Source organism: Saccoglossus kowalevskii, chromosome 19 (genome assembly GCF_978046115.1).
Source record: "Saccoglossus kowalevskii chromosome 19, keSacKowa6.1, whole genome shotgun sequence".
Lineage (NCBI taxonomy): Eukaryota > Metazoa > Hemichordata > Enteropneusta > Harrimaniidae > Saccoglossus > Saccoglossus kowalevskii.
The window spans coordinates 22,713,103-22,832,953 of NC_140659.1; the positions used below are offsets into that span (position 1 = coordinate 22,713,103).

At 34.7% G+C, this 119,851-nt stretch overlaps 1 protein-coding gene across 2 annotated transcripts; it reads left to right on the top strand.

The window, feature by feature from the left end:
- Positions 1–3,257: 3,257 nt before the first annotated feature.
- Positions 3,258–119,131, top strand: LOC100371971 (calcium/calmodulin-dependent protein kinase type II delta chain). 2 transcript variants are annotated; one of them, XM_085493925.1, is made up of 20 exons: positions 3,258–3,351; positions 3,475–3,569; positions 4,326–4,385; positions 63,997–64,051; positions 65,090–65,155; positions 66,216–66,288; positions 69,781–69,883; positions 71,941–72,024; positions 73,317–73,411; positions 74,871–74,993; positions 76,171–76,254; positions 79,441–79,483; positions 81,366–81,398; positions 86,776–86,796; positions 90,629–90,700; positions 95,616–95,699; positions 106,449–106,524; positions 107,258–107,352; positions 108,299–108,413; positions 111,197–119,131. In XM_085493925.1, exons 1-20 carry the CDS (start codon positions 3,287–3,289, stop codon positions 111,312–111,314), a joined length of 1,560 nt encoding a protein of 519 aa, XP_085350051.1. In that variant the 5' UTR covers positions 3,258–3,286; the 3' UTR covers positions 111,315–119,131. The 2 variants fall into 2 exon arrangements, with proteins under 2 accessions (XP_085350051.1, XP_002734696.1); XM_002734650.4 differs by lacking the exons at positions 81,366–81,398; positions 86,776–86,796; positions 90,629–90,700.
- The last annotated feature ends 720 nt before the right edge of the window (positions 119,132–119,851 follow it).

Below are 119,851 nucleotides of genomic sequence, written 5' to 3' on the forward strand. Positions count from 1 at the left end.
TATACCTCCCTTTCTCAATCATAAGCTGATGGTCACTAATTCTTAATTTACAAATATATTTTCTATATTTTGATTTATTCACATCCATCAAATACTTTTCCATTTTGAAGTTTGTTTTAAACTTCTTGTAGGTGCGAAGTTTGTTGAGCTCTCTTGACTGCCTTTTTATATAAATTTTCTTTTGCCAAATCAAACTTTCCATTTGGCTTAAACTCCATACCTAAATATTTATAACTACTCACAATATCAATTTCTATATTATTATAATAAAAATTGTATTTATGATTGAGCAACCTGCCATTTTTGTTAAAGACGATTACTTTGGTTTTGAAAGTGTTTACTTTCAAATTCCAATCAGTGCAATAGGAATGTAGCTTAGTAAAACAATTTTGGAAACCTTCCTCTGTTTCAGAGAGTAATACCAAGTCATCTGCATAAAGTAGGCTACTTATTGATAACTTTCCAATTTTAACAGGCTGACATGTCTCATCCAATTTATCTGGGAAATCATTTAAGAAAAGATTGAACAATATGGGGCTAATGTTACAACCTTGTCTGGCACCTCTGAGTGATTTAAACTGTTCGGTAATACCATTTATTTAGTTGTATGTCATAGTTGACATCTTCATACATATTTTTAATTACATTATATAATTTACCATTGCTATTGTTTTTCAGCATTTTATAATATAGCCCTTTACGCCATACACTATCAAAGGCTTTTTTAAGATCTACAAAACCAACAAATAGTTTACCACCCTTTTTTTTATTCTCAGTATTGTTGATATATTTGTCAATGGCAGTTTTAAGAATAAACATGTTATCAGTTGTTCTGTACCCAGGCCTAAATCCAGTTTGACAAGGGCTCAGAATATTGTTTGCCTCCACATATAGGAGTCTTAATTTAGCTAAAGTGGCAAAAATATTGCAAGAATGCAAGGCAAAACACATTTATCTGAGTTGTCTGATTTTTGTTCACATCTATAAAGTCAGAATTTATCTCATTGCCCGGGAAGCCTGTGTTTGTTCAAAGTCCCTCGGTGTTTTTTCTCACAAACATAGGCCACACAGTTGTCCGGCAAAAAAAGCGTCACGCCAAACGGTCGCCAAGGAGAGCGCCACCACAAGGTTTATTTGAGCGTTATCAACAAAATTGTTAGAAGATTTTGTAATGTTCCGGTAGCATTGTCACTAATCAAACTGGTAGTGTTTAATGGTCATATGAAATATGACACACCTCGTAGAGCTTTGTCGGTTCGACCGAGTGATATTTATTTAAAAATAACCGAAATAGGGCGGCATTTTTTGAAAAATTTTGCACATTTTTTTCTAATTAAACTAAAACAACATATTACGTATAAAAAATGTGAAACTACTGACACCAGCTCATATTTTTTTTTAATTTAGTTTTATCTAATCAATTACACTTTCTAATTATCTTCTTGTTCTCCGCAATGTGAAGTATAATGAAATAAAGATGACAGCCTGAGAAAGCATCACCGGAATAAACGAAAAAGGACGTAATCGCGGTAATGAAATGTCATCACCCATCACATGCTTTCAACTACTACAGAAATCAAAACCAAATTCGAATTATGTTGTTTTTCGAAACAAGTTAAAAGGGCACTTCCAGATAAGCCTAATCTCACAACAAATTTACTTTCTGGATTAAAATTACAATGGATAACAAAAGATAGATTAACTTTGTAAATAACAGAAACAATAGTGTCCCGTGATTCTTTGGTGCAATCCCTGTGCTTGGAAGGTTCCCCTTTAAGTTTCACGCGGTCACTTTGTTTCAGATCACATTAACATAAATGACAGGAAAATACAATTCATCTAAAATTCTCCCCTCCATTTCCAATATTATTGAATACTATTTTGTGTCTTTTGACATCTGTATTAATGTCACATTTGTAAATAAACTTGTTTTCTTATTTTCGTAACAGGCGTATTCTTAAATAATATGCATTTCATCTTCAATCTTATTTTCATAACTTTTTTTACATTTTTTTTCCAGATGCTGATATTTTTAGTTTCGTCCTTCCGACCTAACTTAATCTCAAAATTATGTATAAGTCAATGAGCCTAAATTACACCTTTTTGTCGAAGGCTGACATTCTTAGTTTTATCCAGATAATTTTAATGATATTGCATGTTCTTAGCTTATTCCACTCGCAATCAACACTACTTGATTTTGTAATTTTTTTCTTACTTTCCATTAGTAAACAGGTAATGTTATTTACTATTATTTGATTTGAAAATTACGATTTTCACATTTATTTATCAATTGATAAAATGCACTATAAAATTTCAAATGATAAAGTCAACATAACATAGAATTTCATGTAAGTTGGTTAAAATTTAGATTTTTTGAAGGGAAGCAAGGCAGCCTCAGTGGTGTTTGCCAAAATCAACAACTCAAGTTTAATCTGTATGTCTATAAGTTTCAAAGATTAACTCAAGACAATGTAATGTTTATTCGCCACCACTCGTTATGTTCATATTTGAATTTCTTTTGTTCGAGTGAGTGCAAACAATTAATATGATTTCATTTTAATTAGTGTTGCTTTGATTCTCGGTCTCCTGATACCAGTTATTGGGGTTACGGACGATTGCATATAACTATGTATTCTAATTTTGTAGCCTTATTCCGGAGCCGTCATGAACAACGCCCTCACAGGTAACTGCATCAATAGTCAGCACTGATCATTGTAAATGTACTAAGCTTTTGTTCTATTTTCTGTTCAACGTGGCTGTTTTTTTGTTATTGATGTTATCGAGTTGTACGTTCGTTGTAATGTACTAATACTAATTTAATTTCCTCAAATCAGCAGACAAACAAAAGACACACTGATCACAGTTTATAACGCATAGACGAAGGAACTGTAGATGCACATTTTAAAACTATTGTCTATTTGTATTTCTACCCTCCTATATACCTCTTTTTCCATGGAATATATTATGGGGTACAATGTGATCAGGTGGACCTTGAAGTGATTCCAGGCATAACAAATAATTATATTATTAAACAATCAACCAAATATGCGTTTAAATCATATTGTGGCAAATCTCTTGATGGAATTGTCTATCGTCTTATATTTTCTATTACATTGCTATTTTTTAGTATATTTCTAGTTTGTTGTGTAAACACGTTTTTTATCACGTTCGGCTGGTCGAATTGGGGCAATCACGAAAATCAACGAGGATGACACACCCCTTTCTTTAAATGGAAGCGCCCCTTCATTACACGTCAATCATCAATTAATATCATGTTCATTTTAAAATGGCGACCCAAACAACGACCACGAAATTTAGCGACGAATACGATCTCAAAGAAGAACTCGGAAAGTGAGTGTTGTATAAAAAAATGGATGTTTAGTACTATGAATATCTTGTGTTAATTCTCGCAAAATTTGATGGTCGTGCGACTGTCCTTTCTCTAAATATCTCGCGTTTTATTTTTAATTTCAGAGGCGCTTTTAGCATCGTGAAACGATGTGTGCGGAAATCATCGGGCCAGGAATTTGCTGCCAAAATTATCAATACAAAGAAGTTATCGGCTAGAGGTAAGACATGATCTTTATTAATTCTTGTTAATTGGAACACAGACGTTCATTTTGCGATTACGGGACAAATGAGTGCGTGTGACAGACTGGCGGCCATGTTGGCGAGACGTTTGGAAATGAACGAAAGTAGGAGATATCTTCGAATTCTCCGCAGACATTGGTGGCCTGAAACGGGACAATTAGCGTTCGAAATAGAAAAATTGGCTTCCATAAAAAATAAATGTCGCGTCTCTTACGGATTCTGTGTTGTACAATTGTAATGAAATGTGCACCGACATAACGAACACCTGGTTTTACGGTCTGTTCCGGGATGCATGTATTCGTCCCAGTCAATGTTTACCGCAGTTTTCGTTTCGACTCATCGTGGCCTCACTGTAGAAGTGAAAAACAGGGCAGTCGCAATTTAATCGTGACCCCGATTCTACCATGCAATCGGATTCTGGTTTGGGTTTATGCAAACATTGGATCTATAACAAGTGCAGTATCCACCGCAATTAAATTCCTTTGGTTTAATTATGTGTTCTGTTTTCGGGTATCTCTCGGACAGGGCGAGGGGCCATAAAAGGAAACGTAACAGAGCGGTCTAGTTATATACTAGTAGTATATAATACAGTAAACAAGCCGGCATTTAAAAAAAACGGCAATGTATTACAACACAGTATTAATCCAAATAAAGGTGCAGTCCGTCATTATAACTATTCACTTCCATTGATATAAAATAGAATCTTATTCTCTCTCTTATCTCACCCTCACTAGATTTTCAGAAGCTAGAACGAGAAGCCCGAATATGCCGGTTACTGAAGCACCCCAATATAGGTAGGATCACTCATGGAAATATTCTTATTTACAGCTCTCATTTAAATCTTCCGTACATGGTTGTCTGATCTGTCTGGATTTATTATACTGTGTTTATTGCAAAACTGTCCAGGATGAATGGCTATAACTCATCATCACTACATGTTTTCTTTCCCTATTATTATTCATTACCCAACATCAGTGAGCTTTACATTTGTCTGATTTTGTATTTGAAGAGATGTTCTACTCATTTATTGTTTCCTATAATTTGGATTTCACTATCAACGCAGTCGAGTTCAAAATGCTCTTGCAGTCTCGTAATAGCAAAAAGTCTCATTGATGTCAACAATTAACAGGTTTCTGTTGCCACGGTTTTTGCATGCTCCAAGAACGTGTCTGTCTGACACCTGATCACATTCCCAAAGGACAGTCTCAAAATTGAGTTATCTAATTTGCACAATATAATTTTTGGATTTTTGACAGGCCATATTTACTGATTGTTATGAAATAACGAGTGGTTTTTCTCTGACCCACATTACATCCAAGTTGCATTCCAGGACCTACAATTTCCATATTACATATCGCACTATCTTTTATTTTTTGGGATGGAGCTGAAAAAAATGGCTTTGTTCTCACTTTTGAATTTGTCTTTTGTCACTCTCAAAATTACTGTTTGACAATAATTGGATTATATATGTGAAAAATGACATTTTCTTTTCTAACCAAATTGAATTTGAATTTTAAGTCATTTTAAGAGGAGTGTTGCCATAGCAACAATGATATTAACAATGAGAATGCCACGAACTGCATATAATTGGTATTGTGTGAAATTTGATGTTTTTTTTTTTTTTTGGAGGGGACAGGGATCAATTGAAAACAATAAATTGTGCTTAATGTAAAACATTGTGTGTTTATATGGATGGATGGTTTATTTCAAAAATGGATCAGATTTTATATTTTTTCACCGGGGAACTATTTTAAAATCTGGTGTACCCGGTATATCTCTCACTTTACTAAATTCTTAAGTCATTCTCGGGACTAATTGAGTTGTTCCCGGAAATCCTAGGGATGTATATCTGAACGGCCAGGGTTTTCTCTGCATTCATCTAAATCTGGGTCGAGTTTGCGTTGATGTATGAACATGGCATTGAGATGGCATTGAGATTACCAGTGTCAGAAGTCATTATTAGACGTAAGATATAAATGACTAAAAGTATATTGTATCAAGTACACTGAGTGGTATGCAAGAAATGCATTGATATGTCAAAGAGAAGTCTTCTAGCGTCTGTATTAATGGCTATGTGGATTACAGCATCTAAATCGCATTCGTCTACAGTTTTTAATGTAAATAATCATCTGTAATGGAGCTTTAAACATTATATGGAAATACCTGGCAAACTGAGCATCAATAAAGCAAACTGGGTCACCTGGTCAGGTTGGGGCGACATTTTGACCTTTGCCCTGTTCAGAACTGATGCCATCTTGGAGTAGTGTACTTGAAATGATGTGAATTACTGCAATGTATTTACCATGCACATTTAACCCTTAGAGCACTAAATCGTTTTCTTGCTTAAAATTTGATACATTGTTTGCATTTTCTGTAATTTTCAGTGAATTCAATCCTAATTTGGGACCAAACTGACAAAATGTGACATTATTTGATCAAAATAGTTTGAAATTTTTGGACATTTCATGTGGAAAATAGCAGACCATAAATGGAACTATTTTTTGGATGGTGCCTGAAGTTGACAGACCCTAGTAGTCAAGGTGCAGAAAGAAATTTAGAGTTTAGATGTAAATAAATCAAATCACCTATATCAGTAGTGCACAATGCTGCTAATGAAGAAGCCAGAAATGTTACCTACCGATACATATTTTTTTTTGTATTTGCTTTTGGGAGCCAGCTGAAGAAATATGATATCCTTTGTCTTTTTTGATTGAAATATAACATACAGATATTATAGGGAATATTAAAAAAAATATTTATAACATATATATATATTTCAATTAGCAGGAGAGGGAAAATGTTTAAAGACCATTAATGTCTTTGTTTTATTTTAAGTCATAGATAATTGTAGCTTACAGGTAATTTAATAAAATGTTTAATCATTTGTCATAATCCACCTCGTTGCATAAATTGACTAATATTTCATTTAATATCACCTTAAATACAATTATTAGCCATAATTTTGACAAATATCATTCAACAATAGTGAAAAAATAAAATTATTAAAATGTATTTAAAAAAAAATGATTTTAATTTTGTTAACTGTACCACATCAGTAAAAATCATTCTGTTTTTGATTCTGTGTTTTGATAATGTTGTACTGTCGTCTCCCCCTAAATTGATGAGTTGTCTCCAGCATGTTTTTCATACTATACGACTACCTGTTCATTTCAATAATATCTAGTAATAGGATATTGGGTGTATCAGCAATCCTCACACATACTGACTACACCCTTACAATGTGCCAGGTTCTACCTGATTAATAAAGTTAGTGATTTATGTGGTATTTAGTAGGCAGTGTGATATAAAACATTTTGAAAATATCTGCATGCAATGTTTGTGAATTTTTTTATTTTTCATCAAAAATATCTGGATTAGCCCAATTGTCATTTAATCTTTTTTCATGAGTATTCCAAGTTTTCTGAATTTCAGATGTACATGTACTGTAAAATACTTAATATTCGCTGGAAAGAAATATTGTAATTATGAATTTTACTTATGGGTACACTGATTTTTCATTCAAGTTGAACGTAAAAAAAGAGGGAAAAAAAGTTATTTTCACTGGATTTAATCTTTACTGATTTATCCCTTCAGTGAAAATAGCAAAAATAAATTCCAAGTGAAAATAAAGTACTTTGCAGGACAAAATCTGCTATATAGGAATAGTGTTGGATTGGATTGCCTACTTTAAACAAATACACCGTTTAAGGTACCAAATCATTTCCGAATAACGATGCTTGTCAATTAAATGAATCCAGATGACATCCATGTTTCTGATTTGGTCATTTTGTTTAAATATGAGTTAGTGAGTACACAAGTGGATGAATGAACAAATGATTTTAACCATTGAATAAATGTATGAACACCTGATTCAATGAATAAACATCAAATCAATGAGCAAATAAATGAACTATCAAATAATGAACAAACTATGTAATCAATACTTCGTAATCGAACAAATGTTTCAATGAACAAATATATTTAATGAATAAATGATTGATTGATTGAACGAACCACTGGTTCAATCAACAATGAAGAATCATTGTATCAAATTGTTGAAAAAGTAGAATAAGCTATAGAATCAATGAAGATATGAACACACAATTGAAATAATGAACAAATGTTTGAACTATTAAATGAGTATAAAAGAATGAAGGGGTGGGTGAACAAAGAAACCTATGAAATGAATAATTGGTTGACATTTAGTGTCCATTGAGTGATAAATGATTAATGGAAGCAACAATGAAAAATGAAATGTCAAAGTGTGTCCTTATCATTTGCAGTCACTGTCATTCAATCTCCATATTACTGTAGAATACTTTATTTTCGCTGGAATTAATTTTCGGTGAAAAGACTTTTTAGGTGTTGTGTATGGAATTTATTTCCACTGATTTTTGACGAGTTGAATGTAAAATATAGGAAAAAAGGTATATTTGGTGGATTTTATTTTCACTGAAATATACCTTCGGCGAAAATAGCGAAAATAAAGTATTTTACAGTAGTTAATTTTGATAGCATTGCAGGTATCTGCGGGAATAGAATACTTCAGTATGTGTTACTAGAAATGCTGTGTATTCCATGTTATGGGATTTTGTACATTGAGATCTGGAGAAAGATTTTGTGATAAACAAAGCGTTGAATTCACTGAGAATGTATATGACAACCTGCTGAATATATACCGTGTCTGTACCCGACTCACTTAGTCATGCTCAAATGCTCTGAGACAAGTCATAATTATTTAATAATGTGAAATCCCAAGATAAGAACTTGAATCTATTTATTAAATTTATGACAATTTATATTTTCCTGCAGATGCATAAATTAAGACAATTAAAATATCCCCAATAATTGTCAGTTGACTGACAGCTGTCGCTGCTATTCGTATTTTCGTCATTAATATCATTGGTCTTTTATACACATCTTGCCCAAATGACCTTGTTGATGAACTAACCTAACCAGGTTGTTTTAACAGACCTATTTAACAGAACTTAAATTCTCTGTGATTAGAACTCCACTTCGCAGTTTAACACAAGAAATAGTGATTTATATGATAAAACATCATTGAGAGGTATGATGGGGGAATCCTTGGCAGTGTATTAATGAGTTCTATTACATTCTTATTGCCATGGTTACGTAACATTATCCCAGCTAAGTTCACAAAGCACACACACAGAGAAAAATTTGTCCTGTGACTCGCTAATAACCTATAGGCCATGCAGCCATTGTTCAGCTGCCAGTCTTTTGGATTCCTGTATTTGTATTTTGCAGTCTTTTAGTCATTTGTCTGATGGGAACTGAGCAAGATTGAAACGTATAATAAAATCTGTGACAGATGATGAGCAGTTTATTTTCTCTGAGCTTCTTGATTTGGGAAAGCTCAAATAACTGACTTTTAATGTTGTCTCTTCTCTCAGACTTCTTCGATTCCTAAGCTGAGGAGACAAAACAGGTTTTGATTACATTTCAACATTTTCTGTATTTTTGTGATAATGCTGTTTTCTCATCAACTCCAACTTGCTAATCCACTAATCAATTTAGGTAGCCATTTTCTATTCTACTCAGGTAGCCATTTTCTAATCTACTCAGGTAGCCATGTTCTATTCTACTCAGGTAGCCATTTTCTAATCTACTCTGGTAGCCATTTTCTAATCTATTCAGGTAACCATTTTCTATTCCATTTTCTAATCTACTCAGGTAGCCATTTTCTAATCTACTCAGGTAGCTATTTTCTAATCTACTCAGGTAGCCATTTTCTAATCTTACTCAGGTAGCCATTTTCTAATCTTACTCGGGTAGCTATTTTCTAATCTATTCAGGTAACCATTTTCTATCCCATTTTCTAATTTACTCAGGTAGCCATTTTCTATTCTACTCAGGTAGCCATTTTCTAATCTACTCAGGTAGCTATATTCTAATCTACTCAAGTAGCTATTTTCTAGTCTACTCAGGTAGCCATTTTCTAATCTACTCAGGTAGCCATTTTCTAATCTACTCAGGTAGCCATTTTCTAATCTACTCAGGTAGCCATTTTCTAATCTACTCAGGTAGCTATTTTCTAATATACTCAGATAACAGTTTTCTAATATAACAAGGTAGCAATTTTTTATTCTACTCAGGTAGCCATTTTCTAATCTACTCAGGTAGCCATTTTCTAATCTACTCAGGTAGCCATTTTCTAATCTACTCAGGTAGCCATTTTCTAATCTACTCAGGCAGCCATTTTCTAATCTACTCAGGCAGCCATTTTCTAATCTACTCAGGCAGCCATTTTCTAATCTACTCAGGCAGCCATTTTCTAATCTACTCGGGTAGCCATTTTCTAATCTACTCAGGTAGCCATTTTCTATTCTATTGAGGTAGCCATTTTCTAATCTACTCAGGTAGCCATTTTCTAATCTACTCAGGTAGCCATTTTCTAATTTACTCAGGTAGCCATTTTCTAATCTACTCAGGTAACCATTTTCTATTCTACTCAGGTAGCCATTTTCTAATATACTCAGATAACAGTTTTTCTAATATAACAAGGTAGCCATTTTCTAATCTACCTGATTTTTTAAATGTATTCGGGTAGCCATTTTCTAATCTATACTGGATTCCATTTTCTAGAAGATCTGGGTAGCCATATTGTTTTTTGTTAAATTATTAATGCTGTGTGCATTGTTTAATCCCCCTGCTACATTGTAACAACATCTTCTTTAATTGCCACCGTTATGGGATGACCTTGTTTCCCCGTCACTGCATTAATCTAATAATTATTTCAAATTTCTAATGTTGTCAATCAATATTTTAACTGTAAAAGCCATAGTTAATGCTTTTGCACTTCTTCCCTTTGTTTTGTTAATTGGCTGATTCCATTCCTGTTTGGATGGGGGGTGAATTGGATAGCTGTTTTATTTACATTACAAGGATTATCTAAAGTACTTGCAGAGACATTAGTCACACCACTTAGATTCTCTGTGATCAGGGCGATTTTAAAAATTGACTGCGATGTAATAAATGTTTCTTTGTATGTGAACTAGGTTGACTGCACATCGATGACTGTCATCATATTTGTCATGACCCTATCGCTGGTGCAGTTAAGTATAATGAATATGGTTACTAGTAATGTCTCATTGCTTTCAGTGGCTGAGCAAGTTTTGAATTCAAAGCAGAATACAAATTTGTTTTCAATTGGTTTATGATGATTATATTTCAAAAAAATTGGGGTATGTTATATGTTTTGAGTCTTTTTTTTCTTCAAGTTTTACAATGTTTTGGCCAAAACATTAAAAAGGAAAACAAACTGTGAGCAGCCTCTTGAGTGCACACATGCTGACTAGGTACAAATCATTGGGGGGGGGGGGTAAACTGTGGCTGTTTTTAATATTTACTGTTTATTCAATAATAAGTACAAGGCACCATTTTATCCTTCCCCATCTACTCACATAGCAACCGTTTCATTGCTCTGGGTGCTCAGTTTTGTGCATTTGCAATACACAGAAAAGGTGTCAAGAAACATTCACCATTGCCTTCAGACCTTGCAAGATCAACAACCAATCAGAATTTGTGTTAAATGTCACTTTCTTGTAAGGCATCTTCTAATTGGATGATAATTCCCATTATGGCTTGGTCAGACATAGTGTTCTGTTCACCGGAAATAAAAGCCATCAGAATTTTCCAAACGCAGCAGACAGAAGCAATAAAATAAATTTTCATTTTTGTTATGAAATTCATGTTTTTGAAGCAGTATTAATTTTGTTTTTCATTGATTGCCTGAACACTGATGATCTACTGAATATATTAAGTGATTGATGACATATGTTAGTTAGCAATCATCATCGGTTAACATCATATTCATTAGTATACGGAGGAAATACATGGTAAAATTCATGTGTTGAATTTCAATTTTGAAGCACACAGACTTTTTTGGCATTCCTAATATCTGCTTTTCAATCCATCCACTAGTGTTGCGTACATTTCTTGTTTCTTTGTCATTTTGCAACAATATTGCCAGCATATGTAAGTCCTCTTCACATAGATGGCCATTTCAGGCCATAGGTCATACTTTTTGCATAGATGGACATTATATGTATATGTGCTTGTCACATAGATGGACATTATAGGTATATGTGCTTGTCACAATGATGAACATTATAGGTATATGTGCTTGTCACATAGATGGACATTATAGGTATACATGCTTGTCACATAGATGGACATTATATGTATATGTGCTTTTCACATAGATGGACATTATATGTATATGTGCTTGTCACATAGATGGACATTATAGGTATATGTGCTTGTCACATAGATGGACATTATAGATATATGTGCTTGTCACATAGATGGACATTATAGGTATATGTGCTTGCCACATAGATGGACATTATATGTATATGTGCTTGTCACATAGACATTATATGTATATGTGCTTGTCACATAGATGGACATTATACGTATATGTGCTTGTCACATAGATGGACATTATAGGTATACATGCTTGTCACATAGATGGACATTATAGGTATACATGCTTGTCACATAGATGGACATTATATATATATGTGCTTGTCACATAGATGGACATTATATGTGCTTGTCACATAGATAGACATTATATGTATATGTGCTTGTCACATATATGGACATTATATGTGCTTGTCACATAGATGGACATTATAGGTATATGTGCTTGTCACGTAGATGGACATTATAGGTATATGTGCTTGTCACATAGATGGACATTATATGTATATGTGCTTGTCACATAGATGGACATTATATGTATATGTGCTTGTCACATAGATGGACATTATATGTATATGTGCTTGTCACATAGATGGACATATGTATATGTGCTTGTCACATAGATGGACATTATATGTATATGTGCTTGTCACGTAGATGGACATTATAGGTATATGTGCTTGTCACATAGATGGACATTATATGTATATGTGCTTGTCACATAGATGGACATTATATGTATATGTGCTTGTCACATAGATGGACATTATAGGTATATGTGCTTGTCACATAGATGTACATTATATGTATATGTGCTTGTCACATAGATGGACATTATATGTATATGTGCTTGTCACATAGATGGACAGTATAGGTATATGTGCTTGTCACATAGATGGACATTATATGTATATGTGCTTGTCACATAGATGGACATTATAGGTATATGTGCTTGTCACATAGATGGACATTATAGGTATATGTGCTTGTCACATAGATGGACATTATAGGTATATGTGCTTGTCACATAGATGGACATTATAGGTATATGTGCTTGTCACATAGATGGACATTATATGTATATGTGCTTGTCACGTAGATGGACATTATAGGTATATGTGCTTGTCACGTAGATGGACATTATAGGTCATATGTTATAGGTCGCATGTTAGCAAAAATTCATTGCAGGTATTTTTCAATCTAATGTATGGAATACTCTTTGCCGGGTAGTAATATTATATGCGAGTAGAGTTATGTACGATGTACGACAATTTGTTAATTAAAGCGTAAGTAAATGAGAATGCATTTCATCGTAATTATCTGTGTTTTTGTCAATTTCTACTAAGCAATTATAATTTCACCTTTGTTTCTAAATTGATTAAAATGTAGCAAAAAATTAATAACCAAATGGTTTCCACCACATTTGAATGCATCTAATGACCTTGTTTCTTAATTATTCATATAGATTACTAGTTGAACAAATGTTTTCTCACAGGAAACTGGTTTTGTGTGTAAACTAATTAACTATTGTGTGTTGGTTGAATGCGGTATTCTAGTTGTTAGTGTTTTTAAAATACCATCCTTTTCTCATTTTGATATAAAGAGAATATAGCATGAACCGGATCTTTTTGTCATTGCGTGACAAAATCCTTCTAGCTTACAATTTTTTTGACAATCTTTGAATAATATGAATAATTAACCTTCGATGACAGTTTGATTTCTGTACAGATGTTTTCGTGATGAGATACTACTTCACATGCCGCGTTCTGGAAATCGAGGCATTTACTACGCTACAATGATCTCTGTGTTGTAAGCACATTGTTCACTTCAAGATCTTTTTCTTTTCAAAATTCTTGGGATGTGTTGTTAATTTGTTTTCTTTGATTCTTTAAATTTTTGAATAATTTTGAAACAAACTAACAATATATGATATTGCTGATAAGTTGTAATCAATGATTTTGGTTTCTGATCAATATTTGTATGAAAACAATGGAATATTGTTTTACCAAAATCTTAAAAAACATTACTTATTTTTGACGAGTTAATGTTTTTTTTTAGTCTGTAATGTGACCCATTTAAAATATTCACTGAAATATTGCCATTTTTTTTTACTTCAACGAGTGTTGGAGTTAAGCTATGTAAACACAATTTTAATGCCATTCAATAAGATACTCAAATTACCGATACTCAAAATTAAAAAAAAAAAAATTGTATTGGTGGGAAATACTGATAAAAGTGCTATAAAAAAGCAAACAATTATATAATTATTTAATTATTAATTTCCTTTTTTTACAAATACGCAAAATTAAAATTTACATATTCCTTATTAGGCAACCTATAATTTTGCAAAATTTACATGCAGGATATTTCCTATTTGCAATCCAATATTTTTGCAAAATTAACATATTCTTTGTCTGGTGTCCAATTTATCTTAGATGAATTATGATATTGTTGTGAAAATTACAGTAATTTGACATTGTATTAACTTCTAAGGTCTATGTTCATGTTAACTACCTCATGAATATGCTAATAATGTATACATGTCATTATTCTTATTATCATCATTTCCTCAGGCTTGTTAATTTTATTAGATTCAAGAACTAATCTAATCTTTTTATATATAATAAGCATCAGGTGGTATTTTTCATTATTATTTAAAAAAAAATTCAGGTCTTAACCTTTTCACCACCAGTTCCCTCTTTTCATCACAAACTCACAAAATACTGTGGAATACTTTATTTTCGCTGGAATTAATTTTCGCTGAAAAGGCTTTGAGGGTGTTTTGTTTGGAATTTATTTTCACTGATTTTTGATGAGTTTAATGTGAAATATAGGAAAAAAATATATTCGCTGGATTTTATTTTCACGGAATCATCCCTTCAGCGAAAATAAATTCCAAGCGAAAATAAAGTATTCTACAGCAGTCTTTTTATAGTCTGCACATTGGTTCAGAAGATTCAGACAAAAATAGCCGCATTTTTTGAGTAAAAACTGAAGATTGATTTAAATTTTCTTTGTTGGCTTCAAAATGAGGCGTCATTTGTAGAAATATTGTAGGATATAAGATAAAAGTGCCAACAAATTGTGGGCGAAAAAGTCTGGTGATGAAAATGTTAAGGAATAAAACAAAATCTATTTACAAACACAAAAAGTCTTGTGTGTGACTCCTCCGTGCAATGCATCGATATGCTAATGTTAATTGTCATGCTAATGACAAAAACATTTTTATGTAAATGATTTTATTTCTTTCAAAAAATATTAAAAATGGCTTGTAATATGTAGGCAAAATCTCATTAATTAACTGATATTTGTGAGACACTCCACTTCATTCATAAGTAATTCCGTAACATTTATTGGTTTTTTTGCTCTGCAATCTCTGTAGAAGTTGATATGTTGTAAACTACGTCAATATTGCAAGAGCCGAAATTTCACAAATTGAGTTAGTGAAAATCGTGAAATGTTGTAGAAGTGAAAATTTCTCGGGTTCTGTGACATAAAGTATCGATGACTTTCACAAAATGTCGTCTTCACGAGTGCCATAAAATCCAGAAATCACGAATATTTAAAACGGCGAAGATTAAATGGTTTATTTACAGTATTACATCACATTAGATTGTGCGTCATGTTGCTATAGTAACACTTTGACTCTTAGTTCTACCAATAACATGATAACACAGTGTGGGTTTGGCCTTGTGTATTGTGGCATTAATCTCCCGTAACTCTCACATATATGCACATTGTATCACGATTATAAGGCCAGCCACACTGATCACCATAATTGTAATCGATAACTTTAACATGTGTAGGGTCTAAATAAGTTTTTTTTAACAAAATAAGTTTTTGTTTGTTGTTGTTTATTCCACTTACAATCCTCACTTCATGTTGGGTCAGTCGGTGTTGCTCAAAATGATTAAAATCCGATGTAGGTATAGGCTAATATTTCTTTATGTAAATACCGTATATATATTTTTTATTTCGTTTATTTATGATTACTTTTTTGCTTTGCTCGTCATTATTAATTTTTTTTGTATAACTCTATTATCGATATACAATACAAAAAAACTTCATAATAGCGAGTGAAGCCAAAAAAAGTTATAAACTAACAAAAATAACAATATAAAAATAAAATAAAAATTGAAGCCTTCATTAGATTGATTTTTTTCAGAACTTAAAATGATTAAAAAAATAAAAAAAAAAAAAACCTGTCATTATTGCTGTCTGCAACCATCCGATTATCGCATTTTGTCTTTCTTCAGCAGGTTGTGTGGATTATCTGATATCATACAACCTTCCATATCTTCGGAACTGAATTGACAATTCTATCAGTTTAAATTTCTTCCCCAAGAGAATATACAGAGGAATACGCTCATCAGACAGAATTCAGGTTTACCAAAGCGAGGTGGAAATCTTCTCACAAAAATGCCGGCCTTCATTAGAGCCACATTGGTTCCAGTAATTGGTAAACATCAAGACACCAAATGTTAAAGTTCATTGACAATAGAGAAGGCATCATCTTAAAATTACATTTTGTTTGCCCAAAGATAGCTTGAGACGTTACTATTACAACAGCTTGTTCCCCCGAGGATTCCTGCTCAGGGATCTCTGTGCAAAAAGATTGATACTATTCTCAAAAAGAAAGCTTTAAATCCAAGCTTAATAATTCTTTTTTTGTATAATTCAGTGTTTTTCAATAAAATTGTCGAGACTGAATTTAGTGATAAAGCCCACTTATATTATCTAGGTACGATTGCTGATTTAAATTGGTTTTCAATATAGTGTTCCATCATAACCTTGACCTTAGCCAATCAGTGCATCCTTGGATTTCTTATTATAATTTTTATTATAGTTTTACATAATTAGGCACCATGTTTTCAGGTACATGAATATGTTTATCCTTTTGATTTTTCCACCCAAAATTCAGGTATATTTTTTCAATTTTTTTACCAAATCTTTAAAAACTGTGAGGCTGGTACAATTAAGGATAATGTCTGTATTAATATGATAAAAATGGATGTAATTATCTATCACCTACAGGTTTTAATTTATTCTAAATAGATTATGGGAATTCTCAAGCAGTTGGTATTTGGTAAAAAGTGAGTTTGGTGTTAAGGCAATCTTGTCAAATTTTGTTTATTATACCCTTATTTCAAAAAAATAAATATTCTTGGAAACCAATTATAAATATGTGTGACCTTTAGGGGTAAGACCAATTTTCTGAATTCCTTTTTAGATAAATTTGGGTTCTATCTGTACTGGTAGCCATTTTATTTTCATTCATGTCAATGCTGATTCCTCACTAATATATTGCCTGATTCAGTTGAAAGTTTGCACACAACTTGTATGCTCATAGGTAATGTGATTTTTTTTGTGACTTGATAAAATTTGTTGGATTGGTGGTCATTTTGTCTAAAATCCTAAAATATCAGTCAGTAAATGTGTCCGGAATCATTTGTCACAGATCAACAGGGCTTTGTATCAGGATCATACATCATTTTAACAACCGTTTTTCTGAGATGTCCAGAATGGTTTCGTTCAAACTCAGTACAATGATTATACGTACTGGATTTTGGTTGCACATTACATTTTTTAGTGATTCAGCCAATTACATCACAGGGATTGCATTGCAGAAGTGGAGAAGAATTGGAAATATACTTTGTGTATCTTTCAAATGGGACCCTTTCTTTTACCACAATATGAGTCACTCTCTAATATTTGGTATCTGGGAAGCAATCTAAGATTAAAAAATTACCTGCTTATTAAAAAAATTATTCTTTTGTAATTGTGCTAATTTAGTAAATAATAGGGGATGCGGCTTCTATTAGAGCATCTACACATATGAGAAATGATGAATTTTTGGTTCCAAATTGTTCAAAAAGAATGGGTGCGACTTCTGGTTAGTAATGCGGCTTCTAATACAGATTTTACGGTAGTTATAATGAGCATGTAACCATGGCAAAGGAATATTGCTCTCCATCCTAGTATTATTGCTTACATTGAATAATATTCAATTGAATAAAATATAATAATATTTTATATAATAATATTTTGTATAATAATATAAACTTGTTGATTAAAGTGATAAACTAGGTCATTATCTGACCTTAAAAACATGTGTTCAGTTCAAAGGGTCTGTAACCATGGCATTATAGTCGGGTATTACATCACAATATAATCACTGCAATTATGATAAATTATATATAACATTTTGTCTATAAATATAACATTTTTAAATATATATAATTTTTCACACTGTATGAATCAATTTTTTCACAAACATTTTTCCTCTGTGAATATTTTAGTTGGATTTGACATGAATTGACATTATTTTGAATCATGAAGTATATATATATATATATAAATATATTTTAAATTTTCAGTTAAACTCTTTAAATAGAAGTCTGTGGGGCATGTGGGTTGTTTTGACGATGTATGAAACTTGACTTTTTCAATACCAAAATTAACTTTTGACACATTCACAAACATGCATAATTTTTTTTTTCATATTTTCCCAAATTCTGATCGAGACGTGTAGCCAGGAGAAAATTATGTCAATTTAGTTCAAAATTATCAAAACATTTATGGCAAATTACGTAAAAATAGGAATATATTATACCATAACGTCAATACGAACAATTTTGAAGTGTTGTATAAAGTCAATGTGTATGACAATGTAAGTGAGGTTTTTGTAGTTTTGCATGAAAGCAAATCACATGACCTTTAAATGTCTCAAGGATAAAAAAATCAAATTGATTTGGGTGTAATTTTGATATTTTCTGTTCTGTTATTCATTTTCACTATTAAATTCATCCATATTAGGTGTTTTTCTTTAGTCAGTATGTATCATTAAATAAATACTGACACCTTACAAAGGTTTCGTTATTAAAAAGACAGGATATACACAATGTACGTTATAGTGAAAAATCAAACCGTGCTGTCATTCTCACTCACTAATCGTAATGCTTTTTACTTGCAATGACGGTCTTCAAATTAAAGCAATGCAGTACGCGCCTCAACCTAACCTTTGACCTGATAATTTGCATAAGGCACGCTCCAGGGTCTTGTGGGTGTAGGTAGGAGGGAGATACCTTTTTCGCTAGTCTAATCATTTAAGAACATGTCATTAGCAGTAACATTTAACAGCTTCCTGGATGTAGTTGCCATAGTAACACAGATGCAATTCAAATCGGCTAATATAGCTGCCAATTGTTGTCATTTCCTGCTTCTTTATTCATTTTTGTCAACTATGATAACAAAAAAAATGTAAAATGGTATTTTTTGAATTTGGAAAGTAATAATTAATCCGTTTTTATTGAAATCAAAATATGATGGTGTTCTCATGACAACAGATGAAAAACGGGTTATATTTTCTTTTCATATTATTTCTTCATCACTCCAATTACATCTTTTGCCTGATACAAAAAAAATTCTCTTATTGGCTGTCAATAAGCAAGAAGGTTATACAGCTGAAGTTCAATTCTCTGTTGTATGTGTTGTCATGTGATCCCATCAGATCTGTCGCTCTGGGTAGCCATCTTGGTTGATGCTTATTAATGAAAATATAGCAACATTATTGGAAAGTCTTCAAATTTACTTGCAGGAAATTATAAATCCCAGTACCGGATTGGACCGGATTGATGAACAACTGCCTTTCTTCCTGTATTATTTAATCAGAATTTGTGAAAACAGGACTTTGAACAATGACAACCAACTTGGTTGTTGATTGAATTCTATTACCCGGGTTTGTTAAAATCAAAGCGTTAATGAAAATCTACTTTGTGTTTTGCTTATGACACTGTGTGCACTGATCGGTGTGAAAGAAGCCACTGTTGTGTGTACGTGTCTGTGTCTATCGGTTGCTATGGACAGTGCTAATTTCACACTTTCTTAGCCTTAAATTAATTCAATCTGCATCATAGAATGTTATTCACTGGTTAAAACCTTGACTTTGGTTTCCATGGCAACAGAAATTACCCTCCATCATGTAGTTTCATCTTAATGGCGACATTTAATACTAATATTGATAATAACTGTGTGGTGATTACGATCAGTGGTTGTCATAAAAATGGCTTTTAAAAATTGCATATTAGCTTGTTGCTCTCTTCTCTTATCAATCAATAGCTTTTAGCTTTATTTGAAATGAGGTTAAAAAAATCCAATTTTGTGCTACACTTTTAAATCCCACATTTAGTCCTTAATCTGATCATGTGACCAAGTCGGTGACTTGAACACCTTTGTTCATTTGTCAATGTTTTTAATGCCGTTGTCTTGGTTTGCTGTCTTTTATAATGTGTTAATATTTGCGATGTCTTTTTGTTGTTGACATGCTTGCATATGTTTACTACTGAACTGCAGCCTTCTGTCCAACATTGTTTCATTTGTACATCTACTTTTATTTTTTCTAAATGCTCACAAAGTGTCATTTTGTGAATTTCCCACAGTGAGCCAAGGGCTATGTATCAAAAGATTATTCCATATTGTAAAACAACCTGTCGATAACCGAGTTACTGGTACGCAGGATACAATTACAATTGTAGTCGCACTCAATGCTAGTTCACAGCGTGCATCGCCATCGGCATACAAAAATTTGCATTTATTTTTTCTGAATTTTGCATTGTCCCAAATCAAAACATTTGGAGGACTTTGTTTAATGACATCCTGCTTTAAACTTGATGTTGTGAGAAAAATACCTTGTAGCTGAAACCTACAAATCTTTTTAAATGGTCAATAAATCCAACTGTCAAAAAAACAAAGCATCTAAGGAGGATCTGGGCCAAATGAAGACTATTTGTCATCTCTCTATGTTTTCATTATTATAAGTCAATGCACTTAGGATACTGAAAATAGAATTTGGGTCATTAAGCAATTTATGAATGAAAGAAAGTCTGGAAAATGGTCAAAATATTTTTGCAATTGCGAAATTAATCTACAAGTTTTGCTCAGTGACATTGAATGAAACAATTGTTCAAACAATTTACAATGTGTTTCTCCCATAATTCATTGCATATTTGTACAATAGCTTACTCAGTATCGCAAGATTTCAGTTTGGTTTATACTGTCGTGAGTTTGTAGTATGGAAGCCCTTCGATTATAGATACTAGCCTCAATATAGATTTCCAGTCTCATCCAATCTCAATCAGAATTTAAACATTTTTAGCTTTGCTGTCGACTTTGCCGAGCAGAGCTTATCATATGAGTGATTGTCCATCGTCGGCGTCTGGCGTCTGTGTCAGTGTTTTACTTTTTCGACTTCTTGAAAACTACAAGCCTGAATGCTTTGATACTTGGTGTATATGTACCTTGGGTAGACCTCTCTCAGATTTGTTCATTTCATGTTGATATCTTCAATTCTCTAATTTTGGTGAATATTTTTGGAATTTTTGGTAGAAAGTGATATTTTCGACTTCTTGTTAAAAACCGCAAGTGCAATTGCTTTGATATTACATATATAGGTACTACATGTGGACCTCTCTCAGATTTGTTCATTTTGTAATGATATCTTTAATTCTCTAATTTTGGTGAATATTTTTGTCATTTTTGGTAAAAAGTGATATTTTCGACTTCTTGTTAAAAACCACAAGTCCAATTGCTTTGATACTACATATATATGTACTACATGTGGACCTCTCTCAGATTTGTTCATTTTGCGATGATATCTTCAATTCTCTAATTTTGGTGAATATTTTTGTCATTTTTGGTAGAAAGTGATATTTTCGACTTCTTGTTAAAAACTGAAAGTCTGATTGCTTTGATACTATACATATTGTTCATTTTCTAATGATGTCTTCAGTTCTGTAATTGAAATGTGCATTGCTAACAGCGGAGCTATCTCAGCCGATAGGCTGCTTATTTATAAACAAATTATATCACAGAAAAAAGAAATGAAACGTACACACACACACAGAAATAGACAATTCAATATAAAGGTAAGATCAAGAACAGAAGAAAGTAAAGCAAGTCATCTTATTCACATTTCCGCAATTAAATGTTTTCTCATTTATTAAACTATTCCTTGTCTGATATGCATACTGTTTTCGATTTGAAGTTGTGCGCAGCTTATTTGACTTTGATTTTGCAAATGGTATAAGAAAGTGACAACTACCTCTTCCTAGTAGTGTATTTCACATAAGGTGTGCGTACTAAGTATTAAAATGGCAACTAGTTGCTCATCAGTGTTTTACTGCTTATATGTAATGGATCAGGAATCAGATAATAATAGAAGAACATCAATTGGTTGTGGATATCCATCTACACGTAAAGATGGCAGAGACTCCATACAACCAATCTTCAAAACAGTATTTTTATGTCAGTGCAAATATTTAACTACTAGTAGATGAGGTTGGGTTGTCACGATCTAACCTCGACTAGCTGGGAAAGATGACACGTTTCTTGTGGCTGACAGTACCTTGGGAGTAGTGAAGCCTATGGGCGATTCAGTTTGTGATGACTGAATCTTGCATTGAGCTGGAATGATTTGGACACACCCACTCAATATAGTGATGAAGATGGAGAAAGTAAAGATTCTGGCTTCTGCATTAATAGTTTATTATGTAGATCAATCATACAGCATCACACTTATTAGAATCATGAATCATGGCTTGGATACATTGCAGAGATCCTATGCAATGGACTTGGTTAGACAAATATTAAAATTAAAATTTCATAAGTCTGTATTGATCCTACTGGAAAATGTTTTCACCTCATAAATCCAAAACTTTTAAAATTGTTACCATGGAAACAGTGTTGTTTGATTCCATCAATTTTCAAAGGAGTATTATTAATAATTTCCTTAAGGATCCTTTCAACTTAATAGTATGATATGTGAAAATATTTCATATATGGAATATATTTACATGCTTTGCATCATGGGAAATATGTGATATTTTCTACATAGGGGATATGATATTTCACATGCACTGCATCATGGGAAATGTGTGAAATATTTCACATAGGGGATATATTTCACATGCACTGCATCAGGGAAAATGTGTGAAATATTCTACATATGATATTTCACATGCACTGCATCATGGGAAATGTGTGAAATCTTCTAAATTGGGGATGTGATATTTCACATGCATTGCATCAGGGGAAATGTGCGTATATTCCACATAGGAGATGTATTTCACATACATTGCATCATGGGAAATATATGTAAAATATTTCACTTGCAAAAGCTATTGTGCCACATATGCACTGTTATGAGGCGTAACGACAAAGATATCGGCAATCTGTTCATAAATAATAAAAAAAGAAATATAAATCTGAGCTGATTTGCCACTGCTATTGTCAAAGCTGGTCTTTGTCTTCATCATAGAAATCATTTTCTCTCTCAGCGGAGCTTGGTTTCTTTCATTTTCTACTTTGAAATTCTGATGACATTATGCGTTTCATTACTGTCCTTGCTTTAGAAATGAGTATCTTAATGCTATTAATTATTAATAAGCGTAGTGCTCGCAGATGTATTGCTTTATCTGTCTGTTTAATTAGGTCATCAAATTAATTTTTAAAATATCAACAGAGGTCTAGAATTTGCAATGTTACTTGTAATGTGTCATTTAATAACCATTTTTGACAGTCGTAATATAATGTAAAAATTCTTATATTTACCGTAGAGTTTTACGTAGAGTTTTTTTGGGTTTACCTTGTATTTGCATCACTGCCTCTCTTACAGTGTTTGTGTTACATTTTTTGATATCTTTCTGGTTATTTTGGTTATGGAAGAGTGGTTGAGTTGCTGAAACTTTTGCATTTTATGAAATACAATGTACTTATTCTCATTATTTGTTGGTTCAGTATTAACCAATTAAATCATTTTTTATACATCATTACTTTGTCCAATTGGTATTGTAAACAAGCTGCTTTCTAATTGGTCTAACTGTTAAGTGTTATGGTTGGGTAGCCAATCAGAAACAGTCTTATAAGTAGCTTCTCAATGACTCTGATATGATGAAAGGAGTCTAGATTTCCCTCATTTTGAATTTTTTTTGGGGGTTATAAATTTTGAAATCTCCAGATTTTGAATAGCTTCATGCATGTAGAGAGCCGCTGTTTCCCAAGATTATCTTCCTAAAATTAATTATCATCATATTACTTGTCAATTGTCTTTTATTAATCATATTTTTATCACGTTTCCCACTCATCTTCCATACGGATATTGTTAAAACTTGTTAAGTATCTCATGTTTCTCTCTCCATCATGGTTTGATTACCTCAAGATCTATCTTGTGTGCTGTTGTTGAAAGTTGGAAATCATTAAATCATTAAATCATGTTTTTACTACATGTACCATTATCTTGTTATGATTACCTTGCAATCTAAGTTGTGTGTTGTATGTGATTAGAAATCTTTTAGTGTTGTTTCACTTTAATCTCAATCTAATCAATTGTTGGCTTCAGCATTTTTTTCATTTTATTGCAGTAAAATTATTTGATCATTATTAGAGTAAATAAGAATATTTCAAACTGTTTATTAATTTTTCCTGCTATGGATTTCCCGCTTTTTGATTAAATACCCTTGTTGAAGACAAAATCTTATGAAAGTTGTTGACATTTTGTGACATAGAACGAAAGAGAAATTGCATGATTTTCACTCAATAAATCTCGAAAATTTTCTCTCGCATGGTTCACAGTACCCGTATTTCATTTCATAGCGAGGCAAGCATTCATTCAATATTAACAGTATGCAGGACAACTTTGATACAACTTGTCATTTTTTGAGCATTTGCATCACAAACAATCGCATTTATGTTATCCATGTATTATTTCAGCCATGTTGTTCATTTATTCGTTTTTGTGTTGGCCATTGATTGGATCTGGGTCGCGCATTCATCGCCTTGCCCTCATGGGCATTTGAACGATAGTTTGCAGGAGCTTAGCTTTCGCTGAAAAGCACCCAATATTGCACCAAGAACCCACCTCTGTATTTGATGATGTTTTGCATTGGAATCTAAGAAGATAATAGATGAGATTACTATGTCCCTGACGTGGTACACTATATGCAATCAATGATTAGTATGTGATAGAGGTAGATGCTCTGGTTGCATTTAATCTACAGTCGCTGTTCATAGCCGCTGCTGTGTACAAATCTTTTGACAGAATCTGGCAACCAATTAAAGCACGCCTTACTGAAATAAACTATGTCGTCTCATAAAGCAGTCTATAACGTATGTCTTGATTGGTTGCGGATCCTGCAAGACTTGATTTACACATGTACATTACAATTTCAGAATAAATGGGCCCCCTATGTTACTGAGACATTGACCTGCCATCAGTTCTAGCAGAGCCCCTAAGTTACTGAAAATTATTGTCCTGTAACATCAAGTCTAACGGGGATAGCTGCCAGTGATAATAAAAACCTGGTCAGGAACAATGAAAATAAAGCATACACTGGATACCACCAGCTGTCCAACAAAAAAATGCGTCACAAAAACAGTTATTGTAACATATATTTAATTTGTTTTCATTATTTATTTTTTTCATTATTTGTGAGACACTCGTTTAAAAAAAGGAACTATAGTTATCTTAATTTCACTTCCCTGTTCTTGAAACTATGCCCAAATTAGGATATGATAGTAACGTATGCATTTAAACTTAATATTTTTTTAACGCCATGATTTTGATACAAAATTTTACATGTTTTTACTTTTGAATAATTTCTATTGAACTTAATAAATGTTTTCAGGAATTTCGTTTGTGAAGAAAACATTTTGCAGAAGTCACTGACACTTCAAGTTGTAGGACTCCAGGGAAATTTTACCTACTACAAAATTTTACGATTTACGACCTGCGAAAATTTGCCTCTTGTATAAAACATATCAAACAAATTACATTTTAATGTATTATACATTTTTATTTTTTTGAAAGACGACAAAAGTTTACTTTGGTGCTCAAAGCGTTAAAGAGTTCCCCTTACTTATTTTAATGGTGTTGTAGGCAGGGAAAAACTTCTTAAGTTGTAACTGTAAGTGTTTGTTCAGCCGAGAAGGGGATGTTGTTTTGCTGCAATGAGATGGCAATGTTTCGATTGTATCTTCAATTGATAGCATCAGTGTTGCCATAGTTACATTAGTAATATTGATTTAATTTGTCAAATGATTACCTAGCTGTCTCGTATATTCTCATATTTTTCCCATAATTTAAGATTTTTGTAATCTTGGATGAAACCAGTTATTCTATCTTTTGTTTCCATTGCATCAAGGGGTTGAGCATTAGAAACTTATGGGGGGAGTATGTTTTAAAAAAGTTGATCATACAGGGAAAATAAAATCTCAGGTCTTTTAAAATAAAAAAGTATTTACAGCGAAAAAATCTCTCCTAGAGTTTCCGCTTGTTGTATTGATTACTTTACAAATTGTCTATCGAATTAACATAATGTGGTTGTCCAGTTTTAAACTATAACCAACTCTGAAAGAGATATTAAGTAATCATGCTTGGAAATCCAACCCCAGTTCTTCAGATTGATTAAGTAGGAATGGTAAATTGAGCCACTCTATTGATAGAAAACAATTTGTTGAAGAACTGTTTGAGATGAAATCGCCTAAAGTCAGCTAAAGCTAGCAATTGCGTAAAGAGTTGCGTAAGCTAAAGCTAACAATCGCCTGAAGAGTCATGTGAGCTAAAGCTAACAATCGCCTAAAGAGTCGTTTGAGCTAAAGCTAACAATCATCTAAAGAGTCGTTTGAGCTAAAGCTAACAATCGCCTAAAGAGTCGTGTGAGCTAAAGCTAACAATCGCCTAAAGAGTCGTTTGAGCTAAAGCTAACAATCATCTAAAGAGTCGTTTGAGCTGAAGCTAACAATCATCTAAAGAGTCGTTTGAGCTAAAGCTAACAATCGCCTAAAGAGTCGTTTGAGCTAAAGCTAACAATCGCCTAAAGAGTCGTTTGAGCTAAAGCTAACAATCATCTAAAGAGTCGTTTGAGCTAAAGCTAACAATCATCTAAAGAGTCGTTTGAGCTAAAGCTAACAATCATCTAAAGAGTCGTTTGAGCTAAAGCTAACAATCGCCTAAAGAGTCGTTTGAGCTAAAGCTAACAATCGCCTAAAGAGTCGTTTGAGCTAAAGCTAACAATCATCTAAAGAGTCGTTTGAGCTAAAGCTAACAATCGCCTAAAGAGTCGTTTGAGTTAAAGCTAACAATCATCTAAAGAGTCGTGTGAGCTAAAGCTAACAATCATCTAAAGAGTCGTTTGAGCTAAAGCTAACAATCATCTAAAGAGTCGTTTGAGCTAAAGCTAACAATCATCTAAAGAGTCGTGTGAGCTAAAGCTAACAATCGCCTAAAGAGTCGTTTGAGCTAAAGCTAACAATCGCCTAAAGAGTCGTTTGAGCTAAAGCTAACAATCGCCTAAAGAGTCGTTTGAGCTAAAGCTAACAATCGCCTAAAGAGTCGTTTGAGCTAAAGCTAACAATCGCCTAAAGAGTCGTTTGAGCTAAAGCTAACAATCGCCTAAAGAGTCGTGTGAGCTAAAGCTAACAATCGCCTAAAGAGTTGTTTGAGTTAAAGCTAACAATCGCCTAAAGAGTTGTTTGAGCTAAAGCTAACAATCATCTAAAGAGTCGTTTGAGCTAAAGCTATCAATCATCTAAAGAGTCGTTTGAGCTAAAGCTAACAATCATCTAAAGAGTCGTTTGAGCTAAAGCTAACAATTGCCTAAAGAGTCGTGTGAGCTAAAGCTAACAATCATCTAAAGAGTCTTTTGAGCTAAAGCTAACAATCGCCTAAAGAGTCGTTTGAGCGAAAGCTAACAATCGCCTAAAGAGTCGTTTGAGCTAAAGCTAACAATCATCTAAAGAGTCGTTTGAGCTAAAGCTAACAATCATCTAAAGAGTCGTTTTAGCTAAAGCTAACAATCATCTAAAGAGTCGTGTGAGCTAAAGCTAACAATCGCCTAAAGAGTCGTTTGAGCTAAAGCTAACAATCGCCTAAGAAGTCGTTTGAGCTGAAGCTAACAATCGCCTAAAGAGTCGTGTGAGCTAAAGCTAACAATCGCCTAAAGAGTTGTTTGAGCTAAAGCTAACAATCGCCTAAAGAGTCGTTTGAGCTAAAGCTAACAATCGCCTAAGAAGTCATGTGAGCTAAAGCTACTCTATCAGAGTGTGAGCTAAAGCAGACAATGAAGTAGTGCATCAACAAGTGGCCCAGGCACAATATTGCATGTTATACAAGAAGATTTGTCTTTTTTGATGGATAGAAATTCATTCCATGTATAACACACACACTATTAGATAATTTATGATGGATTTTGACGTTTCATGGATGAAATCTCCGCACATTATCATATTTGTTACTTAACATCACTGTAATATTTATAGTCACATACATGTGTAATCCATTTAGACTGGAACTTGTTGGGAAATGTTTATAGTAGCTTAGACTTCAAGAAACTAAATCTACTGTTTGGATCAATTGTAAATCTTACATGGATCTATAACAAATCCTCAAGAAGTCTGAAACTTCACAGTGATTAATGAAAATATCGACTGATGTACTCACTGCTCGTAACCTGGGGGCGTGTAACAGTCTCCTGACTCCATTCTGTACACAGCCATGTCATCTGTTCTGTCACAGGGGTCAAAGTTCATCACTATAGCGATGAAAATGTGACGGGAAGGGGGGGCACTATCATCAGTTCTATATTACTGGTGAATATTCAGCATAATTATCATTATATGTCTCTATGCAGATTTTACGATATTAGACATGTTATTAGACTGAAAATATTAGTAGCTGAATCAGATCTGGCCTCTTCTGTTGAAAATATACTCTGACATACAAGACATTTCGCGATCACTGACAGTCATGAAAATATATGTGGTTAGTTTATTTATTAGAGGTGTATAGGGAACAAAAAATCTGGCTGTAAATCACTGCTATTACCAAAAATTGGCGTTTATAGCTAAGGCGAGAAACTGCATTCCAAAATAATATTTGTTAGTCCTTTGTATACATGTATAAATAATCATCCTCCGAAATAATCAAATTACCTTTTATGCCATTTTGAAAGTGAAAGCATTGCATTTTTTAGGGGTTGTTTGGATGGATATTATGACACTTCTAAAAGTGCAACTGGGGAGAAATTAGCTTCACATATCCCATCATGCATCTGTGCTTAACTAGATCAGAAGATAGTGATATCATCTGTCAAGTTGGCACTATGTCTTCCGATGCGTAACCTAGGTGACAATACAGACAGCTTCCATTTCACTTGAACAGTGGGAGAAGACACTCTGCACCAATCATGTGTTGAAAAGTCAGCCTGGGAAAAAAAAATTTCCAGGAATCAAATATTGTGTCTCTAATATACGTGTTTCTCTTTACTGATCCTCGCTTGGCAGCTGATTCAAATCAGTTGGTGCCATTGAGAAGAGTAAGATGTCTATCCGGATGTTGTTGCCATAGCAACTTGCAGGGATGACTATTTTTTTTTTCTAGTTTCTAGCAGAGAATTGTTTTTTTTTCTGCTAAGGCTGATGATTGAATTCTTGTGATGTGGAATTGAACAGCATGTGGTACGAGGAGAAGTAGGTTGGTTTTTAAGGTTATTGCAACAAAATAAGGTTAACAAAAAATAATGTGGTTCAATGTGGTTACTAACTATATTATATCTAGGCGACATTAAAATAATTGCTTGTTCTATCAAATTATGAACATGGCTGTCGTCATTTTGATGATTCCGTTATCAATTTATTGTCTTATCGGTGTTTCTCCATCAGTTCAAATCCACTCAACTGAAAAACATTTTCAATTTTGAAGTCTGAGTTTTCATGCATGCGAGTCTTTCACCCACGACGAATGTTCATGCAACAACCAATTCAAGATGGCTGCTTAAAGCACTGCAGTCGTCGCTCAGTACGTGTCCGAATTTTGCGTAAACAATGTATTTTTACCTGTTACGTATATTATGACTGTAACGCTTGAATGCGTTTACATACAAATTAATTACACGCACTTGACAAACCTAATGTCATGTGACTAACCATAGTACTATGATTGTTGTGATGATATAACGCTAGAAACGATTGTGGCGTTTATCACTTGCTGCTCGTAGTGCGATTGAATGAATGGTGAAATGCATGCAATGTTATGTCAAATCTGTATATAGCGACCACCCAAGATTCTTTATTAAATCAGTCTTTATAGACAGGTTAAATATTTTTTTATTAACGGAATGCTAATTAATATATTTTGACAAAAATATTGCACAAAGAATGGTCACATACATTGTACATATGTAGGTTGTTTATATGTTATGCTTGGAGATTGCCTAAAAGTGTTCACTTTATGCAGGTGGTCATTATATAGAGGTTGTCACTAACACAGGTTTGATTAGGTTGTCATTGTATAGAGGTTGTCACTAACAGGTTCGATTAGGTGGTCATTATATAGAGGTTGTCACTAACACAGGTTTGATTAGGTTGTCATATAGAGGTTGTCACTAACACAGGTTCGATTAGGTTGTCATTGTATAGAGGTTGTCACTAACACAGGTTTGATTAGGTTGTCATTATATAGAGGTTGTCACTAACACAGGTTTGATTAGGTTGTCATTGTATAGAGGTTGTCACTAACACAGGTTTGATTAGGTGGTCATTATATAGAGGTTGTCACTAACAGGTTTGATTAGGTTGTCATTGTATAGAGGTCACTAACACAGGTTTGATTAGGTGGTCATTATATAGAGGTTGTCACTAACAGGTTCGATTAGGTGGTCATTATATAGAGGTTGTCACTAACAGGTTCGATTAGGTGGTCATTATATAGAGGTTGTCACTAACATAGGTTTGATTAGGTTGTCATTGTATAGAGGTTGTCACTAACACAGGTTTGATTAGGTGGTCATTATATAGAGGTTGTCACTAACACAGGTTTGATTAGGTGGTCATTATATAAAGGTTGTCACTAACACAGGTTTGATTAGGTTGTCATTGTATAGAAGTTGTCACTAACAGGTTCGATTAGGTGGTCATTATATAGAGGTTGTCACTAACAGGTTTGATTAGGTGGTCATTATATAGAGGTTGTCACTGACAGGTTCGATTAGGTGGTCATTATATAGAGATTGTCACTAACACAGGTTTGATTAGGTGGTCATTATATAGAGATTGTCACTAACACAGGTTTGATTAGGTGGTCATTATATAGAGGTTGTCACTAACATAGGTTTGATTAGGTTGTCATTGTATAGAGGTTGTCACTAACACAGGTTTGATTAGGTGGTCATTATATAGAGGTTGTCACTAACACAGGTTTGATTAGGTGGTCATTATATAAAGGTTGTCACTAACACAGGTTTGATTAGGTTGTCATTGTATAGAAGTTGTCACTAACAGGTTCGATTAGGTGGTCATTATATAGAGGTTGTCACTAACAGGTTTGATTAGGTGGTCATTATATAGAGGTTGTCACTGACAGGTTCGATTAGGTGGTCATTATATAGAGATTGTCACTAACACAGGTTTGATTAGGTGGTCATTATATAGAGATTGTCACTAACACAGGTTTGATTAGGTGGTCATTATATAGAGATTGTCACTAACACAGGTTTGATTAGGTGGTCATTATATAGAGGTTGTCACTAACACAGGTTTGATGAGGTGGTCATTATATAGAGATTGTCACTAACACAGATTTGATTAGGTGGTCATTATATAGAGGATGTCACTAACACAGGTTTGATTAGGTGGTCATTATATAGAGGTTGTCACTAACACAGGTTTGATTAGGTGGTCATTATATAGAGGTTGTCACTAACACAGGTTTGATTAGGTGGTCATTATATAGAGGTTGTCACTAACACAGGTTTGATTAGGTGGTCATTATATAGTGATTGTCACTAACAGGTTTGATTAGGTGGTCATTATATGGAGGTTGTCACTAACACAGGTTTGATTAGGTGGTCATTATATAGTGATTGTCACTAACAGGTTTGATTAGGTGGTCATTATATGGAGGTTGTCACTAACACAGGTTTGATTAGGTTGTCATTATATAGAGATTGTCACTAACAGGTTTGATTAGGTGGTCATTATATAGAGGTTGTCACTAACACAGGTTTGATTAGGTTGTCATTGTATAGAGGTTGTCACTAACAGGTTCGATTAGGTTGTCATATAGAGGTTGTCACTAACAGATTTGATTAGGTTGTCATTATATAGAGGTTGTCACTAACACAGGTTTGATTAGGTTGTCATTGTATAGAGGTTGTCACTAACAGGTTCGATTAGGTGGTCATTATATAGAGGTTGTCACTAACACAGGTTTGATTAGGTGGTCATTATATAGAGGTTGTCACTAACACAGGTTTGATTAGGTGGTCATTATATAGAGATTGTCACTAACACAGGTTTGATTAGGTGGTCATTATATAGAGGTTGTCACTAACACAGGTTTGATGAGGTGGTCATTATATAGAGATTGTCACTAACACAGATTTGATTAGGTGGTCATTATATAGAGGATGTCACTAACACAGGTTTGATGAGGTGGTCATTTCATAGAGGTTGTCACTAACAGGTTTGATTAGGTGGTCATTATATAGAGGTTGTCACTAACACAGGTTTGATTAGGTGGTCATTATATAGAGGTTGTCACTAACACAGGTTTGATTAGGTGGTCATTATATAGAGGTTGTCACTAACACAGGTTTGATTAGGTGGTCATTATATAGAGGTTGTCACTAACACAGGTTTGATTAGGTGATCATTACATAGAGGTTGTCACTAACACAGGTTTGATTAGGTGGTCTTATAATAGAGGTTGTCACTAACACAGGTTTGATTAGGTGGTCATTATATAGAGGTTGTCACTAACACAGGTTTGATTAGATGGTCATTATATAGAGGTTGTCACTAACACAGGTTTGATTAGGTTGTCATTATATAGAGGTTGTCACTAACAAAGGTTGATTATGTGGTCATTATATAGAGGTTGTCACTAACACAAGTTTGATTAGATGGTCATTATATAGAGGTTGTCACTAACACAGGTTTGATTAGGTGGTCATTATATAGAGGTTGTCACTAACACAGGTTTGATTAGGTGGTCATTATATAGAGATTGTCACTAACACAGGTTTGATTAGATGGTTATTATATAGAGGTTGTCACTAACATAGGTTTGATTAGGTGGTCATTATATAGAGGTTGTCACTAACACAGGTTTGATTAGGTGGTCATTATATAGAGATTGTCACTAACACAGGTTTGATTAGGTGGTCATTATATAGAGGTTGTCACTAACACAGGTTTGACTATAAATTGCTGACAATGCATTTCAAGCGGCAGTATCCCATTCTGAGTAAAATTCTCTTCAAGCAAATTTGTTGCAAAATATTTTTTTCTGCAATTTTTGATGAAGTACAAAGAGCTAGCCCAGAGATAATGAAAGTGAATAATAGATTAAATCCCAATAGAGAGTTGATATTATTATTATTTATTAACTTTTCACCACATGTTTCATGTTCACCTTGAATGATAATAGAACACTTCATGGTTGTATCATGCTAATGTGAAAAGCAGGGGTCGTGACATTTGACCAATGCTACATATTATTGATTTATATTGTTGATGTATCATCACGACAACATAACGAAAACTTACGGTCTGTTTGAACCCTACTCAGTAATTTGAAAATCCTGTCATAATTTAGACTTGAAAATACTAATTTAAAATAGCCCTCATAGGCGAAATAAAAAAATTTAATCTGGTTCTTGTCGGCACATACGTCACTTCCAAAGACCACGCTCAGAACTTTTTAGCTTCGCTGTTGACTTTGTCGAGCAGAGCTTATCATATGAGTAATTGTCCGTTGTCTGTCATCCGTTGTCCGTGTCAATGTTTTACTTTTTAGCTCCGCTGTCGACTTTGTCGAGCGGAGCTTATCATATGAGTGATTGTCCGTCGTCGTCGTCCATCGTCCGTGTCAATGTTTTACTTTTTCGACTTCTTCTTGAAAACTACAAGCCTGAATGCTTTGATACTTGGTGTATATGTACCTTAGATAGACCTCTCTTAGGTTTGTTCATTTCATGTTGATATCTTCAATTCTCTAATTTTGGTGAATATTTTTGTCATTTTTGGTAAAATGTGATATTTTCGTCTTCTTGTTAAAAAACGCAAGTGCAATTGCTTTGATATTACATATATAGGTACTACATGTAGACCTTTCTCAGATTTGTTCATTTTGTGATGATATCTTCAATTCTCTAATTTTGGTGAATATTTTTGTCATTTTTGGTAGAAAGTGATATTTTTAAATTCTTGTTAAAAACAGTTGAATAGTTGAAAACAGCAAGTCCGATTGCTTTGATACTATACATATTGTTCATTTTCTAATGATGTCTTCAGTTCTTTTATTGAAATGTGCATTGCTAACAGCGGAGCTATCTCAGTCGAGAGGCTGCTTGTTTGTATTTGGAAGAAAAATGAGGAAATGTGCCTAATATTTGTGACACAATATCTTGTTTATGTATGCACATATTGTCTTTCTAGTTGTTCATAAAACAAAAAGAAAAAATCTTATCACCACGTCATTTTTTTAAAAAATTTCAGCAATCTCTAAAGGTTATTTTTTTTTCTTTCATAAATTAACAATTTGGTGATTGGATCAATATTTTCCAGGTGGAATTAAAATTTCAAAAGGAGTTGAAGCATCATTGATTTTCGCAACACCATTACACTGACAAAAACAGTTATGATACCAACCAAAAAATATGCAATATGTCACCAAATGTCAACAAATGTCACAGTTGTTACCAGTGTCACATTTGTTTTCAGGTGTCACATCTGTTGCCTAGTGTCAGTCACATTCTCTAAAAATTGACACGAGTGTTGACTTTGTATCTAGCCTTAGCTACATGTAGATAATGCACCGTGAGTGAGGCATTATTTAGATAATGCCCTGCTCTGGGACAATCTGTCAGAGAATGCCCTGAGCATCGATAAATCACCAGTATTATAGAAGTTGTTCAACCAAACCAGGTCCCAAGATTGAATTCTACCCAGTATTAATCACTAAAAAGGGGTTATCCAATACCCAGAGTAAAGTGAGGCACTGGGTCTTGGGAAACCTTTTTTTCAATCCAAATGTGCTTGTGTTAGACTAGGCTTTAGTTTATGTTGGCATAGCCCTTTACTACATAGCCTGCTGACCCTGGTTTTGACCATTGGCTATCTGTGGTGGGTTTCTGTGGGCGATGTGTTGAATTTGCCCTTCAATGTTAGAGTTTGTAAAAAAAATGTCCATACAGACTGGTGTGGCATTGCTTTGTTCACTGAACTATATTCATTTTTAGCTCCGCTTATCATATGAGTGATTGTCCGCCGTCGTACGTGTCAATATTTTACTTTTTCGACTTCTTCTTGAAAACTACAGGCCTGAATGATTTGATACTTGGTTTATATGTACCTTGGGTAGACCTCTCTCAGATTTGTTCATTTCATGATGATATCTTCAATTCTCTAATTTTGGTGAATATTTTTGTAATTTTTGGTAAAAAGTGATATTTTCGACTTCTTGTTATAAACCGCAAGTCCAATTGCTTTGATATTACATATATAGGTACTACATTTGGACCTCTCAGATTTGTTCATTTCATGATGATATCTTCAATTCTCTAATTTTGGTGAATATTTTTGTCATTTTTGGTAAAAAGTAATATTTTCGACTTCTTGTTGAAAACAGCAAGTCTACATATTGTTCATTTTCTAATGATATCTTCTGTTCTTTATTTGAAATGTGCATGGCTAACAGCGGAGCTATCTCAGCCGACAGGCTGCTAGTCTATTCATGTTCTGTATATTGCTCACTGAATTGAAAGCTGGTGACGGTTTGTCTTATTTTGTGACATGTTATAAACAACACAATTGCTCTCTCAGTTATGTGCATATATTGTCAACTGACTGGACATAATTTTATTCTACTGAAACAAAAATCACTGTCAGATCATTCTCCTGAGAATTCTTAAATCCCGAAATTGCCTCGCGAAATGACAGATTTGTCAACCAAAAGAGCCCTCAGGTGTTATCAGTGTTAGAAATGTTTACACTGTTGCCAAGGTGAATTTGTGTCGGCCATTTTGTAAGATCATGGCAACACTTCAGTACAGCTGTCTAGGTGTGTTTGGTTGAATGTAATCACTGACACTGTAGATAAAGTTTACTTACTTTATGTAATTTTCTGAGTGACACATGAAAAATTTGAATGTTATCTTTATATTCAAATCATTTTAATTCAATCTTTCAAATGCCATCATTATGTCTTCCATAATTGTGGTACAGCTATCATGTATGTTTTTAATTTCTTTGTTAAAGCGCGGTGGTCGTCGCACAGCGCATGTTCGAATTCCATGTAAATAAACAGTGTATTTTACACGCGTTATATACGTCGCTATGGGTCCCATATCGAACAGGACGCGGCGTGACGACTGCCGCCCTTTAATGTTTATCCAAAATGCAATGATATCCTGTTGGCTACAAATCATGATTAACATTTTTGAAAACCAAAAAATATTTATTTTTTGAAAAATGCTAAATGGTAAAAGTGTAGGCTGTATAACATTAAACATTCGAAAAAAGACCAGTAGTAACAGCAAAAATGAACAAGGCATAAAAAATATAACATTCTAATTTGTGTGCTTAATTTTCCTTAGGTTTTCAACCTGATTGTATTTTCACTGTGAAATATTTATAAATAATTTTAACCTATCATGAAACAGCTTTAATATCTTCTCCAACCAATTATTATACAGCTTTCATTTTCTGCTTAGCCAATCATAGGAGAGTTTTCATTTTTCACTCGGTTGTCTGTTGAAATGAATGTTATATTGGCAGCATATTTAATGGTTTATCAATGGGATTACTGTGTCAGCTTGTGACTATTAAATATATGAGGCTTTTTATAACAGTAAATATGAATCTCTATTGATGTATATTTCTTGTCGACAATCAAATATGATATGAATGCAGTGATAATTGGCATTAATGTATATCTTGCCAGGAAAACAATAAAATTCAACCGTCGGTAAAATAAGTATCATTCCGATAATTCTGATTTACATTGGAAGCAGCACTATTGTGGTGCTAGACTGAAATAGAATCAATGTCATTGAATGCAAGTGATAGTGCAGTCACGAATAGTTTTACCAGACGTTACCTTCACCATATCGGCTTTACAGGTAGACCAATCTACCAGACATTACATTCACCATATCTGCTTTACAGGTAGACCAATCTACCAGACATTACATTCACCATATCAGCTTTACAGGTAGACCAATCTACCAGACATTACATTCACCATATCTGCTTTACAGGTAGACCAATCTACCAGACATTATATTCACCATATCAGCTTTACAGGTAGACCAATCTACCAGACATTACATTCACCATATCAGCTTTACAGGTAGACCAATCTACCAGACATTACATTCACCATATCTGCTTTACAGGTAGACCAATCTACCAGACATTACATTCACCATATCTGCTTTACAGGTAGACCAATCTACCAGACATTATATTCACCATATCAGCTTTACAGGTAGACCAATCTACCAGACATTACATTCACCATATCAGCTTACAGGTAGACCAATCTACTAGACATTACATTCACCATATCAGCTTTACAGGTAGACCAATCTACCAGACATTACATTCACCATATCTGCTTTACAGGTAGACCAATCTACCAGACATTATATTCACCATATCAGCTTTACAGGTAGACCAATCTACCAGACATTACATTCACCATATCAGCTTTACAGGTAGACCAATCTACCAGACATTACATTCACCATATCAGATTTACAGGTAGACCAATCTACCAGACATTACATTCACCATATCTGCTTTACAGGTAGACCAATCTACTAGACATTACATTCACCATATTAGCTTTACAGGTAGACCAATCTACTAGACATTACATTCAAGACTTAGAGCAGTTTTGAAGGAAATATTATAATAATTAGTTAGAGTAATCATACTCATTAACATTTTATGATTTTGTTTTCTTAGCAATAACAAAAAATGTTTCATTGAATGGTAAAGCTAATTTGTTTTTTTAGTTTGTACATTGTGTATGATTTCACTTTGTAGATTGAAAAATGTCTGAAAGTCTTATTCTGTAACTGTGACAAATTCAGCAGTGCCGCTTAAAAACAAAACACGCCTACAATTTTTCACATTGGGAGATTAGAAAAAGTTGACTCTTTTTTTTTTGTCCCTAATTGAATCACTTGTCCTGGCAAATTAGACAGAGAAACTAAAATTACAAAGAATGTGGCCTCAGTATTTGTTTCTGTTCCTTGTTGGACAGATCATTTATCACAGCAGTCCACAGGCAGAAGCTGTTGAAATCAATTCGCACAGCTACTCAGTGGCAATGTGAATGAGGTCAAAGTTCAATCAAGCATGACTGGGTCATTGAAAGAAGCTGTCATTGATATGACTTCAGATATGACTTCAACGCTTGTACATTATTAAATATTAAAAATGATTTTTTTTAATATTCAATACTTTTTTCTAAAATTATTTTCAAAAATAATTGTTCTTCATATGTGATTTTGTTATTTTTTTTTTCTATTCAAAATATTATTCACTATACTGTTTATTGTGTGACAAATGGCAATGGCTGTTCACCCCTTCAAAATTAAATGGTTTCTCCCTGCAATAAATGCCTATTTGTAACCTTGTTTCTTTTAGGAGTTTAGAATACCTGAAATATTTGGTATTCCTGGACGACTTTGCTGTTCATGTATGTTCCTATTCCGTGTTGTTTCTGATGTCTGTGCATTTTGTGTTCATTCTTTTTATGATGGATGCAAAGATAATATTGCTTCGAACCAAAAGCATTTATTTCAATCTAGCCCCCCCCCCCCCCCCGACTAAATGGTCTGATCAATATACCTGTAGACTGGTTTCCAATTTGAAGGCAGCTCTAGTCATTTTTAGTCTTATTAATATATGTTTTGTTCAATTTTAAATTTTTTAAATTTTGATGCTCGCCATATTTGAAATGAATTTTGACCTCCTCTTATCAAATGATTTGCTTTTCCTTTGTGAAAGTTTCAGTAAATGACAGCACCTGCGTAGATTTTAAGAATATAAAAAAAAAATTCAAAAATGAAGTATTTTCCTCGATAAATTATTATTTGAAATATCAAATCACTGTCTCCCGGTATGTGCAACTACTAATATATGCATCAAATTTATATGAAAAATTGAGCCATATTGATAGTTGATATCAGCTTAAGGAGTCAATCAATAAGTAGTATCATATATCAAACTGAGGAGTCTGCCTTATTTACCTCACAATGATTTATGCTTTTCTCATAAGATATTAATAATTATCAATTATTCAGTCACTAAAAGTTCTTGTTACCATGGAATTCAGGAAACAAATAGAGATATCAATAATTGGAAACAATTCTGGTGAACAGATATAGTTCACATATGGAAGCACTTGATAAATGATTGACGCCTGGAAGTTAAATTTTTGACTGAAACACAAATTTAACTTGAAAAATGTTTGTCTTTGAATTATTCATCTTGAAAAAAATATTTTCAAACATTTATTTTTAGGTTTTTATATTAGTAGAATTATAATAATCATAAACTTTGCTTATGCATTTGTCTTGGTATCAAGATAGAAGAGTATTTGTTTAGATTAGTGCATGGGATTCATTAAAATTTTTGCCATAGATACTCAATGCCATGGTAACGGATTTCCGTAGTGACAAGCACTTGTGACAAGACGTAGAATTAGATGTGTGGTTATCGTATAAAATAGCAGCGATGTAAATACCACTTTAAGTTATTGATCATATAAACATTAGAAGGGCAGAATGTACAGCGTATTTTCCAATCAAACTGATTTGTTAAAATACAGAGAGGTAATTTATCAATAACACATCTGATGCCATTGATCAGAATTTTGTCAATACTTGTGACAGATAAATAAATTCAAACAAAATTTTAAATGAATATTGAATAATTTTGATAAAAATGATTCACAAAAAGCCAATACTGTGGAATACTTTATTTTTGCTGGAATTAATTTTCGCTGAAAGGTTTTTTGGGTGTTTTGCTTGGAATTTATTTTCACTGATTTTTGATGAGTTTAATGTGAAATATAGGAAAAAAAGTATATTCGCTGGATTTTATTTTCACAGAATTATCCCTTCAGCGAAAATAAATTCCAAACAAAAATAAAGTATTCTACAGTATGTAAATTATGTCTATTTCAAAGTTGATAAAGATGTAATATGTAACTTGCAAAACTTCATAAAAATTTGGGTTTGAAAAATGATGGCATTCAAAAGGTTAATGGAAGTATGCGATTCGGATAATGTACATGTTTGTTTCTTATTTACAGTCTATGCATGATTGCTCTCAGAGAATATAATAACAAGAGAATTTGAAAAATTATATCTAGATTTTGATCAACACAAGTTTAGATATAAAATCTTCTCACATCTCACTTTTCAAAAGTTGAAACGAATGATGACATCGTTTACACTGAAACACAAAGATTGGTGACATCATTTACACTGAAACACAAAGATTGGTGACATCATTTACACTGAAGCACAAAGATTGGTGACATCATTTACACTGAAACACAAAGATTTGTGACATATTATTTACACTGAAACACAAAGATTGGTGATATTTACACTAAAACACAAAGATTGGTGACATCATTTACACTGAAACGCAAAGATTGATGACATCATTTACACTGAAACACAAAGATTGGTGACATATCATTTACACTGAAACGCAAAGATTGGAGACATCATTTACACTGAAACACAAAGATTGGTGACATCATTTACACTGAAACACAAAGATTGGTGACATCATTTACACTGAAACACAAAGATCTGTGACATTATTTACACTGAAACACAAAGATTGGTGACATCATTTACACTGAAACACCAAGATTTGTGACATCATTTACACTGAAACACAAAGATTTGTGGCATCATTTACACTGAAACACAAAGATTGGTGACATCATTTACACTGAAACACAAAGATTTGTGGCATCATTTACACTGAAACACAAAGATTGGTGACACCATTTACACTGAAACACAAAGATTGGTGACAATATTTACACTGAAACACAAAGATCTGTGACAGTATTTACACTGAAACACATAAATTGATGACATCATTTACACTGAAATGCAAAGATTGATGACATCATTTACACTAAAACACAAAGATTGATGACATCATTTACACTGAAACGCAAAGATTGCTGACATCATTTACACTGAAACACAAAGATTGATGACATCATTTACACTGAAACACAAAGATTGATGACATCATTTACACTGAAACGCAAAGATTGCTGACATCATTTACACTGAAACACAAAGATTGATGACATCATTTATACTGAAACGCAATTATCAGTGATATCATTCACACTGAAACACAAAGAATGATGACACCAGTTTAAAAAACAAAAAGTACAAAAATGTATATGTGAGATGTATTTATCATAGCAACTGTTATTTATAAATATTTGTCCTTTTGACTACATTCACCAGCACACTAAACCAGAATTGCCTTTTATTAGCAGGGAAATTTTATATACTGGAAGATAATATAATCAAATTATTTTCTCTCCATTAGAGATGCAACATTATAAAACAACGTTTTTTGGCTTTTGGCTTTTGTCCTAAGACATCTACTATTTCTCATCAAATATAATCCTTGTTTACAAGGAGTGATTTAGTGTTATACATGTCTTCAAAGACTCTCGAGTCACTGAAAAAATATTTCAGCCCTTTGTATCGAAGTAACTTCCAGATCAAATTACCAAACAAATTATGGCTCCACCTACAGGTAGATGTGATGGTCTAATTAGACGTTCTTTTTTAATGAAAATGTATGGGATACTTTTTATTTCGCGTTTTAAAAAATTATAAAATTATAGGAGCAATATTTTTTCATTTCCTTTGACAGTATCATGGATAGTTTGTTGTAACAACTCATTTGCATATCAGCAGTGCATTATGGCTGTGAAATTCCAATGAGAATCTGTAAAATATATTTACCTAATTTTTTTTTTTATGAAAATTGTAAAATACATCAAAATAAAGTGCCTCATTTTTTTGTGGCCTGAAAATTAGATGTACTTCAAATATGACAAACTATAGAATGTGTAAAGAACATTATTGTTCTTTTATTATTTAACCTTTTCACCACCAGACTTTCTTGCCCAAATTTCTCTGCACTTTTTCTTTTATATTCATCAATATTTCTGGAAATGAACCTTAATTTTGGAGCCAACAGACAAAATTTGAGTCAATTTTCAGTTTTTGCTGAAAAAATTTGGCTATTTTTGTCCCAATCTTCTGAAAAAAAGTGCAGACTATAAACGGGACTATTTTGTAAATTTGTAATGAAAAGAGGGAACTGGTGGTGAAAAGATCATCTTTGTGCCATACAGATGTACTGTGAGTTATAATTCTGGATATCATTCAGAAAAAACTATCAAAATAAATGGAATTTTGTTTTTTTGTAAATGCAAAATTCCCAATGTTTTAAATGTGTATCTTTTTAAAATATGTTTATGTTTAATTACTAAATCAACAGGAACTCAATTTGAAAGCGATTACTTGTTGCTTGGTAATAATGGCATTTTAATCGGTCATTGAGTGCAGTAATAATATTTTTTTATGTTTCCAATGAGCCAATGTTTTTTTGGTTTCTGTCCATATCAAAGCAAGTTAGTCTATAATATGCAAACCATTCAACAAAACAATAATTCTCTCAAAATGCATCGGCAAACTTGATCTTTAAAACTTTTATTCAAATTTTGCCATTTTGCAGCATACTTTTATACCATGATGATAGACAAACTGCCTATTGTGTTTATTTAGCTACCTCTAATTTTCTCCTTTGGAAACATGTGAAGTAAAATGTTTAAAACAGATTTGTAGAAAAAATTCAATGAATAATTGATTATTTGGTTTTGTTTTGAGCATAATTTCTGAGTGTGTATGTGTGTGTGTGTGTGTGTGTGTGTGTATGTGTGTGTGTGTGTGTGTGTGTGTGTGTGTGTGTGTGTATGTGTGTGTGTGTGTGTGTGTATGAATCGGTCTGTGTCTACCAGTTTCTATAAGCAGTTATCTTGTAATTTATTCATTGCTTGAGAGCCATCAATAGTGTACACATGTTGTCTGCATATTTGATGAGTTTACTTAGAATATTTTTGTTGATTTTAAATAATTGATAATTTTAAGATGAATTATTCTGAGAAACAATGAAAACTAATCTGGTGGCGTAACTTTACATGTATGTGAACTGTCATCCACCCACTCATCAGATGGTGTCCGGTTACAAATTCAGAAATAATTCCTATCGGAAGTTTATTAATCGTCATAACAGCACATTGTTTGTTTTACACATTTTTTTTTTCTATTCTAGTTGCAATATGGTATTTTAACAATATGGTATATTTAATTTAATTAAGGGTTTCTATGAACTCTAGTTGTTCTGCATCCATCCTTTATGACTATGACTTTGGTAGTGTTTTATAACATTTTCAGTGATCAAAACCTGCTCTGTGAAATATACATCTACCATAAATATCAATAAAGTGTACTTGTTATACAACTATTTTTTTATTATATATAAAATGTCTTTGTGCCCGGTGACAGTTCTGAACATTGAATGTCACTGTTGTCTCTCCTGACTTTTTTTTTGTATGTGCAAATTGCAAGTGCTGACAATATAGTGCATTTTTGCAACAGAAGCCATATTCATATTTTGGAACTACACACTTGACAGGGCTGTGCAGCTATCATCTCTCTATCAAATGGCAATTTAATGCGCTATTTTGGTGTCAATCAGGCTTGGCCGAACACAAGTACCTGCGGACATTAACCAAGGTTGTATGGTTATATGTATGGTGTCAGTATAACATGAGCACAGGTTTCCTTAATGCGTTTGTACTAAACAGGTGTCCTAATGGTGTCCATATTACACAGGTGTCCATATTACACAGGTGTCCTTATGGTGTCCATATTACACAGGTGTCCATGTTACACAGGTGTCCTTATGATGTCCATATTACACAGGTGTTCTTATGGTGTCCATATTAAACAGGTGTCCATATTACACAGGTGTCCTTATGGTGTCCATATTACACAGGTTTCCTTAATGTGTTCATACAAAACAGGTATCCTTATGATGTCCATATTACACAGGTGTCCTTATGGTGTCCATATTACACAGGTGTCCTTATGGTGTCCATATTACACAGGTGTTCTTATGGTGTCCATATTACACAGGTGTTCTTATGGTGTCCATATTACACAGGTGTTCTTATGGTGTCCATATTACACAGGTGTTCTTATGGTGTTCATATTACACAGGTTTCCTTAATGTGTTCATACAAAACAGGTATCCTTATGGTGTCCATATTACACAGGTGTCCTTATGGTGTCCATATTACACAGGTGTTCTTATGGTGTCCATATTACACAGGTGTTCTTATGGTGTCCATATTACACAGGTTTCCTTAATGTGTTCATACAAAACAGGTATCCTTATGCTGTCCATATTACACAGGTGTCCTTATGGTGTCCATATTACACAGGTGTCCTTATGGTGTCCATATTACACAGGTGTTCTTATGGTGTCCATATTACACAGGTGTTCTTATGGTGTCCATATTACACAGGTGTTCTTATGGTGTTCATATTACACAGGTGTTCTTATGGTGTCCATATTACACAGGTGTTCTTATGGTGTCCATATTACACAGGTTTCCTTAATGTGTTCATACAAAACAGGTATCCTTATGCTGTCCATATTACACAGGTGTCCTTATGGTGTCCATATTACACAGGTGTCCTTATGGTGTCCATATTACACAGGTGTTCTTATGGTGTCCATATTACACAGGTGTTCTTATGGTGTCCATATTACACAGGTGTTCTTATGGTGTTCATATTACACAGGTTTCCTTAATGTGTTCATACAAAACAGGTATCCTTATGGTGTCCATATTACACAGGTGTCCTTATGGTGTCCATATTACACAGGTGTTCTTATGGTGTCCATATTACACAGGTGTTCTTATGGTGTCCATATTACACAGGTGTCCTTATGGTGTCCATATTACACAGGTGTCCTTATGGTGTCCATATTACACAGGTGTTCTTATGGTGTCCATATTACACAGGTGTTCTTATGGTGTCCATATTACACAGGTGTTCTTATGGTGTCTATACTACACAGATTTACCTAATGTGTTCATACTAAACATGTATCCTTATGGTGACCATACTACACAGGTGTTCGTATGGTGTCCATATTACACAGGTTTCCTTAACATGTCCATATTACACAGGTGTCCTTATGGTGTCCATATTACACAGGTTTCCTTAACATGTCCATATATGGTGTCCATATTACACAGGTGTTCTTATGTTGTCCATATTACACAGGTGGTCTTATGGTGTCCATATTACACAGGTGTTCTTATGGTGTCTATACTACACAGGTGTCCCTATGGTGTCTATATTACACAGATTTACCTAATGTGTTCATACAAAACAGGTATCCTTTTGCTGTCCATATTTAAATACACAGGTGTTCTTATGGTGTCCATATTACACGGGTGTCCTTATGGTGTCCATATTACACAGGTGTCCTCATGGTGTCCATATTACACAGGTATCCTTATGTTGTCCATATTACACAGGTGTCCTTTTGCTGTCCATATTACACAGGTGTTCTTATGGTGTCCATATTACACAGGTGTTCTTATGGTGTCCATATTACACAGGTGTTCTTATGGTGTCCATATTACACAGGTTTCCTTATGGTGTCCATATTACACAGGTTTCCTTAACATGTCCATATATGGTGTCTGTATTACACAGGGGCCTGGTGGTGTACAAATTACACATGTGTCTATATGGTGTCTGTAGCACAGTGTTCTAGTTGCACCCAATTTCAAGGCAAACATTTAAAAAAAATTCTAGACACATTTAAAGTTTGAAGAAAATATTTCATTATTTTGGAAGGCGTCAAGGCATTTTGTGAACTTGGATAAATTATGTAATTTTTTCAGAAATTCTTTTTAACATTTACATCATAACCTGTTGGAAATTGAGAATCATATTAATAACTTACATTTGCAGTCTGTTATCTAAGATGATCTATGACAATAGCATCAAAGATGGTATTCAATATTAATGCACCAGTTAATGAGAAATATTAATATCAATATAGTTTAATGTTGTGTAAAAACAACCGTATAATGTGACAGTAATCCTATTCTTCTTAGCTGCCAAAGGGTGTTATTATAAAAGTGTCATATTTGTATAAAATATGAATAAATTATAATAATTGATACATTGCATAATGTCAAAGCACTGCCCTTCATTATGAATTCGTATAAATTATTTACCTCGCAGCATACTGTAAAATACTTAGCTGGAATAAATTTTCGCTGAAAAGACTTTTTAGGTGTTTCTCATGAATTTAATCACTTATTTTTGATGAGTTGAATTTAAAATATAGGAAAAAAGGTATATCTCCTGGATTTTATTTTCACTGAATTATTCCTTCAGCGAAAATAGCGAAAATCAATTCCAAGCAAAAATAAAGTATTTTACAGTATATAGGTCCATCCTATTGCTTTCATTGATCCTGACAGCAAGGGAATCATCATTACACTCTTTAAATACTAGTTTTTCCTGTTTTGTTTGTTTGTTTTTTTCATTTGGACAAAATAATATAATTTTGGCTACATGTCTGGATTACAATTTTTTTTTTTTTTAAATATATGAAAATAATTAATATCAAATAAGTAATCTGGTTTATTTTGTGTATGGAAAAATCAAAGAAAGATCATGATGTGTTTCGCCACAATCGGGAATTAGTATGTTGGCACATTATGTGATAAGTTGAACATGGTGTTGTTCATTGTCACTGCAATTTATTTGGCGTCTGTCGTCTAAGTTTTTCGACTTCTTCTTGAAAACTACAAGCCTGAATATTTTGATACTTGGGTAGACCTCTCTCAGATTTGTTCATTTCATGATAATATCTTCAATTATCTAATTTTAGTGAATATTTTTGGTGAAAAGTGATATTTTTGAATAGTTGAAAACAGCAAGTCCAATTGCTTTGATACTATACAAATTGTTCATTTTCTAATGATATCTTCTGTTCTTTAATTGAAATGTGCATTGCTAACAGTGGAGCTATCTCAGCCGACAGGCTGCTTGTTTAATCTTCTAAACTCTTACTTTTCATTTTAGATTACATCATTGTCAAGAAATACTGATGTATTGTAGTCTTTTGTTGTCCTGTTAAATGCGTAAGAACACTTATTACCCCAAATTGCAAAACATATACCATTTCTACCTATTACCCACACTGTATCATTAGAAGTTATCCATATTGACTAATACCATATTCCCACAATGCATCACATCACAATCTTGTTACTCACGATGCATCACACCTATTCTTTGTAGTATTTATAATTCATGATGATTTTTATTTACAATGAATTTCTTCTCTTGGTGAAGTCAGTGCTCATTCACTTCTTGTTGTGGATACGTGAGGTTTTCTCTATTTCTCATGAATGATCTACATAGGCTCTGTATTCCACAGTTGATCTGAGCTCACAAAACTGTTTACCTAAACTTGACTTGCTTGCATAATTTGTGGAAGTACCACAAAAATGTTTTAATTGCACTAATGATTTCATAGTTGTTGCCTAATGCCTTTGAAATAGCATCTTTTTACTTTCTGCACCTCAAACTTTTAGATGAAGATATTTCAACCAACCTACTATACACTTACAAGTGTTAGAAACACTTACACTTAGAATAGAAATTTCTGACCAAAACGCTTCATTTAGGAAATGCTGAAAGTAGGCATAGTTTATTATTAACCAATTATTTCTCTTTGCATGCAAAAAAGATTGTTGTATGAATTCAGAAATCTAGAATCTATTAGCTATATTGGTTTCATGTATTCATAAGGGCAATGTCAGCGTCATGTGACCTCATTAATCAAAGACTTTAGTTCCAAAGGATGCAGATGTTGGAAGTATAATAATAAAATGAAAAAAGTATTTGTGAAATGATCATTTTATTCTAGGAATACTTTGTTTGCTTTACAGTGCATATTTTTTATTTGTCACTCTTGGTGTTCCATATCCATATTTTCACAAATTTGTATCAGGGCCTGTAAACAATGGAAAATTATGTAAATTTGGTTCAAAATTACTGGTAACTGAAAATTCATAGTAAAATGCTTGAAAATGTTGAACATAATTTTGGTGGAGAAAAAAGTTGTTTTTTCAAACATTTTATCAGTTGTAGTCATATTTTGTTTTAGATAAAAAATTATTATAATAATAATATCCGGTAGGATGTGATGAGAATTGTAATATATTTGAAGAGGAAGATATCTGTCTTGAAATTACAAAAGATGTTATCAAGGATGCTACATGTTACTATTAAAATATTTAGAATCTATCATCAATCACTGAGCGATAAAGATACAGTCGCTCCCCCGGGTCCTCATATTTACGCTGACGACAATGTTTGCATTTCCAACACTAATGGAACTCTTCAGCTAGTAAAATAATCTTTTTTTTTTTCCCTTGTTATATATTTGCCGTTATTTAATCCGCAACTTCAGATTAAATCTCTGATTCACTTTGTATTTTTTTAATAGGTTGAGGATTCATCTTTGTCATAGTAATTATGATAATGCCATTACAAGATATCAATATCAGTTCAGCAGAAGCGCATCTTTCAAGTTTTTTTTCAAGTAATTGTATTTTTACATTTGTCCTCAAAATGGAGGGGTCATCACCAGTGCACGCACGGACAAGGATTTTATTCTAAGCTTCGATAGCAACTTGCGCGAACAAATGCAAAGGCTCATGGTAGATACTTATTTGTAAACAACATTGTGCTATGGCCATCTGTTGCAAGCGAATGTGGCTACTTCCCCGCTTCAACCATTTTGAGTGCCCAGATATGTTCTGGCTCAAAATTCAGTGCAAATATTTTCATATTTTGTACACTTTTCAGTCAATTTCACATGTTGCTTTTAGTTTTTGATCAAAAGATTTGATTTTTATCAACATTTCATGTGAAGAGCAGCAGACTGTACACAATCAGTTTGTTGGTGGTGCCGAAAGTCGACAAAGGGTTAACACAAAAGTTGCCAAGGTATTTGGGTAACATAACTATATTTTGCTACGCAAGTTATATAACCTGCAAAGTTTAAAAAAAATTAGGATAGGGATTTTTTGGATTTTTTGGTGCTTTTGTGTTTCTTGTCTTTATACTAACAGTCTTATGGGTGGAACTGTAGAATAGAATGAAACTATGTTCCAAGTGTTCAGTTTAAAGAGATCAATTTGTTAATTATTATCAATCATTTAAATATTCCATACTTTTGACTCGCATCAACATCATACCAAATTTTATTTTCATCACTGCTTATGGATTTGTTCTTAGATAACAAATCAGGGAAACAGACATCTGTATTATTGGCTTTCTAGTGTAAGTAAACTGAGATGTCTTCAAAATAGGTGGTGAATCTAACTATCTAGGGTTGAATTATTTAATGGATTGGATTTTAAGTTTGCTTATTTCGCTATAAAAACAGCTGAATTATAAAAACCTAGTGAATACTTGACATTTTAGAATAAAATGTGTTGTTTCTTTCACAAACCTAGTGAATATTCCTGCAACATAAAATCACCAAAATTGAACTCTGGGAAAACTGTCTCTTTTGTAGTACATTATGCAGGTTGTACTAAGGTCTTTTAATGATTAACCTAGGGGGCTCACATATACATAGACTTTTACCTATACTGTTAGGTTCTTATTTGATCTTCCCTTAACACAGGTGTTTATTTAGCCTATATTTATCACAGATGTTTATTCTGTCTTCAAAACCTTACAATCCATATAAACGTTATGTTTCTCACATTCCCAACTAATTAGATAGGACAGATCCCTTGAAATAAAGATCTCTTCTCTTTGTTGTCAGGCAGCTCTGCGAGGATCTAGAAGGTCTTGCCTGTCACAAAAGATTTTATCTTTCTGTGTATACTGTACTAGATAAATGTATTTTCATCTAAAAAGCCCAATTTACAATTATATAATCGCTGATGAATGGCTTGGCTGTGTCTTATTCCTCTGGGAAGCTTGACATTTCACAAGCTTATTTGTTGCCATGGCAACCACCCCTTTTGCCTTTTGCCGAAGTATATATTACATCTAGTAGTACTGTACTGTACAATACAGTGACTAAATCCATATGCTAAGTATATATTTGTATCTATACTGTGGTGAACTAAAAAAAAAAATATTTTAATATTTTAGTACATTCACATCAATTATTGATGATAAATTATTGTTTGAAGTTGATTTGTTTTTAGTCTGCAATACAACTATAATTTTGATAACAATATGAATAAATTACCATGGTATTCCTAAATGAAAGTACTTGGGTGTCAAAATGTGATTTTTAGCAAAGTTGGCTGTTGTGTGTGACACACTGATTGATACAGTGCAGGCCTTGCCGTTGATATGGACACAGTAATGTAACTCATTATATAAGCTATGCTATTATATAATCATTTCAATTATTCTTGAAGTGATTTTTTTCATATAAACATTGACACACTTGTGGTTTTTGTTTGCTTATTGGTTGTAAAATTTTTAGCAATTGCCTTGGACCTTATCAAAGTTTTCAACAAAATCAGAAACAGTGTAACAATTTTTTTTTGCAAATGAAGATTTTCCATTGTTGTAACCACAGCAGGGGGTATCACATTCAGTGATACATTTATTAGCATGGCACGACACTCACCGTATGCACTCATGTCACAATTGTCAGGGTACTTTTAAGTCCCCGTTCGGTCTCCGTCCGTCCGTGCGTCCGTCTGGAGTCATATCTCAGAATCCCCTGGACCGATTCCGTTCATTCTTTGCATGTGCCTAGTACTTTATGTGGGACATATGCACATGGAGTGGTTTAGCGATTTTATTCAAAATGGCCGACTGGCAACCATCTTGTTTTTTGAAAATAGTGTATTTTGAACATGCTTTGGCAGTTTTATTTCAAACTTGGTACATAGATTATACATGTTAGGATACATGTCCATGACGATTTATTTCACAATTGGATCAAAGATGGTCGACTGGCAGCCATCTTGTTTTTTGAAAATGTTGTATTTTGGACATGCTTCGTCAGTTTTCATTCAAATTTAGTACATAGATCATGCATGTTAGGATACATATCCCTGGCCATCCGTGAGTTCCTCATTCTGTCCAGAGTCATATTTCAGAATCCTGTGGACCGATTTTGTTCATTCCTTGCATGTGCCTAGTACCTTATGTGGGACATATACACATGCAGTGATTTAACGATTCGATTCAAAATGGCCAACTAGCAGCCCTCTTATTTTTTGAAAATGTTGTATTTTAGACATGTTTTGTCAGTTGTCATTCAAACTTGGTACATAGATTATACATGTTTATGACGATTTATTTCGCAATTGAATCAAAGGTGGTCAACTGGCAGGCATCTTGTTTTTTGTTTTTTTTATGCGGTATCTCTTAATGCGTGCTCTGTCAGTTTTCATTCAAATTTGGCACATACATGTACTTTATACATGTTAGGATGCATGTCCATGACAATTTGTTTCAAAATCTGGTCAAGGATGGCTGATTGATAGCCATCTGAGTTTTTGGCCTTACTACTATATTTCCACAATTTATGTACCATTTTCATTGGTATTGGCACATACATCATACATATCAGTGTGTTTCATAATCAGATCAAACATGGACGAATAGCGGCTGTTTTTTTGGCCATACTACTACACGGAACACGTGTTTTGATGTAAATAAACAATCTGTTGTATACGCCACTTGGAACTCAAGTTTCAAGGACAGGCTCGCGACAACCGCTCTGCTTTAATATGACGAGCACAAAGTGAACTTTCCAAAATTTAACGGGGACTGTGTCATTTTCAATGACTTGTTTTTAGTGTTTCCCATCAGCAAAGTCCTGCACCAATGTCTTGGCTTCTATTAAGGAACATCATTGGGACTTTCTTGATAGTGTCTCCTATCTGCAAAGCCCTGCACCATTGTCCCATATCTTTTACTGAAGAAAAGAAAAATGATAAAGTAAATTCAAAATGTCAAATGTACTTTATCTGACTGATAGATATTTTTGGTCATACTAATGAGTTTTCATATGAAACGGCATTTTGAGAGTGTTTGATTGATCTGTTATCTTGGAATTACTGCTTACTTTTCTGCCGCAAAAGGGTAATTGTTTCCATAAAACTATTTTAAATATAATTTGACATTTTGCTATCTAATGGTTTTTAGCCCTGCTATGTCGACAATGTACATACATGTAATACTGATTGTTCATTATTGTTAGTCATCGACTTTATATTTTCAACTTTTTAAAAACGACGAATCCGCCTGTACCTTGGGTGGACCTCGCTCAGATTTGTTCTGATGTCATCAAATATTTTTGTCATTTCTGGTAAGAAATGCTAGTTTTGACTTTTTTTTTAATATTGCTTCTCTATACTTTATTGGCAATATCTTCATTTCTCTTATCTCAGTGGATTTTTGGGGTAAAAAATGCTATTTTTGGCTTCTCCTTAAAAATGGCTAGGCTAATTTCTTTAAGTTGATATTTTATATGTAGACACTTTGGGTGGATATTAGTCAGACTTGTTAATTTTGTTAAGATACCTTCACTTCTCTAATTTCAATGGATATTTTTGTCATTATTGGTAAAAAATGCTATTTTCAAATTTTTCTTTAAAACGACCAGCCAAAATGCTTTGATATTTATATGTAGACACCTTGAATGAACCTCTGACAGATTTGTTTTTGTTTGTGATAATGAGTTTAATTTTTTGATTCACTGACCATTTTTGTCATTTTTGGTAAAAAGGTATTTTCAATAGACTACTTGTTTTTTAGGAACTGATGTTATACCTCTGAATTAAGGGTATACTGTTATTGGACTACAAAGAATATTGGGAGGAGATTTTGTTTGAAAAAAATGTTAATTCAGATAGTATGGTGGTGTAGTTAAAAACAAAAATAATTTTAGCTGACTTGTATGCATGTGAAAATATTTTATAATATAAAATGTAACCTATATTATATTTTACGTAATCATTTTATCCAGTGTTTGATAGGCATCCTCGTGATTGTATATGAAGTAGGATACATCAATATACCTATTTGTAGAGTACATTTATGTCTGAACTTTGATCTCGTAATCAAAATTGACAGCTATTTTTGTGCTACTTTCTGCTTTGTGTAGTTGGTGAGTGAAATTATCTAACATTTTGAAGTGTTTTTAAGGCAATTACTGCAACTTTCGTATCCCTAGGCGTACTACGGGTATAACTATATTAGTCACAAAATACAAATGATGAGTTTGTTTTTTTTGACAGCAGACATCTGTGCCAAAATTTGTGACAGATTAGAGCAGCTCAACTAGTAGGTTCACACATAAGAGTGCAGTTAAATATTGTTTCTATCTTTTGTACTATCATGTGAAGAACAGTTTTCTTGGAAATATTAACTAACTAACTAACTAAATAAATAATAACTAAATAAATAAATAACTAACTATAAATATCAAGAAGGCATTGGTTGTACCCATATTCATATGTACTAACACTGCTAGTTCATATATTCTCATGTCAAGCTCAAACTACATCTAACAAGTACATTTCTATGGACGACAATGTTAGCGTTTTAGTGAGTTTCTAAAAAAAAATTAAGTTACAAAGATTAAAAGTTTGTTCTAATTTCCTGGCCAGAAAAACATCTTTCCCAGCTCAAACATGTACAAAGTGGATGTAAACAAATAACAGATTTGTCCGATGTCTAATCAAGAGATACCCATACACAGGTAACTGATACTAGTCAATAAACCAAAGATTCCCTCCTGATTCTAACAGCTGACGTAAACATCATGTTTTAGATAAACTATTGGGAGAGCCCATTGACTAACAAACACCATATGATTTGAGGGATATGGATGCTGTCTATAGACTTAACTGGTTGTATGAGCCCTTAATCTAGACATTCAGACCAACAAATTTTAGCTATGTCACGCATATTGACATGTAACGTATTGTTTAGTACATATGCCCTTCTGTCTGGGCATTCAGGGAAACAAATCTTTGTAGTATGCTTTTCTTCAACACATTTTGGCCTCATCTATGTTTACAACCATTTGTCTATGGTACGAGCTGGGAAGTATATGTAATCGTCATCATACGTTTATTATTATGTGTTCATGCGATCAGGATAGCAAAAATGAAAAAAAAAAAAAAATTGGGGTCACCAGACAATGTTATAAGAGTCAGAAATGTCATGGGGAAAATGGTAAAAATAGGCATTTTTACACAAGTTACTATGGTGAGATTATTTCTTCATATCTCAAAATTTGCTTGTGAATATGAGATGAAAAGGTCAACTAATATTATCAATATGAATCCTAATATTGTGAAAACAAAATAGACATATAATTTAATGAGTTTCCATGGTGATATTAGTTTTCTATTATATACAATGGGAGGTTCTATTCTATTCTATAATGCAAAGTTTTAGTTCGGCCTGAACTGCATTAACCATATGATTTAGGATTATCATCGTCTTTTTTTTCTTTCACAATAAACGACTATCTTATCTGAATTTACTCGTTAACTCATTAAATTTGTGTTAATTATCATTTGAATACTCTATTGCTTGTACCTTAGTATGTGTCCACACAGTGGTGGGTTATGCTCACTAGTTTCATAAGTAAAATTAAGAATGTAAGAAAACAGTGTGTCATATGCAATAGAAGTTTTCTTCACTATATCAGACCATCCATAGCTATTCAAATATTCACACTCGCAGGAAATGTTGTACTTCATAGGCTTCAAATTAATTTCCTGTTCTAGCAGCTCAATGGGATTGATTCTGTTAATGGAACCGATGAATTAGCTTCAATCTCACACAACCACTGATTGCAATGTGGTAAATTTTGTTTTGATTTTTCAGTACTTCCTGTTAGATTTTATTCACTGATTTGCATCATTGATTGATTTATCAGAAAAATTGGCAAATACACATCTTTGCTGAGACAAAGGGGTTCAGCTTGATTTTAGGGGGGGAGATCCCCAGCATGCTTTTTTTTAAGCATTTACCTTTGTCACAGCAATGTTGATAGCAATATTTTGAATACAAATTAATGCCCAACTAAGGCGGCCATGATGTCACATTGGTATTGGCAGCCATTTTTTAGGTACAAATTAGTTCTCAACTAAGTGGGCTATGATGTCACATTGGTATTGGCAGCCATTTTTTAGGTACAAATTAGTTCTCAACTAAGTTGGCCAAGGCTTCATTGTCCAACTACCGTACATTTATGATATGTGCACATGTTGATTTTCTGTTCATTAGCTAAAGAAAAAACGATATCAAAAAATAGTACTATCAATCTCATGATAGTCTGTCCTTTCCAATAGATTTCCCACTCACTACAATTGATTATGTAACCAATAAATCAAACTTGACAAGCATCAGACGTAAAAGAAATATCAATTTGTGTTCATAACTTACATGTATGTAAAATGATACTGTGGAATACTTTATTTTCGCTGGAATTAATTTTTTATGAAAAGGCTGTTTGGGCGTTTTGTATGGAATTTATTTTCACTGATTTTTGATGAGTTTAATATGAAATATAGGAAAAAAAGTATATTCGCTGGATTTTATTTTCACGATATCATCCCTTCAGCGAAGATAGCGAAAATAAATTCCAAGCGAAAATAAAGTATTCTACAGTACACCAATATGTATTGTTTTGTTTGATTTTGAACCAATATTCCTGTTTTGAGACGTTAATAATTTTGGTTTTTCAGCGTGATAATCATTTTTATTAAAAAAAAAATAGGCAAAATACATGAATATATTTTTTTCAATTAAAAAAATATGAATGTGATATTTCATATTTGTTCATTTCATTCTCAGCTTTTAACCAGAGACACATTACACGTTCCCATTGCTAATAGACTGTAGTGCTGTACATTTTTTCTATTGGTTCCTTGCATCACGCAAAAAAAAAAATAGGAAGCCTGCCAATTTGTGATTAGATGACGCGAGTTTATTTTTGGAAAACTGCAGTAGTTCAAAAGTCTAAACTACGCACACATTTTTCGCTAGAATTGGAAACGTATATTTATTTCTGATGTGGCATGATGTACTGAATAATAGCCAATTTAAATATTGATCAATTTTATTCATGGTGTTGATAATATCGATATTAATACATATTCTATACTAATCTTAAATTAACATAAACATTTCAATCCAAGCATTCATGGTGAACTCTCACTAAACTTCTCAACTTTATGTGTGTAACCTGTATGTGTGTAACCTGACGATAATGAAATAAATAGTAATACTTTACTACTGAGTGATTGGTTGTCAGTCAGTGGAACTAAGAGCTGCTAACAATGATCAATATGCCATGGTGAGTGCTTAACCTTATCACCACCAGTTCTCTGTTTTCATCACAATTTCACAAAATAGTCCTGTTATAGTCTGCACTTTCCTTCAGAAGATTCATAAAAAAATAATTTGAAAATTTTTTGAGTAAAAACTGAAAATTGACTCAAATTTTGTCTCTTGGCTCTAAAATTAGGGTTCATTTCTAGAAATATTGAAGAGTATTATGTAAAAAATGCAGAAAAGGACAATTGGGCAAATTAAAATTTCTATAGTATCAGTACACTCAGTATCAGCAATTTTATCTGTATCTTGCACACTTTACTCTCGCTGATAGATAGTATTGATTAAAATCTATGAATTTATAATCATAATCATAATCATGATTATGATGATGATGATGTCATTGAATGTTATATCATTCAGGGAATATTGGGATGATGTCGTAGATTGTTGTGATGATTTCACCAATGATGATGTCATAGGATGTTGTGATGTCATAAAATGTTGTTGAAAAAAATGCATGGAATAATGTCTTTACTCGGTAGTTACATCAGGTTTTCTGTAATTATACCCTTGTAATATTCTCAAGTTGTATATTAAAAAAGATAAGTAAATTGCTTCCAATGTAGTTTTTGAAGAATGGCTTGTCATATAAATGCACCTACTCAAAGCAATTACATGTATTGAATGTGATGCTTGGCTGCTTTATAAGTGTCAATAACACATTAGCTATGACTAGTGTTACATTGCACTCAGTAGATAACTGGTATATAAAGGTCATTCAAGGGCTTTATACATGTTAAAAAGAGGGCTATAAATCACTGTTTTTTGTTGTTTTTTTCAAAATTTTTACAATCATTTAATAATCAGGTCACAAGTACCAGTAAATCAACTTTTGGTATTTATTACTCAAACTTTTTTTCTTTAGAGAAAAATACTTTATGAATCTATCGATGGTTCAAAAATTATTTTCGTAAAAACTAAATATTCAATATCTGAATGCCAAGCAAAAAATTTGAGATATATGTTTACCATAGCAACCAATGGTGATTTGCTTCCAAATCAACGGTATTGTGGATGTTTGATTCTTTTGGTGTGGAAAGTAGTTCCATGACATGTAAAATAAAACCACAAATCAGTCTCGGTGGTTGCCAACCACCTGAAGATGCATTTGAGTTACCATGGTGACCAATGGTGATTATTAAATCAAGGTTTGGAAGTTCTTATTGCAATTTTATCTTCCAGGAGGAAATTTGGTTTTAGTAAAAAAAAATCATTTGTTTTTTTCAAAATTTGGAAATATTGTTGTTTCATTGTTTTTAAACTTTTAAGTAAACTTTCGTCAATTTTCACCAATTTAACTTGTATTATTTTTTCAATTTTTTTTTAAATGGGAAATTTTTTCTGTTTGGTGCAAAGTAAAAATATATAAAAATGCCGAACAATTTAATTCACAATTGGTGGAAATAATTTTGATGATGAAAAATGTTTGTAATAGAAACTGTTTGATCTATGCTCTAGTATCTTCAGAATTTATAATGCTTTAACAGTTAAGCTTTGTTCATTTCATGTCAAAAATAAATACATTATATATGTACGTTAGAATAAACATTGTTTGAAAATTTGTTGCGAGTTGATCAATCAATTTCTGAATTGATTTTATGTCAATATTTAAAATACTTCCGTTGTGTATTTTCTTTTTAGAACATTTTTATATTCTGAATCTCGCACTGTCAATAGATGGACTCAGTTCTAAGTTAAACCTGTTGAGGCTGAAAGAAATCATCATTCTGTAGTCACAGATTCTTAAATTATTCTGGTTTGATGTCATTATCTTAAAATAAACAATCATCAATTGCGGATGTTTTCTTAATCAATTACTCAACATTTGTCTAAAAATATTTGAACTTTGTAAGAAAACAGCATATTGTGATTGATTATGTGGGTTGCGGTTAATTTGTGTGATTGATGACTGTCGTCTGCAATGACGTCATTCTTCGTTTTCCCTGTTAACCACAAATTTGTGAATTAGTTTTAAGCTTTACTTGATAATATTATTAACTTCTCATGTTTGAAATAATTACAACAAACAATGTTATATTACCTAGCTTTGTGATAAAATTGTTTTTCTTGGAAACAGAACTGATATCACTCAAGTAAAATCGGGGGGGGGGGGGGGTCTCCTTACATTAACAGATCACCAGAGCCTCTATGGATAGTCAAAATGAATGGGGGGGGGGGGGGCAGCATCAGTCGGCAGTATGCTAATATCCGTACAATGCTGTAAAATAAGTTTGGATTGTCAGTGTAATTTACAGTAATGCAATGTCTGTGCAATCGTATGTCTCATTTAAAGTGAGGATTTTTAATGTCAAAAAGGGAATTTATTCTAGTAATAAAAGCAAACTAAACTGTATTTGGCGGAAATATAACGAGTTTTAAAAATGTACAAAATGTTAAAACAAATGTGTATGTGGACACTAGAGGGCGCTGTTCGGGATCAATATACAATGAGATTGTAAATTTATATATTGTTGGTATGAAACATTTACAGTTATTCAATAATGTCCCCAATTTATATATAATTCTCCCTCATTGGTAGATAATACGCATCTGATTAATCACTAAGTTAATTAAAATTAATTGCAATTATATTCTTTATTTAAAAATTATATTCCAACTGGACTGACTCTGCATTAACTGTTTTGAGGTAATTTGTTTAATTCAATCAAACACTGTCGCCAGAGCTTAAAGTTTGTGGCTATTTTGAGTTCCAAACTTGACCACTAACATCACAGAATGTCATGAACACTCATTATAACCACAGAAACGTTTGATTAATGGAAACAGAACTGAGATTGTCTGTTCAATTCAAGACAACAAAGACGAGCAGTGTAGAATTGCTCTTGTATGACATTTGATCACTATTATGGTTTTTCATTTCTGTGAATTTAGATCATATTTATTTCAATATTTGAAGGCTTGCATTCAGCCTGTATTTTGATTGAAATTCTAGTAACATAGCTACCATTCATACTTCTGTATAAGTGAGAATTTCAGAGACCGAATTCTGATTGAAAAGGTTTGAATTGAAAAATGCCTCTTTGGTTCCCCAGGTTACTGTAAGTTGCAATCAAAAATGCTGAAATATAATCAATTAACTGATTGACAATTTAGTTGTTTTGTTCACCAAATAAAATATTTTATTCTCATTCTGATTTTCTCTTTGATGCCATTTCAAAAACTTATATTAAGCGCCAAACAGTAGAGCTTAAAAATTGATTTTATCGCATATCAAGTTATTTGAATTTAATTGGTGTTTGTAAAATATGATAATGTGCATGTACCAACACCATTTTCAAATCAAAGAATGTCATTGGCTCATATTTATTTAACAGAAACCCACAAATAATATACCAAGTGTTTTATTGCTGTGTGCCCTCTTGCTGTGAAATCCGGAAATGTTTTAATTAGCAGATTACAAATTGAAGTGTTGTCGTTTTACAGTTTTTAATTGAAACACACGAACAATTCATCATTATTTCATACTTCAGTATTCATGTCAAATGATGTAAATTAAGGCAGCGGAAAGTAATGATGAGAAATGATCAAGAAATAGACCATTTTCCATACACTGCGAGAATCACGCGTTATGCGTGAAATCGAACGTAAAAACAGGACAAACAAAGGTCATAGCGTCGTAGTGGCGTCAAACATCGCGTGGGATTCGACAAACGCGAAAGTATTTTGGGGACATTTCCATGCTTAATAATGTGCTGTCCACATTTGATGATAGGCAATTTCGATTAAGTAAGGGTATTCGGAAGCAATATTCCTCTGTCGAAGATCGGCTGGTCGGTGTGAGCTATGAAATAAGGAAATTTGAGTTCAAAATCAAATCGTTCGATTTTTGCGGCAGACGTTCGACGCGCGTCTTTCATGCATCTCGCGAGATCTCGTAATTGTACGGAAAATCACCTATTAAAAAATGTGCATGTTTGTTCTGAATTGCCAAACATAAAAAAAACATTAGTATATCATTTACATAAATGAGGTATCCTGTTTTGACAGATTGAACTGTGACTCCAAGACAGATAAAAATGTACATGTACTATATAATTACAATGGGTACATAAAAATATGCCATCCTGAGGCATTTGTTTAAATGTACATATCATGAAAATTATATCCCCACTGTTGTTACCTATGAAAATTGTTTACATCCTCGGTGCCACCCACCTGTCTATCTAGTGCCACCCACCTGTCTATCTAGTGCCACCCACCTGGCTATCTAGTGCCACCCACCTGCCTATCTAGTGCCACCCACCTGGCTATCTAGTGCCACCCACCTGGCTATCTAGTGCCACCCACCTGACTATCTAGTGCCACCCACCTGGCTATCTAGTGCTACCCACCTGGCTATCTAGTGCCACCCACCTGGCTATCTAGTGCCACCCACCTGGCTATCTAGTGCCACCCACCTGGCTATCTCGTGCCACCCACCTGGCTATCTAGTGCCACCCACCTGGCTATCTCGTGCCACCCACCTGGCTGTCTCGTGCCACCCACCTGGCTATCTCGTGCCACCCACCTGGCTATCTCGTGCCACCCACCTGGCTGTCTAGTGCCACCCACCTGGCTGTCTAGTGCCACCCACCTGGCTGTCTCGTGCCACCCACCTGGCTGTCTCGTGCCACCCACCTGGCTGTCTCGTGCCACCCACCTGGCTGTCTCGTGCCACCCACCTGGCTGTCTAGTGCCACCCACCTGGCTATCTAGTGCCACCCACCTGGCTGTCTCGTGCCACCTTCCTGGTTGTCTAGTGCAACCCACCCACCCGGCTGTCTAGTGTTACCCACCCAGCTATCCTGGCTGGGCTGCCACCTGCTGCCCACCTGGCTATGTGGCAGCCTGCCCCCACCTGCCACCCACCTGGCTATGCAGCAGCCTGCCCCCACCTGGCTATTGTCTGTCTCTGCCTACCCATGAGCCTTTGCATTTTTAGTGTCGTTATCATTGACTAGGACCCAACTCTTGCATTTGTGCAGGTGACAACCTCTCTGCTTTTGATAAATTATGCAAAGAGTTGTCCATAAAAATGATTTTTTAGCAATATTTTTAACAACTGGATTTCCTACCCCAAATTGTCATGTGACACTTGATTCATTATTATTGCTGATTATGGATGGAGGGTATTCTTAGTTTGGTAATTCCCTATGGAAATCCTGCACTGGTGGGACATGCAGATTACGTTTGTTGTTATGCTCAAGTAAGCATGAGGATTTTTTCAGTAAATACAAATGTATGATGATGTAAACTCCGCATTACCATGTTGTCTATCCTTTTCCGTGTAGCATGAATTGTAGACTTATCAGGGATGGTTGAAAATTCAACAGATCTGTCGTAGTTCAACAAATCTGTCCAACAGATCTTTTGTAGGTCAACGGTTCTGTCATACTGTAAAATACCTTATTTTTGCTATTTATGCGGAAGGGATGATTCAGTGAAAATAAAATCCAGCCATAATACATGTTTTTCTATATTTTACATCAAAAATCGGGGAAAATAAATTATGTACAAAACGCCCAACATTTTTTTCAGCAAAAATTGATTCCATCTAAAATAAAGTATTTTACAGTAGATCAACAGATCTGTCATAGGTTGATGTATTAATGCATTCTAATAATTCATTTTGTCGGAAAAAATAATTTGGCCTAGGAGTAATCCCCGTACTGGAAGCAAGATATACAGTATATTTTTCATAGTTCAAAAGGTTTCTAATCCAATTAGTTTGTTGGAAAGTTCTTACATATGTATCATTCATCATTCACTGTACAACTGAGAAAGGAAATAGCCACAGGCTGTCGTTCTGACTTTGTGTTATGTCAGGTACCGCTACAGGCAGAAAGAGACACTCAGCTAATCGTATTTGACACGATTACAAGATTATCCTAAAATTAGGTCTGATGTAATCATAGAACGTGGTACAGCGTGTGAACGAGATCAAACGAGGACAGCGTGCACAGACGATAAAGACGTTTTCAATCCCAACTGGGTTTATACTTTGCTGTGATTTTTGATGACTTGTTCTGTATTCCAACGAAGTTTATTGCCTGTACAAAGCCCTTGAGAAATTATTTCCATGCCACAGCTGTTATTAATGTGTCCGTCGATATTTTACTTTTTGTTTACCTGAATCTAACGTCTTCAGATATGCTTAGCGACAGCTATTCATGAAGTTTGATTTGCTTCAAAGTTACATCTACTAAGAGTCAAATTCCAAATTCACAGACCTCCTTGGTATCTGTCTTCAATTCATAAAAACTAGGCCGTACATCAACCCTGTTTAACACTGCCACAGAAGCCAAACTTTGCAATGCAAGATGTAGAATTAACAGTATGCCCGTCGACTGGCAAATGTACATGTGCATAATGAAACATACGGTAATACACAGACCCTGTAGGCATAGCAACGGAGATGATGATCTTTTAGTTGCTGATGACGTCCTGTGCCATTTTAGTTGTTGGGAAACTATTCATTTAAAGGTATTTTTATCTGTGCGAAACAAACAATTTAATTCTCTGGCCTTATTTATATTGGCAGCCACCTGGCATTCCGATTATCGATGCTTGCCTTCATAATTGATAATTTACTAATAATAATTATTTGCGATTCTTTGTACCAACTCTGAGACAAGTTAACAATCAGTCAACGTTCTGGTGAATGCCTGGTAATTAGTTTGACTTGAATTGGAGAGATTGAGTGGTGTCGTAATTCACTATTACGAAGAAAACCCTTTCTCCTGAACAGAGACTTGATAGAAAACTGACAGTCTATTGAAGTGCATGAATCCTGTCTCATTATCTTTTTATCTTGTATAATTTCATCAGATTTATTGATATTTAATAATCCATGATTGCATTAATAATTCATGATTTGCCATCATGACTTCATGAATATATTATGTGAAAATGAGAACAACAATATGTTTGTCTAGTCTAGTGGATTTTATCAAGCTCAAATTTATTTTGCGGAAATTCTTCAATGTTTTCTAACAATTGAATATTCAAAAATAGTTGTCGATTGTATTTTACTCGACATATTCCAACAAGATAACAATCATGAAGGATGCTGACTGTAATTTTTTAGTTTAATTTATTCAATATGTTCATCACACACATATCGCATACATATATAAACAATAATTTGAAATACAAAACAGTGCATTAGTTATGGTCTTACCAAAGAAAGTTCACAAATGGTGCATTGAAACTTATTTTCTACATATTTTAACAAATCAAAATTAAATATAATTAATTATATTTTTCTCAAAATATTCCATCATATCAACATTAGACGATTGATTTTGTCTAAAATTGACTGTATTTTCCCCAACATAATCCAATACATTAGTTGTCTCCTAGCAACGCATCATTTATTGACATGTTATTCATGCTCACAGGTGGTATTTTGACAGATCAGACGCCATGTATACGTTTCATATATGAGTAGATCAGCAAATTTATTGGGCATTGAATGTTCTGAAATGATCAATTATTTATTTGTTTGTTTGTTTGTTTGTTTCAACTTCAGTTCGACTACATGATAGTATTGCTGAGGAAGGATTCCACTACTTAGTCTTTGATCTGTAAGTATATCCAACTTTATGAGTTTATAACTTTGTTTAATTGAGAAAAAATTTCACCAATTTTTTTCATCAACAGTTAAAAAAAAAATTGACCATAGTTATGATTAACTGTACAATCTTGAGTCAGTGACTTGTCATCTTGGCTTGTATCCTCTGAACCAATATGACACTTCAGTGAGGCCAGAGATTTTTTAATGACACAAATAGTTTCATGTGTGCTCATTAAGTGGTCCGTCGTTGACTCAACAGAAAATCGTACATTGATATAGTAATCTTCAAAAACAACTTACTATAGTTGCATAATTTGGTAATTATAGATTTCACATTTTATAAAAAAAATAAGTGTGAAAATGAAGAAAGTAAAGTATCATATCTATCTAGTGTTTATGCATTCAGAATTTCACTCTTGCCAGATTCAATCTTTATTAGTCTCCGTTCAGAGACTGGATTCAAAATGGCCTACTGGTGGCCATTTTTTTTTAATTGGTGCTGTTCCAGAGCAAGATGACTGAAAGTCAATCAAATCATGTCAAAAAAATCATCATATTGAAGCATCAGTTTCTGGGTCCATGTCTCCAAGTTGTTTATGTTCAAAGTGTATTACTATATACAAAACTATATAGCTTAAATTTTATAACTAATGGGGACTGTGACATGCATGGCTTGTTTTTTATTGACTAAATGTACCTCTTTCCCCAGCAGTTACCAAGGTGACCCAACTTGATTTATGAAATTGCATTGTGACCTACGAACCCTACAAAATCAGTTCTGTTTAGAGGGTACACTTACGAAAAGTAATATAGGTTTATTTAAGTTTCATGTGTCTGATGATATTTGGGAGTATTTATCGTTATGTTATTAAAATTTAAAAAAGTGTCACTCACATACATTATTGGTACATATCTCTTCTGGGACTTCCTTTTTCGTCATTTGAATATTGTTGATTTTAATATTCTCATTTCCTCTTAGGGAAGCTCACAAAAGTGGACTGAACTGAATTTAATAATTATCGTTTTTTTTTTTTTTTTTATTTTGCAGGGTAACCGGAGGTGAGCTATTTGAAGACATAGTAGCCAGGGAGTACTATAGTGAAGCAGACGCTAGGTTAGTATTTACATGTCTATCTATGTGTATAATCACTAATTCTACTGACCTAAGGGGTCATATCAGAGTGCCAATATCTCAAACCTAAGGGGTCACAAGCATTGTTACAAAGTTTCTCTGATCTAAGGGACATAATACATTTCAACATAAGGCACCCTAACCATGTACCAATAGTAACAGCTAGGGACTGACTTACAACAATTATCTAACAGTTAAGGGGTCATGGTATTTTTGAAGTATGGTATTTCAAAGCTTAAATAAGTACACTGTTGGTCCCAATTCCTTCCTAGTTGCGTTAACAGACAACAACCCAGCACGTTTCGCAACCAGTGAATTTCTGTCACATCACTGGGTTTTTTTTTCAATCAAATGTTGTACAAGCAACTGATTTCCTAGTCTATGGCAATATTTGTGGTTATACAATATTATTGCATGCTGTTTTACTGTATCACGTGCATGTCAAATGGTTGTCATGGTGATTTATACCCCACTGCATCTCGCTACCGAATGATTATACAATGTATTCCATGAAAATTAAATTGTGTTTTGATGAGGATCAATCTTGAGCGTGACCAGCAACACTGATGCTGAATCTATCAAACTTGTTTAAGTGACAGAATATGTAATCTTTTTTGGGTCAGATAAACAAAATATTTTTGGTAACCACATGTGTCGCAGCTTTTTTGTGCATGAATTTTAGTAAATATGTAAGTAAATCTCAAACAAATCACAAATTCGGTGACAGTTTTAAAATAAAATAAGAACCTGTCTGCATACATTGATTTTAGAAAACAATTTTGACCAAGATTTTTTTTTATTTTGCCCTTAGCAATTAAAGAATTGAAATGGCTTCAACATGCTCAGAAAATAAGTTGATTCTTGTTTTTACTACTTGTATATCAAGGATTTGATGTTTATTTCCCATCCACTGTGTCTCCTGGTTTCCTGAAACATTCTTTTTCCTCATCCTGGTATCCTTCCCAAGCTCGCTCGCCACGTGGTGATGTAACGTGCTTTTTGTGTCGTTTTGATCTTGTGTTCATGTTTGCTTGTCTTGCAGTCACTGTATTCAGCAGATCCTTGAATCCGTGGACCATTGCCATAAAAACGGGGTTGTTCATCGTGATTTAAAGGTGGGTGTTTTTTAGATGTTATTTTTTAGCATCAGTTTTCTCTTGCTTGTAGCAGTCACTGCATTCAGCAGATACTTGAGGCAGTAGAATACATCCATAAAAGCTGTGTCATTCATCGAGACTTGAAGGTAAGGGGGTTACTTTACGCTTTTACAGTGATAAATATCAGAAATTTCAGTTGACAAACAAGCTGCTCTCCGATTGGTCTAACTGTTACGTGTTAGAGTTAGGTAGCCAATCAGGTACAATCTTTTAAATATCTGAGATTGGAATTTTTAGCTCCGCTGTCGACTTTGTCGAGCGGAGCTTATCATATGAGTGATTGTCCGGCGGCGTCCGTCGTCTTGTGTCAATGTTTTACTTTTTTGACTTCTTGAAAACTACAAGCCTGAATGCTTTGATACTTGGTGTATATGTACCTTGGGTAGACCTCTCTTAGATTTGTTCATTTTGTAATGATATCTTTAATTCTCTAATTTTGGTGAATATTTTTGTAATTTTTAGTAAAAAGTGATATTTTCGACTTCTTGTTAAAAACCGCAAGTCCAATTGCTTTGATATTACATATATAGGTACTACATGTGGAACTCTCTCAGATTTGTTCATTTTGTAATGATATTTTTAGTTCTCTAATTTTGGTGAATATTTTTGTCATTTTTAGTAAAAAGTGATATTTTCGACTTCTTGTTAAAAACCGCAAGTTCAATTGCTTTGATAGTACATATATAGGTACTACATGTGGACCTCTCTCAGATTTGTTCATTTTGTAATGATATCTTCAATTCTCTAATTTTGGTAAATATTTTTGTCATTTTTGGTAAAAAGTGAGATTTTCGACTTCTTGTTAAAAACTGCAAGTCTGATTGCTTTTATATTACATATATAGGTACTACATGTGGAACTCTCTCAGATTTGTTCATTTTGTAATGATATTTTTTGTTCTCTAATTTTGGTGAATATTTTTGTCATTTTTAGTAAAAAGTGATATTTTCGACTTCTTGTTAAAAACCGCAAGTTCAATTGCTTTGATAGTACATATATAGGTACTACATGTGGACCTCTCTCAGATTTGTTCATTTTGTAATGATATCTTCAATTCTCTAATTTTGGTAAATATTTTTGTCATTTTTGGTAAAAAGTGAGATTTTCGACTTCTTGTTAAAAACTGCAAGTCTGATTGCTTTTATATTACATATATAGGTATTACATGTGGACCTTGTTAATTTCGTGGTGATATCTTCAATTACTTAATTTTGATGATTATTTTTGTCATTTTTGGTGAAAAGTGATATTTTTGAATTCTTGTTGAAAACAGCAAGGTCCTTTGCTTTGATACTATACATATTGTTCATTTTCTAATGATATCTTCAGTTCTTTAATTGAAATGTGCATTGCTAACAGCGGAGCTATCTCAGCCGACAGGCTGCTTGTTTACTTTTAAATATACTGAAACTGATGTATTATTTTTAGTTTGTAACATTAATATCTTGAATTTTTTATTGGTTTTTGCTATAACACTTCTTCTGTTGATATGGAAATAAAAACAAAACAACTATTTAAAATCATAGTTTCAGTTTAATTTTTGCTTTCTTTTTTGAGTGTTTAAGTAAACATGAAAACTCAAACACCCTTCCACACAAACAAATTATAATGAAATAACTGTCAGAACTTCCTTTTTTGAATACCTACATGTAGATGGTTGCTTTTATGTTAACAATAATAATTTCTGTGATTATAAGAAAATGTCTCTGATTGGACAGTCATAGAAGTCTATTTATTAAACTGCCCAATCAATTTTTGTCATATTTGATATTTTGGAAAAGTTATGGTATTTAAATAATAGTCAGATGATTTTAATTTCTTTACTTCCTGGTGTAAAACCTCAATAATCCTAGCACCTGAGGAAATCTTAGCGGGTGTTGTACCACCTGGGGTAAGCTAGACCAGGGTGTTGTACCACCTGCGGTAAGCTAGACCAGGATCTGCTACCACCTGGGTAAGCCAGACCAGGGTGTTGTACCACTCGGGGTAAGCTAGACCAGGGTATGGTACCAACCGGGTAACCTAGACCAGGGTATGGTACCAACCGGCTAAGCTAGACCAGGGTATGGTACCAACTGGGTAAGCTAGACCAGGGTATGGTACCAACTGGGCAAGCTAGACCAGGGTATGGTACCAACTGGGCAAGCTAGACCAGGGCATTTTACCAACGAGGTAAGCTAGACCAGGCCATTTTACCAACCGGGTAAGCTAGACCAGGGTGCTGTACCAACCGGGTAAGCCAGACCAGGGCATTGTACCACCTGGGGTAAGCTAGACCAGGGCATTGTACCACCTGGGGTAAGCTAGACCAGGGTGCTGTACCACCTGGGGTAAGCTAGACCAGGGCATGGTATCACCTGGGGTAAGCTAGACCAGGGCATGGTATCACCTGGGGTAAGCTAGACCAGGGCATGGTATCACCTGGGGTAAGCTAGACCAGGGCATTGTATCACCTGGGGTAAGCTAGACTAGGGTGCTGTACCACCTGGGGTAAGCTAGACCAGGGTGCTGTACCACCTTGGGTAAGCTAGACCAGGGCATTGTACCACCTGGGGTAAGCTAGACCAGGGTGCTGTACCACCTGGGGTAAGCTAGACTAGGGTGCTGTACTACCTGGGGTAAGCTAGACCAGGGCATTGTACCACCTGGGGTAAGCTAGACCAGGACATTGTACCACCTGGGGTAAGCTAGACCAGGGCATTGTACTACCTGGGGTAAGCTAGACCAGGGTGCTGTACCACCTGGGGTAAGCTAGACCAGGGTGCTGTACCACCTGGGGTAAGCTAGACCAGGGCATTGTACCACCTGGGGTAAGCTAGACCAGGGCATTGTACCACCTGGGGTAAGCTAGACCAGGGCATTGTACCACCTGGGGTAAGCTAGACCAGGGCATTGTACCACTGGGATAAGCTAGACCAGGGTGCTATACCACCTGGATTAAGCTAGACAAGTCTACCATCTGTGATTGGGATGGGCTAGATCTATGGAATGTGATTGGGTTTTTGATCCGAGTAATAAATAAATAAATACATTATATAGTTGATAATAAAACTAAGCTTACATTGTGATGATTGATGTTTGTTGATTGACTGAAATCAGGTGACATGTTAAATGATACTTGACCTTTAGTAATTGGTGATTTACAGCTTTTCAGCTAGTCCTATAGCCGGATCAAGTAAAATCACCATTCAGACAACTGAATTACTGTAAAATCTGTACTATAAAATGCCACTACTATTAATATAATACAATACAACAGAGGGGATGCAGCTTCTATTAAAGCATCTGCACATATGAAAAATGATCAATTTTCAGTGATGCAGCTACTAATAGAGATTTAACAGTAGTTGCTTACTTTCCCTAACAAACTATAGTAAATAAATAAACAACATAATGTCAAGTCCTGATAAACATCTCATTTTATTTCCTAATACTTTTGTTTCTTCTCAGCCTGAAAACCTTCTGCTCGCGAGTAAAGCCAAGGGTGCGGCCGTAAAACTTGCCGATTTTGGACTTGCTATAGAAGTCCAAGGAGAACAGCAAGCCTGGTTTGGTGAGTGTGTGTTTTAATGTCTACTTTCTTGTTTACCAACAATGGATTTAATAACATTAGACACTAATGGCAGCAGAGTTCTAAAAAGCGAAAGACATAAGTCTATTTTTTGCCCATCAAATATTGTTCCATTCTTTTGTGTCAAAGCAACCAAATTCCATGGTTCCACACAATGAAGGGAGAGAACGGAAGAAAATGGAACATTTTTTGAGGGGGGGGGGGTAGTCTTTCGGCTCTCTCGCTCTCAACAATTAAGATTTGAGTCTGTTTTTATTACTAGTACTCTTGAACATGGTCCATATTTACAGAGAATTTAATTACCATCCAATGATGCAGTCACAATAGATGATTTTCCGTACAATGAGAGAAAATGCTGAACAGTTGAGAGTTAATTTTGCGTCTTTCATGCATCTCGCGAGATGCATGAAAGACGCGCGTGGAACGTCTGCCACAAAAATCGAACGATTTGATTTTAAACTAGAATTTCTTTATTTCGTAGCTTACATTGACCGGCTGATCTTCGAGAGAGGAATATTGCTTCCGAATACCCTTACTTAATCGAAATTGCCTATCATCAAATGTGGACAGCACATTATTAAGCATGGAAATGTCCCCAAAATACTTTCGCGTTTGTCGAATCCCACGCGATGTTTGACGCGACTACGACGCTATGACCTTTGTTTGTCCTGTTTTTACGTTCGATTTCACGCATTTTGCGTGATTCTCGCAGTGTACGGAAAATGGTCTATTATTCCAAGTGTAATATTATGTCCATGATTCCAGGTTGGCAAAATAATGTTTAATCTTTTCACCGCCAAACCTTTTTGACCAAATTTTTTTGCACTTCTTCTTATATTCTTCAAAATTTCTGGAAATGAACCCTAATCTCTAATTTTAGTCAATTTTCAGTTTTCCAAATCTTCTGAATTTGTGATGAAAAGAGCAAACTGTTAGTAAAAAGGTTAAAGTAACATAAAAACCCTAGAGTTAACTCACAATATTATTGTATTTGCTCTATTAGAAGCACATGTACTTGCGTAAATGACATACCGTAAAATCTGTGTTAGAAGCCGCATCCCTAATAGAAGTCGCACCCATTGTTTTTGAATAATTGAGAACCAAAAATTCATCATTTCTCATATGTGTAGATGCTCTAATAGAAGCCGCATCCCCTCTGTTGCATTGTACCATTTTAATAGAAGCCACGGTTTCTAATACAGATTTTACAGTAGGTGTGTCTATGATTAAAATTAGCCATATTTTAATAATCCAGCATATTAAATACTGTTGGCATACATGCCCTTCTAATAAAGCAAATACAGTATTGTCGAGATAAATTGTATTGATTTCTTGAAAATTTACTAATATTGGAAATATACAGAATATATTTTTCTTTTAAATGGAGCTCCTTCAATCAAAGTTAAAAATTCATCTAAGATTCCTCTTCTTAGTTTCCTTTCACTGCGCTAATTCAGGAGTGTAATATCAATGATAACGTAAATTTATTGGTTTCATGGCAAGATAAAGCAGAAATAGTAAAAAAAAAGTCCCAGTAGAAATGAGTCAATTCATTTCCAAAGAAGATGTATAATAAGGTTCCTTGCCAGCTGCTCCCCTGTACGTGGGAATACCTGTCAAAGTGAGAGATGAGAACAGATCCAATTATTAACTGTCCTTCAGATTAAGTTTCGAGCAAGAGTTTAATTACTCTTGATAACCTGGTAGTGACATCATAATAGATTGACTGCCATTTTATTTGCTTCACTGCTTCCCATCAATATCCAGAGTCGCACAGTCAAGTATTGTCACTAAATTGAGAGTACTTTTTTAGATGACTTAGGGAGTCTGAACATCCATGAATTTTGATACATAAGATAAAATTATGATTTGGCCTATTGTTTTCTTACAAAAAGAAGGCTCAAAAGCATCAGGTGTATGTCTTAATACAAAGACAAAAAGAAAAGAAACTTAGATGTGGTCTTATGGTGGCGCTATATTAATGCTTCATGTTTAGTTATACATGTAGGATATTTTTACTTTTGTTTTTATCATGTCAGGTTTTGCTGGAACTCCTGGATATTTGTCACCAGAAGTTTTGAGAAAAGATCCTTATGGTAAACCAGTTGACATATGGGCATGTGGTAAGTTACCATGGTTACCAACTATAACAGTTGCTTGTTTATTTCTAATTAGTAATAAAAGTGCTTTGCAGAATAAGTTCTCACAAACTAGAAAGTGAAAACTTGATTCTTACTGATTATTTGGTATTTCAATAAAAATAAATATAGGACTCATAGTGACATATACAATGCGTGTAAAATACTAAAATAATAATATAAAATTTGAACACAGGCTGCCATCACCAACCCATAATAACATGGCATGGTAATAATAAGTTTAAATTACAATTTCATTTTGTATAATCTGCAGAACACCTCTTACTGACTCGTGTATTCATCATTAACCCTTACACCACTAAACTTTCTCGCCCAAATTATTATGCATGCTTTGTTTTTTTTATTCTTCAATATTTCTGGAAATGAACCCTAATTTTAGAGCCAACAGACAAAATTCAATTTTCAGTTCTTGCACAACAAATTTGACTATTTTTGTTCCAATCTTCTGAAGAAAAGTGCATACTATGACTGGGACTATATTGTGAGTTTGTGATGAAAAGTAGGAACTGGTGGCATGAAAAAATATTATTTAAAAGTCCCTTCCAAAGTAAAGTGTCATGTGTAACTACAGCAATAAAAATGATATTTGATTTGCTGATTTAAGCGCAATGACTTTCAATGCAGACAAGCCTCAGTGCGCGGATATTTCAAGATTTGTTGCCATACCAACTAATTTTATCATTTTCTCGTTTTGATCACAAAAATCCAAAGTGGAAATGCTGTGTTGTGGATGTCTTGTTAGATTTGCAGAAAAGTCTATCAGATATTTTATGAATACAATGAAATCTTATTCATCTGTATTTGCCGTCATCCACGGCATGAATGTCATGCTCAATACATTTGTAACTGAGAAATTGTTTATATTGTTCTATAGAGGGCGCAAAACAACCATACTGACATGGATAAATGAACACTCATGTTTATGTGATTCAGGGTAACTTCTAATTACGACATCGGTGAGATTGGTGCCAGAATTCTGACAAAGGAAATGACAATCATTTTACCTCATGTTCATATAATGTCTCGAAGTGCAACACCCTTCTTAAAAAAAAACCTAAACGTTCTCTGTTTCATTCATATTTATTTTCAGTTTTAAGTTCACAAACTTTGTAGGAAAACTGTGATTTTATATTGTTATTTCTACTAGATCCTTAATTTAGCAAATTTTACTTATCAGCAAATAGTGAAATTAAAAACCATCGAATGATTAATTTACAGTATAATGGATTGATATACTAGACTATTCTATTTTGTAGGTGTTATTCTCTATATCCTGCTGGTGGGATATCCACCATTCTGGGATGAAGACCAACATAGACTATATGCACAGATAAAGGCAGGAGCTTATGATGTAAGTTTTTTTGCCGGCAGCACATTTTTGTTCATTGTAAATATAACTTCCTCTTTTGCAACACAGCCAATTAAAATATTATTATTTTCATATTAATTTTCATGAAAATAAACCAATAATTCCTTAAAATTTATTCCTCAAAAATCAAGAACTTTTATTTTAATAACCCAATAAAAAAACTTTCTCTTGCCTGGTTTTTAAAAAAAATGATAGTACAGATAAACAGACATTTTTTCTCTTGGTAAAAGTGTCTACATTTGGATAGTTTATTTCACCTGTTGAATGCTGTTAAATCCAGTTTATGAGAGTCACCCTACATTTCATTGATATCAGTGTAGTGTGTCGCCCTCTAGTGGTGAGTGTTTACATATGTAAAGGGTGGTTTGTAATAATGATCATTACTGCGAAATACTTTATTTTTGCTTGGAATTAATTTTTGCTATTTTTGCTGAAGGAATGATTCAGCGAAAATAAAATCCAGTGAATATACCTTTTCTTTATATTTTACATTCAACTCGCTAAAAATCAGTGAAAATAAATTCCATACAAAACACCCAAAAAGTCTTTTCAGTGAAAATAATACCAGCTAAAGTAAAATATTTTACAGTATAATGATTGTTTAATTTCTTGAATATTATAGTAAAGTATAGTCCTATTCCAACACAAGGGTGTTGGAATAGAATTATTGCTACGTTCACACGACAGCATTTTATCTGAGCCTAACAGCTCGAGCCATCAAAAATTGGCCATGTAAACGCGTTCGACTCAAGCCATGTTCGGCTCCACTAAACCCTCGGGGTTGTTAATTCGTGGAAGTAGCAGTAGTTCGGCTCTGGTAGAATGTTGCCATATGAACATAGCATATACCTTGATGCATTATCCCACAAGAACACAAATTGAAATAATTATTCACTTGCCTTGAGTACATGTACGACTAGTACATTAACTAACAACATTGTTAGATTGTTGAGATATTTCTAGAACAAGCAGTAATCTGTCTATAGTTTTGACTCTTGCATACAGTAAAACGGTTTAACACAAAATTAAGATTTGTGATTCATTTTTAGGGCCTGATTTGGAGGAAACTTTCTGAAAATTTTTTTTATGATTTATTAAATAAAACTAAAATATTACTGTCATCCGACAGAGTGAGAAAATCATCATGCACTTTGAGACTAAAATAGTGTCATTAATGTGTTGAAATATTTTGCCAAATTTTATGTATTTGTGTATGATTTCTTTGTTGATTTTAGACCAAATGGATTCAATTTCATTTTGGACACAGGTCAATGATAAAATATTTCTTAATAACAATTTTTTTTCAATAAATATGAAAAACAAGCGAATAAAAGTCAAAGGGATAAGTTAACAGGAATTCACACGAACATGGGTGTTAACTTTTTATACCTCCTTCTTATAAATCTTAAACATTGTCGATTTCATTGATATTTATTTTCAGTATCCATCCCCTGAGTGGGATACAGTGACACCGGAAGCCAAAAATCTTATCAACAGTATGCTACAAGTAACACCTAGCAAAAGAATAACTGCATGTGAAGCACTCAAACACCCATGGATCTGCGTGAGTATTCAGTGTTTGTCAGCGTTTTAATTACTTGCCAATGTTTAATTGCTCTTATCTTAAAGAGGTAGGGAAATGAGGCAGAAAAAAAAAATCTCACAAAATAATATTTCAGTTCTTGGAACTCCTCCAGAATTTATTGAAAACATTTTTTCCAATAATAATCCTGCTCTACATTAATTCTTTTTCCCGCCAAAATTATGTTAAATTTTTGCTCACATTTCTGTATTACTCTATAGTTTTTTTCTTAATTTTAGACAAAATTGACATATTTACCCATTTTCTACATAATTTGGACATTTTTATGCATTTTTCTATAATTTCTTTGTGAAATTTGAACCAAATTTACATAGCTTATCAGCTGAAGGTATTGATCAAATTTAAAACACAAAAAAAAAAGAATTATGCAGGTTTGTTTATTTGTGTGAATGATTAAGCTTTAGCCACCAAAGGTCAAAGGTCATCAGATAATACCTACAAATATGAAACTGGCAGTTGATTAGAATATGAAAATTATGTAAAAAATACATACAATTTCTCATTTATTAGCAGATTTCACCTATTATATAATATATACTTCTGTTAAGCAGTTCTGATTTGTTAAAATTTACTATTTGCTACCATCGTTGTAGAGCCCGGATAGTTTTGTCAAATTGGTGATTGAAATAGAATAAGATTATATAAAATTGAAAATTAAAGCCCCCCAGAATCATAAAAAAATAAAACCACATTCAAATAATTGGATTGTTTTGTTTAAAAGTAAACACAAATTTTTAAAATATTTGGTAAATGATAAATAATAACTACTCACTAAAGTTATTCCTGGAACAAGGTTCTGTTTTACTAAGCAGGTGAAAAAAAACCCATAACCATCTATGCAAATTACTGACCCCCTGAGGTACTGAATATTCTGTATCTTGTTCTATTTATAGCTATTTATATTTGTTGTTCCTGGACTCCGCTTATGTACACATGTTTTATTTAATACATCAGTAAATTCTCTGTCATTCATCAAATTTACCTTTTTAGCAGTCTTGCTCGAGTTACCATAGTAACCCCTCTATAAATGTTTTGTTATTAATATCAAATTCACTATTTTTTAGGCAATAATTTTTAAACTTATCTTTTTTCGTATCCTTTCCATCTGTTGTAAACTGTTTCTTATTTCTTTTTACAGAATCGTGAGCGTGTGGCCTCTAATTTACACCGCCAGGAGACTGTCGACTGCTTAAAGAAATTTAATGCACGTCGAAAGCTAAAAGTAAGTCATAATAGAATATGATTATGTTATAGTTTTGACTGATTTTCATTGAACACCTCATGACTGTGCTATGATTGGATAAGAAGAATTTTGGTATTAAAGATAGCAAGACAGAATCAAACTACTTTTTTGTGGTTGAACTGTACTTTGTCTTGAAAGTGGATGCACTATCCCTCCCTGGATGCACTATCCCTCCCTGGATGCACTATCCCTCCCTGGATGCACTATCCCTCCCTGGATGCACTATCCCTCCCTGGATGCACTATCCCTCCCTGGATGCACTATCCCTCCCTGGATGCACTAGCCCTCCCTGGATGCACTAGCCCTCCCTGGATGCACTATCCCTCCCTGGATGCACTATCCATCCCTGGATGCACTATTCTTCCCTGGATGCACTATCCATCCCTGGATGCACTATCCCTCCCTGGATGCACTATCCTTTCCCTGGATGCACTATCCCTCCCTGGATGCACTATCCATCCCTGGATGCACTATCCATCCCTGGATGCACTATCCATCCCTGGATGCACTATCCATCCCTGGATGCACTATCCATCCGTGGATGCACTATCCATCTCTGGATGCACTATCCATCTCTGGATGCACTATCCATCCCTGGATGCACTATCCATCCCTGGATGCACTATCCATCCCTGGATGCACTATCCATCCCTGGATGCACTATCCCTCCCTGGATGCACTATCCCTCCCTGGATGCACTACCCCTCCCTGGATGCACTACCTGACCCTGGATGCACTACCTGACCCTGGATGCACTACCTGACCCTAGATGCACTGCCTGACCCTTGATGCACTGCCTCACCCTGGATTCACTGCCTCACCCTGGTCGCACTACATCACTCTGAATGCATTACTTCACCCTGGATGCACTATTTCACCCTGGATGCACTATTTCACCCTGGATGCACTATTTCACCCTGGATGCACTATTTCACCCTGGATGCACTATTTCACCCTGGATGCACTATTTCACCCTGGATGCACTATTTCACCCTGGATGCACTATTTCACCCTGGATGCACTATTTCACCCTGGATGCACTACTTCACCCTGGATGCACTACTTCACCCTGGATGCACTACTTCACCATGGATGCACTACCTCACCATGGATGCACTACCTCACCATGAATGCACTATTTCACCCTGGATGCACTATTTCACCCTGGATGCACTACTTCACCATGGATGCACTACCTCACCATGAATGCACTATTTCACCCTGGATGCACTATTTCACCCTGGATGCACTATTTCACCCTGGATGCACTATTTCACCCTGGATGCACTACTTCACCATGGATGCACTACCTCACCATGAATGCACTATTTCACCCTGGATGCACTATTTCACCCTGGATGCACTATTTCACCCTGGATGCACTATTTCACCCTGGATGCACTACCTCACCATGGATGCACTACCTCACCATGAATGCACTACCTCACCCTTGATTCACTACCTGACCCTCAATGCATTACCTCACCCTGGATTCACTACCTCACCCTGGATTCACTACCTCACCTTGGATTCACTACCTCACCCTGGATTCACTACCTCACCCTGGATTCGCTGCCTCACCCTGGATTCACTGCCTCACCCTGGATTCACTGCCTTACCCTGGATACACTGCCTCGCCCTGGATTCACTGCCTCGCCCTGGATTCACTGCCTCACCCTGGATTCACTGCCTCACCCTGGATTCACTGCCTTACCCTGGATTCACTGCCTTACCCTGGATTCACTGCCTTACCCTGGATTCACTGCCTCACCCTGGATTCACTGCCTCACCCTGGATTCACTGCCTCACCCTGGATTCTCACTACCTCACCCTGGATTCACTGCCTCACCCTAGATTCACTGCCTTACCCTGGATTCACTGCCTTACCCTGGATGCACTACTTCACTCTGGATGAACTATATTTACCTGTAAATCAGCTTCTAAGGTTGTAAGAAAGCAGACACAGATTCATAGTACTTTCAAATTTGAGATAGGCATCATCAAGTTGTCATGACAACAGTTTGATAATGCTCTTTAGTGATATTCCTTCTTGAGGCATATTTGCTGATTTCTGAAATATTAATGTGTTGTTCATATGTTTTGATCAAAGATTGCATACTTCTATATTCTATCATAGTTTCTTGAAGAAATTGTTTAATTGAACATGTTTCTCAAAAAGCATAACTGTAACACACAAAATAATGCTATTTCATTGTACCATGGGACATTAGCTTCATGATTGTACATAATAAACTAATGAACATTGTCATGCGATTTATGACCAATTTTGTCAAAAATTATGACTAGGCTTCTACCTTAAGATGGCTGTATTGCTACCTTTCAATTTATACTTTTATGAATCTGGTATGCAATGACTGATCAGCCATCTTACATTGTACATGTATACCTTGGTGACCCCGGGTTGTGTTACTGTATCCTCCCCCGAGTTATGAAAATAAGTTTCATTTACATAAGATAAGAAATGTCAATCATTAATAATTCAATCTATGAAATGAAACTGAAACCTTATACAAATTCCAATAATTGATGTCATCAGAATATATTATTTTTGCTCATCTATAAATAACGCACATTGACAAATATTGTGTTCAGCGTCTTACTTTGCAGTAGAGATCAAAACCAACCATCCAGTAGGTAACTCCTAGGTGTGGTTTCACGTCATATGTCAATCAACTTCACGAGTCAGACTTGATTCATTCTGACTCTAACTGCACCTCAGTATCGGCTCTGACCCCCAACTCCAAGAGAATATAAGCGTAACCACAAATGACGTGTGTGGTCACGTTCCCATCGTTTTGGTGACCTTTGCCAGTGAAGTTGACTCATTCTTGATCGAAATGTCATTCTTCGAAATCATTTGGACAAAGAAACCAGATTATTAATTAGCTGTCATTTTGCTTGCATACGGGAGATCTAGTTTTAAAGATTACAATTTGGAGACGTGAAAACAACTCAAGTCAGTGCTGACATGAGACGCTTGCATCGTATGTAACGACATTCTGGAATTGTCTTGAATTGAAGACACATCACTAAGTGACTCATCTTATTTATTCTTAGCTATGCCTCATTTCTATTTAAATTAAGTCCAAAAAAAAAAAAAAACGCTTACTAACATTTATGTATTTTATTTTTTTTTTCCACTAGGGGGCTATTCTTACCACCATGCTAGCAACACGGAATTTTTCAAGTAAGTATCATTTCTGTTTTTTTGTTTGCAGAAAAACGTTTCCAATTGTTACTTTTTTTTTTTCAATCAGCCAAATAACGAAGTTACATTGGAGTACAGAATTCAACCCTACAAGTTAATGGTTTGATCCATGGGTTATTCCATTCATTTACAGGAAAGATATCTACATGTACATTGCAAAAGATTAGTTAGTTTTAGAATGACCAGAAGAATTTTTAGTCTAGGTTTTTGCACTCTCATTTCTGTCCATGTTCATAAAATTATTTTTTTTTTTTTGCATGGAGAAATTTGTAGCGAGAAAATTATAAATGTTTCTGCTTTTTAAGTTTTATGATTTTTTTTTCCCAAAAAATCCCGTTCCCTATAACCAAATAAGGATTGTCATGAATAGTCTGTTACTATAATGAGTCTAAAATAAAATTGCATGTGGACAGAAATGGAAAAATATGCATTTTTTTCCTGAATTTATGAACGAAGTTAGTTATTTTTATTTTATTTTCATCTGGTATGGCCTTGAGATGAAGAGCACTTTGTGGCATGGAAAACCGACCTCAAAATAAATATGGAATTTAACCCTTTGGGTGCAAGATATATTTCCCACTCAAAATTTATTGCATATATTAAAATTTTTAAAATTTACATTGAATTTCATTATTATTTTAGTTCAGATTTTGCTTTTAGTTTTTGATCAAATTTGTCAATTTTTATCAACATTTAATGTTTGAGAAGCAGACTATATAAAATAATTTTGTAGATGATGCCAAAATTGACAATAGCACTGAAAGGGTTAAATCTTGTTGCATGCTATTGTCAGCATGGACTTACTGGATGCAGAAAACAACATGTTTAAAGAAAACAGGAAATGCATGTACATGTAATACAAACAAATGTAAATCTACCGGCAGTGATATGATTGGTAGATAGTGGTCATATGATTGTATGGCTTTACTATTGGTGGACTGAGATCATATGACTATGGGGATGATTTGATTGGATGGAAATGGTCACATGACAGAAATTTCAACATCATCAAAAGATATATTTGTTGTGCTAAAATAGAACACAATATAGAGCATGTTAGATGATTAGTAAAATATAGTTCTGTTACCATGACAATCACCTTGTTCCTTTTTTAGCATGGCTAAAACCTTAAAAATCTGCTGAGAAGTTCATGGTTGAATAAAATTCCCATAAGTGAGGATTTGGTTGGTACATGTATTAAAAATATGATTGCTTGAAAACTTTTCCAGAATGCCCAATTATGCTTATTTTCAATGTATAACCCTGACAACCGCTTCAAATCTGAAATGCAGAATGAATTGTAATTTGACTACTTGATTATTTTAGAATCATTTTGTGGAAGTCATTGTTTGTACTTTAAATGACCATGCCTGCTACTTACAAACAGAAGTTAGAAAATGGTGGTGGCCATCATTATTTCTATGGTGTCCATAATAGTGTATTAGAGGCGACCATTTTGTTTTTGTTCCATCACAACAGATTTTTCTCATTGGTATTTATTTTAATAAATCATCCAAAAGTGATAGTGGTGATTTTTGATTTCAAGGATCTAAAATCTTTTTCTTTTGTGGAATCTAGTAAACTTCTCAGCAGGATTCAATTTTACTATTGTCATAGCAATGCATTGCATCTTGAAATTGTTTATTTTTCCTGACAATAGCACTCACAAAATGGAATGTTATGGTTTCACATCAGCTTGAATATTGTCCTCATCTCATTCTCTCAGTAATGCCGCATTTTTAACATCACATTTGCATGCAATACACGATAAAATTAAATCTGCAAACACGGTAATAATCCAAACCAAACCATTTCCTTTGTGTATTTTTTTCTTTTTCTCTCCCTAATTCTCTCTCTTTAGTGGGCTTTATACAGAACAAAAGTCAAAGCCAAGGTCAGAGCTTCCGTTCTTGTGTGGTGATTTTTTTTTTTTTTTATAGCGGCTTTTTTTTAAGTCGTTTTACTTTTGTTTCAGTAGCAGTAATTTCACTACCATAGAATTATTCAGTTTCCATTCTATTACCATATAAGGCAAATCATTATCATAATCATTTTCATTTCATCTTATCTCATCAACCTCTCTCTGGCTGTTGATTCTTATTAATTTTTATATTATCATAGTATTCGGCCCTCCCCCAATTTTCTTTGATCTTGCCACAAGGTGTGCTCTTTGTAGTTTTTTTTTCCCATAAATTGTTCATTTTTAGTATATTTCCGAGTCTAATATTGTACTTTCTGCTATACCTTAATCTTGAATTGTAGTAAATGTAATTTCTCCCAATACAGCTTTATACACCCATGCTTGTAGAATATTTGCTTCTTGGAAAAATTAATTCAACTAATTTTAGTAGATTTGTTTCATTGAATTTCAACTTCATTGAATTTCAACTTTATTCAATTTTTTGCTTGTTTCATCATACTCGAGATGTCTTAAAACAATAATTTGCAGAGAGTAATTTAAACCCGTCTTTCACCACTTCTCGCTCAAAAACAACCAAAAATGTATCAATTTTTTTAATATTTTGCAACAAATAAGGTTGAGACAATCAGGCAATGGGAAATTATGTTCATTTGGTTAAAAATTAACTGAGAAATTATAACAATATGTAGAAAAATATTGCTCCAACAATTTACGCGAGAACAGTTGTGGTTGCTGGTTCTGGCCATAATTGCAGTAGTGATAAACACAGCACTGCTCTAAAAAAAAAATTCTTTCTAATTTTTGGGTTTTTACACATTTTCAAGACTGGTCTTGTAGAGCTGAAGTTGATATTTCATATGTTTGTGTGCATGTTAATCCAATTAGAATGTACAATGTATTAGGAATGTCTGTAGATCAAAAAAACAAGAAATTACACTTTGTGTGATTAGAGATTATGTCTGTTGTCATTGTTTGTGAATTATACACTTTTTTTCGTTACTGATTTGATTGGTTAAGTTTACACTGAGCAACGCTAGACCAAGACCCTTTCACGAGTTATTTATATCATAATGCATTTAAAGTCAGTAATCATGTTCTAATCTATTGTTGTTTGCTGCAAAATAATGTTCATTAGTCCTTCCATGGAAAACTTGTTCCATACTTCCCTACCCGTTCCTCAAAAATAAGAAAAAACAACAACATGACACATGAATAGTACTGTCAGGATCAGTATCTTTAATTGTACAAAGTGAATTTCTATGAATCATTAGATTTTTGCGAAGTCATTCACAGACGCTAGCTTACTGAAAATGCATCTTGCATGAAATACAAAAAAAATAAACTGTTAACAGTGGACTGGCTTATTGCGGAAAATCCATTTGCCGTTTGGAAAAAGTCATTTGCCGTTTGGAAAAAGTCATTTATGACATAATTTTATTAGTTCAGTATTGTCTGTTTAATTCTAATTGGTACATAAAAGTATGTATAATAATTTGATGGGAAACAAAAATGTTTGAGCCAAATATTTGTGCCAAATATTCTACCATTTTTCTTTTTTTTGTCCAAATTTTGGTTTTTTACCAAAAGTTGACAAAATATTTTATATAATTGTTCAGCAGGAACCTGGAGATTTTTTTCCCCACAAACTTATTGTGCACATATAAACGTTACAGTCAATGACAATTCTGAATATTAAATGATTTTCTCAGATTAGTCTGAACACTGTAGTCAACAGATACATTTAGGCTTCTTTTTGAATGACATTTGTTTGTTTGTTGGTTGTTTCTTTACTGTCTGCAGCTGGTAAGTAAGCCGGGTCATTAGCATGCAGATAGATTTAGAAATACTCTTTTTATAAACTAATACTTTGATATTCTCCAAATATTTTTTCTTTTCATAAAATATTGCATAACTTGTCCCATCATGTTACTATGGCTACAATGAAATTAAAAGTAAATATCTCTGATTGACACAAAAATCATTGATTTATCTCTTGCCTGACCTTTGACCCTTTTGTGTTTAAATCATGTGACATGATCAGGTGATAAGTATGCTATATTCTAGTATACTCAGAACCTATTAGATTAACATTGTTCCTTAATGTACTATTATGATAGATCTTTTTACTAACTTACATTTCTAGCATGTTCTTGTTAAGGTGACCTAGATGGAGACAAACTTTTATTTCAAATTTTTCGTATTTATGTCTAGCTTTTTGTTTGTTAAATATTTACATTTTGCAGTAATTATTTCCCAATGATTGTAAGCTGTCCAATTTAAAATCATCAGAGTGGGGACTAAACCTATTGCTGAAGGCTGATGGGAACTGAACCCATCGAGGATGGTTGGTGGGAACTGAACCCATTAATGAAGGTCAGAGGTTACCATTCCCATTGCAGAAGGCTAGTGGGTACTTAACCCATTGTTTGTGGCTAGTGGGCACTGAACCCATTGCTGAAGGCTAGTGGGCACTGAACCCATTGTTGAAGGCTAGTGGGCACTGAACCCATTGCTGAAGGCTAGTGGGCACTGAACCCATTGCTGAAGGCTAGTGGGCACTGAACCTATTGCTGAAGGTTAGTGGATACTTAACCCATTGTTTGTGGCTAGTGGGCACTGAACCCATTGCTGAAGGCTAATGGGCACTGAACCCATTGCTGAAGGCTAATGGGCACTGAACCCATTGCTGAAGCCTAGTGGGCACTGAACCCATTGCTGACGGCTAGTGGGTACTGAACCTATTGCTGAAGGCTAGTGGGTACTTAACCCATTGTTTGTGGCTAGTGGGCACTGAACCCATTGCTGAAGGCTAATGGGCACTGAACCCATTGCTGAAGGCTAGTGGGCACTGAACCCATTGCTGAAGGCTAGTGGGTACTGAACCCATTGCTGAAGGCTAATGGGCACTGAACCCATTGCTGAGGGCTAGCGGGTACTGAACACATTGCTGAAGGCTAGTGGACACTGAATCCATTGCTGAAGGCTAGTGGGCACTGAACCCATTGCTGAAGGCTAGTGGGTACTGAACCCATTGCTGAAGGCTAGTGGGTACTGAACCCATTGCTGAAGGCTAGTGGGTACTTGACTAAAGGTTGGTGGGTGATGAACCAATCATGACTAAAGGTCAGTGGGTAATGGACCCAACATGACTAAAGGTCAGTGGGTAATGGACCCAACATGACTAAAGGTCGGTGGGTAATGGATCCAACATAACTAAGGGTCATGGGTAATGGACCCATCATGACTAAGGGTAATGGACTCATCATGACTAAAGGTTGGTGGGTGATGAACCCAACATGACTAAAGGTCGGTGGGTGATGAACCAATCATGAATAAAGGTCGGTGGGTAATGGACCCATCATGAATAAAGGTCGGTGGGTAATGGACCCATCATGACTAAAGGTCGGTGGGTAATGGACCCATCATGACTAAGGGTCGTGGGTAATGGATCCAACATGACTAAGGGTCATGGGTAATGGACCCATCATGACTAAGGGTCGTGGGTAATGGACCCATCATGAGTGAAGGTTGGTGGGTAATAGACCCATCATGACTAAGGGTCGTGGGTAATGGACCCATCATGCTTAAGGGTCGTGGGTAATGGACCCATCATGCTTAAGGGTCGTGGGTAATGGATCCAACATGACTAAGGGTCGTGGGTAATGGATCCAACATGACTAAGGGTCGTGGGTAATGGATCCAACATGACTAAGGGTCGTGGGCAATGGACCCAACATGACTAAGGGTCGTGGGTAATGGACCCATCATGACTAAGGGTCGTGGGTAATGGACCCATCATGAGTGAAGGTTGGTGGGTAATAGACCCATCATGACTAAGGGTTGTGGGTAATGGATCCATCATGACTAAGGGTCGTGGGTAATGGATCCAACATGACTAAGGGTCGTGGGTAATGGATCCAACATGACTAAGGGTCGTGGGTAATGGATCCAACATGACTAAGGGTCGTGGGTAATGGACCCATTATGAGTGAAGGTTGGTGGGTAATAGACCCATCATGACTAAAGGTTGGTGGGTAATGGACCCATCATGACTAAAGGTTGGTGGGTAATGGACCCATCATGACTAAAGGTCGGTGGGTAATGGACCCATCATGACTAAAGGTCGGTGGGTAATGGACCCATCATGACTAAGGGTTGTGGGTATTGAATCTATCATGACTAAAGGTTGGTGGGTAATGGACCCATCATGACTAAAAGTCGAAGGTGATGGACCCATCTTGACTAAAGGTTGGTGGATAATGGACCCATCATGACTAAAGGTTGGTGGGTAATGGACCCATCATGACTAAAGGTTGGTGGGTAATGGACCCATCATGACTAAAGGTTGGTGGGTAATGGACCCATCATGACTAAAAGTTGGGGGTGATGGACCCATCATGACTAAAAGTCGGGGGGTGATGGACCCATCATGACTAAAAGTTGGTGGGTGATCCCATCAATATCATACGGCTAATAAGATAAAAAGTTTGTCTCCTTTCAAAGTTAGATTCCATATTATCAACCTGCTGTAAACTATTCATACATATATGTTCATTTCATGTGTTGACAATTGGGAACTGTCTTCTCTTCATAATACAACATATCACCTGTTCTCTTTATACCTCTTAGATTTGAGAAGTTCTTGGTTGTGTTTTGCAATAATGTGAAATGAATGCTTCATATAAATTTACATATTAAGTCATTATTTATTTCAAGAACTGAATTGTTCTCATTTTAAAACACAAAAATGTCCTGTTCCATGGTAGACTTTGAGAGGTTATATTTGTCACATAACTTGAGCAGGCTTAAGACCCTCTAGCTTCATAGGATTGAAATAATTTCTTTTTCATGTTTTGAATTAGTTGTTAATTGACAGTATGTTGTCTTCAAAATTTTGTTGAACATTATTGTCTAGGCACTGAGTGGCAGTTTCCATGGTAAACATCCAAACTATAAAAAGCAAAACGTGGCTAAGGGTTCTTGTTACGATTTAGCGAGTTTAGATTAACATCTTATCTTATACTCTACATCTATCTTCCACTCTGTGTTTGAATATTTGTTCAAATTTTGCGTTATCAGAAATTATATGACTGAAAAATGTATACCCGGTACTTTGGCTTTCTGGTCAACTGGATATCAGTTACCATTAGATCATTCTTGAAAACAATTCTAATCCTGTTTTTGTTTTGAAACAATAACTATTTTTCTAAAATTATATCAGAAGATAAGAATTTGTTACTAAACTCCAAACTAGAGCTTCCACTTCACATCATCCAATCAAAATGGTTTGCATACTAACATGTTCCCTTATCTTTCTCCTTTTTCTTTCTCCTTTATGCTATTTTTCTAGGCAATGTACAGACCAAATCAGGTCAGCCTTCATTCTTACTCATTCTGCATGCCAGATATATATATATATTTTTTTTCTCGTTTTCATTTGTTTTGTGATTTACAATTGCTCTCTTGAGTGTGTTTCTTTTCAGTGTTTTTCTTTCACTCTCTTTGTGATTCAATCTTTGATATGTTGGTTCAGGTATTTGCTGGAATTTCTTGTGTAAGCTAACTACTGCCATCTTGATGATTCCTTTCTTTTTCTTCAGTAAGTTAAAGAGGCCTGTTATGCAAATATTACTTTGTACTGCAAATAGTGTTAACACATTCTTGATTTTAAAACTAAGCTTGTGTCAATTTATATTGTGATGAATTTCTTGGATTTTGCTGGAATTGCATTGACCATTTTGTGTGAAAAATAAATAAATATGAGACTTAACTATATTGCATGGTTCTCTCTGTGTGGCGGCACTTGAGGAAAGTTCATTTTTCAAACTTTATATTTTTTTCTTTGAAAATTTGTATATTCAGTGTAGCATATTGGTTAGTAGTTGGAAGAACTTCATTGCGTAAGGAAAGCGATTACGAACTATAATTAGAAATAATATTGGTTTTTGTTCTGAAACTCTGGAAAACTCATTCTCAGACGTATTAAAGGGATTTCTGTGAAGTGTTGCGGCAGCAAGTTTAAATCGTACACGCATATTTGAGTTAATTTGTTTGCCGTTCATTTTGTGTTGCTATCCATGTTTTCATAACAACAACTACTGTACAGAGAGTATAAAACTGTCAAGGTTTACTCTTCAGTGTTTTTCTACTCTGTGTACTTTGAACATCATTGAAAAGGAACACATGGTGGAAACCAATAGTCAACATCCAGTTCAGTGATTATTGGTAATTTCACTGCAATAATTTAATTTGACAAATAATTTCTTTTAATTAATCCTACAATTCGAAATTGTACACTGTACCGTCATCATCATGCACACAAAATTCAACAAAAAGTTAATGGCCAGTTCTCGAATGCTTGCCAGTTTGCTGCCTCAACACATCACGATATTCATTCCCCTTGTAATCAGTTGTATATTATATTTCTGACTTTTATAGCAGTGAATTTATGCAGTTGTCTTATATCCAGATTTCTGTTACCTGTAGTTAAATATTAACTACATTTATTATTCAATTATTAAGTCAAAACTTCAGCTGCTATTATAATAATTTGTACAGTCAATAACAGATTTGAATCTGTATTTTTTCTTGCTCTGTAAAATCTATTTACTCAAACCATCAACTTTCTCACATTACTTAGATTTTAGGAGTTTGTCATTCTTACATAATACATCTTAGAGTGGAACTCTTTTCATCTGTCCTGATTCATTCTTACAACTGTCTTTCATTATATTATGATTTTTGTTTATTACTCATTAAATATTATTTTCCTTTTTTCCATTTAATCATCTTTTCATCCACGTCTCCTCTTCATCCACAAAGTCTTTTCATCCTTGTCTTCTCTTCATCCCCAAATTCTTCTCTCTGTTTCACATCTTTTCATCCATGTCTTATTTTCATCCACAAATTCATTCTCTCTGTTTCACATCTTTTCATCCACGTCTCCTCTTCATCCACAAATTCTTCTCTCTGTTTCACTTCTTTTCATGCACGTCTTTTCTTCATCCACAAATTCTTCTGTTTCACATCTTTTCATCCATGTCTTCTCTTCATCCCCAAATTCTTCTCTCTGTTTTGCATCTCTTCATCCATGTCTTCTCTTCATTTCCAAATTCTTCTCTCTGTTTCACATCTTTTTATCCACGTTTCCTCTTCATCCACAAATTCTTCTCTCTGTTCCACATCTTTTAATCCATGTCTCATTTTCATTCCCAAATTCTTCTCTGTTTCATACATTTCATCCATGTCTCATTTTCATCAACAAATTCTTCTCTCTGTTTCACATCTTTTCATCCATGTCTCATCTTCGTCCCCAAATTCTTCTCTCTGTTTCACATCTTTGTCTCATCTTTGCCTACAAATTCTTTTTCCTGTTCACATCTTTTCAGCCATTTCTCATTTTCATCCACAAACTCTTCTCTCTGTTTCACATCTTTTCATCCATGTCTTCTCTTCATCCCCAAATTCTTCTCTCTGTTTCACATCTTTTCATCCACGTCTCCTCTTCATCCACAAATTCTTCTCTCTGTTTCACTTCTTTTCTTGTATGTCTTCTCTTCATCCACAAATTCTTCTCTGTTTCACATCTTTTCATCCATGTCTCATCTTCGTCCCCAAATTCTTCTCTCTGTTTCACATCTTTTCACTACGTCTCCTCTTCATCCACAAATTCTTCTCTCTGTTTCACTTCTTTTCTTGCATGTCTTCTCTTCATCCACAAATTCTTCTCTGTTTCACATCTTTTCATCCATGTCTCATCCTCGTTCCCAATTTTTTTTTCTCTGTTGCATATTGTTATTTCATCTTCCTCTCCAGTTCCTTCTCTCTGTTCTACACCTTTCCTTAAACATGTCACAGCATCCCATATTGTCTACTTGTAGGGTTTCCATATCCACACATGCATGTCTGTTTTCTTGCATGAATGAAATAAGGATGTTGTGTGGATTTATAGATTCTCCAGTTCCCCTCTATGTAATTACCTGATTGCCCTCTATTGCTCTGATATCTGAAAAATCTCAACATTTATTTGTTAGAAAAAAAACACAAACGAAATTTAGACAGGAGATGGTGAAATTTAAAACAAGAAAGAAATGGGGGGGGGGGGGGGGGTAATTTACTCAATTGATTGCCCCAACCCCCAAGATTACTATGGTTAATCCTTTAGAATAAAACACCATGTGTCCCGATGTGAAAGTTGAATAACCAACTAGATATCTTGTTCTGTTTGGTCTGATTGAAACAAAACAATAGACAATATTTCATCACAAACAACCATTGACAAGTTTATTCAGTGCTGTATACCCTCCTCTCTTCTAGACAATATCCATACCTACATTCCCAGAATGCATTGCATCTCTTCATGCTTGCTTGGTCTTCATTTCATTGCATGGCTGTAATGTCCATAAAACAAATTCCCGAATTTTTACCATCTCAGTTTTATTTGAAATCACAAAAAACATTTTAGCGGACCACTTTTTTTGTGTGTGTTAACTTTTTTATTTTCACCCAAAAATGTCGTTGGTAATGGTTGCCATACCAACAAATCAATTGATTTCTTTTTTTTTAATATTTGAATAGTATGTAGTGTTAGTTTGCACTTAACAGATTTGGCATTGACATTGAAAATTTTTTTCCAAATTAGAATTTTTTCGGTGTCAAACACTATTTAGACTTTATACTGAGATTTCTATTCCACTTTTCTACTACACTGGTACAAATGTAGGATAGTAAGAATAAAATAAAACAAACGGGTGTGAGATAGAAAAGAGAACAAACACGCTGAAACATATTTGCTGGTTGCCATGATGATAGCTTGCTAGGCAACAACATCTTGTCGAAGCATGATTTTATTTTTTGACTCCTTTTAAAACCTATCATTTCATGACAGAAACTTCATGTATTACTAAAACCACTAAAGGTATTGCTTCATTGTAACATTGCCTTGAATGATGCTGTGAAATACACCCATCCTTATTAGGAATTAAAAGCAACATAAATAACAAATGTGAAAGAAGCAGAGTTATTGGATACAATGCTGGTATCATCGCTGACATCACCATAGCAACACTCTTTGCAGAAAAACTGGATCCTCACTTTGCTTACTGATGCTGCTCTGTATAGGTTGTCGTAGTAACCACACAGTATGTGTTTTCAGGCTGTTGTATCATTGCTAGGGTAACTCAATTATATTCTCAATATTTCAGGTCAGGTAGCTAATAAAGCAAAAGTTGCAAATATTACAAATGTTACGAACAGAGTACAACAAGATCCACTACGTAAGTTGCACAGCTGATTCTGCAGGGTTTTACAACATTGAATGTGATTGGTCAGTCAAATGTAACCATGTTTTTGATTGGCCTGTGACTTTCACATGCTGGTAAATAACTGTAGGTTCAGTTTAGTTGCATGCCACGACAGCCATTTTTATCCAATTTCGGAGATTTCCATTTTACTTGTATTGATTCTCTCTTCATCGGTCTTGTCTGCTCTGCATATATCTCAGTCACATTGCTATGTAGTACATTCTTTGCAGTTACGTAATATGTGTTTGTGAATCCTGTTGGCGCTTCTTAATATTTTCTAACTGCTCTTTAGCTTTGACAGTTCATTGAGTATTGTAGCCCATTTCATTGTATTTTCTGCAAAACATTGAATTGATGTTTTTTTCTTTCTTTATTGACTTCTCTGAGAATACATGAAGTTTCTGTCATTTTTGTTTTAGCTATTCAATTTTACAGCACTAAAACAAACAAAAAATATACTTAGTTTTAAGCTAAATAAATGAACTTCCATATTTTTTTAACTACTAAATTTTGTTAAAAAAAATAATATTAACTGATGTCTGGTTGGTTCAAACTTAAAACACTTAATAAAGACAATTGATAGTTGTAATGATTTCCTAGCTATCTGCCTGAATCCACAAATTTGTTATTTTATTAATTATTAAATACTACATCTCACTAATTATATTAAAAGCATGTTCTTTTGTCAGTCATATAACTATCATGATCTGTGATTGACATGAGCATCTCAGATTTTCCGTCTGTGTTGGATTTTGGTGACTCTGCCATGCTATCATCTTGTCTAATGACTGGATGTTGGTGTCTCTGCTATTCTTTGGCTGTTTTTTTTCTGAATGTTTTGGTTTTTGAGAGTCCAAGTCTGTTGTGTTTTATTTAACATAGCATTTTCTCACTTCCACACGCACACTCACACAATCCCTAGGCGAGACACAGGACAAGGGTAAGACGAGGATGTTTAAAGACAATTTTACTTATTATACTAATACTGCTTATTACAGGCAACAGTCTCACTGCAATCTGTGCTAATCACTAGTACTGTCAAATCTGTATTAGAAGCCGCATCTCTAATAGAAGACGTACCCATTCTTTTTGAATAATTGAGAATCAAAAATTCATCAATTCTCATCATGTAGATGCTCCAATAGAAGCCTCTGTTGCATTGTACTATTTTAATGGAAGCCGCGGCTTTTAATACAGATTTTACAGTATTAATATGTATCTGCTGATCAAGACGGTGACAAATAACATGACATCATCATGACATCATCAAAATTCCCCTGACAAATTCTTTGGTGCCTCATAAATGTAAACCAAATATGCCTATGTTTGTGTTCGCCTAGTAGATGATGATGTAACGTCCTTCGTAAAAATGATTTTTCATATCCCCCTAAAAAACTTGATCGTCCCCTGTCCTGGTACAACAAAAATTTGATATTTTTTTGGTGGGTGTGCTTGACCAAGAAGCACTCACCCCGTAAAAAACATGACTTTCAGACCTTAGTACCCTGGGTGCTATTGTATAAAGAATATCTGAAACTTTGAGCTTATGCATATTTTTGCAATTGTTTTGAGAATCTATTATGCAGATTGTGTGAAATTGTTGTTCTTATTAAACTCATAACCACTACTAATATCTTTCCCTGCATGAAACGGTGTTCATAAAAGTTGACAGTTATAAATTATAATTTCATTGGCTCTGACTGATTCAAGTTCAATGTCATTTGGTATACCGGTAATATAATCTACCGGAATAGAATGCTTTTCAGTAATTTCAAACATTATTACCATTCTTTTTATGGTGATCCATTCCTAAAGAAATTTGATCATAGGGTTGGTCAGAAATTTAAAAAAATGAAATGTCATTAGCTGAGATAACTTTGGGGGAACAACAGAATTGGGTCTATGGCAGAATAGCACATGAAATTGCCATTTGATAAATAGAAGATGAACAAGCCCTGTCATGTAATTCCAAAAATTGGTATGGTTTCTGTGTTTAAAATAAGCACTTGCACACAAATCAGAAGGGAAAACTGTGTTACATGGTGTATCAGGAAATTTCTCTTGGCATAACTTTAGCAGTCAGTATGTTTTAGTTTTAGCTCTGTAAGTTGTTCCAAAAAAAAAAATTGTCAAAATGTGGTTTACTTACAACTATTTACAGGTACCATCTCATAATTTTGGGGGGATTTATTAATTGATACCAGCATCAGTTCTATTTATATGGTGTGTCAACTAACTAACTTAATAATTGTATTATATTTTCACAACTTGGCGTCTTTCTCATCTTTCATCTCATCTTCACTATATCTTGAATTATACAGAGCTGTTTTGGCTGTGATTGACCAAAGGATGATTTAACCAATTAAAAAACGTTAATATATATACACACACGATACTTACTAAGCCAATCAGAAGGCTTGATATATACACACACTAATGGTTCAGCCAATCAGAAAGCTTGATATATACACATTCGTTACTGGATCAGCCAATCAGAAAGCTTTATATATACACACGCTAATGGTTCAGCCAATCAGAGAGCTTGATTGCTGGTTATAGAATCAAAAAATAATTTTAACAGAACCAATATCCCTTAAAAATAAAATTAGATACATTTTACCTTCTCTTGTTTTAATATCACAACCAGTGATTTGAGAAAATATAGAAAGGTGTCTTTTAAGATTGAAAAGTTTGGTCATGTTGGCTTCTTTTGTCATTCACTTGTTCAGTTGTCCATTTGTGGATCCTACATTGAGAGTTTAAAGTTGAAACATTCATAGAGCATGCTGCTTTACAATTGTTTTGTCAAGCCAACATTGATTGGTTCAATTGAAAGTGCAATGCATTTTGGGTAATTATACTTCAACAGGTCTTAGTTTGTCTGGTTTCTATAGGGAAACAGCATGGTTTAGAATGCTTTGCTAATTGATCTGCAATATTTCCAACAAATTTATTACAATTTAAATTGTCTGAGAATGTTGATATTAGTTGTAGTTTTAATATTATTAATATAGTACTTATACCGTAACCATGCTTGTTTCTAGCGATACAAGTGCATTATTTACTTATGATTATATTTGTGTGTTTGTTTTAATAACATTACTACTGTATTAGTGTTTTCCTGCACTTCCAGAAGTAGTTTATTCTGATGCATGAACTTTGTGACATATTGTGTTACTTGTTAGTAGTGTACTAACTATCAAATATTGAAAGTGCCAGATGTATGACCTAAAAAGAGCAGGATATATAACCTAAAAAAGTACCAGGATGTATGACCTAAAAAAGTACCAGGATGTATGACCCTGAAAGTGCCAGGATGTATGACCCTGAAAGTGCCAGGATGTATGACCTAAAAAGAGCAGGGTGTATACCCTAAAAAAGTACCTGGATGTATGACCTAAAAAAGTACCAGGATGTATGACCCTAAAAATGCCAGGATATGTGAGCCTAAAAGTACCAGGATGTATGACCCTGAAAGTACCAGGATGTATGACCGTAAAAAAAAAACAGGATGTGTGAGCCTAAAAGTACCAGGATGTTTGACCCTAAAAGTATCAGGATGTATGACATAAAAAGAGCAGGGTGTATACCCTAAAAAAGTACCAGGATGTATGACCTAAAAAGTACCAGAATGTATGACCCTAAAAGTACTAGGACCCATGACCATTAAAGTTCCAGGATGTATGCCCCTAAAATTACCAGGATGTATGACCCTAAAAGTATCAGGATGTATGACTTTAAAAGAGCAGGGTATATAACCTAAAAAAGTACCAGGATGTATGACCTAAAACAAGTACCAGGATGTAGGATCCTAAAAGTACCAGGATGTATGACCCTAAAAGTGCCAGAATGTATGACATAAAATAAGGAAGGGTGTATACCCTAAAAACGTACCAGGATGTATGACCTAAAAAGTACCAGGATGTATGACCTGAAAAAGTACCAGGATGTATGACCCTAAAAGTACCAGGATGTATGACCTAAAAAAAGCAGTGTATACAACCTAAAAAAGTACCAGGATGTATGACCTAAACAATAAAATATACAAGGACATTTGAACTTAAGGGTCCATTTTTTAACTTTGTCTTTGAGACAGCAGGTCATATATTTTCCGAAACTAAGCAAATTTGTAGATTTATAAGCCACCTTATTTTTGAAGGAATATAAGAAATGAAAGTTTGTGAAGACATTAATCATGTCATATTGCAATAAATGTTGACCCCCTAATATAGAATATATGTAATCCAAATAATTCAAGTATGACCTAGATAATTTGTTATACCAGAATGTATGACATATAAATATTTGATATGACCTAAATTACCAGGATGCATAACCTAAATTACCAGGATGTATGACCTAAAATACCAGGATGTATGACCAAAAATACCAGGATGTATGACCTAAAATACCAGGATGTATTACCTGATAATTTAATGTACCACCTAGATAATTATTTTTCCAGGTAATTATCTCGCAATTCAAAGACTGTAAATAACAATGATTAGTCTTCCATGTCCAATTTTACAAAAATTTTACAAAAGCTGTCGTTTCAGCTATTAGTCTAATTAAATGGCAGTATATATTTGAGTGTACAATATGCATGTTGAGTTTTCACTGACAATGTTTAGAACTTCTGACATACTATAATATTTTTTTTTGCTGATGTTGAAAGTTTTGTGATGATGACTAACAAGTTGATGTCAAAGTTCACTATAATAAGAATGGTTAGCTTCCTTCAAATTATCAAATAAATAAAGTTGGGAATAACCATATTTTGTTTTGTTGACAGATAAATTGTACCATTTATGGTGAAATTGGGATCAAACAATTTTTCACCCCTCACAATAATTTTATTTATTTTTTCAAATTATTTATTTTACCTTAGCTGGGCGGACATTGATGAATAAGAAATCAAACGGAGTTAAGGAGTCCTTAGATAGTAATACAATTGAAGATGAAGATGTTAGAGGTAAGAAGTAACAAACCACTAACCCATTGATGGGGCATAGAATCCTGGCCCTGTTTGTTTTTTCCTTGCAGTAAATAACATGATACTGGATGCAAAGACTGCCTGGGAATCTCAATTCACCTTATTGTGATATTTAAGACACCTTCTGGTATATGTGCTAAGTGGCAAAGCATGGTGTAAAAACCAGATATACTAACCCAATGGTCACTAATCTATATTTTTTTTTGAACTGACATTTTATGATGACGTATACTTGAAGCAAAGCCTCTTGTGTACATGTACACAACTACAGTTATTTTTCTACTAACTGTATAATTTCCCAACAAGTTAGGTCTACTTCCTGTATATTTTCCCAACAAGTTAGGTCTACTTCCTGTATAATTTACCAACAAGTTAGATCTACTTCCTGTATAATTTACCAACAAGTTAGGTCTACTTTCTGTATAATTTACCAACAAGTTAGATCTACTTCCTGTATAATTTACCAACAAAGTTAGGTCTACTTCCTGTATTTTACCAACAAGTTAGGTCTACTTCCTGTATATTTTACCAACAAGTTAGGTCTACTTCCTGTATAATTTACCAACAAGTTAGATCTACTTCCTGTATATTTTCCTAACAAGTTAGGTCTACTTCCTGTATAATTTACCAACAAGTTAGATCTACTTCCTGTATAATTTACCTACAAGTTAGGTCTACTTTCTGTATAATTTCCCAACAAGTTAGGTCTACTTCCTGTATAATTTCCCAACAAGTTAGGTCTACTTTCTGTATAATATCCCAACAAGTTAGGTCTACTTCCTGTATAATTTACCAACAAGTTAGGTCTACTTCCTGTATAATTTACCAACAAGCTAGGTCTACTTTCTGTATAATTTACCAACAAGCTAGGTCTACTTTCTGTATAATTTACCAACAAGCTAGGTCTACTTTCTGTATAATTTACCAACAAGTTAGGTCTACTTTCTGTATAATTTACCAACAAGTTAGGTCTACTTCCTGTGTAATTTACCAACAAGTTAGGTCTACTTCCTATATAATTTACCAACAAGCTAGGTCTACTTTCTGTATAATTTACCAACAAGTTAGATCTACTTCCTGCATAATTTCCCAACAAGTTAGGTCTACTTTCTGTATAATTTCCCAACAAGTTAGGTCTACTTCCTGTATAATTTCCCAACAAGTTAGGTCTACTTCCTGTATAATTTCCCAACAAGTTAGGTCTACTTTCTGTATAATTTCCCAACAAGTTAGGTCTACTTTCTGTATAATTTACCAACAAGTTAGATCTACTTTCTGTATAATTTACCAACAAGCTAGGTCTACTTTCTGTATAATTTACCAACAAGCTAGGTCTACTTCCTGTATAATTTACCAACAAGTTAGGTCTACTTCCTGTATAATTTACCAACAAGTTAGGTCTACTTTCTGTATAATTTACCAACAAGTTAGGTCTACTTTCTGTATAATTTCCCAACAAGTTAGGTCTACTTTCTGTATAATTTACCAACAAGTTAGATCTACTTTCTGTATAATTTACCAACAAGCTAGGTCTACTTTCTGTATAATTTACCAACAAGCTAGGTCTACTTCCTGTATAATTTACCAACAAGTTAGGTCTACTTCCTGTATAATTTACCAACAAGTTAGGTCTACTTTCTGTATAATTTACCAACAAGTTAGGTCTACTTTCTGTATAATTTACCAACAAGTTAGGTCTACTTTCTGTATAATTTACCAACAAGCTAGGTCTACTTTCTGTATAATTTACCAACAAGTTAGATCTACTTCCTGTATAATTTACCAACAAGCTAGGTCTACTTTCTGTATAATTTACCAACAAGTTAGGTCTACTTTCTGTATAATTTACCAACAAGCTAGGTCTACTTTCTGTATAATTTACCAACAAGTTAGATCTACTTCCTGTATAATTTACCAACAAGCTAGGTCTACTTTCTGTATAATTTACCAACAAGTTAGATCTACTTCCTGTATAATTTACCAACAAGCTAGGTCTACTTTCTGTATAATTTACCAACAAGTTAGGTCTACTTCCTGTGTAATTTACCAACAAGTTAGATCTACTTCCTGTGTAATTTACCAACAAGTTAGGTCTACTTCCTATATAATTTACCAACAAGCTAGGTCTACTTTCTGTATAATTTACCAACAAGTTAGATCTACTTCCTGTATAATTTCCCAACAAGTTAGGTCTACTTCCTGTATAATTTCCCAACAAGTTAGGTCTACTTCCTGTATAATTTACCAACAAGTTAGGTCTACTTTGTGTAATTTACCAACAAGCTTGTTCTTCTAACATTGAATGTATAAAAATGATCACGTATGTGCGTGTGAGCAAGAGGCAATATGTAGTCAGGCAATGAATCTATTTCTGATCTTCAACTTCCAATTAATAATAATCAAATATAAATTCTGTGTTTGCCAACATTTACTATTTCTCTTTTGATTCTATGTTTTTTTCGTGAAGGGTGCTCAAGAGTTCGATTTCAACACAGTATGCCCACTTCACTGTTGCCAGGTAACCAGAGATAACAACTTACATCCTTATAGGCTGTCAGTGATGTCATTCAACTCTTAATTAGTTCATCTGTAACCAAGAAGTTTAGTTTTGTTTCATTTATACAAAGTTGCCATTTCCAAAATGGTGGATTCAATACTCCATATTTATTAGAAAATGTAAACCTTTTAATTTGACCAACTTAATTCAATACTGACATGCTAAATCTGGCCATCCTGACATGCTAAATCTGGCCATCCTGACATGCTAAATCTGGCCATCCTGACATGCTAAATCTGGCCATCCCGACATGCTAAATCTGGCCATCCCGACATGCTAAATCTGGCCATCCCGACATGTTAAATCTGGCCATCCCGACATGTTAAATCTGGCCATCCTGACATGCTAAATCTGGCCATCCTGACATGCTAAATCTGGCCATCCTGACATGCTAAATCTGGCCATCCTGACATGCTAAATCTGGCCATCCTGACATGCTAAATCTGGCCATCCTGACATGCTAAATCTGGCCATCCTGACGTGCTAAAATCTGGCCATCCTGACGTGCTAAAATCTGGCCATCCTGACATGCTAAAATCTGGCCATCCTGACATGCTAAAATCTGGCCATCCTGACATGCTAAAATCTGGCCATCCTGACATGCTAAAATCTGGCCATCCTGACATGCTAAAATCTGGCCATCCTGATATGCTAAAATCTGGCCATCCTGACTTGCTAACATCTGGCGATCCTGACATGCTAAAATCTGGCCATCCTGACATGCTAAAATCTGGCCATCCTGACATGCTAAAATCTGGCCATCCTGACATGCTAAATCTGGCCATCCTGACATGCTAAATCTGGCCATCCTGACATGCTAAATCTGGCCATCCTGACATGCTAAAATCTGGCCATCCTGACGTGCTAAAATCTGGCCATCCTGACGTGCTAAAATCTGGCCATCCTGACGTGCTAAAATCTGGCCATCCTGACGTGCTAAAATCTGGCCATCCTGACATGCTAAATCTGAGCATCCTGACATGCTAAATCTGAGCATCCTGACATGCTAAATCTGAGCATCCTGACATGCTAAATCTGAGCATCCTGACATGCTAAATCTGAACATCCTTACATGCTAAATCTGAACATCCTGACATGCTAAATCTGAGCATCCTTACATGCTAAATCTTGCCATCCTGACTTGCTAACATTTGGCCATCCTGACTTGCTAACATTTGGCCATCCTGACTTGCTAACATTTGGCCATCCTGACTTGCTAACATTTGGCCATCCTGACTTGCTAACATTTGGCCATCCTGACTTGCTAACATTTGGCCATCCTGACTTGCTAACATTTGGCCGTCCTGACTTACTAACATGTGGCCGTCCTGACTTGCTAACATCTGGCCGTCCTGACTTGCTAACATCTGGCCGTCCTGACTTGCTAACATCTGGCCGTCCTGACTTGCTAACATCTGGCCGTCCTGACTTGCTAACATCTGGCCGTCCTGACTTGCTAACATCTGGCCGTCCTGACTTGCTAACATCTGGCCGTCCTGACTTGCTAACATCTGGCCATCCTGACATGCTAAAATCTGGCCATCCTGACATGCTAAAATTTGGCCATCCTGACATGCTAAAATTTGGCCATCTTTGCATGCTAAATCTGAGCATCCTGACATCCTAAATCTGAGCATCCTGACATGCTAAATCTGAGCATCCTGACATGCTAAATCTGAGCATCCTGACATGCTAAATCTAAGCATCCTGACATTCTAAATCTGTGCATCCTGACATGCTAAATCTGAGCATCCTTACATGCTAAATCTGGCCATCCTGACTTGCTAACATCTGGCCATCCTGACATGTTAAATCTGGCCATCCTGACATGCTAAATCTGGCCATCCTGACATGCTAAATCTGGCCATCCTGACATGCTAAATCTGGCCATCCTGACATGCTAAATCTGGCCATCCTGACATGCTAAATCTGGCCATCCTGACATGCTAAAATCTGGCCATCCTGACGTGCTAAAATCTGGCCATCCTGACATGCTATAATCTGGCCATCCTGACATGCTAAAATCTGAGCATCCTGACATGCTAAATCTGAACATCCTGACCTGCTAAATTGAGCATCCTGACATTCTAAATCTGTGCATCCTGACATGCTAAATCTGAACATCCTGACCTGCTAAATTGAGCATCCTGACATTCTAAATCTGTGCATCCTTACATGCTAAATCTTGCCATCCTGACTTGCTAACATTTGGCCATCCTGACTTGCTAACATTTGGCCATCCTGACTTGCTAACATTTGGCCATCCTGACTTGCTAACATTTGGCCATCCTGACTTGCTAACATTTGGCCATCCTGACTTGATAACATTTGGCCATCCTGACTTGCTAACATTTGGCCATCCTGACTTGCTAACATCTGGCCGTCCTGACTTGCTAACATCTGGCCGTCCTGACTTGCTAACATCTGGCAATCCTGACATGCTAACATCTGGCAATCCTGACATGCTAAAATCTGGCCATCCTGACATGCTAAAATTTGGCCATCCTGACATGCTAAAATTTGGCCATCTTTGCATGCTAAAATTTGGCCATCTTTGCATGCTAAATCTGAGCATCCTGACATCCTAAATCTGAGCATCCTGACTTGCTAAATCTGGCCATCCTGACATGCTAAATCTGAACATCCTGACATGCTAAATCTGAGCATCCTGACATGCTAAATCTGAGCATCCTGACATGCTAAATCTGAGCATCCTGACATGCTAAATCTGAGCATCCTGACATTCTAAATCTGAGCATCCTGAGATGCTAAATCTGAGCATCCTGACATGCTAAATCTGAGCATCCTGACATGCTAACATCTGGCCATCTTTGCTTGCTAACATCTGGCCATCTTTGCTTGCTAACATCTGGCCATCTTTGCTTGCTAACATCTGGCCATCTTTGCTTGCTAACATCTGGCCATCTTTGCTTGCTAACATCTGGCCATCTTTGCTTGCTAACATCTGGCCATCTTTGCTTGCTAACATCTGGCCATCTTTGCTTGCTAACATCTGGCCATCTTTGCTTGCTAAAACTGGTGAGCCTGACATGTTAAATTTGGCCATCCGGACTTGCTAACATCTGGCCATCTTTGCTTGCTAACATGTGGCCATCTTTGCATGCTAAATCTGGTGCGCCTGACATGTTAAATCTGGTCATTCTGGCATTCTAGTTCTTGTTATCCTTGCATGCTAAACCTGGGAATTCCGTCATGCTAAAATGTGTTGATTCAAGTTGCATCATCAGCCAGTATAATCCACAAACTGAATGTAACTATTATCATACTATATCAGCAGATGATATTTTGGCACATTGACTGATTGACCTATGATATTTTTATATTAACAGTTTGACATTTGTTTCACATATTTCCATTACACACTTGATAATTTGACATATTGATCTTTGATATTTTGACATAAGCCAATTAGACATGTGATAGTTTGACATATTGACCCTTGATATTTTGACATAAGCTTATTAGACATGTGATAGTTTGACATATTGACCCTTGATATTTTGACATAAGCTACTAGACATGTGATAGTTTGATCTTGACTATATTGAGTTGCTTCCAATAAATATTTTTACGTGTTTGCTATTTATACAACAATACTATTTTTTAGCTCCGCTGTCGACTTTGTCGAGCGGAGCTTATCATATGAGTGATTGTCGGTCGTCGTCATCAGTTGTCCGTGTCAATGTTTTACTTTTTCGACTTCTTCTTAAAAACTACAAGCCTGAATGCTTTGATACTTCGTGTATATGTACCTTGGGTAGACCTCTCTCAGATTTGTTCATTTCATGATGATATCTTCAATTCTCTAATTTTGGTGAATATTTTTGTCATTTTTGGTAAAAAGTGATATTTTCGACTTCTTGTTAAAAACCGCAAGTCCAATTGCTTTGATATTAAATATATAGGTACTATATGTGGACCTCTCTCACATTTGTTCATTTTGTAATGATATCTTCAATTCTCTAATTTTGGTGAATATTTTTGTCATTTTTGGTAAAAAATTATATTTTTGACTTCTTGTTAAAAACCGCAAGTCCAATTGCTTTGATACTACATATATAGGTACTACATGTGTACCTCTCTCAGATTTGTTCATTTTGTGATGATATCTTCAATTCTCTAATTTTGGTGAATATTTTTGTAATTTTTGATAAAAATTGATATTTTCGACTTCTTGTTAAAAACCAAAAGTTCAATTGCTTTAATATTACATATATAGATACTCCATGTAGACCTTTCTCAGATTTGTTCATTTCGCGATGATATCTTAAATTCTCTAATTTTGGTGAATATTTTTGTCATTTTTGGTAGAAAGTGATATTTTCGACTTCTTGTTAAAAACCAAAAGTTCAATTGCTTTGATATTACATATATAGATACTCCATGTAGACCTTTCTCAGATTTGTTCATTTCGCGATGATATCTTAAATTCTCTAATTTTGGTGAATATTTTTGTCATTTTTGGTAGAAAGTGATATTTTCGACTTCTTGTTAAAAACCAAAAGTTCAATTGCTTTGATATTACATATATAGATACTCCATGTAGACCTTTCTCAGATTTGTTCATTTCGCGATGATATCTTAAATTCTCTAATTTTGGTGAATATTTTTGTCATTTTTGGTAGAAAGTGATATTTTCGACTTCTTGTTAAAAACTGTAAGTCCGATTGCTTTGATACTATACATATTGTTCATTGTCTAATGATGTCTTCAGTTCTTTACTTGAAATGTGCATTGCTAACAGCGGAGCTATCTCAGCCGATAGGCTGCTTGTTTTTAAATAAATATAACAAATATAAATAGATATTATCAAACAGTAAAAATGTTCTCATACTCATTTCAATAAATAGCTGCCATCTTGTTCTAAAGTTTGTCGTTTTTCTAATGTCAACATTGTCCTTCACCGTATGTAAATTAGTTGAAAATGAGCAGGGATCTTTTGGGGTGAATCAACAATTGAAAATGAGCAGAGGTCATTTGACGCAATCCACCATCGGGAATGATCAGGGGTCATTTGGGGTCAATCCACCATTGGCAAAACACATACTTTGTTCGAAACAAAAGGAAAAGTCTTGTCTTCTTTTCATTTTCATTAAGGTTCCCTCAAACCAGCTTTCAATAATTCCTCTCTTCTCATACCTTCCATAAATTTAAATTTTTTTATCATTATAAATTCATTCCAAAATTGGCATGATACAAATCATTTTATTTAAGTAAGGCAGGATTTGATGTTAGTGCAACTGTTGTTGCATCGTATTAAACACATACAGCGGATGCAGGTAAAAGACAATTTGTATACGCTCACTACATAACAGCTGTGGTGATTTAATACTTTTATCGCCCAAGTCAACTTTTGTCGCCATTTATAAAATAAAATTAACATAAATTTTTCTATATATTTTCCAAAATTTGAATTTAACCCAGTAGCCTATAATAAATCGTGATTATTTGGTCCAAATTTATCTAAAAAATTAGAGAAACATATTTGAAAATGGGCGAAATATTTAGGCAAATTTAATGCTTGGTTTGTGCGCCTGATCTGAATATTCGAAAAACAAAATTGCACCAAAAGATTGACGAGAAAAAGCTTTCAAAAAAGTTTGGAAAAATCTTACACACAATTTTGGTGAAAAAAGTTGTGGTTATGGTGTTAAGGCTTATTATCAAACCTTAAAATCTTATTCATATCATCTTATTCTGCTTTTCTTTCCTCCTTTTTCTCTCTCCATCTGTCTGTACACTATCTCCACTGTGAACAGTGGGGTGTGAAAAAGGTCTCTATCACAATCATATATAAAAAATATTAATATTTGAATGTAGCTAAATAGGGGATCAGATAACACACAATCAGACATCAGAGAATTCAAAATATTCCAATCAGAGAATTCAAAAAATATCAATCCAACATCAGAGATTCAAAATATTCTAAAAGGGCTTAACAAAATTCATGCACTCCCAAAATATCCATTCTATTTGGAAATTAACATTTTCCATTAAGATATCTCAAACTTCTAATCAGACATCAGAGAATTCAAAATATTCCAATCAGACATCGGGGAATTCAGAATATTCAAATCAGAGAATTCAAAAAATATCAATCCAACATCAGAGATTCAAAATATTCTAAAAGGGCTTAACAAAATTCATGCACTCATCCCAAAATATCCATTCTATTTGGAAATTAAAATTTTCCATTAAGATATCTCAAACTTCTAATCAGACATCAGAGAATTCAAAGTCTAATCAGACATCAGTACATTCAAATCAATGCTATCAGACACAGAGACTTCAAATCATTCTCTTGGACAAAAAAAATTCCATTCAAAGAACACTAAGAGTTCAAATCTCCCAATAAGACAGAAATATTAAAACATTCCAATATGACATCAGTATATCAGAAACTTACAATCAGAATTCAAAAAAACAAGAAATTTAAAACAATGTAGTTAGAGAACTTAAAACAAAAGCGTTTAACATCAGAGAATTCAAAACATGTATTCAGACATCAGGGAATTCATAACACCTCGTCAGACAGAGAATTTAAAATGCCAAATCAGAGAATTCAAAACAATTCAACTATACATCAGGGAATTCAAAACAATTCATCTATACATCAGAGAATTCAAAACATCTATTCAGACATCAGGGAATTCATAACATTTAGTCAGACATCAGAGAATTCAAAACATTTCAACTATACATCAGGGAATTCAAAACAATTCACCTATACATCAGAGAATTCAAAACATCTATTCAGACATCAGGGAATTCGTAACACCTCGTCAGACATCAAAGAATTTAAAATGCCAAATCAAACATCCGAGAATTCAAAACAATTCAACTATACATCAGAGAATTCAAAACACCTAGTCAGACATCAAATAATTCAAAACACCTAGTCAGACATCACAGAATTCAAAACATTTCAACTATACATCAGGGAATTCAAAACAATTCACCTATACATCAGAGAATTCAAAACACCTAGTCAGACATCAAATAATTCAAAACACCTAGTCAGACATCACAGAATTCAAAACATTTCAACTATACATCAGGGAATTCAAAACAATTCACCTATACATCAGAGAATTCAAAACACCTAGTCAGACATCAGAGAATTCAAAACATTTAGTCAGACATCAGAGAATTCAAAACATTTCAACTATACATCAGGGAATTCAAAACAATTCACCTATACATCAGAGAATTCAAAACACCTAGTCAGACATCAGAGAATTCAAAACATTTAGTCAGACATCAGAGAATTCAAAACATTTCAACTATACATCAGGGAATTTAAAACAATTAACCTATACATCAGAGAATTCAAAACATCTATTCAGACATCAGGGAATTCATAACACCTCGTCAGACATCAGAGAATTTAAAATACCAAATCAAACAGAGAATTCAAAACAATTCAACTATACATCAGATAATTCAAAAGACCTAGTCAGACATCAGATAATTCAAAACATTTAGTCAGACATCAGAGAATTCAAAACATTTCAACTATACATCAGGGAATTCAAAACAATTAACCTATACATCAGAGAATTCAAAACATCTATTCAGACATCAGGGAATTCATAACACCTCGTCAGACATCAGAGAATTTAAAATGCCAAATCAAACATCTGAGAATTCAAAACAATTCAACTATACATCAGAGAATTCAAAACACCTAGTCAGACATCAAATAATTCAAAACACCTAGTCAGACATCAGATAATTAAAAATGCTGAATCAGACATCAGAAAATTCAAAATGACAAATCAGACATCAGGGAATTCAAGATAATTGAATCATGTGTATAATGTAAGATATCCTTGACTTGGTATAACATGTACGTATCTGACTCTGTTTTTTTTTATCATAGTTACTCATTCACTACAACGATTTCTTTTCTTTCTATCCATCTATAAATCGCTTTCACACAAAGCTATTCTCAATATGTGTTTTCCCATAAATGTTTTTTTGGAACTGTTAGAAAAATACAGGAATCTCAACATAATATGGTGTCAGTAATTGTTTGGTGGGATTCTATCTGCTTGTATCATTGGTGTATAATTGACTGCTCAACAGATTGAGAACTCATGCAATTGCAATATTATAATGTATTTTAATCTTGGTGTGGTATGTTTCAGCTCGCAAACAAGAAATTATCAAGATAACGGAATCTCTGCTTGATGCAATTACTAATGGTGATTATGAAGCTTACACGTAAGTACAATTGTAACTGACACCACCACACATGGTAACCACCTGATTGTTCCATGGCTATCACATGGTAACCACCTGATTGTGTCATGGCTATCACATGGTAACCGCCTGATTGTGTCATGGCTATCACATGGTAACCGCCTGATTGTGTCATGGCTATCACATGGTAACCATCTGATTGTGTCATGGCTATCACATGGTAACCACCTGATTGTCTCATGGCTATCACATGGTAACCACCTGATTGTGTCATGGCTATCACATGGTAACCACCTGATTGTGTCATGGCTATCACATGGTAACCACCTGATTGTGTCATGGCTATCACATGGTAACCGCCCGACCATGTCATGGCTATCACATGGTAACCGCCCGACCATGTCATGGCTATCACATGGTAACCGCCCGACCATGTCATGGCTATCACATGGTAACCGCCCGACCATGTCATGGCTATCACATGGTAACCGCCCGACCATGTCATGGCTATCACATGGTAACCGCCCGACCATGTCATGGCTATCACATGGTAACCGCCCGACCATGTCATGGCTATCACATGGTAACCGCCCGACCATGTCATGGCTATCACATGGTAACCGCCCGACCATGTCATGGCTATCACATGGTAACCGCCCGACCATGTCATGGCTATCACATGGTAACCGCCCGACCATGTCATGGCTGTTTCATTTACTGTTTTCATAGCCTTATTCACATATATTTTTTTCAGTAAGATTTGTGATCCCCATATGACCTGCTTTGAACCTGAAGCAATGGGTAACCTTGTAGAAGGCATGGAATTCCATAGGTTTTATTTTGAGAATGGTAAGTAAATATTTAGTGTTCCATACTCTTCCTTACATTAACATTCATCACATTCACTTTAGCTGTGTATTTTTCGAATATTATTCAGCTTTTTAAAAATGAAATTGTTGGGAAAAATTATGTGGAGTATAGCAATCATAATGGTTATTTGTTCCTTTTTCACTGAAACTTTTCACTATAAAATATTGGCACAATTGCCTGCTCCGCGTTTCATGAATGTGTGAATTTTGGTTTTATGAATATTTATAAATGTTTATAAAATAATAAATATAAAATATTTATCCTGAAAGTTCCTTGCTTTCATTGGCTGCAGGAACCATTTTGTAATGCACATTACCCATGAGTCTTTGCAAGGTTTCTTCATTCATTGGCCAATTACCCCATACTGCAAAATAGATCTAATCAAATATATTTAAAATTCTTGAAATTACAGTAAAGTGCAAGTAGTCTGATTATCATTGGGCACTGAACAATAACTTCTGAAAGCGAGGCAGTGTCAAAAGAGAGGTTAAAGGATTCCTGACCACAGGATAGTTATATACACGTAGATTTCATTTGTTAAGGCTTCAGTTTACTCACTTTGTTTTCAATTACAATTTGAAATTTATAAACATTCTAAATAGTATACATAAACAAATTCACACCTTTATGAAACCTGGTGTATTACTCCAATAAATCTTTCGGCAATTTAGTTTTAAACATCTTTGAATGACTTTGGCGTACAAGTTACCTACCAATACAGCATATATACTGAACTGAATACTGATTGTACGGTTTAAGACCATTTCTGATTATGAAGTTTGCGAAGGTCATTGTGACTTGTTAATGTTTCACGATCTTCTCTGACTTGCGAAATTCATGGATATTTGTCTCTTACAAAATGACCACCACCTTTTAAAACTTGCTTCGATTTGATGATAATATAACTGTGATTTTTTTTCGGTAGTTCTGTCAAAGAACAGTCGAGCCAGAAACACAACGATTCTCAATCCTCATGTACACCTATTAGGAGAAGATGCAGCCAGTATTGCGTACATCAGGCTTACTCAGTTCATTGATAGGTGAGTGCAACAGCGCCCTCTTGCGGCAATATCAGTAAAATCTCTTGTACAGGGCTCATTAGCTGGGTTTTATTTTCACTTGTTTGCAAAAACTGTAACACCACTCTACTGATGTTTTCTACCATTATTCTAACCACACCAACTTCAGTTGACATATTTAAATAGGTTATTGCATGAAATTGTGTCCATTTTCATGTAATTGCGATATAAAAGTTTGCTTTTAAAAACGTATCAATAGAAATTGTGTCATTTTCAGCGATTTTTTTTTATTTTTACTTTGCCTGTAATATTGCATTGGTGAGGTTATATTGGTAACCACATCTGTCGTTCTTGTCTTCATTAAAACTTTCTTGTAGCCAGGTTAACTATATTTTTGCACAATCTTTTTTCAAACATAGTAATAAATAGTCTTGGTTAAGTTAAGTTTTGGTGTGGTTGGCTTTTGTATCGCTAAAAATGTTGGTGAAAATGTGTCCAAGTCACTCCATTGTTTTGTTATTGAAGAATGTAAGAATATCGATTAGGGGTGATCTCATATTCAAACATGCGGGTCAAACCTACGAAAACCCAAACCGCCCTAAACCGCCCGAACAAAACCCAGTTTTGCGGTTCGTAAGTTTAAACAATAGACAGTGCGGTTCAGGACGACCGCACGAATTTGCATAAAAACTGCAGTTCGAACCGATCTCATTCACACCTCATTCAAGCTGTTGTTTATTTTTAGGATTGACAGAGTTTACATTGCTTTTTGAAGACTAGATAGTTGTCTCTAAAATGTGTCGATTTATTGGTGTACAGTAGTCATTTTACCGTGTGCCTTGCCTAAAAAAACACTCTTGTATATCGGTGAACAGCGTGCTGAATAAATTGTTTTGTTTTGATAAACTGTTATGCCCGAGTCGCAAGTTGAGCAGAGGACGTGAATCAGACTTTTCATTGGGCTGGACAATTGATATGTGTCTCTGACAGCTAATAAGTATCAAAAGACGAACATTTGTTGATACAAAGTTGCACTTGAGACTTACGCTACTGTGTTCAAGCCTTTACTACTGTTGCGCAACATTCAGGAGTGCGGCATCGCAAAATCCGGAAAAACAAATGCAGCGTACGCCATGAAAATTTATTTTGATTTGCTGCACATCGGTTATTTGCAGTTTTTCTTATTCAATTTCCAGTGACACGAAGTATCAAAACAGTAAATTAAATTAAATGGACTCGCGCTGATTATTTACGGCTATTCATCTGCAGACGAGACTGCTTATAAAAAACGAACTTCGACCTCTGAAAATACCTTATTCATAGAGTGCCTTGTACCTAAGACCGTCGCCCATGGCGACACAGTGCACGTTGCGATATCGCAGTCGATGCATGCTGGGTGACATGGGGGAATTCTGATTGAGGTAACCAAGATGGCTGCGTTGAGTGCATGATTTTCTGCGGTGTTTAAAACAATACATGTGTATCTCGCTGCCTACTTCGCCCACAGTCCCTCAAGGCACTGTGCTTCGATGTATTTTCTAAAATCATCGTTTATTTTTAATTAACCGGGGGTTCGAAATGTGTGCATTTTGTCACAAAAAAGTAAGATATCGGCAGCGGTAAATACCCGTGTTATGGTGGTCGTAGCGCCGGAGTCGTAGCATTAGCCCCGACTTTAGTTTTGACACAGTGATAGAGGAACTGTGGTTTTCAGATGCCTTCGTAGAAAACAATGTTGCCATTATCGATTTAATACTTTCATCATATTTTGATAACTCGCAGTCTCACAGACTTTACAAACTTAACCAAAAAATGTGTTCTATGAATTTATGAACTGACATGAACACAAAACTGACCGTACTTGTTGCGGACAAAATGTACAAGTTCGCTCCATGGATAAACATATTTTACTGACTATGCCAAATATATATATAACGTAAGTAATTTATCCTAAGAAGCTGCTCATTAAAATTCTAGAGCATCTTTTCCCTGTTCTGTTCCAAACATTAATTTACCATATATATCACAATAGAGAGGGTTTATGGTATCACTTGATTCACATTTAATGACAAAATATAACAAACCATCACGTCTGTAATTAATTCCAGATAAATTGAATAACAATAACAATTGTATTGACTTGTACCAAAATGTAAGTTGTGGGAAACCGATTATTATTACCAATCACAGAAATAAATGAATATAATTTTCATCACACTTATAAATGACATGATGTAAATAGATTTGTGAAACAAATGCAAGTTTGTTTTTATTAGCATTTACATGTACAAGTATTGCAAAGAAAAAAAATCGCTGCTCTAATTCTTAACACTTCACCATAGTATACATCTTATTTTTTTTCCTACTGAAACCAGGCTGAAACAGTATTGTAAGAAAAACCTAGGTTTCCCTAGGTCTGTCTTCTTTGTTCTCTGTTGTTTGTTTTCAGTGGGGGCGTTAATGGGCAGTTAATCCGGAGGTTAGGTTCAAACCTACTACTAATTTGCATATTTTAGGTCTAGTAGGTCTGAATAGGGCAGGTCGGGTAAACCCAGGTTAACCCAGGTTTGACCCAGGTGTTTGAATATGAGATCACCCCTTACTGTTTATCGCTTAATTTTCACTTATAAGATTTTTCTTGATTTATGATTTTTTTATAGCATTTGTAAAGATCAAATTTCATGAAAGTCGCTGATATTCCATGTCATATGACTCCAGATAAATTTTCATTGCTACAAAATTTAGCGTTTTCACTGAAAATTTGTCACTCACGAAATTATACAAAAATAAATTGTGATTTGTAGGACTGGTTGTCCAGTGACTACACAGTCAGAAGAGACCAGGGTATGGCTGAAGAAGGACAGTAAATGGCAGAATGTACATTTTCATCGCTCAGGAGCTCCCAGTGCACCATCAAAATAATACTTCTTTAATTTATTGTAATTAGCATTATAAAGAATATGACAATGGGTTTCAGAATTGTCCAATGAGTGAGTGAAAAAAAAGAGAGAGAGAGAGAGAGTGAGTGATAACTCAAAACGTTTTTGAAGGTTGTTGGCAGGGTGAATAATTCAGATATGTTTGGTTTCAAAGTTGATTTGTTGGTGAGTATCTCTCACTCTGTTTTTGCTAACAGCCAAGATTTTTTGTAAAGATATTGAGGAATTTCTACAAGAAATCCTGAAGGTCAAAGGTCATTTACTTCAGCTGACTATTTTCTGGCAACTGAATCCAAACTGCATATCAGTTTAGATGCAACCTTTTTTTTTGGAATTTTTCAGACTTTTAGGAAGGCATTTTTTACTGATGCTTTTGCCGTATCTGTGGTTGGGGTGACAACCAGCTTTTGTGATTGCTGTCCGCCATCTTGTTTTTTTGCTGGATATCAGCTCCAGGATGGCTATCATAACTCCACATTGAGACTGAATTTCTGGGAACATTGTTCCTATGGACTGATGGGGAAGTCAAGTCAGACTGACTCTTTGTTAATCTGAATATGCAAAGAAATTTGCAATAAAAGAGTGACTTGAAACGAAATAACACAGAAGTAAAGAGGTCACTTTATCGCTTCGTTGTTTAGTGTGGAGATTCACTTAAAATTATAAAGCTTTGAACTCAGTACATGGTGAAAAGGTAATTATTTCTAACAATATTTAACAAATTTAGGATATTTCTATTTTAAAACCTTAAAAGAGTGGCTTTGGGACATTCATTCATTCATTCAAGTTTTTTTGGCACCATTATCAAAGTGCAAACCATTTGACTTTTGAGCACCTCATTTTGGAGGTATAGTTTCTCAACTCAGTGCTAATGACACAGACAGGAAATATCTTTTATTCGTAGATTTGTCAATTAAATATCAGCACTTGTGCAATACTTGAAACTTGGAATAAAATTTAGACAGTGACAGTTGGACTAATCTAGACTCAGCTAGGTGGCACTATCAATTGGACTAAGCTAGACTTAGTTAGGTGGCACTAGTAATTGAACTAAGCTAGACTTAGTTAGGTGGCACTAGTAATTGAACTAAGCAAGACTTGGTTGGGTGTCTCCAACAATTGGACTAAGTTAGACCAAGTTAGGTGGCACTAGTAATTTGACTTTTAAGCTAGGTGGCACTAGTAATTTGACTAAGCTAGACTAAGTTAGGGGGCACTAGTAATTTTTGATGCTTGACACATGAGCACTTGCTTGTTATATTGCATATCCAAGATTCTAAAATAACACTTTCAACAAATTTTGGGTTCCATTTGGTACTTTTATCTCAGCTTTTGAAATTTTTCCAATGGTAGCTAACTTTTGAGGGGAATTAATGTGTAAATTTATAGATGTATTGTAGTGGGGCATTTTGTTGCCAGTTCATGGTTTTGGATGTTAACTATTCCAGATTTGCTTATGTGCTTTTGGATGTAGTGGGGAAAATAAGCTTCTTTTTTTCAAAAGAAAGTTAAAAACCACCACAAATATTTAACAAAAATATTTCTTTTTCACTAGTCTATTTGTAGATGTAATGTCATTTAAAATTTCAGAACCAATCATTGCTCCAATAATAGTGGCTAATTTGTTTCTCTGTGTACAACATACATAGTGCCAATATTAGAAAAAAAGATAAAATTTGCAAGAACCAATCAAAAGATGCAAGTTTATTGACACAGGGTTTAATTTACAATTTCCCTAACTACTACAGAACCACAAAAGCCAAGATTTTACATTCTTTACATAAATTGTTAAAACAAAAAGAAAACATTTTTTGAAAATTAATTGCTGCACGTTCCATACTTTTTCTTAGATAGTGCACTTTTCTCAATTTACGCTTATTTAGATATTTTCTCTCACTACTGTCTTTGTTCGAAGTTCAATAATTTTTTTCTTTGATTTTAACAATTCCAATTCTTTCAAAACATAGTCCAGTTTTTATTTTGATTGAAAAGAAAAATGGAGTAACAGTGCTATAGGAAAGGAATGTTTATATGGTAACAGTATATTTTCCTGTACATCACTTTTTTTCACTAGTTCACAAAACACTCTTCTGATATTAATCATTGCAGTGATTTGTATTGTCCTAGAGCTAGAAGTGGCAATCAATCTGCTTGCCACCGGAGACACTATCAGCACCTAAGGGGTCCTAATTAGTACCCCTCAGTAAAATTTTACTTTTTACTGTTATATTTTCAAGCTGGAGTGTTTTGTTAAGAAACTTAGGTAACCCAATCAAAGAACAAATGTGAAACACTTCAGAAAGATAGGTGCTGGGAGAAAAATTTGGTATTGGTCTTTCAACTCACTCACTCACATATAGTACTATGTATTGCTTTATTGTTCATCATGGGTCATTCCATTGTGATTGATAAGTAGGCGTCATAAGCTTGAAAACTGAAGACATTGATGTGATTGATCAAGTATTAAGATGGGTTAAATATCCACAGACACTTTTACACAAGACAACAAATAATTAATTTCGTCATTCATTTCTGAACTTTGAAGGAAGTTATGTCATGTGGAGTTTATTTTCAATACATTCCATCCATGCTCAGTAAACAAAAGTTCTTTATAAATCATGACTGTCATTTCAAATGCACTCCCTCGAACTTTCATTTAACAAGAATAGTTGTATTCAGGAGTATTCACCTTTTAGTAAAACTACAGTGGGTGCAGAAACAAGGTATTTACTATGAGAGTGAAATACAAGCTTGCCGTTTCTTACAAAAACATTTTTTCAAAATTGTGGATTTCAATGTGACTCTGTCCCTATATGACCTGTGTCCCCATGCCGATACAATTTCTTATTGTTGCAAACATTATATAGTCACTACTCCAATGAAAACCATTAAGAGAAATGTCATGATGACTTTCACTGGGGTCCTGAAGACATGGGTTATAGTGACTTTCACTGGGGTCCTTAAGACAAAGATCACAGTGACTTTCACTGGGGTCCTGAAGACGAGGGTCATAGTGACTTTCACTGGGGTCCTGAAGACGAAGGTCATAGTGACTTTCACTGAGGTCCTTAAGACAAGGGTCACAGTGACTTTCACTGGGGTACCTAGGACAAGGGTCATGGTGACTTTCACTAGTGTCCTTAAGACAAGGGTCATTGTGACTTTCATTGGGGTCCTTAAGACAGGGTTAGGGTGACTTTCACTGTGGTCCTTAAGACAAGGGTCACAGTGACTTTCACTGGGGTTCTTAAGACAAGGGTCACAGTGACTTTCACTGGGGTTCTTAAGACAAGGGTCACAGTGACTTTCACTGGGGTCATTAAGACAAGGGTCATTGTGACTTTCACTGGGGTCCTTAAGACAAGTGTTCCAGTGACTTTCACTGGGGCCCTTGAGACAAGGGTCATGGTGACTTTCACTGGGGTCCTTAAGACAAGTGTCATTGAGACTTTCACTTGGGTCCTTAAGATAAGGGTCATTGTGACTTTCACTGGGGTCCTTAAGACAAGGGTCATGGTGACTTTCACTGCGGTCCTTAAGACAAGGGTCATGGTGACTTTCACTGGGGTCCTTAAGACAAGGGTCCCAGTGATTTTCACTGGGGTCATTAAGACAAGGGTCATTGTGACTTTCACTGGGGTCCTTAAGACAAGTGTTCCAGTGACTTTCACTGGGGCCCTTGAGACAAGGGTCATGGTGACTTTCACTGGGGTCCTTAAGACAAGGGTCATTGAGACTTTCACTTGGGTCCTTAAGATAAGGGTCATTGTGACTTTCACTGGGGTCCTTAAGACAAGGGTCATGGTGACTTTCACTGCGGTCCTTAAGACAAGGGTCATGGTGACTTTCACTGGGGTCCTTAAGACAAGGGTCCCAGTGATTTTCACTGGGGTCATGAAGACAAGGGTCATGGTGACTTTCACTGAGGTCCTTAAGACAAGGGTCATGGTGACTTTCACTAAGGTCCTCAAGACAAGGGTCATGGTGACTTTCACTGGGGTCCTTAAGACAAGGGTCCCAGTGATTTTCACTGGGGTCCTTAAGACAAGGGTCCCAGTGATTTTCACTGGGGTCATGAAGACAAGGTCATGGTGACTTTCACTGAGGTCCTTAAGACAAGGGTCATGGTGAATTTCACTGAGGTCCTCAAGACAAGGGTCATGGTGACTTTCACTGTGGGGTCCTTAAGACAAGGGTCATGGTGACTTTCACTGGGATTCTTAAGACAAGCGTCATAGTGACTTTCACTGAGGTCCTTAAGACAAGGGTCATGATGACTTTCACTGGGGTCATTAAGACAAGGGTCATGGTGACTTTCACTGGTGTCCTTAAGACAAGGGTCCTAGTGATTTTCACTGGGGTCTTGAAGACAAGGTTCATAGTGACTTTCACTGGGGTCCTTAAGACAAGGGTCATGGTGACTTTCACTGGGGTCCTTAAGACAAGGGTCATGGTGACTTTCACTGGGGTCATTAAGACAAGGGTCACGGTGACTTTCACTGGTGTCCTTAAGACAAGAGTCATGGTGACTTTCACTGGGGTCATTAAGACAAGCGTCATGGTGACTTTCACTGGAGTCTTGAAGACAAGGGTCATGGTGACGTTCACTGGGATCCTTAAGACAAGAGTCATAGTGACTTTCACTGGGGTTCTGGAGACGAGGGTCCCAGTGATTTTCACTGGGGTCTTGAAGACAAGGTTCATAGTGACTTTCACTGGGGTCCTTAAGACAAGGGTCGTGGTGACGTTCACTGGGGTCCTTAAGACAAGGGTCATGGTGACTTTCACTGGGGTCATTAAGACAAGGGTCACGGTGACTTTCACTGGTGTCCTTAAGACAAGTGTCATGGTGACGTTCACTGGGGTCCTTAAGACAAGGGTCATAGTGACATTCACTGGGGTTCTGGAGACGAGGGTCCCAGTGATTTTCACTGGGGTCTTGAAGACAAGGGTCATGGTGACGTTCACTGGGGTCCTTAAGACAAGAGTCATAGTGACTTTCACTGGGGTTCTGGAGACGAGGGTCCCAGTGATTTTCACTGGGGTCTTGAAGACAAGGGTCATGGTGACGTTCACTGGGGTCTTTAAGACAAGAGTCATAGTGACTTTCACTGGGGTTCTGGAGACGAGGGTCTCAGTGATTTTCACTGGGATCTTGAAGACAAGGTTCATAGTGATTTTCACTGGGGTCCTTAAGACAAGGGTCATGGTGACGTTCACTGGGGTCCTTAAGACAAGGGTCATGGTGACTTTCACTGGGGTCCTTAAGACAAGGGTTATGGTGACTTTCACTGGGGTCCTTAAGACAAGGGTCATGGTGACTTTCACTGGGGTCATTAAGACAAGCGTCACGGTGACTTTCACTGGAGTCTTGAAGACAAGGGTCATGGTGACGTTCACTGGGATCTTGAAGACAAGGGTCATGGTGACGTTCACTGGGGTCCTTAAGAAAAGAGTCATAGTGACTTTCACTGGGGTTCTGGAGACGAGGGTCCCAGTGATTTTCACTTGGGTCTTGAAGACAAGGGTCATGGTGACGTTCACTGGGGTCTTTAAGACAAGAGTCATAGTGACTTTCACTGGGGTTCTGGAGACGAGGGTCCCAGTGATTTTCACTGGGGTCTTGAAGACAAGGTTCATAGTGATTTTCACTGGGGTCCTTAAGACAAGGGTCATGGTGACGTTCACTGGGGTCCTTAAGACAAAGGTCATGGTGACTTTCACTGGAGTCATTAAGACAAGCGTCACGGTGACTTTCACTGGGGTCTTGAAGACAAGGGTCATGGTGACGTTCACTGGGGTCTTTAAGACAAGAGTCATAGTGACTTTCACTGGGGTTCTGGAGACGAGGGTCCCAGTGATTTTCACTGGGGTCTTGAAGACAAGGGTCATGGGGAATTTCACAATTTTCCATTCTCATCCTTTACTCAAAATACATACCGATGAATACACAAGTCACAAATGAAGAGCGTCTGATAAACTTCATCTTAAGGCTGCTCTTGAAAAAAACATTACATCTACAGTTGTATTTTTTTCTATTACCATAAATTTACAATTGTTGCTTTCTCTGAATTGTTTTTTTGCCAAACATAAAAAGCAACATTTTTATGTAGTGATCTGTTCTTTCAATATTCCATGTATTTGTTGTTTTTTCATTCTATTTTACATTCAAGTTTGTCTTTGCATGAAAGTAATGTATATGGTGGTTGTAGGCTATAACCAAAAACTTTTTTAAGAAATTCTGCTCATCTTTTCGATGACCTTTATGTGACTTTCTTGCACTCTGCTGTAGATATCTGGCAAATGTCATCAGTACACAGCGAGCATTGGGCATTTGTTTCTTAATTCATTGATGTATAATTCAGATTTTCTTTCTCAAAATAATTTAATAGTTTGTGGTATTGTTAGTGTGGTCTGATTTTTGTGAAACTTGGTTAACATTACCCAATAGTGTTTAAACAATTAACGAACAAGTTTTCACGTGATGCCAAGTTTGAATCATGGATACAAAAAATAATTTGCATATGAAAGGGATGAATAATTGATTATTCCCCTGCCCGAATTGACAAGTTGACTTTCAAGAAATCCAATCTCAGGTCAAGTGTTACGATTGTAGAAACTGAGAGGATTCTGGGTAATTGAAGTCTGTCGCATGTTCTTCGCTGAAGATGATGGTCATATTGTGTTTTCAAAAAATTAAACTTTTTTGAAATGCAACGAAAATAATTGTGTATATCTTGTAACTTTTGAGTGTACAAGAAAATCCATTGTCAAGTGTCTGCATTGTTGGTATTGTTCTTTTTATAAAACTTGCTTAATCTTGTCAAGCACAAATGCAACTCTTTTGATTTTTACTTTAGCCTTATATTGGTCTTTCAACTCACTCACATATTTTTGAGGTACTATTTATTGTGTCAATTTTATAGAATTTAGATGGATTTTTTTTTCGCCAAAATTTGGGTGCATATATTTGCAAATTTACTGTAATGTTCTCTAATTCATTGTTTAATTTGAAACAAAATGAATATAATATTGCTTATATTTCTTGATCAACGTATTTTATGGAAATCAGAAAATGTGGAAGATGACTTAATTTGACAGTAGAGGGTTGAACTTGATCATGTGCAAGAACAGTTTCTTTGTTTATATACTCTGTAATTCCGAAATGTATCTTGTTCATTGAAACAAGAAAACATTTAATTTTTTAGCTTTCTGCTACAAAAACAGCATTGTTGCATTCCAAAAAATGGAATTGAGCCCTCTAGTGATGGACATTACACATTTTTGTACACTTTTTTTTTTTTTTTTTTTTACTTTGGTTAACTTTTACTGCCAGATACCTATGTAGTGTTCATTTGCATACTTGATATGGTGTAACTATTAAACATGCTTTTCTAACACAATATTCATTATTTAAGTTATACATTTGCATTCTTCCTTTATTGTGAAGGGAAATACATTTTGTTGCACGTTGGCAATATCCCATTTTTTTGTATTTATTTTTGTCACTTTCAAGAAAAGTTTTTAAAAAAAAGAATGTGCAGAGGGAACATTTTGTTGTTGAAATTTCATTGATTTATGCTGATTGGCTAGTAGATGTGTAATTTAAGGGGTGGGTTTTATTCACTAATAGTTTTATCATCAATTAATAAATTCCTTGTGCTTGGTACATTCTATACATGGTATTACTTAGATTCTTTACCTATTGTCATTGTTATTACATCTTTCTTCTTTCAAACCCCAGGCAATGTAAGTTAACTTAATTGTCTGGCTCCTAATAAAGAAATTTTTAAAAATTTAGCATTTTTTTTCTGTTTTTGAATTTTATGCTCTATTAAGGCCAGAGCAAATAAAATTGTTCTGTGGATTTTTCAAGAAAAAATCCATAGATGGCAATTATGATTTTTTGTTATTGAAAACAGAGTAAAGATTTTTGTCGTGTCGCTCAGACGTAGTTTAAAAATGGGGGACACATCGTTTCTGTTGTAGCACCTGCATCTCAAACATGTCTGGGCCGATTACATTCAGACTTAACACATAGCAAATATGTATACATATGTACATGAACTCATTTCATGTTTGAATTGAAGATTGTTGAATACCATCCTTTTTAAAGTTAAAATGCCTCAAAAATGAGAAAAGATTCAAAATGGCCGATTGATGGACATTTTGTTTTTGAATGCTGTTCCAGGGCAATGTTTATATTATTACGAGTCAATTACTACCAATGATTTTAGATATTGTCTAAATAAAAAAAAGGGGTTTGTTAATCCTCTCTATCCTGTGAAGAAGATTTTCTGGAGTGGGGTGGGGGTGACAATGGCACCCTCTACTGGTCTGACTCGGCAACCTTTTTCTGCATTTAGCAAAAGCGTACAAGAAAGGCTGCGTAAATTCTAGTATTCTTCCATCTGCCAGTTTCAGTGCCTTGCTTGCCTTTGTGTAAGTCCTGCACAGAAAGATTTTCTAATGTACCCCCACCTCTAAATCTAACTCGAACCTAACCCTCACCCTTAATTG

Bases quoted from the DNA above. Each gene is read 5' to 3' on its own strand.
- LOC100371971 (XM_085493925.1), top strand. From the start codon at position 3,287: ATGGCGACCCAAACAACGACCACGAAATTTAGCGACGAATACGATCTC. The intron at 64,052-65,089 runs GTAAGTATATCC...TTTATTTTGCAG, and splicing joins CACTACTTAGTCTTTGATCT to GGTAACCGGAGGTGAGCTAT. The intron at 107,353-108,298 runs GTAAGTAAATAT...TTTTTTCGGTAG, and splicing joins TAGGTTTTATTTTGAGAATG to TTCTGTCAAAGAACAGTCGA.